Source organism: Lampris incognitus, chromosome 2 (genome assembly GCF_029633865.1).
Source record: "Lampris incognitus isolate fLamInc1 chromosome 2, fLamInc1.hap2, whole genome shotgun sequence".
NCBI lineage: Eukaryota > Metazoa > Chordata > Actinopteri > Lampriformes > Lampridae > Lampris > Lampris incognitus.
In genome coordinates, this window is record NC_079212.1 from 85,683,524 (window position 1) to 85,827,702 (window position 144,179).

Below are 144,179 nucleotides of genomic sequence, written 5' to 3' on the forward strand. Positions count from 1 at the left end.
ACTTATAAAATACTAAATGGGCTTGCCCCATCCTACCTGTCCGATCTCCTTAAACCTTACATATCATCTCGAGATCTTCGTACTCAAAATACAGGGCTCCTGTGTGTACCCAAAGTTAAAAAGAAGTCAGCTGGTGGCAGGGTCTTTTCCTATCAGGCTCCAGTGTTGTGGAATAACCTGCCTGCTGCCATCAGACAACCAGAGTCTGTTGAGTCCTTTAAATCCACACTTAAAACTCATCTTTTTGCCTTAGCTTAAAATTAGTTGCCTTTCAGTTGGGTGCTTCACAACCTGTACTGGATGGCGGGTTGGTTTTCTGTCTCATTGAATTTATCAACCACTGTTATGCCGACGAGATTATAGAGTATAGATTACAGAGTATAGACTATGACTAGTTGATGGTTTAATTAATTATGGCTAATGACTATTGCAAACTGTTCTCTTCTCTAACATGTCTTTTCTCTCTCTGAATGATGTCTTCTCCTTTCTCTTTTTCTGTGTGTGAATGGTGTCATGTGAGTCTCTCTTGCATGCACGTGCAGTCAGTTCTCCTCCCAGGTCTCCGTGGTGATGGTGGTCGCCATTGGGATGCTGCCTGCCCTTCCACTCCTCACATAAGTTTTTCTTTTATTACATGATGATGCTGGTCGCGTGGCTTGGGTCCTGGACTGCTCCGTTGGCATGTGGACACTGCTTGGCATCCTGTGCATCATGTTCTTCATAAATTTTATGTCCATTATAATTCTGTTATCCACTTTCAATGTTGTATTATGTAAATTGCGTGAACACAACATCCATTGCACGCTGTCCGTCTTGGGAGAGAGATCCCTCCTCTGTTGCTCTCCCTGAGCTTTCTTCCTATGTTTTCTCCCTGTTAAAGTTTTTTTTTTTTAGGGAGTTGTTCCTTATCCAGTGAGAGGGTCTAAGGACAGGATGTTGTGTTGCTGTTAAGCCCCCTGAGGCAAATTTGTAATTTGTGATATTGGGCTATACAAATAAAATTGATTTGATTTGATTTAGAGAACGCATACGACAGGGTGCCGAGAGAGGAGGTGTGGTATTGTATGAGGAATTCGGGAGTTGCAGAGAAGTATGTAGGAGTGGTGCAGGATATGTATGAGGGCAGTGTGACAGTGGTGAGGGGTGTGGTTGGAATGACAGACGGGTTCAAGGTGGAGGTGGGATTACATCAAGGATCGGCTCTGAGCCTTCTTGTTTGCAATGCTGATGGACAGGTTGATGGACAAGATCAGGCAGGAGTCTCCATGGACGAGGATTTCGCAGATGACATTGTGATCTGTAGCAAGAGTAGGGTGCAGGTTGAGGAGAGCCTGGAGAGGTGGAGGTATGCACTGGAGAGAAGAGGAATGAAAGTCAGTAGGAGCAAGACAGAATACCTATGCGTGAATGAGAGGGAGGACAGTGGAATGGCGAGGATGCAAGGAGTGGAGGTGACGAAGGCATATGAGTTTAAATACTTGGGGCCAACTGTCCAAAGTAACGGGGAGTGCAGAAGAGAGGTGAAGAAGAGAGTGCAGGCAGGGTGGAGTGGGTGGAGAACAGTGTCAGGAGTGATGTGTGACAGAAGGGTACCAGCAAGAGTTAAAGGGAAGGTTTACAAGATGGTAGTGAGACCAGCTATGTTGTATGGTTTGGAGACAGTGGCACTGATGAAAAGACAGGAGGTGGAGCTGGAGGTGGCAGAGATGATAAGATTTTCACTGGGAGTAACGAAGAAGGACAGGATTAGGAACGAGACAAGAGAGACAAGATTGAGATGGTTTGGCCATGTGTGGAGGAGAGATGCTGGGTATATTGGGAGAAGGATGCTGAATATGGAGCTGCCAGGGAAGAGGAGAAGAGGAAGGCCAAAGAGGAGGTTTATGGATGTGGTGAGGGAGGACATGCAGGTGGCTGGTGTGACAGAGGAAGATGCAGAAGACAGGAAGAAATAGAAACGGATGATCCGCTGTGGCGCCCCCTAACGGGAGCAGCCGAAAGTAGTAGTAGTAATATCGATAGAATGTTTTGAATGCTCGTTTAAACCGTGTTAGCCACGTTAGCTTCGAAAGCTATTCTATGTAATCCAATTGATAGGCTAGGCTAGTGCATATCTGTTTGTATGGAGTATGAGTAATGACAAGACACATTTATAACGTACATTTTGTTTGTTTGCAGTTTTACAAAAAAGAATAACATTCCATTGCTGAACTGAAGACAAGTAAAAGCCTGGAAACTACATCTTGCCTCTGAAGTTCATTGGATGTGTTAGCTGTTAGCTGTCTGTCTAGTTGAGTGAATGGGCGTGAAATGAGGACACAACAGTGTGTGTGTGTGTGTGTGTGTGTGTGTGGGCCCTGTGATGGACTGTTGGCCTGTCCAGGGTGTCTCCTCCCCTGCCGCCCAGTGACTGCTGGGATAGACTCCAGCATCCCGCGACCCTGAGAGCAGGATAAGTGGTTTGGATGATGGATGAACAAATACAAAGACCATTGAGATGAGCAAAATCGGTTTACTGTAATTTTCCGCAAACATCACATCCGATTTGATCCGTTATATCTGCAGACATACACAACGATAAGAAACACAACACCACCACTGACACGGGCCAAACTCATACATGTCTTAATTGTAGAAAAAAATATACAATTCATTTAAATCAACAGAATTCCAAACACATCAATGTGGATTTGAAAGAAAAAAGAAAAAAATACGATATACAAAAAAATAACAGACCTGTAGCCTCTCGTACTAAACACTCAAATACTGACGTGCACCTGCAGACATGGCTGAATACACCTGCAGACATGGCTGAATACAAGAGAAGGTTGACGGGCCTCATTACTGCACTTCAAACCAGACGGTCTGAGGACAAAACAACTCCTGGACCCAGAGGACATTTCCTTTTCACTAAATATCTTTACTGATCCACTTACTCTTGCTTTGCCAGACTGAATGTCGCAGCTCTGTTTCATCTTCATTAAGTCTTCAAACAAAACCAAGGCGTGGAGCCCTCACTCGTACTTGATCCTGGTCAGAACCCGGCATTTAAAGCTACCGGTCTTTGGCGAGTATGTGCGTGAATATAGAGTATCGGCATGTAAATACCATCAGATCTATGCAGGCGGATGCCGGAGTGGCGTGTATTCCGGGAGCGGGGCAAGGCATCAGCGTGAGTTGCAGCAGTGGTACAAGCTGAGGACACCCCACGGATGTCCGGCGGATAGACAGATAGTGAGACCGTCATCACATTGCCAGTGGGAAGGTCCACTATTCAGCGTCGTCCTTCAGATCAAACCTGGGGCGAGGACAACATGAGCCTTGCATTAAAACAGCTGGTGAAACGAGGTCATCAGTCATCCAACCAGTGCAAACACAGTACAGCACAGCTGAGGACAGGGTCCGGGCTGTGGACACTCACCAGTCTGTGACACCAGAGACCAGGTCAATCTGAGCCAGCTCGATGTGCACCTGAGGATCAGAGGTGACATGTTAAAGTACCCAATGTGTTTACCTTGTGAACACACTCTCGGTGTTTTTACACCCAAAACGTCTCACCAAACACACTCTGTGTATCCTGGAAGACATCCATCCATTATCAGAACTATTTACCCTGCTCTCCTATCCCAGCAGTCACTGGGCGGCAGGCAGGGAGACACCCTGTCTTCAGACACACACACACACTGTGTGTGTGTTGGCGCTGTGATGGCCTGGTGGTCTGTCCAGGGTGTCTCCCCGCCTGCCGCCCAGTGACTGCTGGGATAGGCTCCAGCATCACTGCAGGCCTGAGAGCAGGATGGATAATGGATGGATGGATGTTCTTCTGTTCATTTTATTGTGGGATTGTCACGTTACATCAGCATGCTACTGCCACCAACTGTTGAACTGAGTGAAACCAAGGGAAAGAGCAGAAAGCCTCATCCCCCTTTCACCTGACTGACATCATCAAGTCTTGGAGGAAAATGAACATTTTCTTGGTTGGCTAGCAGGCCATTTGTCATGTGGCTAACAACAAAATGTTTTCAGCCAAGGTAATATCAGGAAAAAGTTAGTGATCATACACCCGTCTCACGCCAGGTACTGTTTACTGTTCAAGGTATGTAAATGAGCTTATTTAGTGGAACTGCTAATCATATTATTTGAACACACACCTACATGCAGTATTTAAATTTTTATGGACATTTGGTTCTAAGACAATTCCTTAATTTTCCTACCCAGGATGTGGTCTTGATGCCGGAGGCTGAAATCTGGGAACATTTGTTGAACATCAGCCATGACTTTCTCTGTCTCCTTCTTTATCCTTCTGTGGGCTTGGTCTACATCGTGCTTTATCCTTCTGTGGTCTTAGTCTACATTGTGCTTTATCCTTCTGTGGTGTTGGTCTACATCGTGCTTTATCCTACTGTGGTCTTAGTCTACATCGTGCTTTATCCTTCTGTGGTCTTGGTCTACATCGTGCTTTATCCTACTGTGGTCTTAGTCTACATCGTGCTTTATCCTTCTGTGGTCTTGGTCCACATCGTGCTTTATCCTTCTGTGGTCTTGGTCTACATTGTGCTCTATCCTTCTGTGGTCTTGGTCCACATCGTGCTTTATCCCTCTGTGGTCTTGGTCTACATCGTGCTCTATCCTTCTGTGGTCTTGGTCCACATCGTGCTTTATCCTTCTGTGGTGTTGGTCTACATTGTGCTTTATCCTTCTGTGGTCTTGGTCCACATCGTGCTCTATCCTTCTGTGGTCTTGGTCTACATCATGCTTTATTCTTCTGTGGTCTTGGTCTACATCGTGATTTATCCTTCTGTGGTCTTGGTCTACATCGTGCTTTATCCTTCTGTGGTCTTGGTCTACATCGTGATTTATCCTTCTGTGGTCTTTGTCTACATTGTGCTTTATCCTTCTGTGGTCTTGGTCTACATCGTGCTTTATCCTTCTGTGGTCTTGGTCTACATCGTGCTTTATCCTTCTGTGGTCTTGGTCTACATCGTGCCTTATCCTTCTGTGGTCTTGGTCCACATCGTGCTTTATCCCTCTGTGGTCTTGGTCTATATCGTGCTTTATCCTTCTGTGGTCTTGGTCTACATCGTGCTTTATCCTTCTGTGGTCTTGGTCTACATCGTGCTTTATCCTTCTGTGGTCTTGGTCTACATCGTGCTTTATCCTTCTGTGGTCTTGGTCTACATCATGCTTTATCCTTCTGTGGTCTTGGTCTACATCGTGCTTTATCCTTCTGTGGTCTTGGTCTACATCGTGCTCTATCCCAGTGTTTCTCAAACCTCTCCTGGAGGACCACTTGTCTTGCATGTTTTAGATCTCTCCCTGCTCCAACACAGCTGATTTAAATGATCAGTTTTGTTATTAGGCAGCTTCGGGAGCTCATAACGAGTTGATCATTTGAATCAGCTGTGTTGGAGCAGGGAGAGATCTAAAACAGGCAGGACAAGTGGTCTGCCAGGAGAGGTTTGAGAAACGCTGCTCTATCCTTCTGTGGGCTTGGTCTACATTGTGCTTTATCCTTCTGTGGTCTTGGTCTACATCGTGCTCTATCCTTCTGTGGTCTTGGTCTACATTGTGCTCTATCCTTCTGTGGTCTTGGTCTACATCGTGCTCTATCCTTCTGTGGTCTTGGTCTACATTGTGCTCTATCCTTCTGTGGTCTTGGTCTACATCGTGCTCAGGGTTTTTTGTTGCCTTTGTGGCAGCAGCTTTGCTCTCATGCTGATGTTCCTCTAGTTCCTCTGTGTGTACTGACGTGGCTTGCTTTCTGAGTTGGCATTTCCTCTTCATTGTGTTTTTTCCTGCAGATGTGTAATGTGTCACCCCGTGCTCGTGACATGCATGTGTGTCCTTGTGCATGTGCTGGAAGAACACGTGATACAAACAACACATGGAGCTGCTGCTTTGTAGCACCACTAGTGGCAAAACTACATTGGTTACCTGTAACCGGAAGGTGAATGTAGAGTCCTGCACTGACCTGTCCAAGAATATCTTGGCTCCTGAAGGAGCCAGAGCTGTTCTTTACCGATACACTGAGGCGCCTGAACCTGGTGTCCTCCAGAGAGAGATTGTATTCGAACCTGCATGACAAAGACAAGACAGAGAAATTACCCCATACAATTGCAGCCATGAAAAAACAAGACAGACAGATCCAGCCACATACACACTTCCATTCCATTACCCGAGCCGCTTAACCTGCTCTCAGGGTCGCGGGGATGCTGGAGGTTATCTCAGCAGTCATTGGGCGGCAGGCAGGGAGACACCCTGGACAGGCTGCCAGGCCATCACATACCCACACACACACACACACCTAGGGACAGTTTAGTATGGTCGAGTCACCTGACCTGCATGTCTTTGGACTGTGGGAGGAAACCAGAGCACCCGGAGGAAACCCACGCAGACACGGGGAGAACATGCAAACTCCACACAGAGGATGACCCCCAAGGTTGGACTACCCTGGGGCTTGAACCAAGAACCTTCTTGCTGTGAGGCGACTGCGCTAACCACTGCGCCACCGTGTCGCCACACATAGACAGTTAAAATGTTTAAATATATGAGAAATTATCAATTACCTCTCATTGTACTCAGGGTTGAGGTCTCTCTTCTTCACGGCTGTCTTCTTCTTGGTGGCCTTGCTTTTGTCAGGCAGCAGCAAGAGGGAGACATAGCTGTCTACACCATCCTTATTTTGAGATGGCAGACCCCTGCACGAAGCGAAAGCACAGCTTAAGAGGGTCCACAAGTCCAGGATACAAATCCTTGGGAATCTCCTCTGTGCTTTAAATTGCTTAAAATCACACGAGTTCACCCAGCCATTGTCAGTGTGAGTTTTGTGTCAGCCAATCAACTGAGAGAATGGTCACCAAGGAAATTCACCAAGGAAGCGTGGCACAGCACATGGCTAAAATAAATCTAACCAAAGTTTAATCAGTGGGAATTACTTTTCATTTCAGAACTATCTGCACAGAGTCCTTAATGGGCAACATGTTCCGTGTTCTAAGTTCCACACTTCACGTTCTTAGTCTCACGTTCTGTGTCACATGTTCTGTTTCATGTTGAGTCTTGCTTCAGGCACATACTAAACCTCTCTACATGCTCATTGTGAGGCATTATCACGCATTGTGTCCAGTGTCGGCTGCCTACATTTTAGCTGATGAACAACGCCTTCTCTGTGTTGACTCATGTTGGCTACTTGTGGCCTCTTACAATAAAAAAGCAAAACAGAGCTGTGATGTGATGGTTCTGGTTCAGATACCATGCTCATAGTTATGATGACTGAGGTGTCAGTGCCATGTTTGATAAGCTCAGTTTTTTGGGGCAGTGTGTGAGAAAGCAGACCTGCAGGCGTGGACAACGATAATGAGCTTCTCCTCCTGTGATGCGTAGGACACAGACAGCTTCACCTGCCCATTTTCACAGCCAACAGCAGCACAGGGCAGAGTGTCTGTACTGATCATATCCACCATCTTTGAATCCAGAATCTATTGAAACATGAAAGGTAGGAATCTTCTTTACCATATATGTGAAACTACATATACCTATATACATACATACATACACACACACACACACACACACACACATATAGATAGATAGCTAGCTAGATAGATAGATAGATAGATATAGTTATATTCAAAGTGTGTTTGTGTGTGTCATATCACCTTGAGTTCAGCCCTCAGTAGGATCTGACTCTCAGGCAAGGCTCCATCCAGGTCAAACCACTGGTCCAGGACCAGTTGTGGTTGAGACAGAACTTCTCTGAAGGGGACCACAAGAGATCCCATTGGCTGGTCCCAGCCACTGGATAACTATAGGGTATGAAGAAACCGCAAAGCTCACTGTCATGTTAACACAGCATCGGTGAGTTAAATGGTTGTATTAAAGCTGCAATCCACAAAAGCTGCAAAACATTGTCTATTTATTGATGTGGACCATGGAGTCAGGATATTTCTTGCTAACGGCCATCTTTACCGTAGCGGAGAACACTATCCAGTATGGGTCCCGCCCGCTGGTGAAGCAGCAAGCACGTGTTGGAAACAACTCAAGCAGAAGAAAGGAGTGAAACGTGATCCTGGGGTGGGCCTGCTTCTGTCAGACACAGTCAATATGACTGCAGAATAAGGCCCTGCTGTAGTCTGATGCAGCCTAGACTGCCTGTGTTACCCGTACTCAAAGGATGGAATTTTTACAAAGGTACTAGCGATGTTAATGATAAGAATTTAACCGATTAAAATGTATTTTACCAATTAACCGACAATGTATGCACGTTTCATTTCTGTATCATTTCTACGGAGCTGACGAACCGTGTAATTAACGTTTACACCAGCAGAGGGCGCACTTCACCCAAACTACGGGCGCAACAGGAAGGAGCGGTCAGGCGGACAAGGGCGGCCTTTCCAAGCGCGAGCCTTATTGTTTTATTATTATGTTTGCTTGATTCATGACATGAATGTGACACAAGTGATGTGTAATGTTTTCATACTCTGAGAATAACACGAGCGTTTTGCATCTTATTATTATTATTATTTCTTTTGGGGGGGGGGGGCTAATGATTAACCCACTACTGATAGTCAACGTGTCCCCCTACCGGTTGAGGAAGATGCAGCACCCTGCAAGTATAACAGCTGTTTACACGTCAGCTGCTGGGGCACCAGCCACACTGGCTGCTACTCTGGTGTGTAGTCCCATCAGTCAGCTGGTCTGTTTCTTCTGCCTCCTACATCCAGCTATATGCCCCCTACATCCAGCTATATATGCCTCCTACATCCAGCTATATGCCTCCTACATCCAGTTATATGCCCCCTACATCCAGCTATATGCCCCCTACATCCAGCTATATGCCTCCTACATCCAGCTATATGCCTCCTACATCCAGCTATATGCTCCCTACATCCAACTATATGCTCCCTACATCCAGCTATATGCCCCCTACATCCAGCTATATGCTCCCTACATCCAACTATATGCCCCCTACATCCAGCTATATGCCTCCTGCATCCAGCTATATGCCTCCTACATCCAGTTATATGCCCCCTACATCCAGCTATATGTGTCCTACATCCAACTATATGCTCCCTACATCCAGCTATATGCGCCCTACATCCAGCTATATGCCTCCTACATCCAGCTATATGCCCCTACATCCAGCTATATGCTCCCTACATCCAGCTATATGCCCCCTACATCCAGCTATATGCTCCCTACATCCAGCCATATGTGTCCTACATCCAGCTATATGTGTCCTGCATCCAGCTATATGACTCCTACATCCAGCTATATGTGTCCTACATCCAGCTATATGCCTCCTGCATCCATCTATATACCCCCTACACCCAGCTATATGCTCCCTACATCCAGCTATATGCCCCCTACATCCAGCTATATGCTCCCTACATCCAGCCATATGTGTCCTACATCCAGCTATATGTGTCCTGCATCCAGCTTTATGACTCCTACATCCAGCTATATGTGTCCTACATCCAGCTATATGCCTCCTGCATCCATCTATATACCCCCTACACCCAGCTATATGTGTCCTACATCCAGCTATATGCCCCCTACATCCAGCTATATGTGTCCTACAGCCAGCTATATGCCCCCTACACCCAGCAATATGCCTCCTGCATCCAGCTATGTGTCCTACATCCAGCTATATGCCCCCTACATCCAGCTATATGTGTCCTACAGCCAGCTATATGCCCCCTACACCCAGCAATATGCCTCCTGCATCCAGCTATGTGTCCTACATCCAGCTATATGTGTCCTGCATCCAGCTATATGCCTCCTGCATCCATCTATATACCCCCTACATCCAGCTATGTGTCCTACATCCAGCTATATGTGTCCTGCATCCAGCTATATGCCCCCTACATCCAGCTATATATCTTCTACATCCAGCTATATGTGTCCTACATCCAGCTATATGCCCCCTACACCCAGCAATATGCCTCCTACATCCAGCTATATTCCTCCTGCATCCAGCTATATGCCTCCTACATCCAGCTATATTCCTCCTGCATCCAGCGATATGCCTCCTGCATCCAGCTATATGCCTCCTATAACCAGCTATATACCTCATGTATCCAGCTATAAGCCTCCTGCATCCAGCTATATGCCTCCTATATCCAGCTGTATGCCTCCTGCATCCAGCTATATGTCTCCTACATCCAGCTATATGCCTCCTTTATCCAGATAAATGCCTCCTGTATCCAGCTATATGCCTCCTACATCCAGCTATATGCCTCATGTATCCAGCTATATGCCTCCTGCATCCAGCTGTATGCCTCCTATATCCAGCTATATGCCTCCTGCATCCAGCGATATGCCCCCTACATCCAGCTATACGCCTCCTGCATCCAGCGATATGCCTCCTACATCCAGCTATATGCTTCCTGCATCCAGCTAAATGCCTCCTACATCCAGCTATATGCCTCCTGCATCCAGCTTAATGCCTCCTGCATCCAGCTTAATGCCTCCTGCATCCAGCTATATGCCTCCTATATCCAGCTATATGCCTCGTACATCCAGCTAAATGCCTCCTACATCCAGATAAATGCCTCCTGCATCCAGTTATATGCCTCCTGCATCAAGCTATATGCCTCCTATATCCAGCTAAATGCCCCCTACATCCAGCTATATGCCTCCTGCATCCAGCTAAATGCCTACTGCATCCAGCTAAATGCCTCCTGCATCCAGCTATATGCCTCCTACATCCAGCTATATGCCTCCTGCATCAGGATCCAGCTATGCTGGAAAGATTGGTTGTCCACCAGAACTGCCACATAATGTCATTTCAAATGAATGAAATAATAAAAATCTTAGGGACTGCAGTTCTAAGTAGCTAGTTGCAAGGAAAACAACCTGAGTTAAACACACCAGCAGCAGCATATACCCCGGTTACTCTAATAATTACATCATTGCATGCTGTTGTAAAGTCTAATTTCATCTATTCATTGAATAACCTACTAATTTTCTTATATTTATTTTTATCCCCCCCCCACCCCCGGTTTTTTCTCCCCAATTATATCCAGCCAATTACCCCACTCTTCCGAGCCATCCCGGTTGCTGCTCCACCCCCTCTGCTGATCTGGGGAGGGCTGCAGACTACCACATGTCTCCTCCCATACATGTGGAGTCACCAGCCGCTTCTTTTCACCTGACAGTGAGGAGTTTCACCAGGGGGATGTAACGCGTGAGAGGATCACGCTATTTCCCCCTTCTCCCCAACAGGTGCCCTGACTGACCAGAGGAGGTGCTAGTGCAGCGACCAGGACACATACCCACATCTGGCTTCCCACCCGCAGACACGGCCAATTGTGTCTGTAGGGACACCCGACCAAGCTGGAGGTAACACGGGGATTTCATCTTATGATCCCCGTGTTGGTAGTCAACGGAATAGACTGCCATGCTACCCGGACGCCAATCTACTCATTTTCAAGTTTGAATTTATGTTCTGATGACCTCTCACCGCCAGGAGATGCTGATAACGTGCAAATGTATTGACTGCAGGTTTAAAGAAGAGCATCTAGGAACAAGGCTCTCACAGCTGAATGTGTTACCTTTATGATGAGCATGTCCTGTTTAGGGTCCAGGACCGTGAAGTAAAATGACTCACTCCACTGAGGCCAAGTAGACCGCTCAAACAGCTTGAGAGGAATGATGAAAAAACACATTAGTTTGGTATCTCATGGGCTGGTTGCAGACAGAGAATGGAGCATTATCTGGTGAGATTCACCTTGGTCCTGTAGGTTGTTTGACCAAGAACAAGTTCGACCCCCGCTTTGGGTTCTTTTCCACTCTTCTTCAACTGTGAAGTGAGACAGACAGACACCGTCAGTCTTTCCTGAATGACCTCTACTAAATCTTTTCTACATATGGCGAGGGGAGACTTTTGAAAACGACTGTACGGTACATGAAGGAACCAGAATGTGGTGACCTCAGACCAAACTGCAGTCGGGTGAATGTGGTGACCTCAGAACAAACTGCAGTCAGGTGAATGTGGTGACCTCAGAACAAACTGCCGTCGGGTGAATGTGGTGACCTCAGAACAAACTGCAGTCGGGTGAATGTGGTGACCTCAGAACAAACTGCAGTCAGGTGAATGTGGTGACCTCAGAACAAACTGCAGTCGGGCGAATGTGGTGACCTCAGAACAAACTGCAGTCGGGTGAATGTGGTGACCTCAGAACAAACTGCAGTCGGGAGAATGACAGACAGCATGTGACTCACAGGCAGCGAGTGTGCTCTGTCCACATGGACAAAAAGCAGAGCCGCAGAGGGAACCGCCTTGTTCTGGTACGACTGGGAAGACTGGAGCTGAAACACCTGGGACAAAGGAACACAAGCAGTTCTTGTTAGTTGACTGACATTACAGTAATGTACTGTACCGTATATCACATGTAGTACGTCTGAGCACAGCAGGAATGTGGATCAACAGTCCAACAAACATCTCAAAGTTTGTTTTATAGAAGAGGAATTTTGGGCTAAAGAGGGAGGGTGAGGCTAAAACTAGCAAAAGTTTTAAAAAAAAGAGTTTAGCATGGGGAAGGACTGACCTGTTCAAGTCTACCTGCGTCTGAGACCGTGGGAACCCACTCCAGAATCAAGTGGACCCTCCCTGACTTCACATCCTTCAGAGTGTACCACTGAAAATAGAGACAACAACTGAAATGTACAGATGAAAAACCCCACCCACCTTCCAACGAGCACGGCTGTAAATAAAAGTAAGTGCCGCACAACAGAGCTTGGAAAACCAACTGGACGGACATCCAAGTTATGAGTGATCCACTGACCTTGTCTGTGTACTGGGATCTGATGACGTCATTAAGCCCAATACTGAACCTGTTGACAAGGCAAGGTGACAAAGCACAAGAAAGGCAATGAAAAAAGCACCTTTTACCCCCCCCCCCCGCTTTTTCTCCCCAGTTGTATCCGGCCAATTACCCCACTCCTCTGAGCCGTCCCGGTCGCTGCTCCACCCCCTCTGCTGATCCGAGGAGGGCTGCATACTACCACATGCCTTTTCCATACATGTGGAGTCACCAGCTGCTTCTTTTCACCTGACAGTGAGGAGTTTCACCAGGAGAACGTAGCGTGTGGGAGGATCACGCTATTCCCCCCAGTTCCCCCTCCTCCCCAACAGGCGCCCTGACTGACCAGAGGAGGCACTAGTGCAGCGACCAGGACACATACCCACATCCGGCTTCCCACCCGCAGACACAGCCAATTGTGTCTGTAGGGATGCCCGACCAAGCCGGCAGTAACACGGGGATTCAAACTGGCGATCCCCGTGTTGGTAAGCAACGGAATAGACTGCCATACCACCCGGACGCCCCAAGCACTTTGAACTTCATGACAAAAAGCCAAAGTCTGATGTGAGCACTTCACTACGGCTGTTCAATGAAGACAACAGAATGTCTGGGCAGCAGGAGTTGTGTTTTTGAGGCTCCTACTTGAGGTCTCAGATATGTCCTATTACATGACATTACAACTTTTCTTCCGCGTTATTAGGGCCTCACTCATCACTGCCAGAAGCGGCATTTCATAGCCAGAGAACAAGGAAGTTTTTGTCCCACAAACACAAGATGTTCCCTTAATACCTCCCTGAAGACTAAACCAGAGAAGACAGAAAATGCCGACTGACATTCTGGCAATAAGGGCACATTTTTTCTGTGATAGAAAGATATCCAAGATATTACTGACAGAGAGCTTGCTGGGAAGACTGCTGGGATAGGCTCCAGCATCCCCGTGACCCTGAGAGCAGGATCAAGCGGTTTGGAGAATGGATGCACATATTTTTACGAGCTCATAATGGGTTAACTGGGCAGATCAGATGAGAGTCACAGCTGTCTCATTTCCACATTTTGGACAGAGACGTCCATGTTCATGAACAATGACCGCACTGCACACTCAGTGAAAGTAAAAGATGTGGATTTTAGTTATTGACAGTTACTGTTAGATATTAAATACAGTAGACTGATGACTGCAAGATAGCACCATTCCTAGGAGACCAGAGGAAACGTCTTATTTGAAACATCAAATCAGAAGGACAGAGGTTAAAAAGTGCTGCTCTCATGAACGCCAGCGTTCTGGTTCATGTCTGCAAATCTTAACCTTGTTTACTCAGGCAGAAATAATGTCAGCTGAGGTCAAACTCACTGCTCTGCACGTTAGAGCCAGTTCTTCAAACCACCTCAAACTGGAACTGATTTAAATAGTACAATAATCAAATGATCTGAACCAAATCTTCACTGTCATGGTTACATTTTTTGTTTTTTGGATTTTTCCCTTTTTCTCCCCAATTGTTTCCGGCCAATTACCCCACTCTTCCAAGCTGTCCCGGTCTCTGCTCCACCCCCTCTGCCGATCCAGGGAGGGCTGCAGACTACCACATGCCTCCTCCACTACATGTGGAGTCACCAGCCGCTTCTTTTCACCTGACAGTGAGGAGTTTCACCAGGGGGACGTAACACGTGAGAGGATCACGCTATTCCCCCCAGTACTCCCTCCCCCCCGATTGACCAGAAGAGGCGCTAGTGCAGCGACTAGGACACATACCCACATCCGGCTTCCCACCCACAGACACCGTCAAACGTCTGTAGGGACGCCCGACCAAGCTGGAGGTAACACAGGGATTCGAATGGACGATCTCAGTGTTTCTAGGCAACGAAATAGACCACTACGCTACCTGGACGCCTTTATATTTCACATTTTAAGACAAATTTATTAAAAAGTGTTTCTGTTTCAATACACTCCCATTAAGGTCAATGTACAAGGTACTACTACTGCTACTACTACTACTACTATTACTACTTTCGGCTGCTCTCGTTAGGGGGCGCCACAGTGGATCATGTTTCCATCTCCTCCTGTCCTCTGCATCTTCCTCTGTGACGGCAGCCACCTGCATGTCGTCCCTCACCACATCCATAAACCTCCTCTTTGGCCTTCCTCTTCCCCTCTTCCCTGGCAGCTCTATATTTAGTTATACTTATTATAATTATTCAGCACAATTATAATAAGTATAAATACAAATGACTAATTAATCAACATCAAAGAACATACATAATACACACCTGCCTAGGAAGTCATCAGAGTCTAGATCTTTATCATAAGCCTCGAACTGGATTTCCTGGACAGTTTGGTCAGCAGCCACCACCAGCTGAACAAAACACATGAGGAAGAAAAAAACCCACGTTGGTGAAAAATACATGGAATCCATTGTAACTGCACACAAGCGAAACACGTCTCGTACCTCATACAGCTCATTCCAAGTTGGGTTGAGGTTCTCCTTGATCACATGACTCTTGAACGTGACCTCCCCAATACTGATCTTGACATATGGGTCACTCTTGCCCTTCACCATGCCGCCCATCAGGTTATCCTTGGCTATCAGACTCTGGGCCTCCAGCAGGTGGATTCTCAGCACCCCCTTATGGATAAAGATCAGAATTATTCCAACACCTATAGCGTCTATTTACTGTGAATTCTTTGTGGCCAAACAGTTCCACAGTTCTTCTGAGACTCCAGTTCAGAAACCATACACACCTCACTACCAAAGCCGTGGCTAGGGGTGGTGTGTGGGGGTAACACTGCAGCAGGTCTGAGATCTTCTTGGACCTCTGACAGTTCCGGTACAAGGTCAGAGGGAAGACCAGTCACCACGGCCTGGGCAAGGTCATTTATACCACTCCTGAACACAAATATGCCCGGAAAGCAAATCACAAACACAAACACACACAATACAGATTTAGCCAGCACTATGTTTTTATGTCTGTTGGTATGATGCATATAGAGATGAGTTACTTAACTCTAAATTCACTCAAAAATACAACGTGATGGGCCAGAGGACCAAACACTATAAAACCTATGATAGCCAGTATGGCTTAGTGAAGCCTTTATCTCCAGGCTTGAGAGTAACAGCGTTAATGATCATGTCTTCACTAATTCATCCCACTGCTGGCTGCTTCTCTCAAGTATGCTCCACTGGAGCACACTGGAAAAGATGAATCATGACACCTGCTTCTAAAGCGCACCTCTCAGATGGCACCTGCCATGGTGTCACTGACTGTTCTTTGGGCTCCTCCACCTCTGTTAGCTCCTCCACCTGCTAAGCAAATTGACCAAGTTTAACTTATGAACATGACAACACAGTAAAACAAAAACAAAACGTAACCACTTTTGATCATTATGCCCGCTGGCTTCAACCCACTGGGCTCACAGGGCAGGTTTCAGGAGGGCTGCCTGTAGCAACTGGCTCAGCAGCACCAGGCTCTTCTATGCTGGCCACTGCAACCTTTTCAAACTCGGCCGCCTCTTCAGCCAGACTGGACACTGTTCCACACCTAACGAAATACACAGGCCATTTTACCTCAGCTCATTTAGAGTTGTGTGCATTTCTAATGAATATATTATGAAGCCAGGCAGGAAACACTCACTCATCTGATGGCAGCTCACAACGCTGATCCTCCTCAGTGGCTGCTGCTACCCACTGGTCCGTGGTGATGAGTTGCTCATCTTCTTCAGGACTGATCAAAGGTCTCTGTGGTGCTTCAGTCATCTTTGAGTTGAGAATCTGTCAACAACATATCCATGTAGCATCTTTGGTAATGGAAATAATCCTCTGCATGTATGTGTGCATGTATGTGTGTGTGTGTGTGTGTGTGTGTGTGGCTGCCCACAGGGTGTTGTGATGTGTCTAGTGCAGCAGTGTGTAGTTGGAGGGAAGGTGCATGTGTTCTTCCAACCTGCTTGCAACCCTCCTGCTTTTAGCTCGCTGCCGCTGACTAGCCCTTGTAGCGAACAGGGAAGCATCCTAGCGTGTAAGCCTTCCCTCACCAGTACATAGCCTCTCCTCCACCAAGACTCCTGCCAGGCCTCCCCGCGGCCACACACAGTAACTGGGGTCTTGCGGCCCCAGGCTAACTTGGCAAGGGATCTCAGAGCAGCAGTGGGCCCCAGAGATATGGTGTGCAGGCCCACTTTGGTAGACATGCCCTGGCACCTTTCAACCACTGCCCTGCTGCCTTGCGGGGGAGTCTGGGAAGACAAAAGGCTAAGGGAGCATACCCCAACAGAAAAGCAAGCTGTGGCAGCATGCTTCGAGGCGGTTTCTGAGAAACTGGATTTCCAGCAGCCTCCTGCAGTTGTGTGGAGGTGCCAGTCATCTAGGGGTTCCCCCTGCCATCGGAACCATCTCCTCTACAATCAAGTCAGTGGCGTTGGGAGAAGCGCATCCCCCATGTTACTTTAAAAACCATCTCTGCGCAGGTATCTTCTCCTGCTACCTGAGTCCCTGATGTGTGTGTGTGTGTGTGTGTGTGTGTGTGTGTGTGTGTGGGGGGGGGGGGGTCTCTCACCTTGAGTTCAGCCCTCAGGAGGATCTGACTCTCTGGTGAGGCTCCATCCAGATGGAACCACTGGTCCAGGACCAGCTGTGGTTCAGACAGCAGTTCCCTGACAGGAAGCACCAGGGAGCCCACTGGCTGCTCCCAGCCACTAGACAACTAGGAACAAATGGACAGACTCATCAAGAGCAACAAAGAAAAGATAAACGAGGGGGGGATGGAAAAAGGTGAGAATGTTCCTGAGTATACCATTGCTTCCAGGTAATGCCTAGATAAGATATGGTGCATACCTTCACCATGAGCATCTCCTCCCTGGGGTCAACAACTAGGAAGTAGAATACCTCATCCCACTGAGGTGACGTGGAACGGTCACACACCTTGATAAAAAAAAAAAAAAAAAATGAATGGAGTACTATGTGACTTTGACTCTTACACTCGGGTTACAGTAACAGTATCATGCAGTAACATGCCGTGACAGGACATGGACTGTTAAAGTATATGTTTATTTCCCTCATTTAACCTTATATTCCAGCAAGTTTTCATCAGCCAACACTTGAGAGTGTGTGTCTACAGCAACCATGTCACACCTTTGTTCTGTATGTTGTGCTCCCAAGAACAAGCTCGGCTCCAGCTTTGGGCTCCTTTCCGCTCTTCTTCAACTGGACCCAAAGAGATGTGTGGTTGTAATGGCGGTTGAGAGACACATACCCAACAGCAGGTATATTACATTATCCTTAGTCAGATGAGTTCACTGTGTGTCATACATTTATTACTAAGATTATTTCCACCCTGGAAAGTAATTATGATTATTTTCAACAGACAACTCATGATTTAATATCATGAACCATTTGTTTTCTACAATCATCCTCTGTCACTTAAATTCAACTTGCATTTCAAGAAAAGTAAAAAGACAAAAGCTTGTTCATTCATTCATTCATTCATTCATCATCAGCTGCTTCTCCGGGGACGGGTCGCGGTGGCAGCAAGCTAAGTAGGGCACTCCAGACGTCCCTCTCCCCATCAACGCCCCCCAGCTCCTCCTGGGGAATCCCAAGGTGTTCCCTGGCCAGATTGGACATGTAGTCCCTCCAGCAAGTTCTGGGTCTACCCCGGGGTCTCCTCCCAGTTGGACATGCCCAGTAAACCTCCAAAGGGAGGCGCCCAGGAGGCATCCTAATCAGATGCCTGAATCACCTCAACTGGCTCCTTTTGACGCGAAGGAGCAGCGGCTCTACTCCGAGCTCCCTCTGGCAGTCCGAGCTCCTCACCCTATCTCTAAGGCTGAGCCCAGACACCCTACGGAGGAAACTCATTTCAGCCGCTTGTATCCACGATCTCACCCTTTCGGTCACTACCCAAAGCTCATGACCATAGTTGAGGGTTGGAACGAAGAGGGTTGGAACGAAGATTGACTGGTAAATTGAGAGCTTTGCCTTCCGGCTCAGCTCCCTCTTCACCACGACGGTCTGGTACAATGTCCACATTACTGCTGATGCTGCACCAATCCGCCTGTCAATCTCCCACTCCATCCTACCCTCACTCGTGAACAAGACCCTGAGATACTTGAACTCCTTCACTTGAGGCAGCAACTCATCCCCACCCGGAGGGAGCAAGCCACCATTTTCCAGTAGAGAACCATGGCTTCAGACTTGGAGGTGCTGACTCTCATCCCGGCCATTTCACACTCAGCTGCAAACCGCCCCAATGCGCACTTGGAGGTCATGTTCTGATGAAGCCAACAAAACCACATCACGATCGTAAGCCTTATCCAAGTCCACAAAACACGTAGACTGGCTGGTCGAACTCCCATGCCCCCCTCAGCACTTCCGCAAGGGTAAAGAGTTGGTGCATTGTTCCACGGCCAGGATGGAATCTGCATTGTTCCTCCTGAATTCAAGGTTCGACAATTGACAAAAGCTCATATAACACATTAGTAAACTTTTTCCATGGAAAGTCTGATAATTGTTAAATCCTCAAATTGCTGCTAAACTTTTGCACAACAGTAACTAAGGGATACAATACCCACCAGAGAGCACAAACCAATCAGAAAGAACAACAAACTTAATAAAATGCAGGCTATCAAAGTAGAAATTATTGTCTATACACACACGCACTTACACAGAAACACCTTCCTAATTAAATAAGGACACAAAAGACTCACAGGCAATGAGTGTGCTCTCTCAATGCAGACGAAGAGCAGGGCAGCTGAGGGAACAGCCTTGTTCTGATAAGCCTGAATAGACTGGAGCTCCAGCACCTGGCCAGTGAGTCAAGACACATTAGAAGACATTAGAATGCTTCTAAATGTAGAACAGAGACAGTCATATTTAACATGCTGACATGCGGAACGAATAGATGAAGGGATGCACCATAAACAATAAAGATGGAATGATATTACAATTAACTTTAGTGCCACTAACTTGGTTCAGCGTGTCTTTTACATGCACTGTTGGAACCCACTCCAGTATCAGGTGGACTCGACCAGACTTGACATCACTCAGTGGGAACCACTGAAAAAGAGACGCATACCTGTAGACTCACAGCCCCTGACAGAAGCATAACAAACATGATCTAAATAAAGTAGAACAACACAAGCATTTAAAGCTTACCTGGTTGGTGTACTGTGACTGGATGATGTCTGCCACACTGACGCTAAGCCTGTAACACAATACAAGTCATTAGACAAGTCTTAGACCATAGCCAGTGTTAAAACCAAACATTTACCACCCAACTGTAAAATCCTGCTGGGAGCTGGAGGACTATGTGCCTCATCAGCTTCGTTTTGGAAAAGCTGGTCCAGTTGGTAGCTAGCTGAGGAAAAACTGGTCCAGTTGGTAGCTAGCTGAGGAAAAGCTGGTCCAATTGGTAGCTAGCTGAGGAGAGATGTTGAAAGCTACCATCTCATCTACTAGTCAGACTAGCAAATATTATAGCATGCTTGGCTATACTGGTCTACCATCTAGGCCAGCTCATGACCAGCATAGGACCAGTCTGGCCTAGCTGGACCACTATCTCAAACCAGTTTACAACTAGCTGGACCAGTTCATTACAGCAACAATTCCAAGCTGGTCTCTGATGGATTTTACAAGCAAGGCAATCTGAGAGAGAAAAAGATCTCAAACAAAATGAAAGAAGAAAACTAAAGAAAACTGACACACTCTGACTCTCGTTTGTCATATTGAGGTTAGTCTCACATGAACTGAGATATTTCTACAGTATGGGCCACTTGGGTTTTTCTTCTACCTCACCTGCCTATGGTGTTATGTATTTGCATAAGGTGTTATTTGCATAAGGTGTTATGTATTTGCATTGGGTGTTATATATTTGGATAAGGTGTAATATATTTGTAGCTCTTCTTTGCAGATTATTTAACATGTGTTGATGAATGAATTAGCCCTAAACTATTAAAGACCAAAAGAAGATACGCAGCAGCAGACACACTCATAAAAATACCTGTACAAGAACACAAACAAACACAAATACACCGTGCTGTTGAGAGGAAGCTTAGTTTAGCCTTGTTGGGAGAAGGTGGCTTAAAACGGACGTGTGGAATCAATTCTAAGACTGCTTGGAGAGAGATTTGTCTGTTGTTAAGGAGACCCAGGCTGATTCCAGGCCTATCTCAGCTAATCCTATAATCTGGGAAGACTAACAACACAGCCCTCACCTGCCCAGAAAATCATCTTTGTCCAAATCTTTATCATACACCTCCAGCTGCACCTCCAGTCCTGACTGAGGCCTCAGGACAAGCTTTAAGACAGGAAGAACATAACAACAACACTCCAAGATGTAACCATACACCAATAACCATCCAAGGAAAACAAAGTATTAATTTTATGGTCTTTCTTTGAAAAAATGGTTTGTACAGAAGTCAAACTGCAATGATCTCAATCCATACCTCATACATCTCATTCCAGGTTGGGTTGAGGTTCTCCTTGACCACGTGACTCTTGAACGTGCTCCCCCCGACGTTGATCTTGATGTAGGGGTCACTCTTGCCCTTCACCATGCCGCCCATCAGGTTATCCTTGGCTATCAGACTCTGGGCCTCCAGCAGGTGGATTCTAAGCACCCCCTAGAGAACAAATATCACTCACTCATGAACATAGGCCATGCCAAGCACCATGTTACCTAAAACAGGGCATATCAAGAATTTATACTCAGACAAATGAAGCAGGTTCTAACCAGTATGAACATTTTCATAGGATTAACCAATTAACTAATTGATTAAGCCAAGGTGTCATGTATGTTGTCTCTAACCTTGATCTAACCTTTGAGTCCTGTGTCACTCACAACAAAATCTATCCCACTTTCAACACTCTGTGTTAACAAGTATCTCAACTCTGTCCAAACCGCATCACTGTGGGCTGCTCTGTCTTTCTATGCTTCAAGTCTCTTTTGTGCAAACATGAGTTAAAAGTAGCAGCTATTCCCAACACATACGCTTTCAAACCACTGACATATCGGTATTCTTAATATTTTTTCCTTCACTGAAGACATACAACAGAGAAAACGAAAAAGAGTAAGTTCCATCCATCCATTATCCAAGCCGCTTATCCCAACTGGGGTCACGGGGATGCTGGAGCCTATCCCAGCAGTCATTGTGCGGCAGGTGGAAAGACACCCTGGACAGGCCGCCACGCCATCACAGGGCCGACATACACACACATTCACACTTAGGGACAATTTAGTACCGCCGATTCACCTGACCTACATGTCTTTGGGCTGTGGGAGGAAACCGGAGCCCCCGGAGGAAACCCACGCAGACACGGGGAGGACATGCAAACTCCACACAGAGGACGACCCGGGACGACCCCCAAGGTTGGACTACCCCGGGGCTCGAATCCAGGACCTTCTTGCTGTGAGGCGACCGTGCTAACCATTGCATCACTGTGAGTAAGTTGTCATTGCAAAAACACTTAACAGGTGGATTAATCAGAATATTTATTCTACAAATTATGGGCACTAATGTGTTTCATTTCCATTTTGCAAAGGACATCTATAGACATGTACAGCAGACAACAGTTTCCAATACCTTTTCTTCATGCTAAACTCAGATCCCATTCAGACACAAATATAGGTTTAGATGGTTGACAGACCAGTATAAACCGAGGGTGAGAGTTCCAGCACCATAAAGTATCTCACCTCACTGCCAAAGGTGTGGTCCGGAGAAGTTTGTGTTGGCAGGGCTATAGAAGGGCTAGAAGGGGCTTCTTCCTCTTCCTCTTGCACCACACCAGCAGCTGTTTCTTGTACCTCAGCATCCTCAGATAGAGAGGCTGGAATCACAGAGGTCTCTATGATAGGAGGGTTTACTGAACTTGACCTGAAATGACACAAATGATTAAAAGGCATTTTAACAGGGACAGAAGGAAATTAAAAAGAGGTTCAAGTCCACCCATCATCCGAACCCCTTAGCCTGCTCTCAGGGTCGGGGGATGCTGGAGCCTATCTCAGTAGTTATTGAGCTGGCAGGCAGGGAGACACCCTGGACAGGCCACCAGGCCATCACACAGGGCCCAAACACACACACACACACACACACACACACACACACACACACACACACACACACACACACACACACACACACACACACACACATTCATACCTAGGGACAATTTAGTACGGCCGAGTCACCTGACCTACATGTCTTTGGACTGTGGGAGGAAACCGGAGCACCTGGAGGAAACCCACGCAGAGACGGAGATAACATGCAAACTCCACACAAAGGACGATCCGGGACGACCCCTGGGGCTGGACTACCCCAGGGCTCAAACACAGGACCTTCTTGCTGCGAGGCAACCGCACTAACCACCGTGCCGCTGTGCCGCTGAGGTTCAAGTCATTACAGTAAATTTGGATGTGTTTTTGCTTCATGTGTCTCACCTCTGCACTTTGTCTGTCTCCAGTTTTGGCTGAGCAGTGGAGGGCTGAGGAGCAGAGGGTGGGGCGGGGCACTTGCTTGGAATCAGCATCTGCAGTTAAATGATCCACACTGTTTTTAATGTGTCAGTTTGTTGACCAGCATTGCAACTACCCCATTTACCCTTGCAGATGTTAATACCAGCACAACCTGCAAAAAAAAAAAATCAATGGGCTGCCGAAAAAGCTGGCTTTCTAATGTCACACAATTTGAAATGAGTGTAATGGAGATACTGGGGAGGGAGAGCTGCAGAGACAGACGGCAGACAGGCAAAGGTAGAGAAACAGTGTGTGCGTGTGTGTGTGTTCTCCCACCTTAAGTTCAGCCCTCAGTAGGATCTGACTCTCTGGTGAGGCTCCATCCAGATGTAGCCACTGGTCCAGGACCAGCTGTGGTTCTGACAGCAGATCTCTGACAGGAACCACCAGGGAACCAATGGGCAATGTCCAGCAATGAGACAACTGGAGAAGGTGGTGGTGGTGGGGGGGCAATATGGATGTACACAGATTTTTTTACAGTGGGTATTTCCATAATTCTTGCTCTTTTCTCTTAATATGCACTAAAGTAGGCATACCTTAACTACAAGAATGTCCTCTCTGGGGTCGTGAACCAGGAAATGGAATGCCTCGTTCCACTGGGGTGAAGAAGTGCGATCATGCACCTTCAGAGATGGATGAGTCAAAATCACTGTCACTCTTACACCTCTAAGATTCACACACTTGAAAGAACTTTAAAATGAAGGAAGAACTACACTCTGAACATGAGGGTCTGTGGTGTCTTACTGTAGTTTTGTGTGAGGTTTGTCCAATAATAAGCTCAGCTCCCACTTTTGGCTCCTTTCCGCTCTTTTTCAGCTGTGGACAGACAGAAGTTACCACAAGAAAGGCACATATCTTGCTTTATCTTGAGTTTGAAAATAATGATTTCTACAAACGTGTTTTATATCTTATTCTTTTTTTTTTTTTAATTTATTTCGGATTTTTCCCTTTTTTCTCCCAATTTAGTGGCCAATCGATCCCTATTTTAATTCAAACACCCACCCTCGTACTGCATGCGTTCGCCAACTGCATCTCTCCGGCCGGCAGTCTCGAAGGAGACGCCTCACCACTTTCGTGACAAGGCGACTCCAGGCCAAACCACTGTTTTTTCCGAACACAGGCCGACTCCACCACCCTCCCGAAGACAGCGTTGCCAATGATTGCTGCCTCATTCAGTCCGGCCATAGTCGGATCTGACGAGACCGGGGCGCGAACCCCAGTGGGCAACTGCATCGACACAAAGCCGATGCTTAGACCGCTACACCACTGCGGACTTTTTTTGTTATATCTTATTCTGACATCCATCTCCACTACTTGCACATCTGAAATGACTCACAGGTAGCCCATCCGCTTGCTCGATAAACACAAACAGCAGGCCAGCTGAGGGGACTGCCTTGTTTTGGTACGACCGTCTGGAATGGAACTGAAGAACCTGAAGTAACGGGAACCGGTCAGCACACTTGAGTGGAGCGTAAGTATGAGATATCAGTGAAGAATGTGGAACTACTGACCTGGTTCAGTCTGTCTGGCTCTGAGGATGTTGGAACCCATTCCAATACCAGGTGAACCCGACCGGACCTCACATCAGCCAGGGTGTACCACTGGAAAGCAAACAGCACATACAGCGAAACATCTGAACAGAGACTACCAAGTATTTTGTAGTTGAAATAAGGAAGAGGCCGTCCACAAATTTCCCTAACGGTGGCGAATCTGCACCCATGTTAAGATGTTCCTCCTGACAAGGATTTGTTCCACTCAAACTCAATTAGGAAAGGTCATCATGAATTTCTTCTAGTTTTTCCCATGTGTTACCGTCTGGGTCATATGTTTTTTTTTTGACAGGCACAGTTTGAATTTTAGCAATCTTCACGAAGCTGAATTAGAATCACGTCTGCCTTGACATGTGACCTCTGTGCTGCCATGCTCTTCAGTCAGCTGGGTGAGCGTGACCCTTTTGAGAGAAACTTTGTCTTTCTGTAAAAGCACTTAATTGATTTCACGATGAAAAACAGCAGTCCAGGGGTGTCTGGGTGGTGTGGTGGTCTATTCCGTTGCCTACCAACACAGGCATCCCTGGTTCGAATCCCCGCGTTACCTCCGGCATGGTCGGGCGTCGCTACAGACACAATTGGCCATGTCTGCGGGTGGGAAGCTGGATGTGGGTATGTGTCCTGGTTGCTGCACTAGCGCCTCCTTTGGTCGGTCGGGGCACCTGTTGAGGGGGAACTGGAGCGAATAGTGTGATCTTCCCATACGCTACGTCCCCCTGGTGAAACTCCTCACTGTCAGGTGAAAAGAAGCAGCTGGTGACTCCACACGTATCGGAGGAGGCATGTGGTAGTCTGCAGCCCTCCCCGGATCAGCACAGGGGTGGAGCAACGACCAGGACGGCTCGGAAAAGTGGGGTAATTCGCCTAGTACAACTGCGGAGAAAAAGGGGAACCCCCCCCCCCCAAAAAAAAACAAAACAAAACAAAACAGCAGTCCATACAAGTGAACAACTATGGAGACCTCTCCAGTGAGGCAAAGCTTCATGGTGGTATTGCGTTAACGTTGACAAATGTACATGTCTTGTCTTGTACAGAGGGCTCTCACCTGGTCAGTGTACTGAGATTCGATGATGTCCTTCAGATTGATCCTCAGCCTGGATGGTGATAGTTGAGAGATTAGATTACGTCTTAATAGGATTTTTACTTTGCTATGACAGAATCTTGCTATGACAGAATCTTCTTGTAGGTGGTTACCTGCCCATGAAATCATCTTTCATGTCCATGTCTTTATCGAATACCTCCACCTGCAGATCCTGACCAGGCAGCTGGGTCAGAACCACCTGTTGGACCGAAACTCTCAGTCAAATCCCTAACTGTGTTAAAATAAATATTACATTGTCTTCATAATAGACTATAGGTGGTTTCTTCATTCTGAGGTCAGCCAAAAACCTCTTACCTCATACAGCTCATTCCAGGTGGGGTTGAGATTCCCCTTGATAACCTGACTCACGAACGTCTCTCCCCCAATATTGATCTTGACATAGGGGTCACTCTTTCCCTTCACAATGCCTCCCATCATGTTGTCTTTAGGAACCAGATCCTGGCCTGCCAAAAGTTGAATTCTGAGCAGCCCCTGTTGAAAGTGAGGAGAACTTACAATACGCATATGCAATAACTTTGGATTTTTTGTAACAAATAGGAGAAGTAGTATGCCTTCTATTACCTCTGTGGCAAAGCTGGGATGTGGGCTAGTCTGCTGTGGAAGCTGTTTCACAAGTCTTGCCTCAAGGTTAGTCGACGTATTTGCTGAAATATGCTCCTCATCCAACCACAGGACCTAATATAAATATGGCAAAAAAGGGTAGATAAGAAGAAAAGGAGGTGTGGCAGAGAGAAGCATAATAAAAAGTAATAACCACGGTATACTCAGGCTTTAACTCAGCTTTCCTGCAAACCTAAATATAAGAAAATGACCAAATGCACTTTAATTTGATACTATTTCTAACAAAATAAATTATGGAAACCTATTATATAATATGTCTACATGCAAATGTCTATAATCTCATCTAATCTCATCATCAGCCACTTCTCCGGGGTCGGGTCGCAGTGGCAGCAAGCTACGTAGGGCACTCCAGATGTCCCTCTCCCCAGCAATGCCCTCCAGCTCCTCCTGGGGGATCCCAAGGTGTTCCCAGACCAGATTGGACATGTAGTCCCTCCAGTGAGTTCTGGGTCTACCCCGGGGTCTCCTCCCAGTTGGATGTGCCCAGAAAACCTCCAAAGCAAGGCGCTCAGGAGGCATCATAATCAGATGCCCAAACAACCTCAACTGGCTCCTTTCGACACGAAGGAGCAGCAGCTGTACTCTGAGCTCCCTCTGGATGTCCGAGCTCCTCACCCTATCTCTAAGGCTGAGCCCAGACACCCTACGGAGGAAACTCATTTCAGCCGCTTGTATCTGCGATCTCACCCTTTCGGTCACTACCCAAAGCTCATGACCATAGGTGAGGGTTGGAACAAAGATTGACTGGTAAATTGAGAGCTTTTTCTTCCGGCTCAGCTCCTTCTTCACCACAACGGTCTGGTACAATGTCCGCATTACTGCTGATGCTGCATCAATCCACCTGTCAATCCCCTGCTCCATCCTACACTCATGAACAAGACCTCGATATACTTGAACTCCTTCACTTGAGGCAATGACTCATCCCCAACCCAGAGGGAGCAATCATGTTCCAGTAGAGAACCATGGCTTCAAACTTGGAGGTGCTGACTCTCATCCCGGCCATTTCACACTCAGCTGCAAACTGCCCCAGTGCACGCTGGAGGTCATGTTCTGATGAAGCCAACAAAACCACATCATCTGTGAAGAGCAGGGATGCAATTCTGAGGTTCCCAAAATGGACACACTCCTCACCTTGGCTGCACCTTGAGATCCTGTCCATGAATATCACAAACAGAATCGGAGACAAAGGACAACCTTGGCAGAGTCCGACACCCACCGAAAATGTGTTTGACTTTGTGCTGAGAATGTGGACACAGCTCTCACTTTGGTTATACAAGGACCGGATAGCTTGTAGCAACTGCCCCGGTACCCCATACTCCCGCAGTACCCCCCACAGAGTGCCCTGGGGTACATGGTCGTAAGCCTTCTCCAAGTCCACAAAACACATGTAGACTGGCTGGTCAAACTCCCATGCCCCCCTCAGCACTTCTGCAAGGGTAAAAAGCTGGTCAGTAGTTGCACGGCCAGGACAGAATCCGCATTGTTCTTCCTGGATCCGAGGTTCGACAATCGGTCAGAGCCTCCTTTCCAGGACCCTAGAGTAGACTTTCCCAGGGAGGCTGAGCAGTGTGATGCCCCGATAACACCCTCCGGTCCCATGTCTATATGCTTCCAGTGTGGAAAGATGACGGCATGAATTCATGTTTGCGGCGGCCTCACCCAGCACCGTCCATGCAGTGTCTTTGTCCATGTCTGTGTCTAAGTTTGTCTTTGTTTGATGGCTTGGAGAGCTGGTGCTGGATCAGCTGGGACAGCTTGGTCTGCTGCATCCTGTGGGCCCAGGGACCATGGCCCTGCCTGGAGCTGTGCCCGAAGAGGAAACACCGAGGGCGGTCTGACAGGTCTGGCGGCGGCCTTGCCTAGCCTTGACTGTGTTTTTAGTGTCGTCGTGTGGGGTGCGGGGAGATGTGTCAAAGGGAGCCTGGTCTGCTGCGTCCTGTGGGCCCAAGGACCACGGGGGCCCTGACTAGAGCTGCTCACGAAGAGGAAACACCGAGGGCGGTCTGACAGGATGCGGAAGCAGGGCAGGCTAAGCTAACTGCTAGCCCATGTAGACCGGCAGTTCCGACAGTCACCCTGGCTGGTGTTTGTTCTCCTGGACAGTGATTTTTTTTTAGTTTAGATATATGTGTTGGTTTGGATATATATGTGTTCTTGTAGATTTTGGATGTGTTTCTGTCTTTGTGTTGCACTGCTGTGGGCTGGGGGAAACCATGTTTCCTTTCATTTCATTTGCGCGAGTTCATGACATGAAACAACAAATAAAGTCTTTCTGATTTCTGATTCTGATTTCTGTTTTGGTTACAAGTGGCTTCCCAGCCCGTGTGTTATTTGGTGTCAAATATAAACATTAGTTGGGTGGAAATCCTCATCTCAGTGTGGGACCAGGAAGTGTATTCCACCTTCCGTTACCCTGAGTACTGTATTGATGTAGATACGGCTGGCAGGTCCAGAGTTGTCCAGCTGGAACCACTGGTCCATAGACAGGCCAGGGCTGGACAGCAGGCGGGACATAGGGATGGTCAGATTGCCCAAAGTCTGCACGCGGTCCACATCCTTCACCTAATGTAATTTACAAGATACAAAGTCAAATGAAGACTACGACAGAACGAGGGCAATCACAACAAGAACAACTGCTGAAAAAGAAGCTTCTGAAAACATAAAATGCAAGGTCTCATTCACATCATGACTAGCAAATCAGAGAATCAAATGTCACCTGAATGTCTATGTCCTGTTTGTGTGGATCCCGGATGAAGAAGGTGAAGGCATCCTCCCACCCTGGATTGATGGTTGTGTAACAAGTCTACATGGTGTTGGAATATAGCATGAATGATAGAAAAAGGGCTGACGGCAATGCAGGAAGTCAACTGTGACTTAATAAGCGTTCCCATTAGACACACCTTGCTTTCTTTGGTGATGTCTTGCACAGACAATTGCACCATGGGACTGGGTTCCTTATTCCCTTTCTTCATCTAAAACATATAAACATGCAAATAAGCACACTGAATATTGGACAGGGTGTGGTACACACACACACACACACACCTATGCAATTATGTGACAGAGCAATTGATAAATATAAATATAACAATAACACATCATATTTGTGATGCAGTTGTCACTAAAAGCATATCTCAACATACTAAAGAGTCCTCCAATAGCACAAACCAACAAATACACCAAGTGTTTCACACAGCTATACTTTCTGAGTGACATAACTGTTTTCAACAATAACACTAAAGGTTGGCATAACAACAGCAAGCAGAACTGAAAGGAAGCTACTCAGAATCTATTCCTCTAATCAGTGAGAGTAAACCCACAACAGAAAACTGCACGACAGACTGGGTTTCCTTCTAAAACAGTGTGACAATCAGGTCCGTTTTAAGGATCTCAAATATTACGAGAGGTAACATTAAAATGGTAATAAATAGCGCAATGGCTAATGAGTAAGCGGGCTCAAGTTACTCAGAGACTTTCTGTACTGTGCCTGTGTAAAAAAAGGGTAGACGCAAGGATAACAAATATGTGGAATCCATTTAACCACAGGCAGGAAGCAGCTCTGTGCTGATAAAAAAAGGAAAAAAGTTTGACTCACAGGAAGTGCCTCAGCCTTATCCAGATACACAACCAAGATGGCAGAAGAAGGTGGGCCAGATGTCTTGTTGATCATGCTCTCATTCCTCTGCAGAATCTGGGGGACAAGTGGAACAGGGCCGACACATTCACTCCTCTGAAACAACTGCTCACCTGCCCTTCACAGTCAGTGATGCAGAATATAATGACCACTTTCTAGCATTATCTGCATCTATGAGAGCTTTCACACCTCCTCCAGTCGGTCTGTGCTGGGCAGCAAGGCCAGCCACTCCAGTCTGAGATGGACTCTCCCTGAATGGGAATCTTTCAAAGTGAACCACTGCAAGGACAGTCATCAAAACACAATAAAAATTTGAATGTGGTGAGAATAATAAATCATTTTTTTAATCTTGTAAGGTGGTCAGTGTAGTACTTACATCATCGACCACTAAGGATTGCCTTACAATGCCCAAATCCATCTTGGTCCTGCATGAGGGGAAAGGATAACAGGGTTAATGGAAGAATTAGGAGCTGATCTTTGTGAGCTGATAAGGATCGCAGGATGGAAGTGCAGATTCTGAGCAACTCTGTGGCTGAAAAGGACCTTTTTGCCTCGACAGTAAAGCTATGAAAGGTGAAAGGTGACGTTGTGAGACATAAAAGAGCCACACAGACATGGAGAGACATCTACTGTATGCATGTACCTTCCCAGGAAATCATCCTGGTCTGGGTCTTTGTCATAGACCTCCACCTCCAACTCCTGACCAGGCACTTCGTGGACTATAACCTGACGTACCACACACAGACAAGGACATGAGGGCTGACGGGGAATTTTGAATGGAAGCTGGATGAAACGTGTCACATTGTACACGAGTGAAAATTAATATTCTGAGAAATGTAACGGCCGTAGCCCACTCATAGAGAGCACATTGAAATGTAGCATGAGATCTGATGCTTTCATGACAAACAGAGACATTGTCGACACCAACCCATACACGCACAATGCTCTGATTCGAAGAGCTGTCCTCTGCTTACCTCGTACAGTTCTCCCCACTTAGGACACAGGGTGTTGTCTTTGTGTTTGGAGGTGAACGTCTGGGGGCCCACTCTTAATATCGCGTAAGGGTCAGACATGCCTGCTATTACCCCCTTTATGTAGTTGTCCTTGGCTGCTAGATTGTCTGCTTCCAGCAGGTGGATGCGTACCACACCCTAAAAGAGAGTGAGTTGTGGTAAAATTCACAATAATATTAATTTATTCATTCATTCATCATCTGCTGCTTTGGGTCGCGGTGGCCGGGTCGCGGTGGCAGCAAGCTAAGCAGGGCACTCTAGATGTCCCTCTCCCCAGCAATGCCCTCCAGCTCCTCCTGGGGGATCCCAAGGCGTTCCCAGGCCAGATTGGACATGTAATCCCTCCAGCGAGTTCTGGGTCTACTCCGGGGTCTCCTCCCAGTTGGACATGCCCAGTAAACCTCCAAAGGAAGGCAAGGTGCCCAGGAGGCATCCTGATCAGATGCCTGAACCACCTCAACTGGCTCCTTTCGATGTGAAGGAGCAGCGGCTCTACTCTGAGCTCCCTCCGGATGTCCGAGCTCCTCACCCTATCTCTCTCTATAAATATGTATTTATTGCTGCGAGAATTTCATGTCTCACAAAAAAAACAAAAAACAAACATGAATTTGGTTTACAGCAGCTTTATCTAAACAAACAGTCCTCCTGAACATATAACTTGTCCGAAAAGAAATCCTCCAAAGAACCAGAGAACGTAAGCAGTCTTTCATGAACGGATCAGTTATGGGCAAGTAATTTTTCTCCCCTGACACATAAGGTGGCAAACTGTCATACAACTCACAGCGGAAAACAAAGACATGCCCTTATCAGTATTCTAATACACCGACTAATGTGTTAAAACCAATCATGAATTATCCGACAAATGAGTTTCCGCCACCACATAGAGGGTGAACGGCTGTTTTCCAAAGAACGAGACATTAAATCTTACCGGCGTTCATCATGTCTACTCTGCTTCTCTGATATGACAGATAGGTTTTAAACTGGTTAAAAACAGGTTACATGAATACATGTTCCTGTCTCACCCTGGGTAATGGGGAACGCAGCTGGGCCACATGCAGGTCTGGAACCAAAGGGACCGTCAGACGGTTAGGCAGCACCAGGAAGGCGGCGATAGCGTCCATTATCATGCTGTCAGACATGACACTGGGACAAAGGAGAAAGGGCACACATATCAATGTGGTAACCATGTACTGTGTAATTACTAGTGTATAATTCCCCCATGTATTGTGATACTGTAACTGTTATAAATATAAGAGACCCAACGCTATATTATTTCCATACGACTCACTTCAATCCAGGAATATCCAGCAAGTTAGTCAGTCCAGTCCAGTTGATGTCCAGTTTCTGGGAAGAGATAAAATAAAGATTGCACACAGCACATTGACCGGTGTTATTGACGGGGAGAAGCCAATGAAATGCAAAGGACACAAGACAAGTCTAATCTATGGAGCTGTGGTCTTGGGGAACGCTGCAGGGCTGAGGAACAGGGATCTGGGGAAAGTCAGCAGGCAGATGACAGAGCTGAGTGGAGATGAACCCACCGGCCTTTGGATGAAAAACATCGTGACTGCGCCCACTATTGGCACGTCTCCTATCAGGGGTTCCAGGATGACCCGCATCATCCCGTATAGCTAAAGAGAGGTGGACAGGAGGGATGTCAGAGGAAATGACTCATAAACACCTGTACGATGACAGCATTTCACTGGATTTAGACACATTCAGTTGTTTTATAGGATGTTTCATTGCGTATCATAACCTTTTATTATCTGAGGCTAACACAAAGACACACCTGTATTCCTTTGACTCCTGCTTTGCAAAAGTATCTCTTCACTTCCACGTTTATCTCCACATTACCCACATAGCTGTAAAGGAAACATGAGCCGCTCAGAGGATATCTATTTTGGAGGGGTGACAATGACACGGATGTCCTAAGAGTAATGAGTGTAAGTTTACCTGATATAGACATCAAGCAAGACTTGTCCTTTGTCATTCTCTGTGTGTGCCTTGATCCCTACAACCTTCATGGGCTGAAGTAAAAAAAAAAAAGAGAAGACGTGTTCATTTTGCAGTCCAATGTCTGTCTGAAAGGTCTCATCACGGTACTGCTGTTGGATGGACATGATATCAGTGGTGTTACCTTGTCCCCCATGTCCACCTTAGTAAAGCTGAGAGTCTGCAGGTGGGAGCTGGATGCTCGGATAGATGGCGCAATAGTCTCCACCAGCAACTTCTCAAGGTACTGGCCGACAAATGGCCACACCTGCAGCAACACCTATGGCGGGTCAGTGAACACATGGTCACTGCCTGCTTTTTACCAAATTTATGACATTGGTACATTCTTGTAAAATCACAGACTTTGTGGTAAAATTGGGTAAACTTCATCGCCGACGCTTGGTATGGACTGAGCTACTTAACGCACACTTTCAAAATGAGCTGAATGATTCACAAAAGAGAGCTGCTGCCAGTCCAGTCCTCTCAGCTGTCTTGAGTCTGTGCTGGACTGGATCCCTACAAATGCCATGATGGAAAAAGAGTTCTGTATATATCTATGTGTCACTAGTTGACTGCTTGGATGATCTTCTCCCTTGTGGGGGTGAGTGTTCGTCTAAAAGCAGAAGACGTTGCTTCTGCAGTGGCTGGGCGCTGGTGTGTATCTGCTGTGGCACAAAAACAAAAAAAACTAAACAAGCGGTTACAGTCGGAAATATGTGGAGAGTGAGTCATCAGCTGCCTGTTCCTCTTGAGGACGAAGCCTGAGCAACAGGGCAGTCTGCTGATCGCCCCTCCAGGAGCCAAACTCAAATCTCTGCTTTGTCTCGCTCTCTGATGCTCACATCTCATGTTTCCATTAGTGCAGAATTTCTGTCCTCGGCTGAGGATGGCTATTTTTGGTAGTCTACCCAGGCCTGACTCTGCTGGGCTGCAAGAATGAAGACGTGGGTTGGGGGGGGTTAATTGTTGCAGTTTGATTTGGTTTAAGAGGTCTGGTAGTCCCTCCCTTCCTGTGGGTTAGGCTGCAGTGAAATGGAAATGTTGAGAGGGGGACCTGGCGCTGGGCCTGCTCTCTGCAGCACAGACACGGTGGCTACAGTGATGGGGGCGTGGCCACTGCTAGCATCTTTCAGCTAACGAAAGCTACTAGTCTAGCATGTGCCACCGTCCGTCAATCAACGCAACAGCTGGGCCACAGAATGAACAGGCGTGTGTGTTTGCTGTGGGGTCAACAGACAAATGACTCATCCTATCTCTTGCTGATGGCTGCCAGCTGAACAAAGCCGAGGAAAAAATGTCCGTCACTGAAAAATTACCTTGTTCAGCCACTCAACCTTCTCCATATCTGGAATGTTAACCTGGAAAAAAAACATATCAACATAAATTCCACATTGAAACTTTTTGGGAGTTTAGCCCATCAGTGACTTCAACATACAACTGAATGTAGACATAGCAGATCTCACTATTTTATTGTTAATAATAATCTTAGGGTGAGTAGGCGAAGAGACACTGAGCATCACCAGTATAGGACATGGCTGAATTACTCACACAGCGTACTTTTATACTTAAAGCGCTTTGCTCCTTTGTCATTTGTATTTGCAAGACTGCATGCTTGGACAACATGGCTCCTTAATGATACGGAGGACGGCCCAACAGCTGAACATACAGCAACGGACAAGGGAGACTTTTCACCCATTGATCTGAAAGTATTAGCTCTCAGCAGGCTTAACAATGTCAAATAAACTGCTTCTATTGCCCATGTACCATCATTGTGTACATGCCCTCACATTTCATAAGCCCAGCCCTGACAGAGACAACTAAACTGAGACTCGGGCCAACGAGGGAGGGGTGTTGAGCACACCTTTAACAGTGTGTTCCCCTTATCTGTGATTCCTTCAAAAATATGCCCAAAACAACTTCATTTTGCTGGTGGCTGGAACAGAACCCATGTGGCGTTTTCAGTACTTGTATTTAAGGTGCAAAATGTACTAAAAGCAAGATGTTTGCAGCATTTGCATGGGCCAATGACAAATAAGGTTTTCAAAGTGGGGTAAAAAAAAATTAGCTTGTACAATTTTAAATACATTTCTTTGTTCCTGAGAATCAGCCCAATACAATTATTGTTTATTTTTCAAGTTATAACTTGTGATGACTTGTATTTCTGACAGCATTTCTGGCATTTTCACCCCAAAACTGTTAGGTGGTGCAACCACGGACAAACTGCCAATAACAAACTCAAAACAAATATCCATCCATCCATTATCTGAACCGCTTGTCCTGTTCTTAGGGTCGCAGGAGCCTATCCTCAGCAGTCATTGCGCAGCAGGCGGGGAGACACCCTGGACAGGCTGCCAGGGCATCACACAGGGCCCACACACACATTCATACCTAGGGACAATTTAGTACGGCTGCTTCACCTGCCCTACATGTCTTTGGACTGTGGGAGGAAATTGGAGCCCCCACAGGAAACCCACGCAGACACGGGGAGAACATGCTAACTCCACACAGAGGACGACCCCCCCAGGCTGGACTCCCCCGGGGCTCGAACCCAGGATCTTCTTGCTGTGAGGCGCCCGCGCTACCCACTGCGCCACCGTGCCGCCCCAAAACAAATGTTCCATAGCTAATTTATGAACATGAGCTGCAAATCTGTTTTCCTGACATAATGGAAAGGTAAATTAAATTGAAATGGACTTAAAAGCCTCTTTAAAAGGATGCACACTAAATAGAAAACAATATAAAAGGAGTGGTTTACAAATGACTCAAACCGTCAGTCGGGCAGGGCTGAAAAGACAAATCTACAGTGAATGAATCAAGTATATTATGAGGTTCTCTTCAAACTGTGGTTGTTGTTTTATTTTCATCATCATCTGTTCCGCTCATGGTAACGCACATTCATGAGCAAACACAACCCAATTCACACACCCCATGACTGAAAAGGAGCAGGGAGAAGAGACTCTTGTTCTGCCTGCCCCTCACTCACACACAAATACACAACAGACGAGATGGTCTGTCAGTCAGTTACTCAGCAACTGATCCTGACAGCATCATGAGAAATGGAAAACAACCAACAAGCCACACACACTAATTCACCACCAACTGAAAACCTGGCGACTCTGCACCGTCTACTTGTTCTCCCCTGATACGTGTTGTGAAGTGAGAGGTGTTCATACAAGCCGTTAGATCAGTGTTTCTCAACCCAGTCCTCAAGGAACCCCTATCCTGGAGATTTTCATTGTAACCCTGCATAGGTAGCCCTGCTTGTACTTACTCGACCAATCATCTCGCAGCACTTAATTATGCAAGGTGTGCAACGTCTGACAAAATTCACTGCTGATTGGTTGAATAACTACAAACAGGTATCTATTCAGGGTTGCAAAGAAAATATGCAGGATAGGGGTTCCTTGAGGACTGGGTTGAGAAACACTGCGTTAGATCCTTCTCTAAAGAGCCCCCCCCCTCTCTCTCATCACCCAGTGGGGCGACGGGGCTTCATACAAGCTGTTAGATCCTTCTCTAAAGAGTCCCCCCCCCCTCATCACCCAGTGGGGCGACGGGGCCCTGAGATCAACCCTGGTCTGGTATCAAGGCACACTCAAGAGGGAGTGTACTACGCCATTTTTTCACATCTTGAAGGTGAACTGAGGATATGAGGGGGGTGGGGCGAGGATATGAAGGGGGTGGGGTGAGGATATGAGGGGGGTGGGGTGGGGGTATGAGGGGAGGGGGGTGGGGTGAGGGTATGAGGGGGGGGGTAAGCGTGTGCGTGTGTGGGCAGAGTCGTAGAGACCCCCGTAGGTGGCACGTTCACGCCTTACCCGCGCAGAGCCGTCCCGTTTGCCTCTCGCCACTTTGCCGGACGTGGACGCGGAGTCCTGCTCGTGGTCCAGCAGCTCCACGGCTGATCTCCAGCGCTCCTCCTTGGCCTCCCGGGCGTGTTTCCAGCCCGTGTACACCATCATCCCGAACGCCAGCAGGCTGGTGCTGACCCGGTAGTAACCGGCCAGGTAGACGGGCAACAAAGCCCCCAGACACTTCCCGAAGGTCCACAGCACCGCCACGGCGTTGACACCCTTCCACCCCCGGCCCGCCGCGGCCTCGGCGCCCGGTGCCGTCGTCTCATTCCGGGCCGAAGGCTCCGCGGCTTTGCCGTCAGCCGACCCGGACTCACCGCCGCCTGGCATGGTCGACGTCTTCTTCACTCTGGGTCCGGTTCAACGATGAAGCCGCCGCGCGAGGAAATAAAGCGACTCGCACGTCAACATATACCGACTTTATTCCGCTTGTGTCGTCGGCGCGGCGCTGGGGAATCCGCCCTGGCGTCGGTGATTCTGGCGCTGTTCTGAGACGAGCCCCTCGGAGGGCAGAAGTTGGTTAACGGTCCTCGGCATACTTTCCCGAGCGGGGACCGTTACTCCTCCCCGCCTGCCGTAGCCACGCCCTCTGCGCGCGCCGCATCCTCCGCTCCGTCAGCGCTGCCTGCAGCGTGAAGTCGCCAGTCTGCGCCAGTCCGCGTACACCAGCGGCAGCGTCCCACTCGGGACTCCTTCAGGACAAATACAGGCAGCCTTCCCTAATATTTATACTTCTTAAAATACTTAGCTTTTTACGGGGCGCTCGCCTCACAGCAAGAAGGTCCTGGGTTCGAGCCCCGGGGTAGTCCAACCTTGGGGGTGGTCCCGGGTCGTCCTCTGTATGGAGTTTGTGCATGTTCTCCCCGTGTCTGCGTGGGTTTCCTCCGGGGGCTTCGGTTTCCCCCCACAGTCCAGACATGTAGGTCAGGTGACTCGGCCGTACTACATTGTCCCTAGGTATGAATGTGTGTGTGTGTGTGGGCCCTGTGTGATGGTCTGGCGGCCTGTCCAGGGTGTCTCCCCACCTGCCGTCCAATGACTGCTGGGATAGGCTCCAGCAGTCCCTGTGGCCCTGAGAGCAGGATGAGCGGTTCAGATAATGGATGGATGGGTGGATGGATGGACGGAGAACTGGCTAAAAATCTTACCCGAATAATGAAATAAATCTGTAGTTGCACCACATTTTTGCACTATTCATTTTGTATTACTGACCTAACTTATTTGCTAAATCCCACCGCACATATAAGTACTGCATCTTATACCTTGTATATGTACTTGCACACTGTAGTACTTTCATTATTGTTTGAAAAGGGGAAAAACAACAGCAGCACACAGAAAGCCCATAGGTGGGGCATCTTATCAAAACAGGGAGCCTCTAGCTCTTGTTCAACTGGAGAACACTTTCTACTGATCCAGTTTATTTTAGACTTGCAGACAAGAGCATCCTTAGTCTCGAAACCCTACCCGTGAGAACATGTCCTTGTCAATATTATTCCCCATGCTTGAGGTCTGGCATGTAAGACTTAGCCCATTTTGTGTAAGCAGCGACGAGGACATCGCCGAGGAAGGGAATCCCAAGCTTGCCACGTTTGCAAAACGTGCCTACATCCAAACAATGCAGGCGATTGGATGTTAAACTGTTTACATGTGCAGTTGTTCACAACATGTTGAAATTGTGGCCGTTCCAGAATGAATTAATTCACCTAATGTAGCAAAGCACAGACAAGAAAGTGAAAATAAACAGTGTTTATGTACTTTACATAGGACAATTCTAAAGAAAGTAACATAACATATTTTTTGAGTGGTGTATTTACTCATGCTCAACAAATTGTGCAAAATACCAAATTTACACAAGAGCAACCCACAAAAATATAGCACTAACTACCTCCAAAGTGTTAAATCTTCCCGCAGTTACAGCACACCAGCCTTGTGACTAACTGAAAGTCTTTAAACACTATTAACATCCTCCCCACACACTTTCAGTCCGTTGCTATTTCTGGTGCCTTTATTTGAAGAGGTCCCTTTGGCACATAGACTTTCGTCAAGTTCGTAGGCCAGGAAATATTTATTTGCAATGCTGCCACAAAACAAAGAGTGACTTGATGTAAACCTGTTGTTTTACCCAAATGCTGCAAGAAAATGTAGTCCATGGGCCCTTTCTGTAAGGAGGACCCCGTCTCACAAACATCAAAAAGACAATGACTGACGTCCTTCTAACTCAAAGGGTGCAGTTTAACAGGAAATCAGTTAGTGAGGCAGCGTAGTGATCCTCATGCTCTGACTGGCTATAGGGTAGGACACCATGGGACTAGTGGCATGGCTCATGGTGATCCCGGGCAAAGGCTGTGCCATGGACACTGCTACTGGTGCAACAGACACAGCCACTGGCGCCATAGAAACAGGGGGCGCCATACCCTGGGCAATGGTCTGTGCAAGGGCAGCTGAGAGGGGGGTGATTTCAGGGTTGAGGTGGGGTGGAGGGGCTGTAGGTGGGGCAGCATTAGTTGGGGGTGCTGTTGGGGCACCTGTGGGTGCTACCAGGTCTTGCTGGGTGACGGGCCGAGGCTGAAGTCCTGCACTGCTCAGGGTGGTGTGGGTCTGGGCAATGCTATGGTTGTAGGAGCTTACAGTTCCCACAGGGGGTGCCAGACTCTGCTCAGTCGGGGCTGGAGTGGAAGACAGTGTCATCACCTTGGCCTGGCTCCGGAACTGGGCGTTTTGTTCGAGCAGGACCTCATTGGTTGCAATGAGATTTGAAACCTGAAAGACAGAAAATGTAGACTTTTGGAGAAGAAAAAAGTTGAACAGGACCCAAACTGTTTCAGTCACCAACTCATATAAAAGCTTTCCATCCTACCTGCTTCTTCAACTCCTCTACTCTCTTCCTCAGCAGGGAGTTCTCCTCTTCCAGAAACCTGTACTCTAGAGGACGAGGTGGCAAGGTGGCCTGGATCCCAAGTTCATAATGCCCGCCTCCACTCCCATCTGTCAGTCGCAGCCCCTCAAGCCGCCGCCTCTTCAGCTGTAGCGCCGTGTGGTCCACAGGAGCCTCCATGGTCCCTGCTTCAAAAAACCCACTCTCAAATAGCGGGTCATATACCGAACAAGAGCCCCGATCAAAACGCCGCTGTCCCAATGAACCTATGGACAGGCACCCACCTATCCCTCCCCCTCCAACACCCCCAACTCCTGAGATACCCGATTCTCGGCAACCTCCGAGGCTGGGGCAGCCCATGCCCATTATATTAGTCCCAACCCCAGCCCCCACAAGTCCAGCCATTCCTCCACAGGTGCCTACCCCACCCCCACCAACACCACCACCAGCATTCACCATCCCACTTGCTCCCGCCCCAATAACACTCCCAACGCCTACCCTGGTAGATTCGTACTCATAGTCCTTCTTGACATGGCGAAATTTACACTTGTTACCCCTCTGACATTCCCCCTTCAGGAAATCCCTACAGATAGGGACCTCTCCACGGCTATGGGGGAGGTCCATGGGGGACAAGCCCAAGCGTGCTGCCACTTTCCCTCTCAGTCTGAGGGGAAGCTCTCCGGTTTTCTTGTAATAGTCCTCATCTTCTTTAGAGCCATGAACAAATCGACAGTTGGAGCGCATGCACTCCTTATTCTGGTGGTCATGACAGAAGATGAATTCGTTCTTCTGCACCCCCAAGTCTGGCACCTCGTTAAAGTCTGGGTGCCTGAAACGACAGCGCTTTCCTCTCTTGCACACATTCCGTATGAAGTCTCTGCAGACACCATCCAAAGCCAGTCCAGAACCCAGCCCCCCACCTGCGCCGTTCCCACAACTGTTGCCGTTACCGAGAGCCCCTCCTCCCCCCATAACCCCAGAGCATGAGACACTGCCCCCACCTCCTGACCCCACTCTGCCCTCTCCCGGGCCCCCGCCTAAACCAGACCCAGGTCCACCTTCCTCACCCAGGCTGCCCCCGCTCCCACAACCACCTGACAGGTAGGAACTATCCCGGTCAGGCATGGCGCTCGGCCCAACACATGGAGAAGGTAGCACTCATGTGTATGTGTGGCGGGTTGACTTGGTCTGGCAGCCGGTTCAGTGCGCTGCAGAAGAGGGACGAAAAAGCACGACGCTTCTTGGTGTGGCGGGAGCTTCTATTCGCAGGTCTGCAAAACAAAACACATGCATTACTGTTAAAAGTTCTCAAGCTGGGCAACACAAGGCCAGACTGAACATTTCAGGCCCAGAGTTACAGTACAGGACCAAGACGTTAGCGCGTGATTAGCTGGGACGGGACACGCCAGCCCTGCTGTTTACATTCGGGAATGTTCGGCGGGTTTCACAAAGCCGGCCAAACTGGCGCCTGGGTTTAAAGCATGCGGAACTGCAACAGACCAATAAGCACAACAGACGCCAAGTAGAGTCGTGGGCACAAGTGGATTCCACGTCGCTACAGGGCACGTCGCGGTGCCGGGGCTGCTGCTAGCGAGGCGACCGCTAACTTCCTAGCTAACGTTAGCAAGCTAACGTTATTTCCGCAGCTACCGTCCGCGCTAGCCAGGCTGCTCTTATCGGGCTCTTACCATACGTTAGACGAGGAGCGGTATCCAGAGAGACCGTAAACGGTCCAATGTCCACCCAGCTACCTCTGGCGCCACACCGCAGCGCACCCAAACCCCGCTGCTAACGGTCCCTCAAGGCCCCGGGTTGTTTACCACAGCACCTACTGCACATATGCAGAAAAGCAGCGAGGAAGACGAGCCTCTTCTTCGGCGCCTCCCTAAGATTGTTTCTCGTGCCCTCTGCCGGTGGAAGTGTGAACTCGTTGCGGCGTGTCAGAAAAAAAACGTGATCCTAAAATCTGCACGGTTTACTCTACTTTCTGATGGGCGCGGCTCCGCTCAGAAAGGCTTGTCGTAAAAAACGGCCACAAAGCACAACCGTTGTTAGGTATCCTAGCGCCTTTTGAGTCGTTTGCGCGGTTGTAAATAATGGCCATTCCCTTTCCCAATAGTCTCTCGTCCAAGAAATAAACGTGTTGAACCGCGGGCTTGTGTCTTTTATCGCAGTACTTTTACTGTGCGATTTACAATCAGCCCATACCTATTCAACCCTGCGATTACCGACGTGTTGCTAAGATAGTAAGTATGATGACGATCAGTCAACATTGCTTCGTCTCCCTGTCTGCGGACCCCATATCTGCCCTCTGACACTCAGCAGTGGCACTACAAGGTGCTTCCCTGTGCATGGTGGCGTGCTTCCCTGTGCATGGTGGCGTGCTTCCCTGTGCATGGCGGCGTGCGTCCCCGTGCATGGCGGCGTGCTTCCCCGTGCATGGTGGCATGCTTCCCTGTGCATGGTGGCATGCTTCAGAGCTGCCGTGGTCTGCCTCACCCTGTCTCAAGCTCAGCTTCATTGTCAAGTGTATTAGAATACAATGAAATTCTTGTGCTCTGGCTCTCTGCCTTAATACAAAGGACACAAGGACCCCCCCCCCAAAAAAGTTTGGCTCACAGTACCTCTTCAGAGAAAAACAGAAAATACTACAACACCCTCGATGTTCTACAGACTTCCCCTGGCAGGCAGATAAAGAGGGCTTTCCGTAAAACGGCCATGAAGCACCACCCTGATAAAAAGAAGGCCAATGCGGGGGAGACTTTCAGAGAGATAGCTGAAGGTAGATTACAAAATGACTTGCAACTGCTGTTTTTAAACAAATCTGAAATTTTAATCCAACACAGCTATCCAGGATAAACTACCTCAGATCATATCTATTATTTATTTACCTCTCAAACACAATAAGTGACCAAAGTCAAGTCGAAGTGTCTTTATTGTCCCTTACAGGGAAATTAGTTTGCAGCCAGTATAATAAAACCTCTCACAAAACATACCAAGACAACAGGACATAGTGGAGAACCAAAGGAGTTCAAATAGACTGGTATCCACCCTCATGGATGGATGGAGCTCTCCCCCACAAGACATCCACTACAACTTTCAACCTTCACATCCCATCTCAAAACGCACCTTTTCAAACGGGCACGCATTTTCCCACTGAGCCTCGCTGCACTGACTTGTGTGCAGATGATGATTTTATACGTATCTGTTGTGTTAACTTTTACTGCCCACCCTGCTTTGTTTCATTTGATGCTGTCTGACCCAGTGCTGCTTGTTTTTTACTGTATTCCCGAAGGTGTCCTTGAGTGCTCTGAAAGGCACGCACAAATAACATGTATCATTATTAATATTATTGTTATTTGATGAGCGAAGCCCATGGTAGTAATGTTAAGTGCTGTATCTGAGCTGGTTTTCCAAAGGTGTCTCATTTTTTCTTTCCCTGTGTGGCCTATGCAGTACTCTCTAACAAGAAGGAGAGGATGACGGTATGACCGGTTGGGCCATGAGGCTTTCTTTCTTTCTTTTCTTTGTTGCGACGGTGAAAAGACTCGTTTGACCCTGACGCGAGACACGCTTCCTCTGCTTCACTTTTGAGAATCTGTCCCAGGACCTCAACTTCCATGACCATCTATGGAGGAACTTCACTCCCACCGGAGTTACCCTGCAGGGGCAGAGGAGGAGGAAGACCTCTGTAAGGGCCAGTGCTGTCAGGCGACTGACTTCTTTGACCCGCTGGACAGTTCTTATAACGGACACTATGATGAGGAGGAGTGGGAGCCTTTTTTTCTAGACTACCACGCAAGTAGACGGTAGCAGAGTAGGTGAAGGGGGCGTGAGGTTGTTGCTGTAGGGCTGTAATGTGTTATTGTAAATTCTTCCCTTCAGAGTAGCCTCTGTAAACCTTATGTGGTGTGCAGTGTCCTCGTCTCGTGCTCTGTGCTCCTCATATGGATCCAGATGTAGTGATCCCTGCAGCGCTCCACGACTGTGCAGTGTGAACTATGGCTCATTTATGGGGCAGCCTATAAGATGGATGGTTGTTTATTGGCTGCTGGAATTGTCAGAGGTGACCAGCAAGGTCTTTATTGGACTGTCACGCCAGCTTTTCGGAGGGGGAGTGTCTCGAGGTCCCGAGTTACTGACTAACACATAGTTTACTCGTCTTTTCCTTTTTTTTGCCTGCGCCAGCACAATAGTTTGGGCAGTTTTTTCCATCCCCGCTCTCACAGGACCAGTTTACACTTTGACCTAGAGGATATCCTGTGCCTCCTCAGCAGTTGGAGCGTGTGAGTGCACTTCGGCAGTTAAGGAAAACTACCCTCGCTGCTTTTGAAAACGCTCTACTGAGGACGGCAGGGGATTTAACCAACCCAGAAACGGGAGAAGGATAGTTTATTCAGCAGTATCCAGGCTCAGCCATGATGGTAAGTTGTACTTCGGTGCGTGAAAAGTTATGAATTTATTCACGGTTTAAGACTGACAGGCGGACCCCCCCGCCCCTTGCTGCAGAGCGCCTGCAGTCACGTACAATGGCGACGGTTTTGTTTCAGAGGGCTTAGCAAGTGAGAGTATACTACCCGCACTCACAACCGAAGCGGCCTCCACATTTGTCTGTCACGCGGCTTTTTAACAGCCACATTCATTTCATCCTGCAGGAGGAGGACAAAGACGTGACATTGTCCACTCTCAGTGTGGATTCCCCCAGTATCAAAGTTACAGAAGTGGTCAGAGATGGAGACACACTGACCTTCATTATCATATCGCAGAAGGTGAGCGAGCGGGCCGCAGACGTTGCTTTTATCATTGCCTAACTGTGATCCACAACAAAAATCAGACAAGTTGGTTCATTTGGTATAACTCTGATATATATATATATATATGTATATATAGTGATCACTAAGAAAAGCCCTGAGCCGCTGTGATGTCATGGGGTGCTGTGTCTTTTCTCTGTGGTCTACCAGCTGTCTGGGACAGGGGAGTACCATGTGGATCGGACTTATGAAGACTTCGAATGGCTTCAGCACCATCTGTTCTCTGAAGAAGATGTGCCGGGGTTACAGGGGGTTATAGTAAGACTTCCACTTCGTCTGCTCCCATTTCCAACATCCAGCCTAACACACGGATGACAGCTCGAGAGACGGCGTTCTGCAGCATCATGGCGGCGGCAGGGGGTGGGGGTGGGGGGGCACTAGCACATGCTGAGTGTATGGACTCAACAGCTAGGCTTAATTCCAGCCATGGCTCATAATTTCTATTGTAAATATTCATGTTGCTGGTGAAACGTGGGGACTAGCCAGTGGAAGCTGTGAGCTGCATGACCTCTGCGACGGTGACAATGTCTTTTTCCTGCAAAACTGTGGGTTAACTCGCCACAAGCCACTCTGTCCTTCTGCTCTCCTGTTAGGGTCACTGTGTTTGCCTGAATAAATGCAGCAACGTCGTGTTTAACAAAGAGGAGAACAGTAGATATCCCTTGGCGAGCAGTACATGCCACCCGTTTATGCTGATTCTGCTCTTTCTTCAGTTTCCTCCTCTCCCGGCGAAGGCTCAGGTGAACGTGTCTCCTAAGGTCATCAAACAGCTGGGTATGTCCTCTGAAAGACATGTTTCCTGACCCAGCTTGGACCGTTCCCTCCAGCATGCCACTTTGCACTCTTTCTTTTGCCCCACAGGGATTTGCCCCGTGGCGTGGTGTGATAAAAGTGATGGTCTTGTGTTTCTCTCCTGCAGGTTTCCTGGCCATGGGGCAGGACTGGCAGCCCTACTGCGCGGCGCTGCAGACGTACCTGCACCAGGTGGCTGCAAACAGCACGCTCAGGAAAAACCGAGCTCTTGAGGTCTTTCTTACCAGCTTAGAGGTACGCCGACGCAAACAACCGTTGCACTTTATTTGAAGGCCTTTGTTTAAAAGCCCCCCCCCCCCTGCTGCAGAAAAAAAGAAAAAAGTCTGAACCTTATTTATGAGCGTACAGAGCAGTAAACCGATCAGCTTTTATGGGCAGTGTCTTGGGACAGAGCTGCATGTTCTAATCTTGTTATGAAGCTCGTGTCTGTGTCTCAGTCAGCGCAGGGGACAGCCCTGTGAATCCAAACCCCCTGCTGATCTCACAGATCACGATCCCTTAATGTCTCAAAAGCCGAGGCCTGACAGGAAGTGAAGCCTGGTAAACAGGAAACCAGGAACGGTGCGGGGATGAAAACACGTAACGCTTCACGAGAGCAGTTTATGCTGCACATGCTGAGGCATAGCCATGGAAAACTCACAGGGGATGAGTCGAGCGGTCACTGTATTGATGCATGAGTCATAGATGGAGGAAGGGTCCCCGACGCCTTCATGGCTGAACCCTTCTGTGGTCTTCCGGGTCAACATGACCCATAACAGAGTTTTTAACAGCAGGGAAATGACTCTACATGTTCTTTTTTCATCCTGAAATGTGACGGCTTTTCCTAGAGGGACCCCAACATTAGAAACATGTGACGACTTTTCCTAGAGGGACCCCAACATTAGAAACATGTGATGACTTTTTCTCGAGGGACCCCAACATTAGAAACATGTGATGACTTTTTCTCGAGGGACCCAAACATTAGAAACATGTGGCGACTTTTTCTTGAGGGACTCCAACATTAGAAACATGTAATGACTTTTCCTAGAGGGACCCCAACATTAGAAACATGTGATGACTTTTTCTCGAGGGACCCCAACATTAGAAACATGTGATGACTTTTCCTAGAGGGACCCAACAATAGAAATATGTGATGACTTTTCCTAGAGGGACCCCAACATTAGAAACGTGATGTCTTTTCCTAGAGGGACCCCAACATTAGAAACGTGATGACTTTTCCTAGAGGGACCCCAACATTAGAAACATGTGATGACTTTTTCTAGAGGGACCCCAACATTAGAAACGTGATGACTTTTCCTCGAGGGACCCAAACATTAGAAACATGTGGCGACTTTTTCTTGAGGGACTACAACATTAGAAACATGTAATGACTTTTCCTAGAGGGACCCCAACATTAGAAACATGTGGCGACCTTTTCTTGAGGGACTCCAACATTAGAAACATGTAATGACTTTTCCTAGAGGGACCCCAACATTAGAAACGTGATGACTTTTCCTAGAGGGACCCCAACATTAGAAACGTGGCGACTTTTCCTAGAGGGACCCCAACATTAGAAACGTGATGACTTTTCCTTGAGGGACCCCAACATTAGAAACGTGATGACTTTTCGTTAAGGGACCCCAACATTAGAAACGTGATGACTTTTCGTTAAGGGACCCCAACATTAGAAACGTGATGACTTTTCCTAGAGGGACCCCAACATTAGAAACGTGATGACTTTTCCTAGAGGGACCCCAACATTAGAAACGTGATGACTTTTCCTAGAGGGACCCCAACATTAGAAAAGTGATGACTTTCCCTAGAGGGACCCCAACATTAGAAACGTGATGACTTTTGGGACCCCAACATTAGAAGCGTGATGACTTTTCCTAGAGGGACCCCAACATTAGAAACATGTGATGACTTTTCCTAGAGGGACCCCAACATTAGAAACATGTAATGACTTTTCCTAGAGGGACCCCAACATTAGAAACGTGATGACTTTTCCTAGAGGGACCCCAACATTAGAAAAGTGATGACTTTCCCTAGAGGGACCCCAACATTAGAAACGTGATGACTTTTCCTAGAGGGACCCCAACATTAGAAACGTGATGACTTTCCCTAGAGGGACCCCAACATTAGAAACGTGATGACTTTTGGGACCCCAACATTAGAAACGTGATGACTTTTCCTAGAGGGACCCCAACATTAGAAACGTGATGACTTTTCCTAGAGGGACCCCAACATTAGAAACGTGATGACTTTTGGGACCCCAACATTAGAAGCGTGATGACTTTTCCTAGAGGGACCCCAACATTAGAAACATGTGATGACTTTTCCTCGAGGGACCCCAAAATTAGAAACATGTGATGACTTTTCCTAGAGGGACCCCAACATTAGAAACATGTAATGACTTTTCCTAGAGGGACCCCAACATTAGAAACGTGATGACTTTTCCTAGAGGGACCCCAACATTAGAAAAGTGATGACTTTCCCTAGAGGGACCCCAACATTAGAAACGTGATGACTTTTCCTAGAGGGACCCCAACATTAGAAACGTGATGACTTTCCCTAGAGGGACCCCAACATTAGAAACGTGATGACTTTTGGGACCCCAACATTAGAAACGTGATGACTTTTCCTAGAGGGACCCCAACATTAGAAACATGTAATGACTTTTCCTAGAGGGACCCCAACATTAGAAAAAGTGAAACATTGTTTTGTTCATATTTCCATGAAAGTTGTACCCCACTAGGGTACTAAGATTGTCTTAGGGTCATATGTGACCCGAAGACATGCGTGGGTCATGTGTGTCTTTCTGCACTTTGAAGAGGGAAAACCCAGTTAGTCACACAGTTTTCGATTATTGACAGGCTGTTTCTTCCTGCAGAATAGATTTGGGGTTTAAAATTAAATTTAGTTGCTTTAACTTAGAGGTTGGCGGCATGGTGGTGCAGTGGCTAGCATGGTTGCCTCACAGCAAGAAGGTCCTGGGTTCGAGCCCCGGGGTAGTCCAACCTTGGGGGTGGTCCTGGGTCGTCCTCTGTGTGGAGTTTGCATGTTCTCCCCGTGTCTGTGTGGGTTTCCTCCGGGGGCTCCAGTTTCCTCCCACAGTCCAAAGGCATGTAGGTCAGGTGAATTGGCCGTACTAAATTGTCCCTAGGTGTGTGTGTGTGTGTGTGTGTGTGTGTGTGTGTGTGTGTGTGTGTGTGTGTGTGTGTGTGTGTGTGTGTGTGTGTGTGTGTTGGACTTGTGATGGTCTGGTGGCCTGTCCAGGGTGTCTCCCCGCCTGTTGCCCAATGACTGCTGGGATGGGCTCCAGCATCCCCGCGGCCCCAGCTGGGATACGCGGCTGGGATAATGGAGCGGGAATGGGATGGAATTCGGAGGTTTAATGAGGGCGGGTCAGAAAGGACCCTTAAGACAGGGCAGTGTACACAACGTGTGGACAACACAAGGGTTAAAAGCAACAGCTCACGCTGTCGTCCATGTTTGACACGTACTCTCAGTACTGATGTTCTCTTCATACCGTGACCTTTAAGAGGACAAAGTTCCTGTGTCTGACTTCTAGTGTGTGTGTGTGTGTGTGTGTGTGTGTGTGTGTGTGTGTGTGTGTGTGTGTGTGTGTGTGTGTGTGTGTGTGTGTGTGTGTGTGTGTGTGTGTAGCCTCCTGGCCGGCAGAAGGTCAGGAAAGGTATCTTCAACCGCCTGAGTCAGGCTGTGGAAGGAATGAGGAAAGAGGGTCATAAGGTGAGGGTCATGTGACTTCCCCCCACACCGTCTGCATGCTGCACAGTTCTTAGTGACAGTAAACACAACACAATAAATAAATACAACACAATCAATAAATAAATACAACAAATAAATAAATACAACAAATAAATACAACACAATAAATAAATACAATACAATAAATAAACACAACACAATAAATAAATAAATAAATACAATACAATAAACACAACACAATAAATAAATACAATACAATAAATAAATACAACACAATAAATACAATAAATAAATAAGATGTTGGTGTTAACGCTGTACCTCCATACTACTCCACAACCTGGCATTTGATTTGACATCCGTGATGACTGTCTCTGTAGGACGTGGATGACTTCTTTCAAGCCGAGCGGGACCGTAACCTCGTTCTGACCGGCTGTACCAAGACAGCCGCTGAGGTGAGTCGGTCAGCCGAGTGTGTGTGTCTGTCATTTTCTGTAACTGCAGACAGACACACAAACACAGCACACACCCTGTCCCTTTGTCCTTGCTCCTCTGTTTAGTTTGGCTGTTAATTTCTGTTCTGTCTCTTGCAGAGGTTCCTGGATGTGGTGCTGAGTGAGCAAAGTAAGGAAGTCATTTACTACAAAGGAGCTCTGTGGTTTGTACCTCAGTAGGCTCCGTGTCACACGGCTGGACGGATGTGCAGCACATGCTGTTCCGGGGGTCTGCACAAACAACGCATTTCATTATGTTCATGCAGTTCTTAACAAAACAGGACATACATTACAGAACACATTATGGGGTGGACACCAGATGTGAAGAGTTCAGGGATGCACCATGATATTGGTACGTCATCAGTATCGGCCAGTAAAGGCCGATATGACGGGCCGATATGACAGGCCGACATGACAGACCGACATGACAGGCCGATATGACAGGCAGACATGACAGACCGATATGACAGGCCGATATGACAGGCCGACATGACAGACCGACATGACAGGCCGACATGACAGGCCGACATGACAGGCCGATATGACAGGCCGGTATGACAGGCCGGTATGACAGGCCGATATGACAGGCCGACATGACAGGCCGACATGACAGGCCGGTATGACAGGCCGATATGACAGGCCGATATGACAGGCCGACATGACAGGCCGATATGACAGGCCGACATGACAGGCCGATATGACAGGTCGACATGACAGGCCGATATGACAGGCCGACATGACAGGCCGACATGACAGGCCGATATGACAGGCCGATATGACAGGCTGACATGACAGGCCGACATGACAGGCCGATATGACAGGCCGACATGACAGGCTGACATGACAGGCCGATATGACAGGCCGACATGACAGGCCTATATGACAGGCCGACATGACAGGCCGACATGACAGGCCGATATGACAGGCCAATATGACAGGCCAGTAAGATGAAGCTTTAATTACCGAATACATGATGTGAACTGGTGGTCATGAGCGTTGGGTGGTGACTGAAAGGGTGAGATCGTGGATACAAGCGGCTGAAATTAGTTTCCTCTGTAGGGTGTCTGGGCTCAGCCTTAGAGATAGGGTGAGGAGCTCGGACATCCGGAGGGAGCTCGGAGTAGAGCTGCTGCTCCTTCATGTCAAAAGGAGCCAGATGAGGTGGTTCGGGCATCTGATTAGGATGCCTCCTGGGCGCCTTCCTTTGGGGGTTTTCCGGGTACAGCCAACTGGGAGGAGACCCCGGGGTAGACCCAGAACTCGCTGGAGGGACTACATGTCCAATCTGGCCTGGGAACGCCTTGGGATCCCCCAGGAGGAGCTGGAGGGTGTTGCTAGGGAGAGGGACATCTGGAGTGCCCTACTTAGCTTGCTGCCTCCGCAACCCGACCCCGGAGAAGTGGCTGATGATGAGATGAGATGAGATGCGATGAGATGAGATGCGATGAGATGAGACGAGATGAAGATGTGAACCATTGACCAGGCACAGCCATGGTGCGTCACATAGGCGGAGCACATAGGCGCTGATTTATGTTGTTGCCCGTGGGTGCCCAAGTTAAGTGAATACCACCAAGGTGATGACTGTCACCAAATCACTTGTACTGCGCTTGCCTTAGTCATGACCGTGATGCAAGCTGACTCGCCCGCTGTCGTCTGTCAGACGTACACACAAACTGTGATGAAATGCGACACTGCTCTACTTTGAACAGCAGCACACGGTCTGGTTTCTCTATTGATGGACGAGCCGTAGAGATCAGCAGCGCGATGCCCACGTGGGTGTGCAAGGGGTCCGTGGTCAGTGCAGCTCCAGCTCAGTCCACTACAGGAGAGACTTGATGTTCTCTGCAATTAGGTGGAAAAAATATGTGCATGTGTCGGTATCGGCAAAATGAGCAGGAAAACATCGGCATATCAGATACCCGCAAAAATCCCGTACCGTGCATCGTTAGAGGAGTTACTTTAGGGGGACAAGACAAATTTAAAAAACAAGAAGAAATTAAAGAAAACATTTGAGATATTCTGTCTCATCTCCACCGTGCTTCAGTTACCGGACGTGGCATCGTGCTGCCAGGGGTTTGTGTAGTTGTGTGAGTATTATGTGGTGGCAGGGCCTTCAAGGTTTTCGTTGCTCTGGACACGTCTGCCATTTTATGGGACTCGTGCCTGATTTGGCAGAAGACCTTCAGCTGCAAGGCTGGTGCGGGTACGCATGTGCTGCAGACTGGAGCTGAATGTGAGTTGGATATATGGACAAGCAGAAGCTTGACACACTGTCATTCCTCTGGTGAAGATGGGAAGTGAGGCGCTGAGTCTTTCCTGTGCTCTGAGCCACCTGGGCAGTTCAGAGAGGAGCACACTACTCTGCTCTGAACCTGATTTTGAACTTTACCTAATCCTCTCTTGGTAGTGCCTGACCGTACCACCGGGCAGCATGTCCATGCAGACTCTTTTTTTTTTTTTTATAAATTTATTTCTGATTTTTCCCTTTTTTCTCCCAATTTAGTGGCCAATCGATCCCTATTTTAATTCAAACACCCACCCTCGCACTGTATGCGTTCGCCAACTGCATCTCTCCGGCCGGCAGTCTCGAAGGAGACCGCCTCGCCACTTTCGTGACAAGGCGACTCCAAGCCGAACCACTGTTTTTCCGACACACACAGAGACGCATTCACGTGACGAACACAAGCCGACTCCGCCCCCCTCCCGAAGACAGCGTTGCCAATGATCGCTGCTTCGTCGAGTCCGGCCATAGTCGGATCTGACGAGACCGGGGCGCGAACCCCAGTCCCCAGTGGGCAACTGCATCGACACAGAGCCGATGCTTAGACCGCTACACCACCGCGGACCGTATGCAGACTCATTTTCAGTCACCCGGGTAGTAGAAGATCCAGGAGAGTGGTTTTCGGTGTGAAGACATTTGGCCATTCATCTGGATGGCTTCTTCAGTTTTGATGCCGGTGTTCTGTCTATGTGCTACCTATTGAGATGTGCCACTTACGTAATAACCCCACTATTTAGCCCCGTGCTAGTGCCATGCCTGTTTTTGAAAGAGGACCTGAGTGGGGACAGACGGTCAGAGCCCGCCGCCTCTGCTTTCCCTGAACTGGGCCAGGGTGTCGGTCTAGAACAGTGTTTCTCAACCCAGTCCTCAAGGACCCCCTATCCTGCATATTTTCTTTGCAACCCTGAATAGGTACCTGTTTGTAGTTATTCAACCAATCAGCAATGAATTTTGTCAGATGTTGCACACCTTGCATAATTAAGTGCTGCGAGATGATTGGTCGAGTAAGTACAAGCAGGGCTACCTATGCAGGGTTACAATGAAAATCTGCAGGATAGGGGGTCCTTGAGGACTGGGTTGAGAAACACTGGTCTAGAATGTGTACGCGGCGCTCCTCAGACCCGCGGCTCTCTTCGTGTACAGGAGTGTAAGGTGCAGCATGCTGCCCCAGTGGTTGGCTCTCCTGTGCCGGGTCGTGTGTCTGTGTTGGCCTCACCGCGTCACCACTGAGGATGCTGTCCGGATGAATGGCGAAACGTCTTCAAACCAAAAACTAACGTCCAGAGAACAGAGGTGAGCCTCTCCTGGGTATTTTACTACCTGGAGAGATACCGCCTCGGCAGTACTGAAGCTGAGGCAGGACCAGCATTCGCAGGATCTCTCCAGCAGACCCTGGGGTTGAGAGTCTGCAGCAACGCCTGATAACCACCGGGCCTTTCCCCGTTCTTTCAACGGTTCATTCAATGTGTCTTGAGTCAGATAATTCACAGCTGAGAGTGACGCCCACGAGTTTGGTTTCCTCTCCTTGCTCACTTGAGTCTTCCTTGATGAATAGATTCAGCTGCAGCTTCAAACCCAGCCACAAGAATTTTACTCTCTTCTACTTAGAGACGTAACAATGAAGGATCTTGAGTCTCTTGAATCTTGAAGCGTGTTGAAGGATTTGGTCCAACATCAACTCTTTTTGTTTTCATAAAGTAACTACCAATTAATTTCCTGATATCCACTTTACTCAAATTTGGAATAAAATAGACATCAAAGTCTGAGCGGGTTCTGCTCCGCGTTCTCTCGGCACAATAGCTTTCTGCCCAGGAACCAGCTGATAGTCCTCACAGAAGGCTGAATCAGTCCATCTGGACACAACGCTTAGCGAGAGAAAGGGAGGAACGCCGCTTTGAACGGGGAGTCAAAGGTCAAAGAGGCCATCTATGTGAAGAGGGAACGACCATCCCTGAAGGGGGTGGGGGTGGGGGGTGGGGGGCTAAGAGTACATCCGTCACCATCTCACAATGCTGTCATTTCAACTATTCTCCAACCCTTTGTGAATAGTACACGTGACCTGTAACTCTAGTTAACGCTCAAGGCAATTTGCATATGACACCGGTGGTCGTTATGCCACTGTAGTGTTGCAGACTGCAGGTACCCCCACCCTTATGAACAATATGGTGACTGCAGGTACCCCCACCCTTATAAACAATACAGTGACCCCCACCCTTCCTACTGTGTGTATCATGTGTACTCGGCCCCTTCCTACTGTGTGTGTGTATCGTGTGTACTCGGCCCCTTCCTACTGTGTGTATCGTGTGTACTCGGCCCCTTCCTACTGTGTGTATCGTGTGTACTCGGCCCCTTCCTACTGTGTGTATCATGTGTACTCGGCCCCTTCCTACTGTGTGTATCATGTGTACTCGGCCCCTTCCTACTGTGTGTATCGTGTGTACTCGGCCCCTTCCTCCAGTGTGTATCGTGTGTACTCAGCCCCTTCCTACAGTGTGTATCGTGTGTACTCGGCCCCTTCCTACTGTGTGTGTGGTGTGTACTCGGCCCCTTCCTACTGTGTGTATTGTGTGTACTCGGCCCCTTCCTACAGTGTGTATCGTGTGTACTCAGCCCCTTCCTACTGTGTGTATCGTGTGTACTCAGCCCCTTACTACTGTGTGTATTGTGTGTACTCGGCCCCTTCCTCCTGTGTGTATCGTGTGTACTCGGCCCCTTCCTACTGTGTGTATTGTGTGTACTCGGCCCCTTCCTACTGTGTGTATCGTGTGTACTCGGCCCCTTCCTACTGTGTGTATGGTGTGTACTCGGCCCCTTCCTACTGTGTGTGTGTTGTGTACTGGAGACCTGTTGTGAGGTCCAACTAGATGCCGTCCGGTCTCTCATCATTGGTATCCACGACTTTGAACAGAAGTTCCTCGTGTGTGTGTGTGTGTGTGTGTGTGTGTGTGTGTGTGTGTGTGTGTGTGTGTTTTCTGTCACGGCAGAGAGGTGTTCGAAACTGACTTTCAGTAACTTCCTGTACATGTCAAGACGTTCAAACAGTCTTTGTGTTGTCGTGTTGTCTGTTCCTCCAGCTAACTGAAATCAAACGAAGTACGTCCCCATGCTGCTACAGCTGAGTGTGGTGTCTTGTGTGTGTTGTGTTCTTGTGGTTGTGTGTGTGTTGTGTTCTTGTGTGTGCGGTGTTCTTGTGTGTGTGTTGTGTTCTTGTGTGTGTGATGTTCTTGTGGTTGTGTGTGTGTGATGTTCTTGTGTTTGTGCGTGTGATGTTCTTGTGGTTTTGTGTGTGTTGTGTTCTTGTGCGTGTGTGGTGTTCGTGTGTGTGTGTGTGTGTGTGTTGTGTTCTTGTGCGTGTGTGTGTGTGTGGTGTTCTTGTGTGTGTGTTTGTGTGTATGTGTGTGATGTACATGTGTGTGTGATGTTCTTGTGGTTGTGTGTGTTTGATGTTCTTGTGGTTGTGTGTGCGTTGTGTTCTTGTGTGTGATGTTCTTGTGTGTGTGATGTTCTTGTGGTTGTGTGTGTGTGATGTTCTTGTGGTTGTGTGTGTGTGATGTTCTTGTGGTTGTGTGTGTGATGTTCTTGTGGTTTTGTGTGTGTTGTGTTCTTGTGTGTGTGTGGTGTTCTTGTGTGTGTGTGTGTGTGTGTGTGTGTGTGTGTGTGTGTGGGGGGGGTGTTCTTGTGTGTGTGTGTGTGTGATGTACATGTGTGTGTGATGTTCTTGTGGTTGTGTGTGTTTGATGTTCTTGTGGTTGTGTGTGCGTTGTGTTCTTGCGTGTGATGTTCTTGTGTGTGTGATGTGGTTGTGTGTGTGTTGTGTTCTTATGTGTGTGATGTTCTTGTGGTTGTGTGTGTGTTGTGTTGTTGTGGTTGTGTGATGTGGTTGTGTGTGTGTTGTGTTCTTGTGGTTGTGTGATGTGGTTGTGTGTGTGTGTGTGTGTGTGTGTGTGTGTGTGTGTGTGTGTGTGTGTGTGTGTGTGTGTGTGTGTGTGTGTGTGTGTGTGTGTGTGTGTGTGTGTGTGTGTGTGATGTTGTTGTGGTTGTGTGTGTGTTGTGTTCTTGTGGTTGTGTGATGTTGTGGTTGTGTGTGTGATGTGGTTGTGTGTGTGTTGTGTTTTTGTGTGTGTGATGTTGTTGTGGTTGTGTGTGTGTTGTGTTGTTGTGGTGTGTGATGTGGTTGTGTGTGTGTTGTGTTGTTGTGGTTGTGTGATGTGGTTGTGTGTGTGTGTGTGTTGTGTTCTTGTGGTTGTGTAATGTGGTTGTGTGTGTGTGTGTTGTGTTCTTGTGGTTGTGTGATGTGGTTGTGTGTGTGTTGTGTTCTTGTGGTTGTGTGATGTGGTTGTGTGTGTGTTGTGTTCTTGTGGTTATGTGATGTGGTTGTGTGTGTGTTGTGTTGTTGTGGTTGTGTCTGATGTGGTTGTGTGTGTGTTGTGTTCTTGTGGTTGTGTGTTCTTGTGGTTGTGTGTGTGTTGTGTTCTTGTGGTTGTGTGTTCTTGTGGTTGTGTGTGTGTTGTGTTCTTGTGGTTGTGTGTGTGTGATGTGGTTGTGTGTGTGTGATGTGGTTGTGTGTGTGTTGTGTTCTTGTGTTGTGTGATGTGGTTGTGTGTGTGTTGTGTTCTTGTGGTTGTGTGATGTGGTTGTGTGTGTGTTGTGTTCTTGTGGTTGTGTGATGTGGTTGTGTGTTGTGTGATGTGGTTGTGTGTGTGTTGTGTTCTTGTGGTTGTGTGATGTGGTTGTGTGTGTGTTGTGTTCTTGTGGTTGTGTGTGTGTGATGTGGTTGTGTGTGTGTTGTGTTCTTGTGGTTGTGTGATGTGGTTGTGTGTGTGTTGTGTTCTTGTGGTTGTGTGATGTGGTTGTGTGTGTGTGATGTGGTTGTGTGTGTGTTGTGTTCTTGTGTTGTGTGATGTGGTTGTGTGTGTGTTGTGTTCGTGTGGTTGTGTGATGTGGTTGTGTGTGTGTTGTGTTGTGTTGTTGTGCAGGGATAGCGGTGGCGTGCGGCCACTTCTCCACTGCGCTGCAGCTGTGTGTGGACCGGGGGGACGACGCAGACCAGCGGGCCTTCAACAAGTGAGGACTCTATTGCACCGCCCCCCTGCGGCAAAATCAAACGTTGCAGCAGTTCGCTGCGCGGTGGCGCCCCCTGTCGGGCAGGGTGAGAGTGTTCTTGTTGAGACTGTGGACCAACTGACATGCGGCGTGCTCCTCTTGCAGGATCTGTGTGAAGCTGTCCGAGGTGCTGGACTCCATGAGGGTAAGGTACCGGTCTGCATCCGGCGTGTCCCACACTTGCCGCCTTGCTGCTGCTTTCACAGGCAGACTTGTTCATGTGTGTGTGTCCAGAAACACATCGGGGAGGCTGCTGAGAACAACGTGAGCAGCCTGGGGCTGGGCCTGGACCTGGACTGCCGCTACCAGGAGGCAGAGAAGGTGGGATGTCTGAGCAACACACAATGCCGCGGTGGTCATGTTGACAAGGGCCCAGCGGAGGCGCACTTACGCTGCTCGTATCTTGTGCTGCTGCACACTCTGGCTGGGATGCTGGCATGTGGCACTTCAGGCTGAATCACCTGAATGTCACCAGACTTGTCTTTGTGCCGGGCCGCACGGTGGCGCAGCGGTTAGCTCGCTCGCCTCACAGCCAGAAGGTTCTGGGTTCGAGCCCCAGGGTAGTCCAACCTTGGGGGTCGTCCTGGGTCGTCCTCTGTGTAGAGTTTGCATGTTCTCCCCGTGTCTGTGTGGGTTTCCTCCGGGGGCTCCGGTTTCCCCCCACAGTCCAAAGACATGTAGGTCAGGTGACTCACTGTACTAGATTGTCCCTATGTATGAATATGTGTGTGTGTGTGTGTGTGTGTGTGTGTGTGTGTGTGTGTGTGTGTGTGTGTGTGTGTGTGTGTGTGTGTGTGTGATGGTCTGGCAGCCTGTCCAAGGTGTCTCCCCGCCTGCCGCCCAGTGACTGCTGGGATAGGCTCCAGCATCCCCGCCACCCTGAGAGCAGGATAAGCGGTTCAGATAATGGGTGGATGGATGGGTGGATCGATGGGTGGGTTGATGGATGGGTGGGTGGATGGACGGATGGGTGGACGGATGGGTGGACGGGTGGGCGGGCGGGAGGGTGGGTGGATGGACGGATGGGTGGATGGGTGGGTGGGTGTGTTTGTGCCAGTATTCTGCCGTATATCCTGGCAGCTGTGTGTTTTGTGTCCTATGAATGTGCCGTTCCCGGCCTGGCCTGCAGGAGATGCTGTTCAGGAGGACCTGTAAGCTGATGGAACTGGAGGCCGCCAGCAAGAACGCCGAGAAGGCCAAGCCCGGAAAGAAGGCTGCGGTGAGTGTCCACACATACCGAACGCCTGTCTATGCTGTTTTATGTATGACCACCAGGTGGCAGTGGTGGTCTGCCACGTACGCGCAGCGCTACAGTGAGTGAAAGCATGCGTTTACTTGATGGCTGCTGTGCTGACGCCGTGTCCGTGTTGCCTAGATGGAGGAGCTGAAGAAGGGAGCGGAGGAGGAGTTCGAGCACATATCAGGAGTAGCGAAACTGGAGGTAAACAGGCTTCGCGACCCAACCTCCCCTGGCTGCTCCGCCACGGCCAGCAGCGCCCTTCTCCTCCTACGCGGCTCCTCTCTCATCATGTGTGCTCTTTCCAGATCGCGCGGCTGCACAGCATGCGGGTGGAGATGCTGCGGCGAGCCCTGATCCAGTGGTGCGAGAAGCAGCTTATCACGGCCCGGGAGAGTGCTGACCGCTACAAGCAGCTCCTGCAGGACTTCAAAGGGATGGCGGTGTAATCACCCCCACCCCCACCCCCACTCCCACCCTCCGAGGCACACACGGCATCACCCAGACATGTTGCCAGCCCGCCGTGCTGCCGCCTGCCGGTGTCCAACGACCTTTCAGCGTAAACGTGTTGAATCTAATGAGACATCCCTGCAGACGCACGTGTTGCCGTGTTTAAAACTCATGTATGTATACACCCCCCCACCTCCCCCCCCGCCCCCTCTGCAGGCACCCTCCCCCCCACGGTCAAGTCCACATGAACGTGAGGGCATCGAGTGCTAGCCGGGGAACACGTGGCTGCCTGGCGAGAGCGTGACGTGCGTCTGAGTGTGCATGAAGTGCGGCTGGTTCCTGCAGCACCTCTCCGGTGCTGCCGAGGACACGCCGTGCAGCTCTCTGTCCACCGCCTCCGCCTCCGCCTCCGTCCACCGCCTCCGCCTCCGCCGGGGTCACACCAAATAAAGTATGATGAATTGATTGCCAAGTCCCTCGCTTGTGTGTGTGCGTGTGTGTGTGTGTGTGTTTCTCACTCCCGGGTCATTAATCAGTAGGTTTGACTTCCCCTGCAAGGACGTGGCACCAAGGACACTATCTCTCTCTGCTGACTATGAAGTCTGGGTTTTGGAAGCCCCCCCCCTATTATTTCCACATGTTATCTCTTTCTTCGTCTGTATTCTGTGTTTTGCTTCCTTTGCTGATCAGAAACCTTCGCCAGTGTCCTGCCCAGGCTGCAGCACGTGCAGCTGGTGGACTCGTGTAGAGGACGTTCCGGCACGGCTCACACCGGGAGTCTCCAGGCAGAATTGGACTGCGTAGCACAATGTCACCTTTCCCTCTCCCCTGTACTGCAGACTGTTGGGTCACATCTCCGCTCCGCTTTGCTCCTCGCCTCATCCGTTACCGCCTGTAATCTCTCGATTGGATGGATAAGGAGAAGTGGTTCCTATTCCAGTAATCAGGAAAGATAGATGACTGGCTTAACAAGAAGGGAGGGCGGGGAAGGAGGGAGGCTGGTCGGAAAGTGAAGGAGTGGCTGGATCCGGCCCTGATGGTCCTATAATCTGATATTGTCTCTACATCTGCATCCACTCTGCTGCGTGCAGCACTCTGCCTGGAAATGAAGGGATGGATTAATGAAGAAACCTTACCCGGCACATGGCGGCCCGGCCTGGCCTGGCCTGGCCCGGCCCGGCCTGGCTCTCATTTAGAAACCTCAAAGTCCTCATGAGTGCCGACTGGAAGAAGGATTTTTTTTGTTTTGTTGGCACATCTCATGTGGCCCACGAAGAAGACAACCTGCAGTTTCCCAATATAAAAGTGTACTCATACAGCTGGTAGCTCATACCGGCTCTGTGCACGGCTGCAGTCCTCTGAGTCCCGGTTCCTGCTGCAGCCGTCGTACCAGCTTCCTGTTTGTTGGCGTGTGCCGTTGACGAGGGCATATTTTCGGCGATGCCTGCGAGATTTACCGTGGATAAATGTCAACAACATGCACACAACTGTCCACACACTTACACCCGCATCTACCAGCACACGGGCGGGAAGTTTGTAGTCATCCATATCAAGTTATGTCCACAATTCCCTCCGTCCATCCGTCTGCTCGTCCTCATGATTGTGGCCATAACTTGACATGTACAGCTCGAAATATGCCATTGTCGATAGCACACGCCAACAAACAGGAAGCTGGTATGGCCGCTGCAGCAAACAGGAAGCTGGTATGGCCGCTGCAGCCGGAACCAGAGGCCGGTGGACTAGTTATGCACAGAGTCGATTGGTTTGGAGTTGCAGCTATTAGCGGCTGGTGGGCTCGCCATGCCTTCTCATTTGCTCTACTTAGAGACACCGATCAGCCAAAACATTAAAACCACCTGCCTAATATTGTGTAGGCCCCCCTCGTGCCCCAAAACAGCTCTGACCCGCTGAGGCATGGACTCCACAAGACCTCTGAAGGTGTCCTCTGGTATCTGGCACCAAATCATTAGCAGCAGATCCTTTAAGTCCCGTAAGTTGTGAGGTGGGGCCTCCATGGATCAGACTTGTTTTTGCAGCACATCCCACAGATGCTCGATCGAATTGAGATCTGGGGAATTTGGAGGTCAAGGCAACACCTTGAGCTCTTTTTCATGTTCCTCAAACCATTCCTGAACAACTTGTGCAGTGTGGCAGGACACATTATCCTGCTGAAAGACGCCACTGCCATCAGGGAATACTGTCACCATGAAGGGGTGGGCCTGGTCTGTAACCATGTTTAGGTAGGTGGCATGTGTCAAAGTAACATCCACATGAACGCCAGGACCCAAGGTCTCCCAGCAGAACATTGCCCAGAGCATCACACTGCCCCCACCAGCTTGTCTTCTTCCCATAGTGCATCCTGGTGCTATCTCTTCCCCAGGTAAACGATGCACACACACCCTGCTGTCCACAGAAAACGTGATTCATCAGACCAGGCCACCTTCTTCCATTGTACCATGGTCCAGTTCTGACGCTCACATGCCCACTGTAGGTGCTTTCAGCAGTGGACAGGGGTCATCATGGGCACTCTGACCAGTCTGCGGCTATGCAGCCCCATAGGCAGCAAGCTGTGAAGCACTGTGTGTCCTGACACCTGTCAATCATAGCCAGCATTCACTTGTTCAACAAAGTGACCTCCAGTAGCTCTTCTGTGGCATCAGACAGATGGGCTACCCTTCACTCCCCACGCACCTCAATGACCCTTGGGCGCCCATGACCCTGTCGCCGGTTCACCAGTTGTCCTTCCTTGGACCACTTTTGGTACACCCCACAAGACCTGCTGTTGTGGAGATGCTCTGACCCAGTCGTCTAGCCATCACAACGTGGTCCTTGTCAAAGTAGCTCAGATCCTGACGCTTGCCCATTTGTCCTGCTCCAACACATCAACTGACTGTTCACTACTGACTGATACGTCCACCCCTTGCCAGGTGCCATTGTGTCGAGATAATCCATGTTGTTCACCTACCTGTCAGTGGTTGTAATGTTTTGGCTGATCGGTGTGTACTCTTTGTAGTCTGCATCTGCAAGTCAGAATAAATCCTCATACATATTTTTTGTTAAATCTTAAAACTAATTTCATTAGGAGAACCAGATTACTCGGTAAAGCAGACTTTACAGCACCGGGATGGAAACGTGACTTTTAACTGTGGCAGTGAATAGACGTGTCCATGTGGACCCACTGCACCCGCAGCGACTGAATCTCTCCGGCACAGCGCAGCAGCAACAAAACAACAAAAATAATCCCTGCAGTATTTAGAGGCAGATCAAACAGGTGGAGATAGGTGCAAACTGGTTTCCTCCCATTAAGCAACATCATCACAGCTGCAGCTGCAGGGGTGGTTGTGGGTGGTGCATGGTTCACACGTGTGACGCCACCTCGGGCAGCAGCAGCTGCTGCATGTTTTGCACTTCTGGGTGGGTCTGAAGAAGAAAGCCTGCTGCATGAATCCTGGATTTGATAAGGCACACTGAAGATCTGCTTCCAGAGGTTTGATGGACCGTTCCGATGACTCGGTGGTTTCACCTCTTCATCCTTCTGAAAGCTCATCTCACCATGAGGACAAATGCTCTGTGGATGCAAACGTTGGAGGGTGGTGTGTGTGTGTGTTTGTGTGTGCATTAAACCGAACCACGCCTAAGCAATACAAATGAGTGAGTTCGTTTGATTTCATTAGATGTGGTGCAATGAAAAACTGTTAATATTGTTTTTCCCCATCATGCCCGGTCCCCGCTGTTCGTCCCTGCATCGCACCAGATGGACATCACAACAGGTGGCCGTGTTTTAGGTGCTTCTAAGAGTCCTGCAGTAGCTAGCTGGTGTGCACGGGACCCACACACTAATTAGTGCCCCTCTCAGTTGCCGAGAGCGCGACTCAGATGAAGGACAAGGAGGTCATTGCATGGCTTTGTGTGTCTGTGTGTGTGAGTCTGCACATGCAGATGCATGACATCCCAGTAGAAACACACACTCAAGGCGGGTTTACGTAAGCGGCTCGTTACCGGCGGAAAGGCGGCACTCAGTGCACAGCCCTGTGGCCTGACGAAGAGCAGCTTGTCAGCTGCTTCGATGAAGGCCCTGACAGGGCTGTCTGAACACGCAGTACGACGACACCTGATGATTCAGACCCGGCAGGGCTGAACCACACCCAGGACACAGTACTGTGAATACTGTAGCCGTCCTGAGGAGGCGGCGCCACACCAGGGACAAAACACTCCGGGTCGTTACCCATCCATCCATCCATCCATCCATCCATCCATCCATCCATCCATCCATCATCCAAACTGCTTATCCTGCTCTCAGGGTCGCAGGATGCTGGAGCCTATCCCAGCAGGGACTGGGCGGCAGGCGGGAAGACACCCTGGACAGGCCACCAGGCCATCACAGGGCCCACACACACACACACATTCACACCTAGGGACAATTTAGTACGGCCGAGTCACCTGACCTACATGTCTTTGAGTCACCTGACCTGCATGTCTTTGAGTCACCTGACCTGCATGTCTTTGAGTCACCTGACCTACATGTCTTTGAGTCACCTGACCTACATGTCTTTGGACCATGGGAGGAAACCGGAGCCCTCGGAGGAAACCCACGCAGACACAGGGAGAACATGCAAACTCCACACAGAGTACGACCCCCAAGGTTGGACTACCCCGGGGCTCGAACCCAGGACCTTCTTGCTGTGAGGCAACTGTGCTAACCACTGCGCCCCCATGTGGCCCTGGGTCATTACATCAGGACAGATGTGAAAACAGTTCACACATGATAAGCAGGGAGCAGCGACGCTGTAGATGCAATATTTTAGGTGCAGTATTTACATGGAGGAGTTGTAGATGTGTCCGTCCATGTAGGATGAGGTATGTAGGCTGAGTCTAGGGCCAGACATGGATCCTTGGCAGTATAACCACACACGTCTTAACGTTGGCTGGTTTAAACTTGATGAAGGTTTCGGTAAGAGATTTCATAAGGGATTCTTGAACAGGAGCAGATGAACATTTTGAGCCAAAGCTTAGGCACTGATTGGTTCCTAAGCCTGTTGATGTGCTGCGTCTCATTTACTTTCACCCTCACGCCTGTTCACTAAGTCTCCTTTAACAGTTTGTGTATGGTGTAGGAGGGAAAATCTGTTTTGGTTACAAACGTTTTTCCTTTGTCCCCTCTGCAGAGATCAAGAACAGTTTTAAGCGAATTAAGTTACTCTGACTGGTGACGTGGTCTGAACAAGCAGCTTGAGTCCTACATCTACAACATGGCTGCAACTGCTCAGAAGAACACCGTTTCAGAGTTTGGGAGACTGAGACTTGTGTTTACATGCACAACGCCTCCGTCACAGGGCTCCAAGCCTGGATACACTGGGGCCTGCATCCACTGGAGACTGGATCCACTGCAGCCTGCATCAAATGGGGCCTGGATCCAACGCAGCCTGGATCCACTGGGGCCTGGATCCACTGGGGCCTGCATCCACTGGGGCCTGGATCCACTGCAGCCTGCATCAAATGGGGCCTGGATCCACTGCAGCCTGGATACACTCCAGCCTGGATCCAATGGGGCCTGGATCCACTGGAGAAAGCCTGGATCCACGGGACCTGGATCCACTGGGGCCTGGATCCAATGGGGCCTGGATCCACTACAGCCTGGATTCACTGCAGCCTGGATCCACTGGAGAAAGCCTGGATCCACGGGACCTGGATCCAATGGGGCCTGGATTCACTGGAGCAAGTCTGGATCCACTGCAGCCTGAATCCATTGCAGACTGGATCTACTGCAGCCTGGATTCACTTCAGCCTGGATCCACTGGAGCTTGGATCCACTGGAGCCTGGATCCACTGCGTCAGAAAGTAGTGGGCGCGTTAGAGTTTAGATGTTTCTCTGACTCGAGGTAGTTAACATCTCATTACATCTAATCACTGATGTACACAGTTAAGCTTTCATTAACAGTTTTTGCTGAAGGGGGGAGAGAGAACAAAAATGCAGATGGCTCATCCATCTGTAGCTTGTACAGCATCACAAGCCACACTGTGACTCCCAGTCTGGAGTTTCACACAAAAAGTGAGGTCAATGAGTCAAAGCGAAAACCTCTCAAACCCAGAGTCAGACCTCATGGCAGCGCTCTCCTCTATCGGATACTGCATCATTTTCTCTCCTTGCAGCAGACATGCAGCTCTGCAAGGCATTACACTTGCTAATTTGGCCCGTTTCCATGTTCACTATCGAACCGATCCATAAATACTAAGACCTCCACCACGCCCGCGTGACTGCTGATCATGTGTTTGAGGAATAATGGCCGACAGCATAACACTGCCAATCTGGTCTGCAGGATTAATGCCACAAGTCAGCTCATACACAGGCCGACAAGTTCAGCTGACAGCCTCCCTTCTTTTCTTAATAGAGGTTTATTACATCACATGACAAATATGTCCACCTCTACACCCCTGCTGGAACATGGACGAGACCACTACCTGGAGACACGGAGAACCTTCTGTCGTGTCCCTTCAGGATAACAGCTGGACAACACTACAAATGTAGACACAAGAGCGTTTAAAGGACACATAATCACACAGCCATACCGACCCCACACCCAGCCAGACACACACACACACACACACACACACACACAGCAGAGTAAAATCAATCATTCATCAATTTTTCCACCGCAGCCTTTAGTGGTGGGGTGCCCTGGCCATGTGTCACATGTCAGAGACACGTGGCCTTTTTCTAACGACACTGTGTCCATCACCAACAACGCGCCCTTGAAACAGCTGCCAGTGTGCAGTTTCACCACACAGTCAGACTGCATAACTTAGACCGGCAGCAACATCTAGCGGCACCATCTACTCCACCAGAAACAGCTAACGCGTTGCCAACATCACCTGCTCTTTTACCACAAACAGGTTGACTGGACATGTGGGCGACGGAGGCTCTGCTGCACAACACAGCATCCGGCTTAGCGGAGTGGATGTGTCACATTTTGTACTCAAAGCGTGCACATCTGGATAAAAGCATGAAAATGGGTACATGCTGATTTCAAAAATAGCGGGAACCACAACGTCACTCCAACGGTTCCCGCCAAAATCACAAATTCAAGATGGCCGCCATAAAATGTTTTTGCCAATAAATCAGCCTTAAATCCTTCTGAGCTGTCGCCGTCATCGAGTCTTGATATATTCGTGTTCAGCGGTGCGCTATTTAACTCATCCAAGGACGGTACGTTCTTCACCAGTGATCCAGACCCTGTGGCTGATGGATTCACCAGAGTCCCACCGCTTCCCTGACACACAACACAACACAGATACCCCAGTCTGTCGGCTGGACCGGGGCTGAACATGCACGAGGAGCCGACCGGAGCTTCTTCGACATGACGGACGTCCTCTAGAGCAGTGGTTCTCAACCGGGGGTCCGCGGACCCCTAGTGGTCCGTGGTGTAATTGCAAGGGGTCCGTGAAAATAAAATATCTTTAAAAAAAAGATCCTATGACATTTATAGAAATAGGATTATTTTACTCAAATGTGACTGAGACCTTTATCTACCTAAACTATAAAGGGTAACAGGACTTTTTTCTCTAATTACATCTGTTTCACAAGTGTAATTTATTGTATTTTAATAAGAGATCTCGCTCCCGTTTGCATTGTTAAAAGTTACTGCATAAAAATTCTGTTGTTACATATATCTGAAAGTTACTGAATACATATTCTGTTTTGTTACATATATTTGAAAGTTACTGCATAAGAATTCTGTTTTGTTAACTATATCTAAGTTACAACTGAAAGCTCTTATTTTTGCCCCAAAGAGTGAATAAATGCTATAATGCAATTTAAAATGCAGTTTCTACTGTTTCTATCAAATTGCAACCCCCCTCCCCCAAGATCAGGTGGAGGGGTCCTCAGGGTAGATCAAAAATACGCAGGGGGTCCAGGACCCCAAAAAGGTTGAGAACCACTGCTCTAGAGGACCGTCAGCGCGTACACACAACCATTTGTGTCTCAATTTATGATATAAAACATAGAACATAAAACTATGATACAGGTTTGTCATATATGTAGCCCGTGGAATTAGATACCACACAGGACACAATTACTTCCGGGGTTCTTGTAGCTTTAATTTTATTGTTTGAACCTTCGAATGCAGATCGTTTTACTGAGTGCATAAATTCCTGTGTCTTTCGAGCAAACAGCTCATAAATGTTCACAGATGTGGCAAGTTTAACAGAAAAGATTTTAAAAGGAAAATAAATACAACATACAACATACGGTGCAAAATACGGCAGTGGACTATGTATGTTAAACAGGGTTTAACAAAGACATGTGGAACTTCCTGAAGATCGCGCAACTTCTCACTCTGTCAGTTACCTTTAAACAGAATTAAAATGCATATAAAACCTTTACATCCCAAATACAATGGCATGGTGTGGCTTTATTCACGCCAACATTACCTTGTCATGCCTGCAATGGCGAACAGTGGTCGACGGCTCGCCCCCAAAATCACCGAACATCAACTCCAGTAGCGTCTAAATCAAACCATCTTGTCAAATTACCGACATACAATATTGTTTGGAATAATGTTACAGGTATATTTCACAAGATATTTACCCTTACTTACTGCGGAGTCAGAGCACCGTCACACCGCAATCTTCAGGTGCTCCACACAAGAAAAAAAGAAAGAATACCCAAGATGCACTTGGATAACTTGCACGGAGTTACAATAAAAGTCCGCAACACTGCCACTTACTGGTCAAAACATGCAATGACAACCAAAACTATAAAAATACACTCACAATCTGCTTCACAATTTAACTACATCAAATGACATTTTACATGGCTTGACAGTGTAACAATTACATATATTAACAGTTAAACTATACTAAATTTAAGTGGAAAATCATTTAACATATTTAACAGATTTACCACCCGGCTACATACTCCCCTGCAAATATAGTCAACGTCCTCGGTGACTACGAAACATGAACTGACTCAAATACTCCCTGCAAGGCCTTTTCAAAGAGCGCAGCACCCAGGCTTGTCAAAACCTTAGAGACCATGTCTGTGCTGACTGAGACTGCATTACAGGCTGAGTTTGGCAGATGAAATGGGTTTGAATGAGATCCAGCCATTTCCCGCTTGCTTTTCCTAATGGCAGGTTTAGGTGCATAGGTTCTACGTCCTGCTCCACCAGCATCATCTGTTAGTGCGGGCCTGTCCCTGTTTTCAATAATGGGCAAGTCACTGTCGCTAACGTCTGGATGCACATCATTAACACATTCTGTTTCTGTGCCACAATTTCTCATATCTGAATAACCTTCCTCAGGTCCTTCACCGTCACTCTCATCTGTGGGTGCTGTCACATGTAAACTAACACTTTCTGCTGCAAGAGGCAGGTTAGGTACTTGCACAAGCCGGCGAGGGATGACTTCCTCAACAATAACAAAATCAGCCTCAGGTGACTCAGGCTCATCCTCAGCTAAAGGCTGTGTAGTGGTCTGTAACCTAGTTCTAGTTCTTGGTTTGGGAACTGGTTTTGCACAAGGTCGCAACTCTGACCTATGAACTCTTTTAATGGGACCTCCCTCAAAAGGTTCAACAGTGTGTGTGGTACCCTGGATGTCAACTACCTTGTAGACTGTTGAGGTCCATGTGTCCTGAATCTTATGTCTACCTGGGGGTCTGTGACGTAGGAAAACCAACTGACCAATGTCCACAGGAGGACAATACACCTTCTCATTTTGCAGTGAGATCCTCTCAGCTGCCTTCTGCTCTGAGTACTCTCTGGCTCTCTCATGTGCCTGTCGGAGTCTCTCCTGATGAACAGACAACCAATCCTGTTTCCTGTCTGACACACACTCACGCCCTAATAAAGCATCTACTGGGAGATGTGGCTGTACCCCGAAAAGCAAATAATAAGGCGAGTACCCTGTGGTGGAATGAGGAGTGACATTATAGGCATATACTACTTCAGACAGATGCTCTGGCCAACGCTTTTTTTTCTCTGGTGGGAGTGTCCTTAACAAGTCATGGAGTGTGCGATTGTATCTTTCACACTGACCGTTTCCCTGTGGCCTGTAGGGAGTTGTCCGTGTCTTTTTAACCCCATAGAGTTTGCACAGCTCTGCTATAATTTCACTCTCGAAATTTCGACCTTGGTCTGAGTGCAGTCTCTCTGGGACCCCATATTTCATGAACCACTCCCTGAGCAAAACTTTAGCTGTAGTGTCAGCCTTCTGGTCTTTGGTAGCATACGCTTGTGTGAACTTTGTAAACACATCGGTCACAACAAGGACATTTTCACGGCCATCTGAAGCTGCCTCCAACACTGTAAAATCAACAGCCACCACTTCTAGAGGTCGGGAGGCCAGGAATGCCTGAACTGGAGCATGGATTTTTGGCTGAGGCATCTTGGTCAAAATGCACCGCTCGCAGTTTTTAACCCAGCTTTCAACATCCTCGCATAGCCCTACCCAAAAACACCTCCCTCTTAGCAAGTTTACAGTGCGTTCTATGCCCTGATGTCCCATGTTGTTATGTACATTTTCTAGAACTTGGTCCCTCAAACAACTAGGCACGAGTAACTGCCACACTTCTCCATGACGTGGGTCTGTGATAACCCTGTACAACAACCCTTCTCGTTGTTGTATGCATCTCAATTGTTTCAACAATCTTTTCACTTGACTAGACAGGGCTGCTCTCTCTCTGGGACATGGCCTCCTCCCCCGATCCCAAAATGCCCTAAACTCTTTTAGGGTGGGGTCACCGGCCTGAAAACCTACCAGCTCCTCTCTGGTATAACCTGGCAGTGTGGGGATGTTGCCCTGTTTAGTACCTGTCTCACCAGACCTCGACTCCCCAGCACGGATCTGTCTCACTTTGTAACACTCCAGACCTCTAGAGACAAGACCAGGATCCAGAACTGTTCCTCGCTCATTCAGGTTACACACAGTGATACAGTCGTCAAAATCCGAGTCAGGGTCTGTTTCAGGCTCCCCTGCAAACTCCTGCCTAGAGAGAGCATCTGCGGCGGCATTACTGCAACCAGGACGGTACTTAACCTCGAAATCAAAAACAGACAGTTGCGCTACCCACCTCTGCTCTATAGCACCTAACTTGGCTGTCTTGAGGTGGCAGAGGGGATTGTTATCAGTCAGGACAACAAACTTTGAACCAAGCAAGTAACCCCTGAATTTTTCAGCAACTGCCCATTTTAAGGCAAGCAACTCCAACTTCATGCTACTATAATTTCGGTCATTCTTCTCAGCCTGGCGTAGTCTACGGCTAGCATGTGCTATGACACGTCTGGTGTCACCTTGCTGCTGACACAATACAGCGCCTAATCCATGCTGACTAGCATCTGTCTCAACTACAAATGGTTGTGTGAAGTCGGCAAAACCCAAAATGGGAGCAGAGGTAAGTTTTTCCTTTAACTGCTCAAAGGAAGAGTCACACTCTGGTGTCCACATATTACAAAACTGGTGACCTACTTTCCCTGTTTTTTTCACACCTGAACATTTGTTGACTAGGTCATGCAGTGGCCCGGCAATCTGTGAGAAGCCTCGAATGAATCTCCTGTAGTAACTACAGAAACCCAAGAACGACTGCAGCTCTTTGGCAGTGGTTGGGACCTTCCAGTTCTTAACAGCAGAGACCTTGGAGGGGTCAGTTCCTATACCTTCTGCTGACACCTGATGACCCAAAAACTTTACTGACTGTTGTAGAAAAGCACACTTCTGCAACTTCACCTTAAGGCCCGTCTCTGCCAGTCTCTTAAACACAGTCTCAAGTCTCTCCAAATGCTGCTCAAATGTCTCTGAAAAAACCAAGATGTCATCTAGGTAGACCAGGAGTATCTGAAAAATGAGATCATTCATAGTAACTTGCATAAGTCTCTGAAATGTAGCTGGATCGTTACAAACACCAAAAGGCATTCTCACGTACTCATACAGACCAAACGGTGTAGTAAATGCAGTCTTAGTCCGATCTCTCTCATGCATAGCTACCTGGTGGTATCCGCTCGCCAGATCTATGGTCGAAAAGAACTTTGCCCCTCTCAGCGCATCAAAACTCTCATCAATTCTCAGGAGCGGGAATGCATCACGTCTTGTCTTTGAGTTGAGTTTCCTGTAATCGACACATAGCCACAGACTACCATCTGCCTTTCTCACTAGTACTATGGGCGAAGCATAAGCACTAGAGCTTTCTTGAATGACCCCTTTTTTAAGCAGCTTGCCAATATGTTCCCTGACTTCACTGTACTGTGTGGGTGGGATTCGTCTGTATGGCTGTGTTACAGGTATGTCATCTGTCAGATGGATCTCATGTTGTACTTTGTCAGTGTGGCCTAGATCTTCATCTTCTGTTGCAAACACAAAAGAGTACTTCTCCAGTAACAAAGTCAGCTGTGCTTGCTGTTCTGGGCTACCACAAAAATTGAGCTTGCCGAGAATTTCCTGCACATCTGTCGGTGTTTTGGGGTGTTCACTGATACTCACTTGTTCAGTGTCTGCTGAGATTCTCTGGAACTGTACCTCACAAAGCTCATCACTTTTCACACAGTCTACCTGAGTCAAAACCCCTAGCCTCGTCCGTGGCCCTAGCCAGATATCTTCATCAGACATGTTCATGACTCGGACTGGAAAAATGTGATTGCCCGATGAAACCAAAGTAGGCACAACAACCAAACCTCCAGGAACGGGGACACCCACAGACTCCAGCAACAAAAAAGAACCATCCTCACTCACGGTCCTGAGTCCCCTAGCCATAACTGTAGCAGCAGATGAAGCAGGTATATGGACTACATCCTTACCAGTTACCCTAGCGAAAGAGAGTCTGTCTGTTGCATGTACTGCATGAAGATGATTAAAAGCCTCTCTCCAGTTTGAGTCAAACCTCTCCTGCAGTGTGGTGTCAAACTCAGTGTGTACTAGCTCTCTGCATTTTTTGACAATGTTCATCCCTATTAGACCTGGAACAGAGGAAGAGTGTTCAGAATCTTTAACTATCAGAAAACCTCGCTCTGGGATAGTCAGACCCATGGCTTCTACATCAAGCTCCACATAGCCCATATAGGGTATGTCTAATCCATTAGCTGCAGTGATCTTTAACCACTCAAATGCCGGGTGAATGTCTTCGCCTTTCACTGACAGGTGTTCCCTGAAAAAACTCTCAGAAATTGTACTGACCTGGCTACCAGTGTCAAGTAAGCAGGACACTGTAACACCTCGTAGTTTCACCTCAACAGTTTTACATTCTCCGACTGCACGCTCTAAGATCCTGCTTCTGTCTGGAGTCTCTTTTGGTGAGCCAGCTTCCTCCCCTCGAGTTGTGTGGCTCATGACAACTGAGGGTGCGAGTTTTCCTGCACTACATAAGAACTAGGTGTTGCGTCCCCTTGACCCCCTCTGGCCTGTGAGCATTTTCTTGCAATGTGACCTATGCCTCTACACTTGAAACAGATAGGCTGACCATCTGGTGTGAACTTTGGCTGGGGTCTAGGTCGTGGCTTGGGCTCTAGGAATGTCTGTTGAGTGCTGCGCTTACTCAGTTCACCTACAGCAAAGGCTAGATCAGCAAGTGTTTTGCCTAACTCTGCTAGCTGTTTTTCCTGATGGGCCACTGCTCTCCGAACATCATTTAATGCAGTACCTTGGTCATTGTTTGTTTTAATAATAGAGCACTGGGTTTCCGGAACCTCTGATGTAACTTGGTTGCTCTTTATGACCCTGGGACGATGAGACCTGCTGTCCTCCATCTCCCACAGGAGGGCCTCGTTCCTCACATCTAGAAGACTGCTCTCTGGTTTGTCCCTAACCATTTTCCTGAGTTCACGCCTGAGTGCTGCTTCTCTTAAACCCTCAATAAACCGGTCTCTGAGCACAGTTTTCTCATTGGGTATTACATCTGTGGACTGTTTCACTACAGAGCTCAAAATATGGGATAGTGCATGGGAGTAGTCACGGAGGTCTTGTCTTCTCCATCAGTTTGGTTACGGTTGTAAAAGGTCTGCAAAAGCTGTGTGGAACTGCGCTTTTCCCCAAATGCATTGCTCAGGTAAGAGTATAAATCACTGGGCCCCACTGACTGACCCCCTAATGCATAGTCGCACCTCTTCCAATGCAGGGCCACGCAATAGAGATAGTATATAGTCACATTGTTCTTCTGTTGTTTGCTCTCTGTATCTTAAAACCCTTTCAACCTCTTCAATAAACTCTTCGACAGATCTCCTGTCTGTACCACACTCCCCACTAAATGCTTGGATCTGGCGTTCTCTTGGAACGTAAATGTATGAACGTGTGGGTGCACTGTTATCACTTGCTCTCTGAGCCCTTGCTTCACCATTTAACCTGGTGAGCTCATCTCGCAGTCTGGCGAGTTCTTGCATGGTGGTCTGCATTTCTTTTGTAGCACCTTCACCTATACCCGTTATGCCACCTGAGGTGTGGCCATTATCATTACGTGAACTCCCTTCATCACCAGAATCACTAGACATAATGATATATTAATCTTTACTCAGTCCAGTGTAAATGAGGATATTTAGTTCAAAACCTGGTTCAAGGATACTACAAGGACAGTCTTTAACTTGGAGCCTTGCTGAATCTTGGTCTTTGTAGCTGAAGTTAGCGCTGGAGTCCTCTGCGCTGGTACGGCTGAGTCGTGTGACACAGGAAGCACCAGAACCTCGTAGAGCCCCTCACGTCGTCTCTCGCTGGTCACCACCTCCACAGCAGAATGGCTTCAGACTCAACACCAACGGACGTCACCAGCAATCTTCACCACTGCCGTATTTTTTTTTTAAGTAAAAATAAGCCACTCTGTTGCCAATTTAAAAAAAAAATGTTTTAGCTACACCCCACTCCTGGTACCAAAATTATGTAGCCCGTGGAATTAGATACCACACAGGACACAATTACTTCCGGGGTTCTTGTAGCTTTAATTTTATTGTTTGAACCTTCGAATGCAGATCGTTTTACTGAGTGCATAAATTCCTGTGTCTTTCGAGCAAACAGCTCATAAATGTTCACAGATGTGGCAAGTTTAACAGAAAGGATTTTAAAAGGAAAATAAATACAACATACAACATATGGTGCAAAATACGGCAGTGGACTATGTATGTTAAACAGGGTTTAACAAAGACATGTGGAACTTCCTGAAGATCGCGCAACTTCTCACTCTGTCAGTTACCTTTAAACAGAATTAAAATGCATATAAAACCTTTACATCCCAAATACAATGGCATGGTGTGGCTTTATTCACGCCAACATTACCTTGTCATGCCTGCAATGGCGAACAGTGGTCGACGGCTCGCGCCCAAAATCACCGAACATCAACTCCAGTAGCGTCTAAATCAAACCATCTTGTCAAATTACCGACATACAATATTGTTTGGAATAATGTTACAGGTATATTTCACAAGATATTTACCCTTACTTACTACGGAGTCAGAGCACCGTCACACCGCAATCTTCAGGTGCTCCACACAAGAAAAAAAGAAAGAATACCCAAGATGCACTTGGATAACTTGCACGGAGTTACAATAAAAGTCCGCAACACTGCCACTTACTGGTCAAAACATGCAATGACAACCACAACTATAAAAATACACTCACAATCTGCTTCACAATTTAACTACATCAAATGACATTTTACATGGCTTGACAGTGTAACAATTACATATATTAACAGTTAAACTATACTAAATTTAAGTGGAAAATCATTTAACATATTTAACAGATTTACCACCCGGCTACATATATTTGCTGCTGGCATAAGAAATGTGTTGAAGGTCTAGATGAACATCAGTGAGCAGGCACATTTTCTGAAAAAAAGGAAAATTTGGTTATTTTAATGTAATAATATGATACTGTGGTGATACACAATTGAGGGTAGATTCAGCAGGGGCTGCTGCTCTTTTAAGGCAGACATTCAGAGTGCTGACGTAGGCACTGCTTGGGGTTTCCGGGGCGGAGCCATGTTAGCAGCAGCTAGCGGTTGGTTAGCTGGTTGCCAGGAGAGATTGTGCTGTATCGGTGTTGTTTTGCGTGCTGAGTAAACGGGATGGACTCGACTCGATCTCTCCGTCTCCTCCTTCCTGCACTCCCACATTGGTGACCCCGCACGTTGGCAACGAACATGTCGACCCAAAGCGATGACGACACCGCTCCGGCTCCGAGTGATGCTAACGGTATGGCTCATGTTAGCGCTAGCATCTCAGCAGCGACGGTGAAGTTGCCCGAGTTTTGGCAGCGCAGTCCCCGCCCGGCCATGGTTTCAGCACATTGAAGCCAAGTTCGAGCTGGGAGGAATAACGCGGGACGGTACGAGGTATTTCCATGTGGTGGCGGCGTTGGATGCCCGGACCACGGCCCGAGCTATGGGGCTACTGGAAGCCCCCCGGCTGTGGGGAAATACGGCGCACTCAAGGCCTTCCTTTTGCAGCTCTTCCAGCTGTCGGAGGTGGAGAAGGTGGACCGCCTGTTGTCACTCAACGGACTCGGCGATAGCAAACCTTCCGAGCTGCTGGAGAAGATGTTGGCCGTTTTGGGCTCGGCGGACCCCTCCTTCATTTTCACACATATTTTTCTGCGGAAGCTCCCAGCGCCTGTGCGCACAGCGCTAGCCAGCTCCTCCCTCTCCTCCACCAAAGACTACCGCGCTCTGGGTGCGGAAGCGGACAGGATTGTCATCGCCAACTGGCAGCAGTTCGTTCATGCGATGCTCCCCACCCAGACCTCGCCCCCGCCGCTGGAGGACGCAGCGGGCACCGCGGCTGCCCGCCGTCAGCGTGACAGCGGGCTGTGTTATTACCACAACAGGTTTGGTGCCAGGGCCAAGCAGTGTCGCCCGCCATGCAGCTTCAGCGTCCAGTGAAACGCTAGGGCCGGCGCTCAATAGCAGCTTTGAGCGCCGGCGAGAACAGCAGGCTGTTGTTTGTCAAGGACGCTGTTATGTCTGCACACATCGACAGTGCTGCATTTGATTTGGCGCTGTTCTATTGTGCTGGGATCGATTGGTGATGCCTGCGGGCTCTGGGTTGTTTGATCGGGTCTGCCTGTGATGCTGTGTCAGTCTAAATAAACAATGCAACGCAGAGGTTGTGTCGAGCGACAGCCCTGTGTCCTGACGTGATTGCTAAACACAATATTGGCGACGAGGATGGCTGATATCTCTCTCCCACCACCTGCCCCCTTCCTGGCATTACCTGGCGAGCCTCCGGTACCATGGACTCGCTGGCTACATGGTTTTGAAAATTACCTCATAGCCTCAGGGCTCGACGACGTGAGCCAGGCTAAGAAGACGGCTCTGTTGCTACACTGCTTGGGAGCAGAGGGTCATCGTGTGCTCGGGACTCTGGGGAACTTCACAAACTTTGACGAAGCTGTGGGACTTCTGAACACCCATTTCGCTGCTCCACAGAGTGCCCTCCTTCGGCGATTTATATTCCGTCAGTGACACCAACTGCCTGGTGAGTCTGTGCAGCAGTATGTAGCTAATTTGCGAGGGCTAGCTAGCTCATGCAAGTTTGGCGCGCTTCAGGACGAGATGGTTCGCGACCAGCTAATCGAACACACCAACAACGCAAAGGTGCGTGAGACTCTCCTGCTGGAAAAAGACGATCTGCTGCTGTCCAGAGCAATTACCATCGCACTACAGGTTGAGAGAGCAGCTGAGTGTGCTGCTATGCTAAATACACAGCAAGTGGCCACCTCCAGTCAAGCTGCCAACGAGTTCTCCCTCTACTCACGGCTGCCCCTCGGGACGCAACCCAGCCAGAGCGAGGCGGGCGCTGACTCCACTGGGGACGTCCTGCAACTGCAACGATAGCGTTCTCGGCCCTGCCCTCAACAGTCCTGTGGTAACTGTGGATCTCAGTCTCATGTTTCAAGGGCTCAGAACTGCCCTGCCCGTGGCCAGACATGCCGTAGCTGCGGTAAGCAAAATCACTTTGCCAACGTCTGTCGATCTTCCCCGGCTGGGTCAGAGGGCCACACCCCCCAGTCTTCAACCGCCATCATTCACAAGGTGAGCTCTGGGCCAGTGTCATTCAAATCATGCACAGTCAACATTAATGATGTGTGCATCCCCCTGCTGTTGGACACCGGTGCAGGTGTGTCTCTCCTGAATGTTGATACCTACAGTCAATTTTTCGGTTCACTGCCACTGTCCGCACCCTCACTTCTGTGGGTATGGTGACTCCAAAATCGATCTGGTTGGCTCTCTCCAAGTGACTGTCCGCTATGGAACCAAGCTGGTGCCCAATGCAGTTTTTCATGTGGCACGCCGTGGGGCCAACCTGATGGGCCTGGACCTGTTTTCCGCTCTGGGGTTCTCCCTCTTAGACACAGGTGGGGCAGCAATCCTGACTGTTGCCATGCCTTGGCAGCAGAAGTGGCCATCACTGTTTGTGGGGCTGGGCTGCCTCTCCACCTTCGCCCATCAACTTCTCCTCAACCCTGCTGTGAAACCTGTCATCCAACTACTGCGCCGCATCCCGCTGGCTCTCCGTGATGGGGTCTCCGCCGAGCTGCAACAACTGCTGGAAGCTGGCATCATTGAACCGGTGGACGCGTCACCCTGGGTGTCAAACCTCGTGGTGGCTAAGAAGAAGTCGGGGGGGCTGCGTGTCTGTGTCGATCTACGTGCAGTAAATAAGGCAGTGGTCCCTAATAAGTATCCACTGCCCACCTCAGAAGAACTCACTGCTCAGTTCTATGGCTCTGAGGTGTTCTCCAAGCTCAACCTCAGACAGGGGTACTTACAGGTGCCCCTCCACCCCAGCAGCTGAAACCTCACAGCCTTTGTGACACATGCAGGAGTGTTTCGCTACACCAGGATGCCTTTCGGTCTCAGCTCCGCCCCTAGCTGCTTCCAGAAAGTCATGATCTCCGTGCTGGCTGGCATACCGGGTGTGGCCATTTATCTGGACGATATAGTGGTACACGGGCCCACCAGTGAAATCCACGACCAGCGCCTCGGCATGGTCTTCGCAGCCCTGTCCAAGCACAAGCTAACTCTCAATGCTGAGAAATGTGTCCTCTCTGTGCCAGCCATCGAGTTCGTGGGGTTCTGGCTGTCAGCGAGCGGTGTAACTCCACTACAATCCAACGTGGATGCCATCCAGGCCATCCCTGAGCCCAGGTCGCCTCCTTCCTGGGTATGACAGGCTTCTACCTGAGGTTTCTTCCCCAGTACTCTGCGACCACAGCCCCCCTGCGCCAGCTTCTGCGTAAGGACGAGCCATGGGTGTGGTCAAAGGCATGCAGTGACGCTGTGCGTGATCTCAAGACTCAACTGACTTCACCACCAGTGTTGGCTCACTTCGACATCTCCAGCTCCATCTTCGTTACCTGTGATGCGTTAGCTACAGCGATAGGGGCTGTGCTGTCTCAAACCCAGAACGGTGTGGAGAAGCCCATCGCCTTCGTCTCCCGTGCCCTCAACCTGGCCGAGCAGCGGTACTCTGTGGGTGAGCGTGAGGAGTTAGCCTGCATCTGGGCTTGTGAAAGGCGGCACCTCTAGCTCTATGGCCGCTCCTTCACCCTCAGGACAGATCACCAGGCCCTGACAGCGCTGCTGTCCACATCTGGGGCAGGCCACAAACCCCTGAGGCTGCACCGCTGGTCTGACCGCCTCCGTCAGTACAACTTCAGCCTGCAGTTCACCCCAGGCAGAGACAATGTTGTCGCCGACCTGCTCTCTCGCTCTGTCTCCACCCCTGCTCCACAGAAGGACACTGACTGTGTGGAAAAGGACATTGTCCAAATGTTACACACACCCCTCCAGGCCACTGTCTCTCTGCAGGAGCTGAGGGCAGCCTCCGAACAGGACCCTGTCCTCTCCCAGCTCCGTACCTACATCCAGAACGGCTGGCCTCACAAGGTCCCAGGGGAGCTGGCTGCGTTCTCACGAGTCAGACAGGAGCTCTCCTGCTGGAACGACACCTGCGTGGCACGTGGGTTTTGCACAGTGGTCCCAGGTGCTCTCTGTACGCGTGTTTTGAATATGGCGCATGAAGGCCACCTGGGCATTGTGAAACTGAAACAGCACTGCCGAGACCTGGTGTGGTGGCCGGGGATAGACAGAGATATTGAGGCTCTGGTGAAGGACTGTTCTGCCTGCCTTGTGAGTGGCAAGACTGGCCACCAGGCTCCCCCACCCCTGCAACCTCTCGCCTGGCCCTCTCAGCCGTGGGAACATCTGCAGTTGGACATCTGTGGTGAGATCCATGGAGTTCCCCACCACCAACGCTTCATGGTGGTTGACTACGATCTACACTCAAAATGGCCTGAACTCACCACTTCCGGCACTATGACCTCACAGGTCATCATCGACTTCCTGGACTCTCTCTTCTCTCGCTGGGGCCTCCCAAAGACCATCACCACTGACAACAGTCCTCAGCTGGTCTCTGCTGAGTTCACTGCTTATCTCGAAAACAAGGGCATCCGTCATATATGCACTGTGTATTACCACGCCGAGGCCAATGGCGGCGTTGAACGTTTTCACCAGTCACTGAAGAACGGCCTCTGAGCACACACGGCCCAAGGGTGCTCTTTCACGCAGGCCATCCGTCACACTCTGCTGCACTATCGGGCCACACAGCACTCGACCACAGGCGTCTCCCCAGCCTCTCTCATGCTGGGCCAGGAACTGTACATGCCCCTTGATAGGCACCTCCCTCTGGGGTCAGAGCCTCAGTAACTCGTCAGCAGACGCGGATGAAGCAACGGTTTGACCAGTCAAAACGAACCAGGGTACCAGACATCAATGCGTCAGACTGGGTCAGGGTCCGCAGGCCCCACAGGGATAATAAAATGGCTTCATACTGGTCCTCTCCTCTCCAAGTCACCCGTCAGCTGGGCCCAGCCACCTACCTCCTCAGCGATGGCACTCGGTGGCACTCCAGTCGTCTGCGGAAGGTGTCAGCTCCGCCACACACAGCTGGTGACACAACATTAGCCATTCCCTCAGCATGGCAAGACGCCCCGAGGCTTCATGCAGCTCCTACACGGGCCCCAGACATTCCTGGGCCTCAGCTTTCCCTGCCTTCCCCCACCCCACCTCGGCCTGCCCAGCCTCACTGAATCACCAGTGCTGCATTTAGTAATGTTAGCATTGTTCTATTGTGCCTTGATTGATGTGTGATGCACAGTAGTTCTGTTATTGTTAAATCCTGCCGCGGGGGGGGGGGGATGTTATGTCTGCACACATCGACAGTGCTGCGTGCTGCATTTGACTTGGCGCTGTTCTATTGTGCTGGGATCGATTGGTGATGCCTGCGGGCTCTGGGTTGTTTGATCGGGTCTGCCTGTGACGCTGGGTCAGTCTGAATAAACAATGCAACGCAGAGGTTGTGTCGAGCGACAGCGCCGTGTCCTGACGTGATTTCTAAACACAATAGACGCTCAGCGTAGCATCCTGCCTGCATCGGCCGCGGACACCATGGCCGGCGGTCATGGCCCCCCGATGGATGCCGCGAACGGCACGCCCATACGTACCTACGGCACCAGGTATGTGGAGGTGTGTTTCGGCGGGCGGCGTTTCGGCTGGGACTTCGTTATGGCCGCGGTTTCGGTTCCCCTCCTGGGCGCGGACTTCCTGCGCGCCTTCAGGCTGCTGGTGGATGCTACGAACTGTCGCTTGATCGATGCTGTCTCTTTCGCTACATACCCGTGCACACTGGGAGGTGCAGGGACGCTCGGCCTGCATGTCAAACATGCTCTTCGCCGGAACGGCTGCTCGCAGAGTTCCCTGATCTCCTCGCAAAGAGCCGTTCCGCTTCCTGCCAGAGTGGACGCCGTCGCCAGTTTTCCATGCCCCCGCACTGTGAAGTCCCTGCAGGAGTTCTTGGGCATGGTGAACTTTTATTACAGGTTCATTCCCCATGCAGTTCACCGCATGCGGCCCTTGTACAAGGCCCTGCGGGGCAAGGAAGCCAAGGGCGAGTTAGACTGGTCCTCGGGGATGGACGAAGCTTTCAACGACGCCAAGGCTGCGCTGGCCAATGCCGCTTTGCTGGCGCACCCGTCCCCCACTGCCCCGATTGCCCTCACGACCGACGCCTCTGAATATGCGGTCGGAGCGCCTTGTGAGATTTGAAATGTGTTTTATTTTATTTCTTGACACTAAAAATCTAAGTATAGGCATTTTATGGTAGTAATTTCTGTTTATACTGCTTATCGATAGACAGTCGAAAAGGTATTTCATAGCGGCCATTTTGATTTTTTTTTAATTTTTGGCATGATGTACCCTAACTGATTCAACATGTGTTTTACTGAATTTGTTAACCCAAAAAAACCCTAGGTAAAGTCTTTTTAATCGTAGCAATCACAGTATTTATGGCTGATTTATTGGCAAAAACGTGTTTTGTGGTGGCCATTTTGAATTTTTGATTTTGGGCGGGGAACCGTTGGAGTGACGTCGTGGTTCCCGCTATTTTTGAAATCAGCATACTCTAAAACTCCCATGTATCCATTTTCATGCCTTTATCCAGATGTGCACACATCAGTCACTTATCCGCCCCGCTAGCTCGCTGTTAGTGTCGGTCCGGAGACAGAGCTGTAAAAGAGACATATGCTGCACTGTGCTCCCAGGAGGGCTTCACTACAAACAAACACAGCTTCCTTATTGTGGCCAACAAAGAAGAGATGCGCTAGTGACGGGATGTGTTCTTCCTGGATGTGGAATACTTCTCAGAACATCATGGCAGGGCCCTGTTGGACACTTCAGTGCTCTCTGAAGGGGAACTGTCTTGTTGTTTCCCCACCTTCAGAGGGAGGTCAGCATATGAAACAGCCACCTTGAGGCTGATACGGCTGCAATGTCTTGCTCAAGGACACTACGGCAGCGCTAAAGACTGCTGTCGCAGCCCAGATAGCAAAACTACTGTGGCCGGACCCATCCCACCCCAACACTTTCATCCGGCCCACATACCGCATGGAATGAGGGCACTTGGGTGGTCCGCTCCTGTTTGCTAGATCTGGGCCAGAACCAAGCAATAGCAATGCCGCATGTGCCACATATTTGCCAATGGTGGCCCATATTTGTTTTGTGATATTTGGGCCATATTCACCATTTACCACACAGGGCACTTCAGGGTCAAATCCAGATCACATGTTGCCCAGAGCACCGCATCTTTGCCGAAAAAGGCCCACATGTGATTTGGCATATTTGGGCCATATTTGCTATTATACATGTGGGCCCCTTCAGGCTCATATCCATTTTGTCAGGGCCAGAAGAAGGCCATCAGTGCTGCATCATTGCCTGAACTGACCCACATCCAGATGCTGTCTGGGAGGAGATCGAAAATCTTTTACTTTCCAGCTAAAGGACAGCTTCCCACTCCCCAGAACTTGACGTCCTAAAACAAGTTGATCAAAACTTCTTTTCTTGATCGTTCTCCAGTCACGGGCGTGGTGAAGATTCCCTTTTCTTTTTTCCCATCCTCTTCTTCTTCTTCTTCTTTCAGCTAGTTCCCTGTTTCTCAGGGGTTGCCGCAGCGGATTTGATAGTTTCCATCGGTACCCTTCTTTTTTCCATCCTAATTAGATAAAAATATACAAGGGCATGACAATCAGCCGGAGAGACACCCCGGCTCAGACCGCAGCAGATTCGGGGGTTAAACATCTGTCGTCGAATTGCATTTGAACGCTCTCAGCACCTCGAGACGAGTCCCAGCTCACCTCCCCTGCTGTCGCCCCCTCTAACGGAGGCACGGGGCTGCAGATGGATCGCTGCTATAACATTCCTGTGGAAGCTGCTATTAAAACTCACTTTGAGATAATGCATGTTAAAGTCTCATTAAACCCCAGTCAGAGATAATGCACGCTACAGTCCCACTATGTTCTGATTAGGAGGCACAGGCCCCGCCACTGTGCTGCTTGTGTGTTTTAATCAGATTCTTCTCGCTACAGAGCAAACGAGGACTGGGGGGGGGGGCATCAAAACACCCCAAACTGAGCAAGCAGTAACAATTTCCTCCCTCTGAGGCAGGAACACTAGCAGTGCAGTGCATTGTTTTGGGTATAAAGGAAGAATATAAGCATGGACTGTGAGATGGGGTTGTTTTTTTGGGATGTTTTATTGGCGTGTAACTGTGGAGAACAACCATTTGGTAAAACAGACACAGATACATCCTCATTAAGTGTTTTTTTTAAAGTTCTATTTCTCCTCTATTTAGAAATCAGAATCAGAATCACCTTATTTGTCGTTTTATTTCATGCACTTGCGCACATGAAATGAAATGAAATCGTTTCCTCCAGCCCACAGCAGTGCAACACAAAGACACAAACACATATCCAAACTACAAGAACACACATATCCAAACATATCTGAACAAAAAAAAAATCATTGTCCAGGAGAACGAACACCAGCCAGGATGACTGTTGGAACTGCCGGTCTGCATGGGCTAGCAGTTAGCTTAGCCTGCCCCGCTTCCGCGTCCTGTCAGACCGCCCTTGATGTTTCCTCTTCAGGCACAGCTCCGGTCAGGGCCGTGGTCCTTAGGCCCACAAGATGCAGTAGACCAAGCTCTCCCAGCCAATCCAGCGCCAGTTCTCCCAGCCATCAAACGAAGAAGACGCAGACATGGACAAGACACTGCATGGACGGTACTGGGTGAGGCCGCCGCAAACATGAATTTGCGCCACCATCTTCCCACACCGGAAGCAGAACAGTTGATACTTAGAAAGTATCACTGAATATTGGTTTAAAATTCACCTTGGCACACGGTCCTGACACGTACAGTCCATTTGCAGTGAGTCCCTGGATATGTTCTCAGTCAGCGGCAGATGGCTTCCCCAAAACAAAACAGGACAGATCAGTTCCACAGCCACTGCCTTGCTGCACAGATGCTGCATGAGCACATGCGTTCCTACCATCGTTCATTCTATCTAATGGGCAGCATGCCCGTTTAGTGGTAAATGGTTAGCTCTGTCAACTAGCGACGGGGGTCCTGGGTTGGATCTAGGCCTTCCTCTGTAGAGGTTGCATTCATGTCCGCATGGCCTTCCTCCCACACGTCATACTCAGATAGGGGGTTTCTCATTTGTCCTCTAAGGTATAAACGGCAGTGTGAAAGATTTTGAATCAGGGTGGTGTTTTGGCCGTGTGATGGAGCTGCCTATAGCCTCCTCTTTCTCCTGGCTGCAGACTGCACTCTTTCAAAGGACTGTAAAGACGGCAGCAAAGATCACTGGCATGGGACTACCACAGCTTCATGGTATTTACACCACTCGCTGCAAAAGGAAAGCCCAAAACACCATTAAGGACACCAGCCACCCCGCTCATGCTCTGTTCTCCCCCCTTCCACCCAAAAACGCTACCGGAGCATCAACCCACACACCACTGTCTCAGTAACGGTCTCTTTCTACAGGTTGCTGAACAGCTGACGCTCCCATATGCACCTTACACTGTTGTGTTATCCTGTATACAACGTATGAATTCATGGGTACATAGTCTGTGTAGGTCTGTAGTGTTGTCTTTTTTGTGGAATGGTGTGTCCTCGTGCCTGTTGTGTTAAGGCACAGAGAGCCAGAGCACAGAAATTTCACTGTAGTAATACACATGACAATAAAGTTAAATTTGAAGTATGTTGTGGTAAGCACCAGTCCTCTGTGACCCTGAACATTTCTGGAGGTTTTTTACTCTTGATTTCTTAAACATGACTATAATGATGCAGTATTTTTACTTTTCGCCAGTATGGTTGTGGTTGCTATAGTTACCAAGCCTCCCTTCCGGTCTGCCTGTGTTGCAGGCTCTGTTGTTCTTCCTGTTTTAACTAAATGGCTGCTGCCGCACGTTTCCATCTGCGTTGTGTGATTCATTGATGTCGTCTCTCATTACTGGCGTGGTGGCAGCGCTTACCAGACTTACGTCCCGAGGACTGATATTTACCGAATTAATCACGGTAGCCCTTCCAGGGGAATCACAGGGTAGTTACGTCTACCACCAGACGCAGCTGGGCTAGCTCAGACACAGTTGTGCTAGCTAAGTGGGCAGCATGGCGACACACAGAGCACCGAAGCAGTGGTGTTTAACAAAGATCAAGACGGTGAACTCTTTTGAGAACTGGCGTCAGAACCTGCTTTATATACTGTCGCTCGACGCCGGGTTTGCCCCCTTCCTGCTCGATAATGTGGAGTGGGAGAAGAAGTCTAAAACGTCCCCTGTCCGGGGATTCACAGATGACGGTGAAGATATTCCTGCGCCCCGACGTCGCAATAAAGAACAGAAGGTAGCCATGTTAGAGCTAATGTTGAGACAGATAGCCAATTATTGTCCTGTAATCTCGCATCACAGCATAGTCAGGAACTCCACATCTATTGACAGCATATGGCAAACTATTTGTCTACATTATGGCTTTCAGTGCACCGGGGCTCATTTCATTGACTTTGCTGCTATTAAACAGGAGCCTGATGAGAGACCAGAGGATTTATATCAACGCTTGATGGCCTTCACAGAAGACAATCTACTGTGTAAAGGTTCTGGCATCAGTCACATGGGACAGACTGTGACCGAGGACGAGGAGCTAACGCCCTAACTGGAGAACTTTGTTGTGCTCACATGGCTCCTCCTCATACATGGTGACAGTGTTGTAGTACTCGAGTCCAGGACTCGGACTCGAGTCCGACTCGAGTCCTGATTTTCATGACTCGTGACTCGACTTGGACTTGAGCACTGATGACTCGGACTCGCGAATTTACTGCATTCGGACTCGGAAGTTGGAGACCCGGACTCTGACTTTTTAATTGATAAAGACTGTTTTTGTTAGATTTTTTTAAATAATAGGCCCTATTAAAATATATTGATAGCTATATTAATACTGTAACATTATTCAATTTCGTGTAAGGGCAGGCACGTGTGTTCCACCTACATGCGGATTCACGTGGCGTGCATACCGTCATGTTCAGTAGCGCGAAGATGCCTAAAGAGACGCCCCGAATTGTGCTCTTTGCTTACACAGATTTTACAACAAATTCCAGCAAGATCACTGCTAGATGTTCGATATGTAAACGAACTATTGAGGAGAAGACCGGGACAACCTCAAACTTCAACAGACATCTGTCAAGGATGCACCCAGAAAAGTAAGTGATATGCAGACAGTTGATGATATGGTTGGTGATCAGTTAACGTTAGCTAGCTAGCTATCTAGCTACGGTAACAATAGCCTCTGAAGTAACTCAACCACTGGTCCAAGATGTTGGGTTAGGTCGTGTGGGTATATCATATCACTAGAACCAAGCGAAATTGTATAGGTAAGTTAAGTAACGTTACTGTTAGAATGCTAATGCAGCATTGCACAGAAAAGTCACAGTACGGTTCGTTTTCGGTACGAGCGTGCCATCCATATCACTAATGATGAGTTGGTAAGTAACACGCAGCGTCTTCGTGTTATAGGGAGATTAAAACTGATTTTTCTTATTTATCATTTAGCTAATTACCAAGTAGCATACACTTAACGGAAAAAACACACCACTCTGAACTACCGTGTTAGCATTAATCTTAACTAGCAATAACAAATCTGCACATTGCAGATCTCCGCCATGAATATTCTCCAAGTGCGGAGAAGGAAGAAGTCTAGCCTATATGCATCCACAAATAATGTTGATAAAATGTGCACAACTTTACAATGCAAATAAAAATAATTGTAGGCTATTACTCGCTAAATGGACTAATTGAAGAAAGCTAATGTGGATGCCGCCACTGGTTTTCTTGAGAGCTGGAGACGGTACGAGATTTGACGGATGTGGCATTTCCCCCCCCCCGATGTACCGAAAACTACCGAACCGTATGGTGACTGGTGACACCGCATAGGCTACTGTAAATATGGGGATATTTTTCTTTGCATATATGCAGCATTGGGTGTGCCAAATTCTAAAAATAGACACGCGCGACGTAGCTTTTGAACAGTACTATGAACTGGCTCTGTCTTCTAACAAAATCACACCCTCCCTGACCCATACAGAATAAACGTACAGACTCACGGAGGATAGAGAGTTAAAGCTCAGCTAGGTAGCACGTAACATACTTAAGTCAATAATTAAATGACTGGGTTTTGCTAATTAATCCCTGTCCTGTTAGTCTCATAAATTATGTATCTTTTCTCATACTTTTCATTTATCCAGCGAGCTTACATTAGTTAATCTACTAATATGGTAATGTTAGTTATATAGATAACTAAATATGTAACTTAACTGGTTATGGTTCAAACAACTATGTGTATAATGTGTAACATTTGTATCGTTATTGCATATTGTTATAGCTATAACGTTACACATTTTTTGCTGTGAGAAAGATTACTTGAAACAGTTTGGCATCAGCAAGCTAAAGTGTGTATCCTATCTTCCCCTAGGTTCCAAGAATACCGTGCCTCCACTGCTTCAGATGTGATGCCAGCTGCTTCAGCTCAGAAGACTATCACATCATTTTTAAATGATGGACAGCAAAGGATGTACGACCTCAAACATCCACGTCAGAAGGCTATAAGTGATGCCCTTGTAAAAGATCTAATCATTAAGTGCTGCGTGCCACTCTCCATCGTTGACAACGAGGACTTCAAGCACTTCCTGCATGTCCTGGACCCTCAGTACCGGCCCATAGCAAGATCCACAATTTCCTCTGTGACCATTCCAGGAATGGTGGAAGTCAAGAAAGAACAGATAAAGAGCCAGCTGGCAGAAGCATCGAGTGTTGCTGTTACCACAGACATTTGGAGTGATCGAAAGATGCGGTCATTCCTTGGAGTGACAGCACACACAGTGGCAATGGATAAAAAAAAAACAGGAACTCAGTCTTCAATCATATCTTCTTTCCTGCAAAAGAGTGCATGGCACAAGATCAACTTTGTCATAACTGACAATGCATCCAACATGAGAAAAGCTTTCCAGGCCAGCTTTCCCCTAGAGGATCCTTGTGATGCTGAAGTTCATGATCCCAGCACATTTGAGGAGGATGATGAAATATGGCAAGACCTGATGCCAGAAGATCAACAGACAGTCAATGACACTTTGGCTGAGAACTGTAAGATGCAGAGACTATCATGCTTCACACATTCACTGCAGTTGGTCATAAAAGATGGTCTGAAAGACACCAGTGGGCTGTCAAGCACCCTAGCAAAGCTATCCCGTGCAGCCAACCTCCTCCACAGTGGCACCTCGTTTAAAGACTGCTTTGAAGCATGTTTTGGTGATGCAACAATTCCAACAGCGAATGCCACACGATGGAATTCCACTCTGAAGCAGGTGAAGGCTTATGTGCATTTAGACATGCAAAAGCTGTCCAGTGTGTTGGAATCAGAGGGGCACAAAAGCCTTATCTTATCCCCGCGAGAGTATGCTCAGCTTAAAGAACTGATTGAAGTTCTTGATCCGTTCTTAGAGGCAACCAACCTAACTCAGGGTGAGACTACTGTCACCGTCAGTGTGATTGTGCCCTGTGTCCTCACTCTGCGCTGTCACCTGCAGGAAATAAGAGGAAAAGCCAGATACTGTGGGCCTCTGGTTGAGAGCTCTGGAGAGCTCCTTGAAAACAAGGTTTGCAGAGGTTTTCAGTGCAGTCAAGATACCAGGCTGTGAGCCAGCTGAAGGAAGAGGCCCCGCCAAATTTCCTTTCACCAATGCCTACTTCATAGCATCTGTGTTGGACCCAGCATTTGGCTTCCAGTGGCTAGAACATGATGTGCAGCTGGACAGTGACATCAAAGATGTGCTGAAGACTGAGATCAAAGGTGAGAAATGTTTAGATTAACTTTAGTTAAGTGATTAACTATTTGATTGTTGTGATGTTTATATCATTGCAGGTGTTACAATAAAGCACATAGGCGTGTCATTTGTCATGTAGGCCTAGTCAATAACATATTTGTAATGAGTCCCCCATGCCCCCTCTCATTTCAGAGTATATAAAGGCAGAGGGTGACAAGCAAGCGGTATCAACAGCAGATGCAGCGGAAGCAACAGGACCAGGGGAAGGTGAACTTTCAGAGTCTCCTCCTGAGAAGCAGTTGAGAATGTTCTCCCACTATAGGAGGACTCCCTCCTCCACCGAGAAGAAGCCGTCTGGCCAGGCTCAGTTGACTGCATACCTCGACTTGATCACTGAGAAGGACTCAGTCCCGTGCCTCAGATTTTGGCAGCAAAACAAATCCAAATTCCCTACCCTCTATCAGATTGCCACACAGGTATTCTCTATCCCTGCCTCCAGTGCGCCCATTGAAAGGGTATTTAGTCATGGAGGCATTTTGATGAGGCCTCACCGTGCAAGGTTGAGTAGTTCCATGCTGTCAGATCTTATGTTTTTGAAATGCAACGTGTATGCTTAAAACTAGTGCCACCAGCCTTTTGTTCCTAACTATTCCTGAGAGACAATGTCTTTTGACTAGTTTTTATGAATGCATTGTATGCTGTAGAACTTACTTCTGTATACTGTTTCCACCATTTGCTAATATCATGCTATTCACAGCTATCAATGTGTTTTGAAGCACATCCAATGTTCAGAATGTCAAAGAAATTCAGACTGTTCTAAAAATGTGTGTGTGCGCGCATGCTTGCGCGTGCATGTGTGCGAGTGTGTGGGTGTGCATTTGTTTGGCTATCGTGTCACAAAGTAAATAAACTCCCTTTGAAATGGTGACAGCTGTGTCATTTTTGTTTAATGTAGACCTTTTTTATTTGTATGTCAGATCTTTGACTGTGCCTGAGTGGATCACTGGAGCCATCTTGGAACTCGACTCAGACTCAACCTTGATGACTCGGACTAGGGTAATAGTGACTCGACTCGGACTTGACTCGACTTTTCTTTGGTGACTCGGACTCGGACTTGGACTCGAACACTGGGGACTCGAGACTTGACTCGGACTCGAGGTTTAGTGACTCGACTACAACACTGCATGGTGATCTACCGAAGCTCGTCAAACAACGGTATGGCACTGAGTTGCGGTCTCGCACATTGGCATCCATTAAACCAGAAATCTCACAAGCCCTTGATTCGTTACTAGAGGAACTGCAGGCCTCAGAGGACGCTAGGGCTATGTGTGCGGCTGTGTCTGAACTCCCCAAGTCAAAGCAATCCATCCCTGTCTGGACAAGGAGGTCATGTCCCCTTTGTAAATGTGCCGGCAGGCCTGATAATCACTTCCTCAGCAAATGTTCCTTTCTGCCCCCCTCCAAGATAAAATGTGGCAAAGTCTCGCTAGGTTTTGGGAGAGCAGGTCGAGACTGATGATGAGGTAGAGGAGTGCGTTAGTGGGGAGCCAGCGCCATCTAGTGGTGTGAAACGTGTACTTATCAAACAGTCCCCTTACCTCGATGCCTTCCATGGACACTGCCCTGTGCGTCTCACCGTTGATAGTGGGGCAACAGGCAACATGATGAGGGCCTCATGCGCGACCCGGCTGGGCGTCACCGTCACAGGAAGCACGCAGTCCGCATTCCAAGCAGATGGCTCGTCCCTTTTGAAAGTATTGGGAGAGACACGGACACACTTCCAGAGAGATGGCCATGACCTCTATTTTGAGGGCCTCGTCGTTGAGAATCTCGACTCTGACATCCTGGCTGGAATTCCCTTTATGGAAAAGAACGACGTCTCCATCAGAGCAGCCAAACACCAAATCTGCTTGGACGAGGATATATACCGCTACGGCACCCTCCAAACACCGATGCACAGGCATGCCGTACGGCACACGCATGTGCTCCGCGCTCCGGATAAATCTACTGTGTGGCCAGGGGAGTACATCGAGCTCGAGCTGCCTCCTGAGCTGTGCAATGTGGACAGTGAGCTGGCTGTTGAACCACATGTCGATGTCTCATGTGACCAGTCTGACACACAGCAGTGGCCTGCCCCAACTTTGCTACAGGGTGTGTCCGGGAAGATCTGTGTCCCAAATCTCACTGGCAAGCCGCGGCTGGCCCAGAAAAGCCACCACCTATGCTGTGTCCGCGCCACATATGTCCCATCACTCAGTGACGCTGCCGTGCCAGCTGATCCCCCCAAACTGGCCCCGACGACCATGTCAGCCTTGTCCTCTGACCTTGTCGCTTTGGATCCAGATAACATCATGCCTGCTGACATCAGAGATGAGTTCCGCGCCCTGCATAGAGAGTTTGATGTAGTGTTTGATCCCCACTTTGAAGGATATAATGGCGCTGTGGGTCCGTTCCAGGCCAGGGTGAACATGGGACCTGTCCTACCTCCACAACGTAAGGGGAGGGTCCCACAGTACTCCAGGGGTCAGCTGCAAGAACTCCAGGCTCAGTTCGACGTGTTGGAGAGCATGGGCGTCTTCAGAAAGCCCGTGGATGTCGACATCACAGTGGAATGTGTCAATCCTCGTTCCTCATCAAGAAGCCTGGAGGTGGCTTTCGCCTTGTCACTGCATTCGCGGATGTTGGCCGGTATAGTAAACCCCAACCCTTCCTGATGCCTGATGTTGACTCCACCCTGCGTCTTATAGCTCAATGGAAATATATTATTGCCACAGACCTTACCAAAGCCTTTTACCAGATTCCTCTGTCCAGGGACTCGTGGAAGTACTGTGGGGTCATCACACCCTTCAAGGGTGCCCGTGTGTATGTGCGGAGTGCTATAGGCATGCCGGGGTCTGAGACGGCGCTGGAGGAGTTGACGTGTAGAGTCTTCGGGGACCTTCTTGAACAAGGCCATGTGGCCAAGGTGGCAGATGACCTGTATGGTGGTGTAGACACTCTCGAGGACTTGCTAGCTGTCTGGAGGCGGGTTCTCTCTGCCCTACAGAAGCGTGGTCTGAACCTGTCCGCCACTAAGACCACTGTAGCTCCTGTACAGACCCCCATCCTGGGCTGGGTGTGGCGTCAGGGTACAATCCAGGCCAGCCCTCACCGCGTCTCTGCCCTGGCTGCGTGCCTCCCTCCGAAGACTGTGACGGGATTGCGTTCATTCATTGGCACATACAAGGTGCTGGCTAATGTACTGAAGAACTGCGCTGCTGTGCTGGCCCCATTGGATGACGCAGTCGCTGGGCGGGAGTCAAAGGAGGTGCTCTGTGCCTTCACCTCTGCTAAGAAAGCACTATCCTGTACACGTGCCATCACACTTCCGCGGCCTGCGGACCAGCTGTGGATTGTAACTGACGGTGCCGTCAGAGAGCCGGGCCTAGGAGCTAAGCTGTATGTCACCTGCAAGGACACTGTGAAGGTCGCAGGCTACTTCAGCGCGAAGTTGCACAAAAACCAGACCTCCTGGCTGCCTTGTGAGGTTGAGGCCTTGTCCATAGCTGCGGCGGTGAAACACTTTGCCCCCTACATAACCCAGTCATCCCAGAAAGCTTGTGTTTTGACAGACAGCAAGCCATGTGTACAGGCTTTTGAGAAGCTGTGCAGGTGAGAATTCTCAGCGAGCCCCCGTGTCACTTCCTTCCTGTCTACCGCTAGCCGGTTCCAAGTGCTCATTCGGCATGTGGCGGGAGCAGCTATCCTGCCATCTGATTTCGCCAGCCGCAACGCACCAGTGTGACAACCCCACCTGCCAGATATGTGCCTTTGTCTGCTCTACTGCCGACTCCGTCGTGCGCCAAGTCACAGTGGAAGATGTTGTGTGTGGGACTGAGAAGTTGCCCTTCACCAACAGGACGGCCTGGCTTGCCATACAGGCAGAGTGCTCTGACCTCAGATGGACCCGTGCTCACCTTCGTCAGGGTACGCGTCCATCCAAGAAGCTGACTAACATTCGTGAGGTGAAACGTTACCTGAACGTCACCACAGTGGCTAAAGACGGCCTCCTAGTTCGCCGGCACACCCCCCTCGCAGCCTCGATGGACTGCATCGTTGTGCCTCGGTCTGTCCTCGATGGCCTACTGACCTCTCTCCATATCAAGCTCGATCACCCCACCGGCACCCAGTTGAAGACAGTTGTGCAACGCTACTTCTACGCGTTGGATATGGACTCTGCTGTGCAACGTGTCTCCAGCGGCTGCCACCAGTGTGCAGCTCTGAAGAAAGCCCCTGCGTTCGTATCTGACCAGTCTACAAGTGACCCTCCGGAAGTCGTCGGGTCTTCTTTTGCGGCTGATGTGTTCAGGCGGGACCGCCAGTTCATTCTGATTGTCCGGGAGTGTGTCACGTCTTACACGCTGTCTTGTCTCATCGACGATAAGCGCAGAGACACTCTCAGGGACGCTTTAACCCGCTTATGTGTGGGTCTGTGCCCTCTCAACGGCCCCTTTGCTGTGATCAAGACTGACCCTGCCCCTGGTTTTGCTGCATTGGTAGGGGATGGGGCCCCTCGCTATGCACAGACTAGTTGTTGAGGTGGGCAACGTCAAGAATGTCAATAAGAACCCAGTGGCGGAGAAGGCTGTTCAAGTGATTCAGGGGGAGATTCTTCATCTCGAGCCTAACTGTAGGGCTGTTACTCCCCTGTTACTCTCTGTCGCTATGGCCAACCTGAACAGTCGTGTTAGGTCGAGTGGATTGTCTGCCCGTGAAAGGCTGCTTCAGCGTGACCAGTTCTCCCATAGGCAGTTACCTGTGGTCGACCAGGACCTCATCTTGAAACAACACTCGGAGCGTGTCACCAACCATCCATACAGCATGAAGTCAAAGGTGCCCTCTGGTCGTGTGGCCGTGCCTCCCGCCATTCGACCTGGTGAACTGGTGTACCTGTATGGTGACCGGAATAAGTCAAAGGCCCGTGACGGGTACCTCGTGACTCGTCATGAGCGTGGATGGTTCATGGTGCAATATCCAGAAGTTCACGGGGTCTCAACTCTGTCGTACCTCCTACAGGGTCAGGCTGGGTGACTGATACAAAGTGGAAGGTCCCTCTACGGCCTCTGAACCCCTCGCGGACGATTTCGCGTCTGATGAGGACTTGGACAACCCTGTCCCGCACTGCCCTGACATACCGCCAGCCATTGCCAAGCCCCCACCTGCACCTTGTCTACCTTGTGATAACGATATGAAGCTGGGGGATGAGATTGTGCCTCCCGTCGAGCTCCTGGGGGGAGCTCCCCTGGCGAGTGTGTGCCTGCTCTTGCACCTGATGCTGCACCTCGACGCTCGGAGCGGCATTTAGAGGACTTTGAACTTTAGGCCAGTTGTTTGTGTGTACTGGTGATAATGTTTTGTCTTACCTTACAGGTCGTTATATAGCTTGAGCTGTGACGTTGCCTGGTGTTCTGTGGTGTTATTGTTGTACTGTGTGTAGGGGGGGGTCTTTTGGAAAAAAAGGGGTGACGCCAGTATTGGTTGTGGTTGCTATAGTTACCAAGCCTCCCTTCCGGTCTGCCTGTGTTGCAGGCTCTGTTGTTTCTTCCTGTTTTAACTAAATGGCTGCTGCCGCACGTTACCAACTGCGTTGTGTGATTCATTGACGTCGTCTCTCATTACTGGCGCTTGTTTTCTTAAACATGACTATAATGATGCAGTATTTTTACTCGTTTTCTTAAACATGAGTATAATGATGCAGTATTTTTACTCTTGTTTTCTTAAACATGACTATAATGATGCAGTATTTTTACTCTTGTTTTCTTAAAAACGAGTATAATGATGCTGTGGTGGACACGTATTGGGGACAGAATTCAACCCAGGAACTAAGGGTTAAGTCATGGTTGCCCTGGCAGGTTAACGCAGGGTTAAGTTATGGTTTTCCAGCCAGTTTTCTGGTTATTCTTGCCACCTCCGCTCAGTCGAGCTGTGGGTTTTGTTTGTCTCGCTGATTTACCGTGGATTAAAGAAAGTTGCCTACACGGCTAAAGTGTGAACCTACGGTCTTCTCCGTTACTTCGGCTCTACACTGGTGACCCCGACGTCGGTTTTCGGATAAGTTTTCTGAAACCACACACATTATGGCTACGAACGCCGTTGCAATTAAACTGCCGGAGTTTTGGGAGTCTTCCGCGGCTACATGGTTCGCGCAGGCTGAGGCACAGTTCGCGCTCAAAGACATAACAGCAGACGAGACCAGGTACTACTACGTAGTGGCAGCGCTGGGGTGCGCTACGGCTTCCAGGATAAGCGGTTTCATAACCAACCCACCGGCTGATGGTAAATACGCCGCACTTAAACATCTCCTCCTTGAAACTTTTGAACTGTCAGCAACGGAGAGAGCACGTCGCCTCTTCGCAATTCAGGGCTTGGGAGATGGCAAACCATCGGAGCTAATGAGCAGGATGTTAAACCTACTGGGTCAAGAAAAGCCATGTTTCCTGTTTATGGAGCTGTTTCTGCGCAACATGCCGCCCCACGTCCAGACTGCGCTCGCTAACTCCACCATCACTGATCCCCGTGAGCTGGCAAAGGAGGCTGACCGATTCTTCGTCGCTACACAACGTTCCTCCCATGCCGGGGTGCTGGCTCCTACCTTCACTGGCCCCCCGCCGACATCGCGGGCGTGGCCCGACGGTGGCGCCACAGCATCAGACCGCTACAAGCCCTCTGGACTCTGTATGTACCACGCTCGATTTGGTGCGAAAGCTAAACGGTGCCGTTCCCCCTGCAACTACAGGCCGACGGGAAACGAGAGGGCCAACACTCAGTAGTGGCCATGAGTGTTGGCGATACGAGCAGGCTACTCTTCATCCTCGACACCATCTCCGGTCGGCGATTTCTTTGTGACACGGGCGCACAGAGAAGCGTGCTCCCTGCTACTGACGTCGACATCATGGGCGGGGAGCGGGGCCCCCAGTTGGCGACGGCTGACGGCAGCCCTATCCACACCTACGGCGTGCGGTCTGTAGAACTGTGTTTTGGTGGACAACGTTTCACGTGGGAGTTCGTCATGGCCAATGTAACGCTTCCCCTCCTCGGAGCTGATTTTTTGTGCGCTTACGGTTTGCTAGTGGACATTCAGAACAGCCGTCTGGTCGATGCCTTAACCTTCTCCTCCTTCGCATGTACGCGGAGGGAAGCGGCCTATGCAGGTCTAGCCAACTCTCTCTCAGAGGCAGACAAGTTCACCCGCCTCCTCGCTGAGTTCCCTGACCTCACCCAGCCTACCTTCTCTGCACCCACCGCTAAGCATGGGGTGGAGCATCACATTGCTACGAAGGGGCCCCCGGTCTACGCCAGAGCCAGGCGTCTCGACCCCGCCAAACTCGCCATTGCCAAGTCTGAGTTTGAGCACCTGGAACGCATGGGGATCATCCGCCACTCTGACAGCCCGTGGGCGTCCCCACTCCACATCGTCGCTAAGCCTGATGGAGGTTGGCGCCCATGCGGGGACTACCGCCGACTAAATGACGCCACCACGCCTGACCGCTATCCTGTCCCGCATATCCAGGACTTTTCTGCAAACCTGTCTGGCAAATGCGTCTTCTCAAAAGTCGACCTGGTCCGTGGTTATCATCAAGTTCCCGTGCACCCCTCAGACATCCTCAAGACAGCGGTGACAACCCCATTCGGCCTATTTGAATTCCTACGAATGCCATTTGGACTCAAAAACGCGGCCCAGTCCTTTCAGCGGCTGATGGATTCAGTGCTCCGTGGCCTTGATTTCATCTTCGTCTATTTGGACGACATACTCATCGCCAGCGCCTCCGAGGAAGAACACCTGTCCCATCTTCATGCCCTCTTCACACGCCTCAGCCAGCATGGGCTGATCGTCAACCCGGCGAAGTGCCGGTTCGGGCTGACAGCCATTGATTTCCTCGGGCACCGCATCACTGGGGACGGGGCAGTCCCCCTGCCCTCAAAGGTGGAAGCGGTGGCGGCCTTTCCGCGCCCCCAAACAGCTCGTGCGCTCAGGGAGTTCATCGGGATGGTGACATTCTACCACCGCTTCATTCCTCGAGCCGCCTTTATCATCCGGCCACTGTACGAGGCGCTGAAAGGCATGTCCCCCAACCAGGCGGTCGACTGGACAGCAGAGCGGGACCGTGCGTTCACCGAGACTAAAGCTGCGCTCTCCCAGGCTACCCTGCTAGCGCATCCTTCACCTACAGCGCCTATTTCCATAACCACGGATGCATCGGACTATGCTGTTGGTGCGGTTCACGAACAGTGGGTGGGGGGGGGCTTGGCAGCCTTTGGCCTTTTTCAGTCGCCAGCTTACACCCCAAGAGCGCAAGTATAGTACTTTTGACAGGGAACTCCTCGGTCTCTGGCTTGCCGTCCGGCATTTCCGTTTCCTGCTAGAGGGCCGCGAGTTTACTGCGTACGTGGACCACAAGCCCCTCACGTTTGCCATGTCCAAGACGGCCGAGCCATGGTCCGCTCGCCAGCAGCGACAACTCTCCTACATTTCGGAATTCACTACCGACATCCAGCACGTCGCTGGTAAGTCTAACCAGGTAGCTGACTGCCTGTCTAGGGCAGTGATTGGAGCGGTCCACCTAGGCCTTGACTATGCACAGATGGCTGCGGACCAGGCCACGGACCCGAGCATCCTCCGTCTCCGGGCCTCCGACACGGGGCTCTGCCTGCAGGACGTTCCTTTCAGCGACACAGGTGTCACCCTCCTGTGTGACGTCTCCACAGGACAGCCCAGGCCCATCGTCCCGCACAGCTGGAGACGCCCCGTATTTGAAGCTGTGCACGGCCTCTCTCATCCAGGCGGTAAGCCATCCATGCGCCTGACCTCTGCTAAGTTTGGGTGGGAGGGACTTAAGAGAGACGTGAAAGCGTGGGCCGACTCGTGTGTTGCCTGTCAGCGGGCTAAGATACACCGCCACATTAAGGTGCCCCTGGAACGCTTCGCAGTGCCGGAGAGACGATTTGACCATGTCCACGTCGACCTGGTTGGTCCCCTACCCCCCTCCCATGGGTTCACCTACCTCTTCACTGTGGTGGACAGGACTACGCGCTGGCCTGAAGCTGTTCCCCTGGCATCCACGACGTCTGCTGATGTGGCCCGGGCTTTTATTGGGTCGTGGGTCTCACGTTTCGGTACGCCTTCCGACCTTTCATCTGACCGTGGGCCACAGTTTACCTCAGAGCTATGGAATGCTGTGGGTGAGGCTCTGGGCGTCAAGCTTCATCGCACTACCGCCTACCACCCTCAGGCGAACGGCCTATGTGAGCGCTTCCACCGGTCCATGAAGGCTGCGCTTCGGGCTACTCTCAAGGACTGCAACTGGGTTGACAAGCCCCCATGGGTCATGCTGGGCCTGCGGACCGCCCCGAAGGAAGACCTACAAGCCTCCTCTGCGGAGCTGGTGTACGGCACGCCGCTGCGAGTCCCAGGCGATTTCATGCCCAATGCAACGCGTCCCTGGTCAGCTGTGGACCAACGAGCCTCCTTGCTGGACGGGGTCAGAGCTTTCACACCCGTCCCTACCGCCCAACACGGCGCTCCGGTGTCCCAGGTGCCCCCAGGTCTGCAGTCAGCGGACTACGTGTTCATCCGTCACGACGCACACCGCCCCCCTCTGCAACCCCCTTATGACGGCCCCTTCCGCGTCCTGGAACGGGGAACTAAGCACCTGGTGGTGGATTTTGGGGGCACGGCCGAGCATGTTTCAGTGGACCGAGTTAAACCCGCACACCTGGACTTGATGCAGCCGTTGGAGTTAGCCCAACCTCCTCGTCGCGGTCGTCCCCCGGCTCCGCCTCCTCCCCCCGTGGAGGCCCGAGCTGCCTCTTCTGCTCCTCAGGCCGACCTCCACAGGCCCGCGTCAATGCCTCCCACAGACACTCCGGCCCCTGTTATCCGGAGCCGCCGCGGACGGCCTATCGTCCACCCGCGCCTGCCTGACTTCGATTACTAGGGCGAATTCTGGGGGGGCTCATGTGGTGGACACGTATTGGGGACAGAATTCAACCCAGGAACTAAGGGTTAAGTCATGGTTGCCCTGGCAGGTTAACGCAGGGTTAAGTTATGGTTGTCCAGCCAGTTTTCTGGTTATTCTTGCCACCTCCGCTCAGTCGAGCTGTGGGTTTTGTTTGTCTCGCTGATTTACCGTGGATTAAAGAAAGTTGCCTACACGGCTAAAGTGTGAACCTACGGTCTTCTCCGTTACTTCGGCTCTACAATGCGGTATTTTTACTCGTTTTCTTAAACATGAGTATAATGATGCAGTATTTTTACTCTTGTTTTCTTAAACATGACTATAATGATGCAGTATTTTTACTCTTGTTTTCTTAAAAACGAGTATAATGATGCGGTATTTTTACTCGTTTTCTTAAACATGACTATAATGATGCAGTATTTTTACTCTTGTTTTCTCAAACATGATTATAATGCAGTATTTCTACTCGTTTTCTTAAACATGAGTATAATGATGCAGTATTTTACTCGTTTTCCTAAACATGAGTATAATGATGCAGTATTTTTACTCTTGTTTTCTTAAACATGAGTATAATGATGCAGTAGTTTGTAGTTAAAGGTTTCCTGGCTTCACCAACATGCAAGCCAGATAATACACTGCAATGTGTGTTGAGTTTCAACCGGAACAGCAGCTCTGTTGAGATGCTGTTGTGGGTCAGCTTTTTATTCATGTGAAGTGTGTCGCCCGTGGGGTGCTGTGACAGATAGCTGTTGACCCCTATATGACCCCTATATGACCCCCGCTCCATTAGTAAATTACATGTTTTATAATATCCTGCTCGGGTCTGAGATACACTTGTCCTTATGCTGACACGGTGTGAATGGATGGACGCGTGTGTTTGTGTATAGTATACGTGTCTCTCCATCTGCGTGTGTGTTTATCTACGGGCTAGTCCCATTTCCAGTTTGAAACCATTGTGATATTCTCATGTCAAGCCCTTGAGAAGAAATGTGCCTTTAAATTTGTTCCCTCTGTAGTGGTCGCACGGTGCGAGCCAAGGAGCGGTGCTGCTGGAGCAGCTGGGGAGTCGGTGGCTGTGTCCGAAACCCCTCACTACGCACTACACAGTTCGCCATTTTGTAGTGCTCACTACGCACTACACAGTTCGCCATTTTGTAGTGCTCACTACGCACCACACAGTACGCCATTTTGTAGTGCTCACTACTCACTACACAGTTCGCCATTTTGTAGTGCTCACTACTCACTACACAGTTCGCCATTTTGTAGTGCTCACTACTCACCACACAGTTCGCCATTTTGTAGTGCTCACTGCTCATCACACAGTACGTCATTTTGTAGTGCTCACTACTCACTACACAGTTCGCCATTTTGTAGCGCTCACTATTCACCACACAGTTCGCCATTTTGTAGCGCTCACTACTCACCACACAGTTCGCCATTTTGTAGCGCTCACTACTCACCACACAGTTCGCCATTTTGTAGCGCTCACTACTCACCACACATTTCGCCATTTTGTAGTGCTCACTGCTCACCACAGTTCGCCATTTTGTAGTGCTCACTATTCACTACACAGTTCGCCATTTTGTAGTGCTCACTACTCACCACACAGTTCGCCATTTTGTAGTGCTCACTACTCACCACACAGTTCGCCATTTTGTAGTGCTCACTGCTCACCACACAGTTCGCCATTTTGTAGTGCTCACTATTCACCACACAGTTCGCCATTTTGTGGTGCTCACTACTCACCACACAGTTCGCCATTTTGTAGTGCTCACTATTCACCACACAGTTCGCCATTTTGTAGTGCTCATTACGCACCACACAGTACGCCATTTTGTAGTGCTCACTACTCACCACACAGTTCGCCATTTTGTAGTGCTCACTACTCACCACACAGTACGCCATTTTGTAGTGCTCACTATTCACCACACAGTTCGCCATTTTGTAGTGCTCACTGCTCACCACACAGTTCGCCATTTTGTAGTGCTCATTACGCACCACACAGTTCGCCATTTTGTAGTGCTCACTACTCACCACACAGTTCGCCATTTTGTAGTGCTCACTGCTCACCACACAGTTCGCCATTTTGTAGTGCTCACTACTCACCACACAGTTCGCCATTTTGTAGTGCTCACTATTCACCACACAGTTCGCCATTTTGTAGTGCTCACTACTCACTACACAGTTCGCCATTTTGTAGTGCTCACTACTCACCACACAGATCGCCATTTTGTAGTGCTCACTATTCACCACACAGTTCGCCATTTTGTAGTGCTCACTATTCACCACACAGTTCGCCATTTTGTAGTGCTCACTACTCACTACACAGTTCGCCATTTTGTAGTGCTCACTACTCACCACACAGTTCGCCATTTTGTAGTGCTCACTACTCACTACAAAGTTCACCAAATCTACAACAATAAGGCAAACATTACAACTGAAAACATTACGTCCTCTAGACAACAACGAGCAGACACGACAAGAGATGTAAAACATGTACACAAACCATAAAAAAGCCATATAATAAGCCAATTAAGCAGAATAAAACATAAAATAACCATAAATAAACAAATTAAGCAGAATAAAACATAAAATAACCACAAATAAACACATTAAGCAGAATTAAATGTAAAATAACAAAATCATAAATAAGGGTTGACTAAACGGTTGTTAGTTCTTAAGATATTGCATTGGTCAGATAATTTTCTAGTAATCCAGAGATCTGTGGCACATTTTGATTCCATTAATTTCAGGGACTTAATATAGAGTTGAGTTTCAATACAGTAGCACATGAAGATAGGTGGAGTCTTACAAATTTAAAATTATGAATAAAAAAAATGGCTACAATAAGTAAAACATTAATCAGCAGGTCCAACCTTTTATCTTCTAATAACACACCAAAAATAACACTATGTGGAGTTAGAAAACAACGAGACAGGAGACGTGAGAGTAGACGTAGTCGAGGTAGTTTACTAGCTCCAACTTTGCATGTCATACATTCGACAACACTGAACTGTGTACCGGAAGCGGAAGTGCATTATCTGACCCCTCGCCTCTTCCCTTAAAGGTACACCGTCCTCTTAGGTGAATGTCTCTAGTTATATAGATGTGGGTCACCACACAGGCCCCCCCAGAATTCACCTACACAAAACAATGCAAAACAGCAAAAGTACAAGTCATGAACATAAAAATAGACTCTACAACAGAACAGTCAATGACATAGTGCAAGGTCACGGGAAAAACAGGTGACGAGTCGGGGGGCGGACCCTGCGGCCATAACGGCTGCGCTTCACAGGAGGGGAAACGGATGGGGCCGAAACCCGGGCCATAGGCGGGGCCGAAGCAGGAACAAAGGCAGGTGCTGGGGCCGACCTAGGAGGGCGTCCCCGCTGCGGGGGTAGGGCCAATTGCATTGGCTCCCCAATGTCCAAGTGAGCGGGCTTGAGACGGTCTATAGCGACCCGCTCCGGCCTGCCCCCCATGTCCACCACAAAGTTCTTATCCCCCGCCTCCAGGACGCGGAAGGGCCCGCGGGGGCTGCAGCGGGGACCGATGGCTGTCGTGCCTAATGAAGACGTACCTCGCCGATGGCAGATCCTTGGGGACGTAGGACCGGGGGAGGCAGTGTTGAGACATCGGAACGGGAGCGAAGGCACCGGCAGCGCTCCGGGACGCACTGAGGTGAGAGGCGGCCGACCAGGGAGCCGTAGCATCCGGAAGAAACTCCCCCGGAACCCGCAGGGGCTGGCCATACACCAGCTCAACGGAGGAGGTCTGGAGGTCTTCCTTCGGGGCCGAACGCAGGCCGAGCATGACCCACGGGAGCCGGTCCATCCAGTCGCAGCCAGTGAGGCTTGCCCGCAGAGCGGCTTTCATGTCCCGATGGAACCGCTCACAAAGTCCGTTGCTCTGCGGGTTGTACGCCGTAGTGCGGTGGATCTTCACCCCCAGGTGCTCAGCGACCGCCGTCCAGAGCTCCGAGGTAAACTGGGAGCCCCGGTCGCTCGTGATGTCACCCGGCGTGCCGAAATGGGCCACCCAGCAGCCGATGAACGCCCGTGCTACCTCTGCTGCCGTCGCGGAGGACAAGGGAATAGCCTCTGGCCACCTGGCGGCCCTGTCCACAATAGTGAGGAGGAACGTATAACCACGGGAGGGGGGCAGGGGACCCACCAGGTCAACATTGACGTGGTCAAACCGCCTCTCTGGAACCACAAACGGCGCCAAAGGGGCCTTGGTATGGCGGTGCACCTTTGCGCGTTGGCACGCCACACACGAGCCGGCCCAGGCTCTAACATCCTTACGGAGCCCAGGCCAAACGAACTTGACGCTCACCAGCTTGGTCGAGGCCTTCACTCCCGGGTGGGAAAGGCCGTGGACGGTGTCGAAAACTCGGCGCCGCCAGGAAGTAGGCACCAGGGGGCGCGGTTGACCGGTGGAGATGTCACAGAGGAGGGTGGTGTTGGCCACGTCGAACGTCACGTCCTCCAGCCGTAGCGCCGTAGGGGTCGACCGGTAGTCTTGAACGGTCGCGTCCTTGGCTTGGTCCGCTGCCATAGCGGCGTAGTCGAGTCCCAAGTGAACGGCGTTAACAACCGCCCGTGAAAGGCAGTCGGCGACGAAGTTATCCTTGCCCGACACGTGTTGTATGTCCGTGGTAAACTCGGAAACCGCCGCGAGATGGCGCTGCTGACGCCCAGACCACGGTTCTGAGGTTTTGGCCATACAGAACGTCAGCGGTTTGCGGTCCACGAAAGCGGTGAACTGTCGGCCCTCCAATAGGAGCCTAAAGTGTCTGGTTGCGAGGAAGAGACCCAGTAGTTCCCTACCAAAGGTGCTGTATTTGCGCACGCTCTCACGGAGTTGTTTACTGAAGAACGCCAACGGCTGCCAGCCCCCCCCCCACCCACTGCTCACACACGGCCCCCACGGCGTAGTCGGAGGCATCCGTTGTAAGGGCTATGGGGGCGGCAGGCGACGGGTGAGCTAGCAGCGCAGCGTTGGCCAGCGCGGTCTTGGCGGCCACAAAAGCCTCGTCCATCCCCGAAGACCAGTCCAGCTCGTCCTTAGACTTCTTACCTCGCAGGGTCTCATACAGGGGACGCATGATGTGGGCGGCACGGGGCAGGAAACGGTTATAAAAGTTCACCATGCCCAGGAATTCCTGCAGCGACTGTACAGTGCGGGGGCGGGGGAACATGGTGACAGCCTCAACCCTGGCAGGGAGGGGAACGGCCCCCTGTGGAGTGATGTGGTGCCCGAGGAAGGTGATGGACGACTCCCCGAACTGTCTGCGCCGCCCCTTTAAGGCCGAAAGGCATACGTAAGAACTCAAAGAGCCCAAAGGGTGTGATGACAGCCGTTTTTGGGACATCCAGTGGGTGGACCGGCACTTGGTGATACCCCCGCACTAAGTCGATTTTGGAATAGATGGCAGCGCCCGCCAGGTGGGTAGAGAAATCTTGAATGTGCGGTATGGGGTACCGGTCGGGGGTCGTGGCATTGTTTAGGCGACGGTAGTCCCCGCACGGGCGCCAACCCCCGTCGGCCTTAGTAACCATGTGAAGAGGGGAAGCCCACGGGCTGTCAGAACGGCGGACAATGCCGAGGCGCTCCATAGTCGAAAACTCCTCCCTGGCTATTGCGAGCTTGGCCGAGTCGAGGCGTTACGTCCTCTCTCTTTTCAAAGTTTCTTCTTTTTTTAGAACCTTTAATAAATTTTTTTAATTGTCTATTGCTGTAAACAATAAAATACAAACAAAACTCTTTGCTACTAACAGTGTACGAATATCAACATTCAAAATGTTTTTCATATTAACAATGACGTATATTTATCAGTTACTTATAGCTCCTAATGAAAATGAACATTATCAACGACTGTGTATCAAAGTGCTATGGCTTTTCTTCACAGTTTAACATAACCAATGTTTAAATGAATACCTCAACTTGCAGATAACCAGGTGAACAAGAACACATGTATACAACATTTGTGATTCACTTTTTTTCCCATTCATGCCCCCCCCCAAAGTCCATTAATGCTACAGATCCATTCATCTGTGTGAGGTCACAAAGTCTTTGTATCGCTGCAGCTGCACAACAGAGCGGCCTGATCTGGTGGTAACAGGGTTGGCCCTGTCACCAGTGTCCTTGGTTTTGTTTCCTGCTAAGACACTGCGAGAAGGAACACTCTCTGAATGTCCGGGTTCAACACTCTCTGGCTGACTGGGGCTGCTGATCTCCATGTCCATAGTGTCAGTGAAGATTGCCCCTGGTGCATGCCTGAGGTGTCTGCGATTTCTCCTGATGACACCACCCGTGTGCAGCTGGACCTCATAGGATTTCCTATCGACCGGCCTCAGCACCTTGCCCACTCTCCAGCCAGTGTGGGGTGCGAGAGGCTGAACTCTCACACATTCACCTGGGGCAAGCGTGTCCAAGTCTTTAGCCGACCTGTCGTAGTATGCCCTCTGCCGTTGTTGGTTATTTTGTAAATCCTGTTTCACCTGCACAACTTTCGGCTGTAACAGGCTTGCCTTGGTTGGCAGTAGTGTTTTGGTACGGCGACTGAGCAGCCGCTGTGCTGGTGTGGTATCAGTACCCTGTGATGGTGTGTTGCGGTGGTCCAGAAGGGCGAGATAAGGATCCTGTCCAGCAGCCTTGGCTTTGAGCAAGAGTCTTTTTGCTGTCTTAACGGCTGACTCAGCTTTGCCGTTGCTTTGCGGGTAACCTGGTGATGAGGTTTTATGTTGAAATCCCCACAGTCGACTGAACTTCTGGAATTCTTGTGACGAACACTGTGGGCCATTGTCCGAGATTACAATAACTGGGATACCTTGGCGGGCAAAATGAGCTTTCAGCTTCTGTATCACTGTGGTTGACTTGGTATCTGCCAGGTAATCTATTTCCCAAAAATTTGGGAAAAAAATCAACAATTATGAGGTAGTCTTTGTTTTCAAACATGAACAGATCCGTGCCCACCTTTGCCCACGGCCTGCTTGGCACATCATGTGACATTAGTGTTTCTTTTTGTTGCTTAATGTCCATTGATCTGCAGATGTCACACTTTGCTATATATGATTTTATTTGGTCGTTCATGCCCTGCCAATAGACACACTCTCTAGCCCTCCGTAGGCATCCTTCCACACCCAGATGGGATGCGTGTAGGCGGCAAGTGATGTCTTTCCTCAATGCATCAGGGATGACAGCGCGCTCACTCCTGAACACTATTCCCTCTTGGTGGCTTAACTCCTCTTGGAATGAGAAGTAGGGCTTGATTTCCCTTGGTGTTTTTGACTTATCGTCAGGCCATCCTTGCTGCATCATTTTGATGAGAAGCTGCAGTGTTTCATCCTCTTTTGTGGCAGATCGTATATCATGTAGCCTGTCTGCTGCGATAGGTAAGTGTTGTGCCATGTTGACAGTCTCTAGTTCTGCATCCGGTGCACTCTCAGGAAGATAAGCTCTGCTCAGAGTGTCTGCTAGCAGCATGTCTCTACCTGGCACATATACTACATCTAGATCATACTTTTGTATGCGCAGCATCATTCCCTGTAGCCTTTTGGGTGCACTTAGTAGAGGTTTTCTCACTATTGTTTCCAACGGCTTGTGATCACTTTGCACCGTCACTTTTCGGCCGTATGTGTACTGGTGAAATCTTTCCATGCTAAAAACCATTGCTAAGAACTCCTTTTCTATTTGTGCATACCCACGCTCTGTTTGAGTGAGTGCTCTGCTTGCAAATGCTATTGGCTTACCCATCTGCATGAGCGCTGCGCCTAAGCCTGTGTCTGAAGCGTCACACTGCACTGTGAGTTCCTCATCTGGGTTGTAATATTTCAGTACTGGGACCTTTGCTATAGTCTCTTTCAATTTGAGGAAAGCCTCCTCGTGCTGTGCTGTCCAGTTCCACTCCCTGTTTTTGTGTGTCAAATCTCTCAACACTATGCACTGGTGGGGACAAAACTTGGCTAGATAATTTACCATACCTAGCAGCCTTTGCACTCCTTTCACATCAGTCGGTGCCGGCATCTTCTCAACGGCAAGCACTTTCTCTGGATCCGCCCTGAGTCCATCAGCCGTCAGGCGGTGTCCAATGTATGTGGTCTCCTTTTGTCTCAGCTTGAATTTGTCTTTGTTCAGCTTGATGTTCTTTTGTCTGCATCTTTCAAGAAACAGTCTCAGTTTTCCATCATGGTCACGCTCAGCTTCCTCCTGTGTTTCCCCTTGGCCTGTGATCAGTACATCGTCAGCTATAATGTACAAGCCCGGTACACCATCCAGCGCTTGTGTGAGCTTTCTCTGAAAGATTTCTGGGGCCGGACTTATCCCCATTGGCATCCTCAGCCACCTGTAACGTCCGAATGGAGTGGCAAATGTTGTTAAATAGCTGGACTCCTCCTCCAGCTGCCCATGCCAGAATCCACTCTTGACATCACACACTGTGAACACTTTTGCTTTTGACAAGTCCGGTAAAATGTCCTCAATGGTTGGCAGTGGGAAGTGACTGCGCTTTAGAGCTTTGTTCAAAGGCTTGGGATCGATACACACTCTTGGTTTCCCACTTGGTTTCTGTACCACCACCATTGCACTGATCCAATCTGTACTGCATTCCACAGGTGTTATGATCCCTCTTTGCTGTAGGTCCTGTAGCTCGTCCTTCAGTGGTTTCATCATGGCGACTGGGACCCGCCTCTTTGGCAGCTGTACTGGTTTCACTGTGCTGTCCACCTCTATTTTGTATTTTCCCTCGAGGCAGCCATCGCCAATGAACACATCAGCATCCTCATTTTTAATTTGTCCCATTATCCACTGTCCTGTTGTTGTTTCTGTTGTGACAATACTGTCTATTGTCATGATGTTTTCATATTGCACTTTTATCAATTTCATGGCCTCACTGGCTCTCCTACCCAGCAGAGGCACTGTACCAGCTGCATTCACCACCTGGAACTCTAAGCGATATAGCTTGTTGTTTCTCGGGTTTCTTATTTTCACTTTACATTTTCCCAGTGGTTTTAATTTGGTTTTATTGTACATTACTAGTACACTCTTCGTGTGTTCTAATTTGGCATCTGGATTCAGCAGGTTAATTGGGATGATATTGCAACTGGCACCACAGGCTATTTGGAATTTGATCATGTCCTTGCCTAGAAGCATGCCAGCATAGAGAAGCTGAGTTTTCTTCATTTTCTCAGTTTCTTTTACATCCTCTACAGTCTCTGTATGCACATCTTTCCCTGTGTCAGTCTCTACTGCATCCACAGTTTTTTTCTCAGTTTCAGTGACACAGGTGATAATATCTTCATATTCATCACTCTCAGATTCAGTTGTTATTTTACTCACATATTTCTTTTTCCTTAGTTCTGGTTTTACTCTGCATTTTGCTGCAAAGTGGTTCTCTCTTCCACACTTTGTGCACTTCTTCCCAAACGCTGGGCACTTTTGTTTACTTTTCTCATGCGTTTTTTCCACAATATCTGCACTCCACAGTGTTGCTTGTCTGTTTCCGATACTGTGCTCCTTGCACTGCATGTACCTCTTCCACCATCGATCCCGAGATGGTTTTCACATTGTCCTTTGAGAGCTCAGCGGCTCTGCACAGCTGCAAACATGTGTCCAGTGTCAAGTTTTTCTGTCGGAGCAGTCTTTCTCTTACGATTGTGTTGTTACCTCCACACACAATCCGATCCCGAATGAGCGAGTCTCTCACTGTCCCAAAGTTGCTTGTTCTTGCCAACACTCTCAGTTCCATGACATAATGGTCTATATTTTCACTGGTGCCCTGGTTTCTTGTAAAAAAACGATAACGTTCCACAGTCTCGTTAACGCTGGGATCGCAGTGATCATCAAACTTCTTGATAAAGTCATCTAACTTCCATGCATCTTTCGGTGTGTCGCCCAGTAACGTGTCCATAAGTTCCCTGCCGCTCTCCCCGACAAGATAGCTGAACAGTTTCACCCTCTGTTTGTCATCGGCGTCAGACATGGCTAAATCCACATACAGAGTAAACTCGTCCCCCCAGGCCTTCCATGTCTTCGAAAGGTTGCTTGAGTCCAGACATAACGTTTGCGGTGGTTTTAGCCCATCCATGTCACACGGCAGTCTCACGCTAGCAGCTAATGCTAACATATATTGAACGTTGCTTAGGAACACTAACCGCTCTCCCGCTCCTAGAAACTTTTCCGCACCAAACTTCAAACCGAGTCGTCCGCCGCTGCCACCATGTTAAAGTGTGTTGTTTCCTTCTACTAATGAGACTTTACAACTCGTTTCAACTCCACTGGGCTATAAACTTTAATAATAACTTCGGCACGTAAGGTTATGCATCATGCTCCGTCCGTTATTCCAGGTGCAACAACATAAACGACCCCTGTGTAAACAAGGAACTAAACAATGGTTCCTAACAATAGTTCCTATTGTTACAGCTTGCACATTGACTACTGCTTGTGTTTCATATCTCATCAGCATGCTTTATACGCACATAATTAAGGTACATCATCAAGGCCCAAACAAGCCTCCCTCACTTCACATGCCAACTCACTTTCAGCCACATAACGCAAAATGACAGAGATCTGGGCTTTGTTTGTGACATCCGTTGTCTCGTCCACTCCTACAGCAACAAATGGGGCTGCATTCATCTCCTTTTTGATATCATTTCTTATCACATCGCCGATTGCTTCAATAAAATCGTTCTGAATTCTGTTTGACAAGCCAGAAAACACAGCGGATGTCTCCAAATGTCTAGCTAACCTTTCATCTCTCTCAGCAAAAGCCTGTAATAGTTCTACATAGTTGCCACGATTAGCAGAGCTTGTACTCTCACCGTTACCACGAACTGCCAGTTGCTGTTTGGCTCGGAAGCAGGTTTGCATTAATGAGGTCTTTTAAAACCTCCCGGGTTTCCTTTACCTTAGCATTGTGGACGGAAATGTTTAGTCTCCGTTGTTCATCCAAAGCCAGATCTATTCTTGAAGATCCAAAAGTTTTCAAAGCAACTTGGCTTTGAATATGAGTAGTGGATCTTTCATGTTTGCTGAGGCTTCTTGGTAGATTTTTCAAGTCACAAAACCCCTGTGTTAGTTAGTCCAGACATTACCACGTGATGAGGACAAAAGAGCGGGAAAGCAGAAAAGGCGGGTTCTTGTAGCACAGCCACACCGCCAGTCTTGTCGGGTGCTCCACCACGACCGCTCCGTTGGACAAGAGCGAGTTATCTTCTGTCCCGTTGTTTGAAGCAAACCTTTTAGCTGCTCCGGCGGCATTGGTCCTCCATCCTCTATCACTTCGCTTTTTGATTGAAAGTCCAGTTTTGAGAAACTTTTGAGCTTAGATAGAGAATCTACCATTTTTGCAGTCAGAATGTTTTTTCAAAATAAACGAACCGCTGTAGCGAACTTGACTCTGCGTTAAAGAAGGGCAACAGCAGAAGAAGAAAGCGTCCTGTAACCCCGCGGGCTCACGCATACGCCCCCTTCAGTGAGGCAGAGGTACTGGCTGCCTCATCTCATGCTTTTTCAGTGCGGTTTTCTGTAAGATCACCAAGACTAAATACGTTATACACATACATGAAATACATTAACTATCTTAAGGAAAGTGAGGACATATAATAAAAGTGCCTACAAACATTACATTGGTGACAAACAGTGAGGAAAGCAAAAGGCACGCGCTCAACCCAGTTTGTGAGGGATTGCGCAATCCGAGGTGAGGCTCCACTCCTCGCTGCCTCAACTCGCGTATCTCCCCTCTAATTCAGGCCCGTAGCCAGAAACATATTTGGGGGGGGGGGTCGGGCAACACTGCCGAAAGCTACCGGTAAATAAAATTCCCACACTGTATACTATAGCCTAATACCCAACCGTACGGTAAATGTCAACGTATTAATGGCCCATAGATAATCATCAATGCATTAATAAACAAAAGTGGGTCTTACCTTATAAAAGCAGGTCCAATCGTCTTTTTTGTCTGCAAATGATGTCCAGTACCTCTTCCGGCGTCACCACAATGTCTCTGTGCTCCGAGAGCAATGTCAGTCCATTAAGCCGTCTTTCCGTCATTGTACTGCGCATTTTGTCCTTGATCCTCCCCAGACGGGAAAAACTTCTCTCGACATGGGCACTGGTGACAGGAAGCGTGGTCAAAACGCGGAGAAGCTTGATGATGCTTGGAAACAACTCACTGTTACAGACATTTAATGCCTCAATGGCATTTTGTGGAACATAAGTTGCATTTTTCCATTTATCCCGCCAGGTGTCAATTTCTGACTTTACAACTTCCAGATGCGGTAACACTTCATCAAGATACAGGTTGGAGAGCGCTTGAGCTGAGCTGTCGTTCAGCATGCTGACCTTAGATGGCAGTAAGGAGCAGAGGTTGGAGATCACATTTCTGTGTTTGCTGAAGCGTTCCTTCATCTGTGATGAATAAAAGTCAAGCATGACTATGAAAAGCTTTTGCCGGTAGTGATTTTCACAGGCCTTCAATGGATCCTCATTGCAGTCCATGCCTCTTCGTGGTCGAAATTCAACCCCATACTTGGCTGCTTGGGAAGAGGTCTTTTGGAAAATCTGCCTGAACTCCATCTCAGAGTTAGCCCTCATCTCATCTACCTGCTTAATAACAGCATCCGCAGCTGAAACGCAACTCACCAAGTCACAATTTTCCTTCTGAAGGAAGATGGACAGGTGGTAGGTTTTTGCAAGCATCTTCTCACTCACATTCATGGACAGCATGAATTCTGCATTGTCAATTGAATTAAAGAGCTGAGTGGCTTTGACAGATGTGTCTCCTGTGAAGGTTTCACTGATTTTCTGCAGGCTGGATTGCACAGGGTCTAAAAGCTCGTTGAATGTAAATATTGCGTCATGGCGTTCGACCCATCTCGTTTCACACAACTTCGTCAGTCGCGTTTTCTTGCAGTCGGGTAAAACACGTTCCGTCTCGTGTCGCAGACTGGCAGACCGCAAAGCCGAATCATGGAAAAAAGTGCAGATTTCCGAGACAATTCCAAAGCAATTTCGCACCATTTGTACAGTGCAGCACTTGTTTAGGACCAAATTCAAACTGTGGCTGGCACAGTGCACATAAACTGCTTGCTTGTGCTTCTCTTTGATTTTAGCTTGGGCACCACTTAAACAGACACTCATGGCAGATGCGCCGTCGTATCCCTGGCCACGTAAAAACTGTAAATCAACGCCTGCATTTGTCAACTGACTTTCGATTGAATTGGCGATTGCCTCCCCGGTTAACTTCTCGATATCAACAAAGGACAAAAACTCCTCTCTGATGCTATATTGGCTGTCATGCTGGTTCACGTATCTGACACAGACAGAAAGCTGCTCCCGCCCTGAAACATCTTTCATTTCATCTGCCAACACAGCGAAACACTGCGCGGAGTTTACTTTCTGCACCAGTTTGTTTGTTATCACATCTCCAATTATGCTGATTATTTCATTTTGTACATCAGGACTGCAGTAGCTAGCGTTTGCTGCACATTTACTCAAGTGTTGAAACAGTACTGTGTCGCCAGATGTAGCCCTAAACCTGAGTAAAGCCCTGAAATTTCCGTCATTGTGAGTTGGCTCATTCAATGTCACTGGTCCTGAATCAATATCACCTCTCAGGGCGAGTTCTTGGCGACTGCAAAAAATCAACGTTGCAATGATGCTTTTGAGTTTTTCTCGGTTTTCTTGGACTCGCTTTTTTCTCTCAGAATCTAGCCTCAGTGAAATTGCATCCATTTTATTGTTGAGAACCATTTGGAAATTGTCCGCTTTCAAACATGCATCCTTGTGATATGCCTTTTGTGCATGGTCTTTGAACATCTCTAAAGCATGTTTCCAGTCTGAGAAGTGGACATTAATTAGCTTGCCAGCTTTTCTGTGCCCTCCCTTGCCCACATGCTCGACTGCAAACGCAACACAGTGCTTACAAAAACAACCGTCGGACCTTGTTGAGTATACTAGCCAGCTAAACTGGTCAATCCCATGACGTTGGAAACGTAGTTTACCTCCTAGTTTTGTAGGGAATGTTTGTCCGATATTGGCCGTCCAGTCCAGTGAGTATCTTTCTCTTCTCTGTTCGTCTGATAATTTCCCACCAATATAATCCACAAAGTCGTGTGAAAACGTTTCCGAGGTAGAGGACGGCGGGTCTGCTAACACTTGCTCCGGAAAACGTTAGTGACCAGATCATCTGTAATGTTCTTTTTTTTCTTTTTTGAGTCGGGACACGTTGAAACAAAAAAAATCACCGATTTTACGAATATTAACTTTACTGCTCTTGTCTGATTTACAGGTAGCTTTCGGCAGCTCCATTGCTTTTGAAAAGCAAACTATAGATCGACCATTTAGCTAGCATAACCAGTGGCAGGTTGCTTAGCTGACTCGTCAGACCCCTGAGCCAATCAAAAGCGTGTGATTTTATTTGTTTTACGAAACAGACCAGTAAGATACATCATGTTTGGAAACAAATTAGCTGACAGGTTTAACGCCTGTCAGTCACGATAGATGCAGTGTAAGAGTAGGCTAGAGGGGCGGTGACAAATAATCAAAACGATAACTAAATAATTATTGGTGCCATTTCAGACGGGCCGTGGGGTTTCGGGGGGGGGGGTTCAGACACGAAAACCACCTACCTGGCTACGTGCCTGCTCTAATTGAACAGGAAATATGCAAATTCAGCGATTTTGATAATAAAAATGATTTAAATTATTGGAATTGTACATAAATTACATTTATAGCACAGATCAGTAGACAAATATTAATATTTATCATCATTTGTTTTTTTTCTTTTCATGATGAAAGGTGAGGCTCTGCCTCAACTGCCTCCCCTGACCGCACGTCGCTGGGCCCGAGAGACAAGAGGCAGAGCAAGCACAAACTGTATACTGTTAAGAATACTCGACGTATAAACACTCAGCTTTTATGGTGCAGTGGAGCAGCAACGTGACCTTTCGTACGGTTGCATGTACCGATGCACCAAAGTTCTGCTGATTCGAGAAATTACTTACGAGCCTGGCGGGGTGTGCATCTGACACACTGTTGTAGTTCTGCCTTTTGCAATAGAGACCTGACATGAAAGAGTTGCCTGCAGCTACAAGGGCAGCTGCAGGGGGCTATGTATGGCTATTTTGTTAACATGTTCCCACTATATCTGCCGATCCTCCACACAGATTGCGCGTGTCCCTTTTGTTTGTTTACATGTTTGTTTATTAAACCATTCACAGACAGGAGCTGAAAAAAACCAGACGTTGTCCAAGAAGCTGGTGCTGGCTCAGACTTAGTAATTTATCATAGCTTCCATCTGTATGACTTATTACCTGCAGAAAACAAGCAGCTAGGGCTTTTCTCATGCTCAGCAGTGTCTATTTGCAGTGCTGTGTCCTGCACATGCTGTCCGCCTGGAGAAACGCTGCTGATTCCTCCTATATGCCACCACAACGGTGAGTCCTCGCTCTCTTTCATCATCTAAGCCTCAAATGAACAATATTATCCCAATGGGACCTACTCACACTATTTTTTGTTGTTGCTGATTACGGAGTTTAAATCGACCAAGAGGAATGGCGAGAACGCAGAGGTCAAATCTCCCAGACACATTAATACACTCAGTGTAGTAAGGAATATCACTTTTTCATCAGTAGTTTCCCTGTATGATAGACTAACAGCCCTCCATCCCTGCCGTCATCATCACCATCACCACTCTCTTTACTGAAAGTGATCTAAATATCGTGATACCCACAAATGATCGTCTCTCTGTAATTAAAGTCACGGAGGTAGATATAGTTTCATTATACTTTTTGGCATGTGTGATATTCCTGTAGGTTCCCAAAGCATGTTGAACTGTAGGATGTCATGTCTGGTAGCATTGACTTCACACATTATGAAGACCCTGGAAAGACATCCTGGAGCAGCTTCAGCCCACGGTCAAGCCACACTTAGACCCCCTCCAGTTCGCCTACCAGCCCCGGCTGGGAGTTGAGGATGCCATAATTTTCCTTCTTAACCGTGCCTATGCCCACCTGGATAAGCCAGCAAGCATTGTGAGGGACATGTTCTTTGACTTCTCTAGTGCCTTCAACATCATCCGGCCGGCTCTACTGGGTGAGAAGCTGACAACAATGCAGGTAGACGCCCCCCTTGTGTCCTGGATTGTTGACTACCTTACTGGCAGACCACAGTATGTGTGCTTGCAACACTGTGTGTCAGACAAAGTGGTCAGCAACACTGGGGCTCTGCAGGGGACGGTCCTGTCTCCCTTCCTTTTCATCCTCTACATCACGGACTTTAACTACCACACAGAGTCCTGCCATCTTCAGAAGTCCTCCGATGACTCTGCTGTAGTCGGCTGCATCAGTAAGGGCGAGGAGGCGGAGTACAGGGTTGTGGTGGGAAACTGTCACGTGGTGTGAGCAGAACAATCTGCAGCTCAACGTGACTAAGACAAAGGAGCTGGTTGTTGACCTGAGGAAGGACATGACACCAGTGACCCCTGTTTCCATCCAGGGGGTCAGTGTGGACACTGGAATACTACAAGTACCTGGGGGTGTATATAGACAATAAACTGGACCGGGCCAAGGACACTGATGCCCTCTACAAGAAGGGACAGAGCCGCCTCTACTTTTTGAGGAGGCTGAGGTCCTTCAACATCTGCCAGACAATGCTCAGGATGTGGTGTGAGTCCGTGGTGGCCAGTGCTCTCCTGTTTGCTGTTGTGTGTTGGGGCAGCAGGTTGAAGGTAGCGGATGCAAACAGGCTCAATAAACTGATCTGCAAGGCCGGTGACGTTGTGGGGGTGGAACTGAATTCTCTGGCGGCGGTTTCTGAGAGGAGGACCCTGTTGAAGTTATGTGCCATCATGGACAATGTCTCCCACCCACTCCATGACGTACTGATCGGAAGTACTTTTAGTAACAGACTCATTCTGCTGAAATGCACTACAGAGCACCACAGGAGGTCATTCCTGTCTGCGGCCATCAAACTTGACACCTCCTCCCTCAGAGGGTCAGACCCTCGGAGTTAATGCTCACTGGACTGCCCTTCCACTAGTTTTACCCTGTCAGGTTTTGTTTGTGCTGTTGATTCGTGCTGCGGTAGTGCAGTATAGATAGGGTGTTATGTGCACCGTATTTTGTTCTTATTTCTATTTCTTATTTTATCTTTTATTTCTATTTGTTTATATTTTTATTATTTCTATTTGTTTCTATTTTCTTGTTATCTTGTTAGGGGTCCAAGCAGCGAAGCTGGTGGAACCCTATTGTATTTGTTAGGATTATTATTATTTTTCTCTGCTAAAAGTGTGTGAGGCTCAGCAACCGTAAGTCCTAGACCAACCAACTTTGGTACATGGATTCCTATGGCCCCCCACTACGCAGGCACCACAAATCACCTATGTCAGCCAGATGGTGGCGCTATAACAAAGGGTCATGCGTAATTCCCACACCATAAGTCAGATCAACACAAAACTACACAGACCTATGCATCTGAATGTGCTCTACTACTTTGTTATTGGGACCACATATGTCAGCCATATAGTTTGCCCGCCATTTTGACTTGTATTAGTTTGGGCGCGGTTTCTCAGCTAAAAGTGTCTGAGGCTCAGCAACCATAAGTCCTAGACCAACCAAATTTGGTAGGTGGAGTCATACGGCCCCCCACTACTCTGGCACTACAAATCACCCATGTCAGCCAGATGGTGGCGCTATAACAAAGGGCCATGCTTAAAAGGCCATAACTCCCACAGCATAAGTCAGATCAACACAAAACTTAATCGACCCCTGCATCTCAATGTGCTCAACAACTTTACTATTGGGACCACCTATGTCAGTCATATAGTTTGCCCGCTATTTTGACTTATTTGGTGTGGAAGCGCTGCAGCTCTACATACCACAAGCCAGGACACCTGGGTATAACGACATACTTTTTCTTTTTACGGCAGTCGGCTAGGACGCAAGAAATCAGACACCGTCTGGTCCAGTTTTGGAAACTCTGGCACATGTTTCTGAAGCAATGGAAGTGTTACGACATTTTGAAAAATTACGGTAATCGTCTAGGACACAGGCGACCCAAGTAATCCGACATTGTCATATCTAGTTGGAAACTCGGGTAGGCTGCTGTTTCTGAAGCAAGATTCTTCAATCTTTATTACATTACCAACGGCGGTTTAGTTTCATGTTGAAACGGTAGTCTATTACAGGCTAGGTGTATAAAAGGCCCCATAGCGTTAATTATTTACGTTGGGTGAAGGTATATGATCATGAGGACAAAACCATTCAAATTGCTCCATAGGGGGCGCAACAGTGCCAATGCTTGGACCCCTCCCAACGCCGCTTGCAGCTTTAATTAGTTTTTAGTTTTTCTTACTAGAGCTTGAGTGTCTGTAATAGGACCCAATTTCCCCTCGGGGACGAGTAAAGTGTTCTGATTCTGATCCTGATAAAAACTGCTTTTTCGCCCATCCCGGGAGCTCTCCACGCCTCCACATGGGGTTCCCCGCTTGGAGGGAGATGTGAGGACACAGCCGAGTGGAATCTATAGGGAGAACGGGTAAAGAAAAGGGTCGAAAGAAGAACATGGAGATCAAACAGGTTTCGTGAACAATCACGACCTCCCGTGCATTAAAGACGCGTTTCCCTTTAGTGGAACACGTGGCTGTCAGGGCTGTCAAGAGGAGTAGGCTGTAGCGAGGACGTGTGAGGGCGAACAGAGTTATTCAAGATATAACCAGATGTAGCAGGGTGCGCTGCTTTGACAAACAGGGCTGGCCTTGCAGTCAATCCACCGTCGGCTGCGTTTGCTGTCGTGAGGATACCACACCATTGAGCTCCCCCTCTCATTGGGCAGAGCAGCCAATTAGGAGCTGATTGGGGGAAAAATGAAGTGTGCAGTTGAAAGAAACGAGGGAGAAGAAGACGAGAGGCAAGAGTGTGTGGGTGAGGGTGGGGGTAGAAGAAGAAAGGGGAAGTGTTGTTAGAGAAGAGTGAAGATCAAAAGAGGAGATGAGAAGAGAGAGGGGGGCAGGATAGAAGGGGCTAGCATATAATTTAAACAGAGGAGAAGCCAAGGGAGAAAAATAAAGCACCCCTTTTCACGAGAAGTGGATTTAATTGGGTAATCTATGCAGAACCGGTTCTTTCTTTCCACATGGCAGTGGTGTTATTAATCAAACTGCAACAGCTGAGTGAATCAGTCTCTCATCATACTGATAATGAATGATGAGGGAGACTCCGTCCTGCCCTGCCTGAATGAAGCGTTGTCTGTACTGAGATTAACCCCCCCCCCCATCACTTAAGCAACGGGTGCAGCACTGGGCAATACAATGAAAATTGTCTCTCAAATTGGAATGACTTGGAGGATCTACGATTATTTCAGTAAGAAGCATCAGCTAATAAGTGATACTCCATGCCACAGCATTGAGAATTTCAATGTTCAACACTGGTGTACTCTCACACGCCTATCAAAAGGCACAAAAAAACCCCAAACAAACCGGGAGGCATTTTTACAAGGAAGTCATGACAGTACTGTGCCCTGATGTGAAGAGCTACATCTTGTTTAGAAATGAAAAAAACTGCTGCTGGTCCGACTTACAATGATTACAGAGCAATTTAGAAAGGTTTAAACTGGGGTGTCTGGGTGGTGTGGTGGTCCATTCCATTGCCTACCAACATGGGGATCGCCGGTTCGAATCCCCGTGTTACCTCCGGCTTGGTCGCGCGTCCCTACAGCCACAATTGGCCGTGTCTGCGGGTGGTTAATCGGATGTGGGTATGTGTCCTGGTTGCTGCACTAGCGCCTCCTCTGGTCGGGGCGGAATAGCGTGATCCTCCCACGCGCTACGTCCCCCTGGTGAAACTCCTCACTGTCAGGTGAAAAGAAGCGGCTGGCGACGCCACATGTATCTGAAGAGGCATGTGGTAGTCTGCAGCCTTCCCCGGATTGGCAGAGGGGGTGGAGCAGCGACCGGGGACGGCTCAGAAGAGTGGGGTGATTGGCTGGATACAACTGGGGATAAAAAAACGGGGGGGGGGTCCTAAAAGAAGAAAGAAAGGTTTAAACTCATTTTTGGGGTCACCATTTGTCTTCACAGGGCGGCAATCACTCGCTGACATACAAACAAGTGTTTAAACACCAGACAAGCTCGGGAGCATACTTGTTGCAGCCCTGACGTTGTGGGGTTGCAGCTCGATGACTGCCTCGGCTTAACTTGTGTACGTTAACTCGACGAGGAAAAACTTCCGCAGGACTCCGATGTAAGAAAGGATAAAACGAGCATTTATATCCCACAGCTTATTGTGTCTACTTACAGGAATAATCAAAGTTAAGTTCTCCTAATCAGCAAACTATACTTCTTCTTCTTTCGACTTGTTCCCTGTTTCTCAGGGGTCGCCACAGCGGATTTGATGGTTTCCATCGGTACCCTGAGAGGGCACAGCACCGACGGCGGTCTTGTCAATCCGCATAATGATTTGGCCAAATTTTATGTTGCATGCCCTTCCTGACACAACCACTAACCCTACGGGCGGGGGCACCAGTGGCTAGGTCGTTACTTCAGCCACAACTCAACCAAAGAAACCACATCTTCTGCAAGTTTGCCTTCGTAAGCCCATGAACCCCATCTCTTAAAGCGACCCCTATCTCTTAAAGCGACAATAACCTAAACAGCCGTTCCAACAGAAAACTTACACAGTGTTGCCTTTAAGAAAAGATCATGCTTACATCAACATGAATTAAATCAGATGATTATCAGCTGACTTTTAACAATTACTGTTAATTAACTATTCAATGAAATCACAAATGTATCTCTATTCATGTAAACTAATTACAGAAATACGGACTGTGCTTATTTATTGAATTACAACATATATAAATGTAACTTGGCTCCCACACACGTTTAATTGATATCCACTGCTGAATATTACATTAAATGATTAGTTATATTTATTCATACCGGCCCCTTATTGTATTCAACGGGGAACAACTGCCAAATATATACAACATGGGCAGTCAAAGAAGTTGAAGTCCTCTTGTGTAAGCAGTCTTCTTTCTTTGTTGCTTGATTTACCATTGACCTTGGGGCTCAGAGGTTACTCACACGTGGCCCCTGTTGGAGGACAGTCTTTACCACTGCCTCATTCAGCCTCCTGTATGAGACAAATCTTCGTGATGGGCCTATATCCAGTGTGCTGGTCTTGGTCTTGACGTACCAGTCCAAACTTGTCTGGGACTGTCTGGATGACCTTTCCCATGACCTAAGAGTTGCGTGGTGCTGAGTCGTCGACGCTCAACATGATGTCTCCAATGGCGAAGTTGTGAGATGGATGGGACCAATTGTGGCACTCTTGCAGATGTGGTAGATATTCTCTTGTCCATCGCTTCCAGAATATGTCTGCCATGTTCTGGATCTGTTTCTACCTCCTGCATGCATAGAGATCCTGTGTTGACGTTCCTCATCTTCTTATCGACCTCGAGTGGAGAGGGAGTACCATTCAACTCTTTCCTCTTACAACACGGTGTGACCTTGCTGACTGTTATGGAGTCCACCAGTCAGCAGCCAGTCGCATAATTATAACGTGGAGCAACTTTCTGTACTTTGTGCTTGGGGCAGTGAGGATTTGGATACCAGAGAAGAAAATCAGGGAACATTTGCCAGCAGAGTTCAAGGACTATGCAGACACTGCAGTCATCCTGGACTGCACAGAGCTGAGGTACCAGTGGCCATCATCGCCTCTTCTCCAAAGTGAAGTGTTCTCTGCATACAAGTCCCACTGTACTCTCAAAGGTCTGCTTGGGATTGCTGCTCATGGGGCAGTCACGTTCATCTCTCCACTATATGCCGGATCTATTAGTGACAAACAGATCATTAAAGAGTCTGAAATTCTCTCCCTTTTGAGACCTTGGATGGCCATCATGGTCGACCAAGGTTTTTTTGTTGATGACTTGGTGCCGTGTAAGATCTACAGGTCGGCGTTTCTCACTGGCAGGTCCCAGATGTCTGCCTGTGGGGTCAGGGAGACCCAGGCCATTGCACGCCTCAGGGTGCATGTGGAGCGCCTCATATGCCGAGTGAAGGAACACAAATTCTTTGACACAGAAATTCCACTGTGGCTTTTTGGCAACGTTAATCAGCTGTATGCCGTTGCATGTCTCCTGACAAACTATGAAAATGGGCATCTTGTTGCCCTCTTGCATGGGCAAAGAAGCCTGAGTAGCTTTATTGAAGATGCCACCACCTCCATCCCCAAAAAAGCCTAGCAGAGGATGTGTATTGTCTTGAGGACAAAATGTCAAACCTGTAAATAGCAGTTATCGGTATACTTACATGAAATCTGTTTTATACTGTTAAAGTTGTTTGATATTGGTTTACTGAAATCAGTTCACCTGGTTCAATGATGGAATGAGTTGTATACTATCTTGAGGATAAAATGTGAATCTTGCAATAGCAAAATCCTGTGGGAACACTACTACAATGCAATACTAGAATACATAGCAATAATATAGAAATAAGAAAATAAGAAATATGTAAAAATGTGTATAATATTACAATATATACAACAGTGTTCATAAATAAATAGTTATTGCACGGTTGAAATATTGCACAAAACTGTTATTAGAATCAGTATTGCACAGTTAAAGATATAAATTATGGGGTTATGGGGCTACTGACAGGTGAAATAAGTCCAAAGGGCCAGTCTATTGACACAGAGTGTACTCAAAGCAAGAAGTTGAAAAGTCTGATGGCCACAGGCAGGAATTACTTCCTGTTGTGCTCTGTGGTGCATCATCAATAATAATAATAATAATAATAATAATATAAAGAGTACTTACTGAAGTGGAACTTGGCTCTGTGAAGCTGCCTCTCTGTGCTTGTGTCACACTGACCATAGAAGGCAGTGCACCTCCATTTGGACCCAGAAGCGCATGAGGAGGTCATAAGATGCAAACCTACACAAATACAATACACACGTTACCATTTAACATTTGCATCAGTGTGTGTACTATGAACTTAGAAGTACGAAAAATATATGATTACATTAGCCTTCATCACTCACTCACTCACTCTCTCACACACACACACACACACACACACACACACACACACAATACTATCTGCTGCTACTGCTAAAGTATTATATTACTTGACAATAACAATAACTAACAAATAGGTTGGCTGATCTCTAATTTCATTAATTTGCCATTAAACTTTAATCGGGACAGCTAAATATGTCTACATTTAACACAGTTTAGTGCATGTATGCTCGTCTTTGTGAAAAACCGGATGTCCCCGTCTGAGCCAGCAAAAGGGTGAAGGCCACACGGCTGCTGCATCGTAAGCTTCTCGATTCGCGTCCTGAGTTGGCGGATCTCCTCTCTGAGAGACGACTTGTTAATCGAGAGCTAAATCGACAACTGCAGGATCCGGAGCCGAAGCGGAGTCGTGGTCCCGTCCTCGGCCGGTGTGTCATCCTCCGCCGCCGGTCGCTCTCGCCCCTCCCAAACCCCCGGTCTTGGAAGTGGGATGGAGAAATTGTTCCACTCGAACCACGCCGGAACCGCTCCCTTCTTTAACACTCGCCGACCTGTCTCGGAATCGGACCCTGGGTCACGAACCTCCTCTTTTGTTAAATGCCGGCTACAAACGTGGGTATGGTGGCTAATGGTGAAGTTGGCCCTCCGGATAGCGACAATCCATTTTCGCCTGGTTTCCGCATCGGAGGGAAACGTGTGAAAACTGAGTACTTTGCTGTACTTACTTACCGGAGGCTTGGCACAAAGGCACACGGCAATGTTCAGCTGTCGTGCTATCGGTACGTTGAAGCTTAAGCTTCTTTTTCTGACACGGCGTCGCCATTTGACAAAAATCATATGACCAGTAACGTTAGCGGAGCGGAAGTGAACAAGCTGGCAGAGATTTTACCGGAACTACGTCAGCACCACTGTGTGCATTTAGCCTAGTGTGTCTGTGGGGACGTCCGACCAAGCCGGGTAACACGGGGATTCGAACTGGCAAGCCCTGTGTTGGTAGGCAACGGAATAGACCACCTAGACGCCCCTTATTAGCTGACTTCTAACAATTACTGTTAATTAACCTGTTCAATGAAATAATTTATTTATCTCAACTCATGTAAGGTAATGTAACCGGTTATTTTCTTGCCCGGTGCAGGATTCGATACGGGGTGTACTGCACCACAAGGCGACATCACTAACCGCTCGACTAAAGGGTTAGACCCGTTAGCTAGGGGCTAACGTGTCTTATTAGTAGTTTACAGTCGTCACCCTCCCCGGAAGCGCGCCCTCGCGCTTGTTCTTCCCGCGCTCCGAAGAGACTTCTGAGGATCTGCACACTTCCGAATCCCACCGCTGCCACCAATGTAACCGGTTATTTTATTGCCCGGTGCGGGATGCGATACGGGGTGTACTGCACCACAAGGTGACATCACTAACCGCTCGACTAAAGGGTTAGACCCGTTAGCTAGGGGCTAACGTGTCTTATTAGTAGTTTACACTAATTACACAAATGCACAGTGCGCTTCTTTATCGAACTAAAACACATATAAAGGTAACTTGGCTCCCGCAAACATGTTTAATTGATATTTACTGCCACGTACTACATTAAATGATCAGTTATATTTATTAACTACCGTTAAAGACAACGTTGGAAGGAACATAAAAGTTAACAGCGACATGTCTCCACCGCCACCTAAAGGGTTTTTTAAGATATAGATGTGAAAAGCGGTGACGTCAGGCTTCAGGGGAGCGCTTCACGAGCTCCGTAACGACATTTTACATGTAGGTTAACAACTTTTATCATCTTTTTTATTAAACACGAACAGCAATAGCTAACACTTCTTCAGCCAAATCTGCCTCCGGTCTGTGATACTGCTTCCGCCGAACACCGGAAGTATTATCCATAATTATTTCCCCAGTGACCCCCCCCCCAGGAAACTCTTGGATATATCCAGGAAGCATATAACTTTATATATCACATTGTTTTTTTCTGGCACAACTCAACAGATACTTTACCAGAGACACTTCAGTCAGAGAGACTCAGTTCTACATTACCAGAGACACTCCAGTCAGAGAGACTCAGTTCTACTTTACCAGAGTCACTTCAGTCAGAGAGACTCAGTTCTACTTTACCAGAGACACTTCAGTCAGAGAGACTCAGTTCTACATTACCAGAGACACTTCAGTCAGAGATTCGGTTCTACTTTACCAGAGACACTTCAGTCAGAGAGACTCAGTTCTACATTACCAGAGACACTCCAGTCAGAGAGACTCAGTTCTACTTTACCCGAGTCACTTCAGTCAGAGAGACTCAGTTCTACTTTACCAGAGACACTTCAGTCAGAGACTCGGTTCGACTTTACCAGAGACACATCAGTCAGAGAGACTCAGTTCTACATTACCAGAGACACTCCAGTCAGAGAGACTCAGTTCTACTTTACCAGAGTCACTTCAGTCAGAGAGACTCAGTTCTACTTTACCAGAGACACTTCAGTCAGAGACTCAGTTCTACTTTACCAAAGACACTTCAGTCAGAGAGACTCAGTTCTACTTTACCAGAGACGCTTCAGTCAGAGAGACTCGGTTCTACTTTACCAGAGACACTTCAGTCAGAGACTCAGTTCTACTTTACCAGAGACACTTAAGTCAGAGAGACTCAGTTCTACTTTACCGGAGACACTTCAGTCAGAGAGACTCAGTTCTACTTTACCAGAGACACTTCAGTCAGAGACTCGGTTCTACTTTACCAGAGACACATCAGTCAGAGACTCAGTTCTACTTTACCAGAGACACTTCAGTCAGAGACTCGGTTCTACTTTACCAGAGACACTTCAGTCAGAGAGACTCAGTTCTACTTTACCAGAGACACTTCAGTCCGAGACTCGGTTCTAAGAGTTTCCAATTCACTTAATTCTGTTGAGTAATTCTTCTCATTTTGTGGTGCTGTTTATCCAGTTCTTAGAATGAAATATAAAATCCATTCCTTATAACGGAAGAAGAGTCGTCACTTTGTGAAAAAGGAAAACATTGTAAAAAATATGTTTTTTATTTTGTTTGGATTTGATTAAGAAAGGTGTGCGCGCACCAGAATCAGAAACATGTTTCTTCATGTGTACACATATGAGCATATGTAAAATGATCATGTGACGTGAACACTTTTAAAAATGAAAATGTGTCTTCCCACTTCCCGACCGCATGCCCATAATAACGCTACCTAATCTAGCCCGTGTAACCACTGATGAATATGAATGAGGATGATGAATATAGATAGGGGAAATGAATAATGATGAGGGCCGTTTTTCCTCCCTTTGACTGATGGTGTGGGTGCGGCGAGTGGAACCAATCAGTCATCATGGAATGACCAGATGATGGACAGACAGGTCCATCACTCTTTCAAATGCATACTAGACGGTGTGTGTGTGTGTGTGTGTGTGTGTGTGTGTGTGTGTGTGTAACTGTGTGTGGATGTCTCCATAGTATATCGACCTGTGAGTGCACGCAGGGTGTAAGTGTGCACTCTAGCCTTTGCCTGTTAGAAAAATAAATTGTGCTAACTGGTAAAGATACTTGCTGTTAGACTTTGAAATACAATGGGTATGGTGAAAAAAGGTATGTACTGTCGCGGTTTTTCTATAGCCCGGATAACTATGGATGGAGGCGGGGGCTTTTAGGTGCGACAAACCGGGCTTCACCACCGTTAGCTAGATAGCTGCGCAAATGCTAGGGCTAGCCTGCTAGTTAGCTAGTTAGCCGTGTGCTAATGGGTTAGCAAGCTCACCTCGGGACCAGGGCTGGTGATGGAACAGGGCGGCTGAGCTCTAGGCGGGGCGGGAGATGGATGGCTGCTCTCCGGGGTGCGTGTCTCTCTCTCTCTCTGTACTCTGGCTCCGGTGTGACCGGGTGAATGTCTCTCTCAGTCTCTCTGTACTCTGGCTCCGGTGTGACCGGGTGAATGTCTCTCTCAGTCTCTCTGGGGAAGCTCTCGGGGGTAGTCAGCTTGCAACAGGTACCGAGGCAGTCTGCTGCTAACACTACCACTGCTAGCCACCGTATCTACTGTCTAGCCCAGGATACGCTAGGTTTCCCTGCTCTATCCCACGCTAAGGTGACAGTCTACGATATGGTTACTAAACAGTTCTGGCGCTTTGTCTCTCCCGCGGTGTCTAATATAGTTGCGTCTGTGACAGCGCGAGCTAACCTGTGATTGGTCCTCTAGCTGCACGAGCCCAGTGCAACATTCCAAGTACATGTAGCCCGTGGAATTAGATACCACACAGGACACAATTACTTCCGGGGTTCTTGTAGCTTTAATTTTATTGTTTGAACCTTCGAATGCAGATCGTTTTACTGAGTGCATACATTCCCGTGTCTTTCGAGCAAACAGCTCATAAATGTTCACAGATGTGGCAAGTTTAACAGAAAAGATTTTAAAAAAAGGGAAATAATAAATACAAAATACGGTGCAAAATACGGCAGTGGACTATGTACGTTAAACAGGGTTTAACAAAGACATGTGGAACTTCCTGAAGATCGCGCAACTTCTCACTCTGTCAGTTACCTTTAAACAGAATTAAAATGCATGTAAAACCTTTACATCCCAAATACAATGGCATGGTGTGGCTTTATTCACGCCAACATTACCTTGTCATGCCTGCAATGGCGAACAGCGGTCGACGGCTCGCGCCCAAAATCACCGAACATCAACTCCAGTAGCGTCTAAATCAAACCATCTTGTCAAATTACCGACATACAATATTGTTTGGAATAATGTTACAGGTATATTTCACAAGATATTTACCCTTACTTACTACGGAGTCAGAGCCTCGTCACACCGCAATCTTCAGGCGCTCCACGCAAGAAAAAAAAGAAAGAATACCCAAGATGCACTTGGATAACTTGCACGGAGTTACAATAAAAGTCCGCCACTGCCACTTACTGGTCAAAACATGCAATGACAACCAAAACTATAAAAATACACTCACAATCTGCTTCACAATTTAAATACATCAAATGACATTTTACATGGCTTGACAGTGTAACAATTACATATATTAACAGTTAAACTATACTAAATTTAAGTGGAAAATCATTTAACATATTTAACAGATTTACCACCCGGCTACATACTCCCCTGCAAATATAGTCAACGTCCTCGGTGACTACGAAACATGAACTGACTCAAATACTCCCTGCAAGGCCTTTTCAAAGAGAGCAGCACCCAGGCTTGTCAAAACCTTAGAGACCATGTCGGTGCTGACTGAGACTGCATTACAGGCTGACTTTGGCAGATGAAATGGGTTTGAATGAGATCCAGCCATTTCCCGCTTGCTTTTCCTAATGGCAGGTTTAGGTGCATAGGTTCTACGTCCTGCTCCACCAGCATCCTCTGTTAGTGCGGGCCTGTCCCTGTTTTCAATAATGGGCAAGTCACTGTCGCTAACGTCTGGATGCACATCATTAACACATTCTGTTTCTGTGCCACAATTTCTCATATCTGAATAACCTTCCTCAGGTCCTTCACCGTCACTCTCATCTGTGGGTGCTGTCACATGTAAACTAACACTTTCTGCTGCAAGAGGCAGGTTAGGTACTTGCACAAGCCGGCGAGGGATGACTTCCTCAACAATAACAAAATCAGCCTCAGGTGACTCAGGCTCATCCTCAGCTACAGGCTGTGTAGTGGTCTGTAACCTAGTACTAGTTCTTGGTTTGGGAACTGGTTTCGCACAAGGTCGCAACTCTGACCTATGAACTCTTTTAATGGGACCTCCCTCAAAAGGTTCAACAATGTGTGTGGTACCCTGGATGTCAACTACCTTGTAGACTGTTGAGGTCCATGTGTCCTGAATCTTATGTCTACCTGGGGGTCTGTGACGTAGGAAAACCAACTGACCAATGTCCACAGGAGGACAATACACCTTCTCATTTTGCAGCGAGATCCTCTCAGCTGCCTTCTGCTCTGAGTACTCTCTGGCTCTCTCATGTGCCTGTCGGAGTCTCTCCTGATGAACAGACAACCAATCCTGTTTCCTGTCTGACACACACTCACGCCCTAATAAAGCATCTACTGGGAGATGTGGCTGTACCCCGAAAAGCAAATAATAAGGCGAGTACCCTGTGGTGGAATGAGGAGTGACATTATAGGCATATACTACTTCAGACAGATGCTCTGGCCAACGCTTTTTTTTCTCTGGTGGGAGTGTCCTTAACAAGTCATGGAGTGTGCGATTGTATCTTTCACACTGACCGTTTCCCTGTGGCCTGTAGGGAGTTGTCCGTGTCTTTTTAACCCCATAGAGTTTGCACAGCTCTGCTATAATTTCACTCTCGAAATTTCGACCTTGGTCTGAGTGCAGTCTCTCTGGGACCCCATATTTCATGAACCACTCCCTGAGCAAAACTTTAGCTGTAGTGTCAGCCTTCTGGTCTTTGGTAGCATACGCTTGTGTGAACTTTGTAAACACATCGGTCACAACAAGGACATTTTCACGGCCATCTGAAGCTGCCTCCAACACTGTAAAATCAACAGCCACCACTTCTAGAGGTCGGGAGGCCAGGAATGCCTGAACTGGAGCATGGATTTTTGGCTGAGGCATCTTGGTCAAAATGCACCGCTCGCAGTTTTTAACCCAGCTTTCAACATCCTCGCATAGCCCTACCCAAAAACACCTCCCTCTTAGCAAGTTTACAGTGCGCTCTATGCCCTGATGTCCCATGTTGTTATGTACATTTTCTAGAACTTGGTCCCTCAAACAACTAGGCACGAGTAACTGCCACACTTCTCCATGACGTGGGTCTGTGATAACCCTGTACAACAACCCTTCTCGTTGTTGTATGCATCTCCACTGTTTCAACAATCTTTTCACTTGACTAGACAGGGCTGCTCTCTCTCTGGGACATGGCCTCCTCCCCCGATCCCAAAATGCCCTAAACTCTTTTAGGGTGGGGTCACCGGCCTGAAAACCTACCAGCTCCTCTCTGGTATAACCTGGCAGTGTGGGGGTGTTGCCCTGTTTAGTACCTGTCTCACCAGACCTCGACTCCCCAGCACGGATCTGTCTCACTTTGTAACACTCCAGACCTCTAGAGACAAGACCAGGATCCAGAACTGTTCCTCGCTCAATCAGGTTACACACAGTGATACAGTCGTCAAAATCCGAGTCAGGGTCTGTTTCAGGCTCCCCTGCAAACTCCTGCCTAGAGAGAGCATCTGCGGCGGCATTACTGCAACCAGGACGGTACTTAACCTTGAAATCAAAAACAGACAGTTGCGCTACCCACCTCTGCTCTATAGCACCTAACTTGGCTGTCTTGAGGTGGCAGAGGGGATTGTTATCAGTCAGGACAACAAACTTTGAACCAAGCAAGTAACCCCTGAATTTTTCAGCAACTGCCCATTTTAAGGCAAGCAACTCCAACTTCATGCTACTATAATTTCGGTCATTCTTCTCAGCCTGGCGTAGTCTGCGGCTAGCATATGCTAGGACACGTCTGGTGTCACCTTGCTGCTGACACAATACAGCGCCTAATCCATGCTGACTAGCATCTGTCTCAACTACAAATGGTTGTGTGAAATCGGCAAAACCCAAAATGGGAGCAGAGGTAAGTTTTTCCTTTAACTGCTCAAAGGAAGAGTCACACTCTGGTGTCCACATATTACAAAACTGGTGACCTACTTTCCCTGTTTTTTTCACACCTGAACATTTGTTGACTAGGTCATGCAGTGGCCCGGCAATCTGTGAGAAGCCTCGAATGAATCTCCTGTAGTAACTACAGAAACCCAAGAACGACTGCAGCTCTTTGGCAGTGGTTGGGACCTTCCAGTTCTTAACAGCAGAGACCTTGGAGGGGTCAGTTCCTATACCTTCTGCTGACACCTGATGACCCAAAAACTTTACTGACTGTTGTAGAAAAGCACACTTCTGCAACTTCACCTTAAGGCCCGTCTCTGCCAGTCTCTTAAACACAGTCTCAAGTCTCTCCAAATGCTGCTCAAATGTCTCTGAAAAAACCAAGATGTCATCTAGGTAGACCAGGAGTATCTGAAAAATGAGATCATTCATAGTAACTTGCATAAGTCTCTGAAATGTAGCTGGACCGTTACAAACACCAAAAGGCATTCTCACGTACTCATACAGACCAAACGGTGTAGTAAATGCAGTCTTAGTCCGATCTCTCTCATGCATAGCTACCTGGTGGTATCCGCTCGCCAGATCTATGGTCGAAAAGAACTTTGCCCCTCTCAGCGCATCAAAACTCTCATCAATTCTCGGGAGCGGGAATGCATCACGTCTTGTCTTTGAATTGAGTTTCCTGTAATCAACACATAGCCTCAGACTACCATCTGCCTTTCGCACTAGTACTATGGGCGAAGCATAAGCACTAGAGCTTTCTTGAATGACCCCTTTTTTAAGCAGCTTGCCAATATGTTCCCTGACTTCACTGTACTGTGTGGGTGGGATTCGTCTGTATGGCTGTGTTACAGGTATGTCATCTGTCAGATGGATCTCATGTTGTACTTTGTCAGTGTGGCCTAGATCTTCATCTTCTGTTGCAAACACAAAAGAGTACTTCTCCAGTAACAAAGTCAGCTGTGCTTGCTGTTCTGGGCTACCACAAAAATTGAGCTTGCCGAGAATTTCCTGCACATCTGTCGGTGTTTCGGGGTGTTCACTGATACTCACTTGTTCAGTGTCTGCTGAGATTCTCTGGAACTGTACCTCACAAAGCTCATCACTTTTCACACAGTCTACCTGAGTCAAAACCCCTAGCCTAGTCCGTGGCCCTAGCCAGATATCTTCATCAGACATGTTCATGACTCGGACTGGAAAAATGTGATTGCCCGATGAAACCAAAGTAGGCACAACAACCAAACCTCCAGGAACGGGGACACCCACAGACTCCAGCAACAAAAAAGAACCATCCTCACTCACAGTCCTGAGTCCCCTAGCCATAACTGTAGCAGCAGATGAAGCAGGTATATGGACTACATCCTTACCAGCTACCCTAGCGAAAGAGAGTCTGTCTGTTGCATGTACTGCATGAAGATGATTAAAAGCCTCTCTCCAGTTTGAGTCAAACCTCTCCTGCAGTGTGGTGTCAAACTCAGTGTGTACTAGCTCTCTGCATTTTTTGACAATGTTCATCCCTATTAGACCTGGAACAGAGGAAGAGTGTTCAGAATCTTTAACTATCAGAAAACCTCGCTCTGGGATAGTCAGACCCATGGCTTCTACATCAAGCTCCACATAGCCCATATAGGGTATGTCTAATCCATTAGCTGCAGTGATCTTTAACCACTCAAATGCCGGGTGAATGTCTTCACCTTTCACTGACAGGTGTTCCCTGAAAAAACTCTCAGAAATTGTACTGACCTGGCTACCAGTGTCAAGTAAGCAGGACACTGTAACACCTCGTAGTTTCACCTCAACAGTTTTACATTCTCCGACTGCACGCTCTAAGATCCTGCTTCTGTCTGGAGTCTCTTTTGGTGAGCCAGCTTCCTCCCCTCGAGTTGTGTGGCTCATGACAACTGAGGGTGCGAGTTTTCCTGCACTACATAAGAACTAGGTGTTGCGTCCCCTTGACCCCACTCCTGGTACCAAAATTATGTAGCCCGTGGAATTAGATACCACACAGGACACAATTACTTCCGGGGTTCTTGTAGCTTTAATTTTATTGTTTGAACCTTCGAATGCAGATCGTTTTACTGAGTGCATACATTCCCGTGTCTTTCGAGCAAACAGCTCATAAATGTTCACAGATGTGGCAAGTTTAACAGAAAAGATTTTAAAAAAAGGGAAATAATAAATACAAAATACGGTGCAAAATACGGCAGTGGACTATGTACGTTAAACAGGGTTTAACAAAGACATGTGGAACTTCCTGAAGATCGCGCAACTTCTCACTCTGTCAGTTACCTTTAAACAGAATTAAAATGCATGTAAAACCTTTACATCCCAAATACAATGGCATGGTGTGGCTTTATTCACGCCAACATTACCTTGTCATGCCTGCAATGGCGAACAGCGGTCGACGGCTCGCGCCCAAAATCACCGAACATCAACTCCAGTAGCGTCTAAATCAAACCATCTTGTCAAATTACCGACATACAATATTGTTTGGAATAATGTTACAGGTATATTTCACAAGATATTTACCCTTACTTACTACGGAGTCAGAGCCTCGTCACACCGCAATCTTCAGGCGCTCCACGCAAGAAAAAAAAGAAAGAATACCCAAGATGCACTTGGATAACTTGCACGGAGTTACAATAAAAGTCCGCCACTGCCACTTACTGGTCAAAACATGCAATGACAACCAAAACTATAAAAATACACTCACAATCTGCTTCACAATTTAAATACATCAAATGACATTTTACATGGCTTGACAGTGTAACAATTACATATATTAACAGTTAAACTATACTAAATTTAAGTGGAAAATCATTTAACATATTTAACAGATTTACCACCCGGCTACATACATCCCCAGGCATTTCCCACTACACTGCCCCCCTCCAGCACTGTTGAGTCCCTTCAACATAAATGAACAACAGACTACAAAGATCAGTCTGATTAATCTAACACGATAAACGGGACAGAACACCCGCGAAATGAACTAGGCCCGGAACAAAGGGCGTCAAACAAATGTGGGTGGTCGCTATCCATACTGGACTCTTGTGACTAGCCTAGTAACCCCCAAGTCAACTAGTCACGTCCGTCAAAGTTAGTCTAGGAGCCAGGCGGGCCTCCGGACTGGCCGGCCCCGTCTGGTGGTGTACGGGAGATGGGACTCAGCGGCGTCGGCTTCGTCTCCTTCTGGATCAGGGGCGTTGGACTGCCCGTCCGGAGCACAGGCTGCTGTCCCACGACGTTGGGTGATTGTCGACTCGCCTGAAGAGTAGCTGGCAGCAGTGTGTTGGAGCGGCTGGAACCGAGCCGGGGAGCCTGGTGTGCTGGGTCCTCCATCGTCGTTTGCGTGGAACAGGTCCTCCAGCCGGAGATCAAGGTCTTCATTGATCTCCTCCTGCTCTGTCACTCCTTCGTACTCCTCTGTTCTCTGCGCCCCCGGCTCCTCCATGTCAGCAGCGGGAGGACCTCCTTCAGGTGTTTCCTGCGGCCCTATGGCTGGTGCTGGAGCAGACAACAGAGCATGGCGCCTCCGCTGAATCCAGACCGGCACGTCGTCTGAGAGGTAGGGTAGCAGTCGATCGTGGTGGAGGACTCTCTCCTTACGACCTTCCTGGACTCTGTACAAGACGTCTCCCATCTTCTCTGTGATGAGGCCGGGACCTCTCCACCGTGGCTTCAACTTTGGAGATTGACCCTTCTTCCTGGTGTCGTCCCGGACGCGATATTATGAACCCTACATAGCCCTCGCCAAAATCCCGTACCCTGTCCCAAATCTCGCGAACGGACGCCGGATTTCCGCGAACGGACGCCGGATTTCCGCTGCGTTGCTAAGGAAACAATCAACTATCAACTCGGTGCGAAGCAAAGCTAACGTTAGCTACCTTCAATTTGAACTTATGAATCGTCTAAAAAGTGAACCATGGGGTTGAAATTATGATTGTGAGGGAAAGAATAGCCTTAAGTTGACTAACCTAACAATTTTAGGTTACAAGGTCTGCCTCTGCTCCTTGGATACGTTATTGGTATTATAATTGTGATGCATTTGAGGCTTGATGAGACAAAGAATCAGAATGAACCCCAGCTAAAAGGTTACATTGAGTAGTACATCACGACAGAGTCAAATATGTCATCTTCCTGAGGGTGGCGCTAATGTGCAAGAGCTGAAGGTGGCGCTAATGTGTAAGACTTGTAAAAGTCATATTACTACAATATAGGAGCTCGTTTTGTTTGTAGTCATGATAAGGGGTGAAGTATCCTATGCTCAAACGTGGAGCAAGCAAAGATTGAGTTAAAAACGTTAATGTTGATTGTGGATAACTTAGACAGGTTAAATTGTGGGTGTACAGCGTTTCCTTGATGAGCGCTAACCCCATAACAACATATTTTCGCGTTGCTACGGTGGCGCACACGTGACAAAGCCAGAAACGGGATTTTGGCGAGGCCTATGTAGGGTTCATAATATCGCGTCCCGGACATACACTAGATCTCCAGGGTGAAATGTGCGTTGTCGAGCACGTAGGTCGTGGTCCTTCTTGTTCCTGAGCTGGGCAGCACGGAGATGCTGGCGCGCCACTTCGTGGGTGTCCCGCATGTTCGCCTCCAGGTCAGCAACGTACTCGGCTGGGGAAGTGCGATGAACGTTGGCTTCCTGCACCCTCAGGGTGAGTCCTTGCGGCTGGTTGACTTCTCGCCCAAGCATCATCCGGTTTGGTGTGTAACCCGTACAGGCATGGGGTGAGCTGCGGTAAGCCCCGGCGAGGAGGTGGAGGTGTTGGTCCCACTCGCTCTGGTGTTTCCCCACGTAACAGCGGATCATTTGCAGGAGAGTTCGGTTGAACCTCTCGACTTGACCATTCGACGCAGGATGGTAGGGGGTCGTTCTGGTCTTGGCCACCTGGAGAAGTTCACAGAGCTCACGAAACAGGGCACTCTCGAAGTTGCGTCCCTGGTCTGTGTGGATCTCCAGGGGTACTCCAAACCTGGAGAGGAACTCCTGTAGCAGCTTCTGAGCGGTGATCTCTGCAGTTTGCTCGGGGATCGGGGCCACCTCCACCCAGCGCGTGAACTGGTCCACCATCACAAGGATGTATCGGTTCCCCATCTTGGATACTGGGAGCGGTCCAACCACGTCGATGTGAACCCTGTCCATAGGAGCGCCGGCCTGGTACATCTGCAAGGCAGCTCTGCCTGTTCTTCCAGAGGATTTACACGCCTGACATTCAGGACAGCGTCGGACGAACTGGTTCACACTGTCAGTCAGACCAACCCAGTAGAACTCTCTGCGAACTCGATGGTAGGTCTTCTCACGGCCCAAGTGACCGGACAGCAGGGCGCAGTGACACAAACGTAGGACCTCTTCTTGGAGCGCTGTTGGAACAATGAGACGGAGGATGGATGGCGTGTCAGCTCCTTCGTCCCAGCGGTAGTACAGGACTCCATTTCGCCTTTCTACTTGCGTCCAGACCAACCAGTACTTCCGTGCAGCAGGTCCTTCCAGCGCCATCTCCTCCTGTGACGGTAGCTTCCCCTCATCCTTCCACTGGTGCAACTTCGCTAGCACGGCGTCTCCCCTCTGGCGCTCCGCTAGCTCGTTGGTCGAATACTGGGCTAACCAGTTGATAGCAGGTGGTTCACTCTCTTCAGCACCATTCTGATGTTCATTGACAGGTTGTGACATCGTTAGGCCTCCTGCCTCTCCTCCTGGAGCCGATGGTGGAACGCCCTCTTCTGCCGCTCCGGAGGTGTTCTCTTCCGAGTCAGTTCGACGGATCGCTAGCGGGACCACATCATCCACATCGTCGCTGAACCTTGCCCAATGGTGGTGTTCACGGTGACAGTAGGAGCAACCTCCACAAGGCAGCGAGTCCAGACTCTCCCCAGCATGATAGCAGTCACAGGCGGGTTTGGGTGACCTGGACAGCGCGTCCGCGTTGCTGTGCTTGACTCCTGGCCGGTGTTCGATTTTGAAGTCGTACTGGCTCAGCTCCTCGATCCACCTCGCCAGCTGGCCTTCTGGGCTCTTGAACCGAAACAGCCAAATCAAACTGTTATGGTCCGTCCGGATGATGAACGACCGGCCCAACAGGTAGTGGCGAAACTGCCGTGTGAAGCGGACTACAGCCAGAAGCTCTCGGCGTGTGACGCAGTATCGCTGCTGTGTGCTTTGCAGATGTGCACTGGCGTAGGCTATGACCTTTTCTTCTCCTGCTTGCATCTGTGACAGGACAGCTCCGACGCATGTGTTGGACGCGTCAGTGTCGAGCAGAAACAGTCCATCTCGAGTGGGGTATGCCAGAAGAGGTGCCGTGGTGAGTCTTGCCTTTAACTCCTCGAAGGCTACTTGTTGTGTGTCGCCCCACTTAAACTCCTCCCCCTTTTTCTGAAGTTCGTAGAGGGGGCTGCACAGATGGGCAAATCCTCGCACAAACCGTCTGTAGTAGTTACACAAGCCGAGAAAAGCCTGGAGCTCAGTGAGGTTTCTTGGGGTCCTCCAGTCGTTCACAGACTTCACAAGCTTCGGGTTCGGGCTGACTCCGTCTCCGCTCACGACATGCCCCAAGAACAGGACCTCCCTCCGCAGCAGGTGGCATTTAGATGGCTTGAGTTTGAGACCGTACGCCCGGATGCGCTCCAAGACCTTCCCCAGGCTCTGCAGACCCTCTTCGACTCCACGCCCCAGCACAATGATGTCGTCGAGGTATACAAGCAGGTGTCTCCACTGTAACCCTCTCAACACCACCTCCATCGCACGTTGAAATGTGCCGGGCGCATTGCACAGCCCGAAGGGCATTTGGGTGTACTCGAACAGCCCATAGCGTGTTATAAAGGCTGTCTTTCCACGATCATCCGGGTGCACTCCAATCTGCCAATATCCACTTTGCATATCTAGAGTCGAGAATACAGTGGCCCCCTCGAGGGTGTCCAGACACTCTTCGATCCGCGGCAGTGGATATGCATCTTTGAGAGTCAGGTCGTTGAGTCTTCTATAATCTATGCACCACCGCACACCTCCGTCCTTCTTTCTAACTAACACCACTGGAGAGGCCCATTCCGAAGTGGATGGTGTAATCACTCCGGCCTCTAGCATGCTCTTCAGGTGCCGCTCCTCTTCTTGTTGAAAGCCCAGGGGCGTGCGCCGAGCCGGTTGTCGGACAGGTAGGCCTTCGCTAGTGTTGATTCGGTGCTGGACCGCATCGAAGCGCCCCAGGTCCGCGTCACTGGCCGCGAACACGCCCTGGTGTTCAATCAGGAGTTGTTGCAGGGCCCTCCGCTGATCCTCATCCAACCCTTCACTGGCGGACTCATACAGGGACGACAGATGGTCGGGCAGACCCATAGTTGGTGACGACTCCATCCGTCGGACTGTGGCTGGTTCATTTTTTCGGCTCATGTCGTCCTCTTGTGGGGCCTGAAGCTCCTCTTCCGCCTCCACTAGCACGCCGAGGCAGGCTCCTTTCTTCAGCCTAACTTCTTTCAGCATCAGGTTACACAGTCGCACAGGGACGTGTGGGGCAACGTTGACCAACACACTGCCAGATGAAACTCCCTCGGTGAGGCCAGCAGGCTCCAGGACGGCGGAGATACCTGCCTTGGGGCTTTCCACCACACCCCAGACGTCCTGCTCGCTCTCCGCTGATAGTGTCAAAGAGTCCTGCAGCAGTACGCGAGAGACGGCGTACTCCCCCACGGACGTACCCACGATAACTGTGGCCACTGGCTCCCCTTCGACGTAGACCTGGCCTCCCCCGGATACAGTGACATGAGCGGCCAACATGAGATCTAGGCCCAGGAGGAAGGGGTCGCGGATGGGCGCGACGAACACATCCCATTCGATGGTCTTGGGGCCCAAGCGGATGGTCACCCTATACTTCGGGGTTTCAGCCATGTCTTTACCCTCTTCAGCGTTACGCAGAATGGCGATTCCGACGCTCGGCTGGTCGGCCAGATTTAATCGTTGGAATGTGTCTCGGGACATCACCGTGGCTTCGGCCCCTGTGTCAACGATGCACTTCAGCTGCAGGCTGTTCACGGTGATGGGAATGACGAGACTGGGTCCATTCCCCGAGGCTCGGCCGAGATTGACTGATGGCTGCTCGCTGACCTTCCTCGGAGCCCTCGGGCTTGGTGGCCGTGAGTTACACTCTCGCTTGAAATGGCCCTCCTCTCCACACTGGTAACAGGTCCCTTTGCTGCGGGAACTTGGGCTCGGGGACCGCTGCGCGCGTTGCCCCGTGTGCGCGTAGGTAGCCCGCTCAAGCGTCCTTCCCCGTTCCACTCCTACTTGTTCTTTGGCCATGTACCGCTCGATGTTTAAGAGCACCTTGTTAATGTTGTCGATGCCACTGGCCAGGGTCTTGAGCTCGGGGGTGCTCATGCTGTCTCCTACCGGCGGAGGACTTGGAGAGCTATCGCGACGCCGCTCGTCTTCCCATGCTACTCGCCGGATTCTCCCTTTTCCTTCAACCTCTCGCCCCAGCGTCGCTTTAAAGTCATACTCGCGTGCCTCAACCTTCCTGATTGCTTCAGCTAGTGTTTTGGGTTCTGCCCCCAGGACTTCATACGCGATGTTTTGGTTCTTCAGCCCGCGCAGAAAGGCTTCTGCAGCGTAGGCCTCCTGCAGTGTAACACCAACCTGCGGGTATGCCAGTGTGACAAGTCTCCTCACTTCCTCGCCAAACTCATAGAGGGTCATCTCTCTGGCCTGCTTAACCTCGCTGAGTTTACGGCGCGCAGTTCCCTCAGGCAGCTCTTTACAGTAGCGGCGGCGTAACTGGGTGATGAGCGCGTGGTAGTCATCTTTTATCGGAGCCGGCTGCGCGATGACAAAAGACATGGCGTTGTCCCTCAGTCGGAGATACAAGGCGTCCAAACAGGTCTCGTCGGTCCAGCCCCTCTTTCTCGCCATCCGTTCGAATGGTCCAACGAAACTATCCCAGTCGCCCTTACCATCAAAAGTGGCGAGGAGCTTGATGTCATTTTCGTGTCCTCGGTCGGGACCTTGTGAGCTTCGGTTGCCGCTCCGACTTTGAAGGTCTCCTGTCTGGCTCTGTTGACCTCTAGAGGAACCTGCCTGCCCTCCAACGCTGTCATCCAGCAGGTTTCGGCCGCCGTTGCTGTCCAGGGACATTTGGCCACCCTGCATCCCGTCAGGGGGTGGTACTGCAGTCGCCCCATTTTTTCCACCATGACCGATCGGAGTGCTGGTAAGTGGTGCGGGCTCACTGGGTCCATTTCCTGTATAGCGCAGGGCTGCTGGGGCCGCTTTGCTGCTCGGCCTGGCTGGCGTCTCCTCGTTGCGCCGGTTGCTCAAGTTAGCCACTGCGGCCATAGCTGCTGGCAACAGGTGATCAGCGCCGTCTCGCTGTCTGGCCCCTGGGTTCTCTCGGGCCGGGGTGAACTGCGAGAGTAGGCTCATGTCTTGCACCGTTCTGCTAGTTCGTTCTCCGAGCACAGCCCCTGCCGACCCTACACCACTATCGCTTTGAGGGCTACTAGGAGAAACCCCTTGCTTCACTACTTGAGCGATGGGCGACAAACCGGGAGGCTCACCTTGGATATCTGAATGATGACGGGCCCAATCGGTGCGCTGAATGGGAGGTGTGGGGGGACGAGATCGCTTAGCCACCGCTTCCGCTAGTCCATCGATACGCGCTGTGAGGGCCTCCATCTGCATCTCTATCTGGCGTTGCATCTTAACCTGGGTCTGGCGTTCCATGTTTTCCATCTGGCGTTGCATCTGAACCTGGGTCTGGTTCATGGTTTCCATCTGCGCCAGGAGGAGCTTCATCCAGGCGTGCTCTCCGGGGTCTTCTGTCCCCACACCAGCACCATCCAAACTCAACTCAGACTGTTCTTTTACATTTTCTTTGTCCTGTGACATTTTTATTTTTCCACTGATTTACGTGACTACTGAAGAAATTACAGTGCTTCACAAAATGGCTGACTCACTCAGTTGCTAGCTAGCTATAGCGATGCCGCCAAAAAGCTGCTAAATGCTGCTTTGAAATGCTGCAGAATGTCAATGCTAATTAGCTAGCGCCACTGGACGTCCTTTTGTGCACTTTCAGGGTGAAACTCGGTGAAAAACAATATCCTCACAGTGTGAATGGCGTTGAGAAACTAATGAGTCTTTTTATTCACTTTTTCGTTTGGGTTCCACTTCATAAAGAAGTTTCTTATTCACTTTTTTCGTTGGGGTTCTACTTCACGAAGAAGTACAAAATGGCTTCTTGCTAGCTGGGTTAGCTCACAGTGTGCAGGCTGAATTATGCCGCCATGTGACCGGGGCAGGATCCTCCGGTGTTGAGATTATGGCGAATCCCAACCTTTTATCCCACTTCTGACACCACTTGTCGCGGTTTTTCTATAGCCCGGATAACTATGGATGGAGGCGGGGGCTTTTAGGTGCGACAAACCGGGCTTCACCACCGTTAGCTAGATAGCTGCGCAAATGCTAGGGCTAGCCTGCTAGTTAGCTAGTTAGCCGTGTGCTAATGGGTTAGCAAGCTCACCTCGGGACCAGGGCTGGTGATGGAACAGGGCGGCTGAGCTCTAGGCGGGGCGGGAGATGGATGGCTGCTCTCCGGGGTGCGTGTCTCTCTCTCTCTCTGTACTCTGGCTCCGGTGTGACCGGGTGAATGTCTCTCTCAGTCTCTCTGTACTCTGGCTCCGGTGTGACCGGGTGAATGTCTCTCTCAGTCTCTCTGGGGAAGCTCTCGGGGGTAGTCAGCTAGCTACAGGTACCGAGGCAGTCTGCTGCTAACACTACCACTGCTAGCCACCGTATCTACTGTCTAGCCCAGGATACGCTAGGTTTCCCTGCTCTATCCCACGCTAAGGTGACAGTCTACGATATGGTTACTAAACAGTTCTGGCGCTTTGTCTCTCCCGCGGTGTCTAATATAGTTGCGTCTGTGACAGCGCGAGCTAACCTGTGATTGGTCCTCTAGCTGCACGAGCCCAGTGCAACATTCCAAGTACATCCCCAGGCATTTCCCACTACAGTACGTATATATATATATATATATATATATATATATATATATATATATATATATATATATATATATATATATATATATATATATGATGAGTGCACGACGCACGAAACAAGCTTGTACTGCTACGTATTCAATGTTTTTTTCCTGCATCTGTATTGATACACACACACACACACACACACACACACACTTTTCTGCTCGTGTGACACAGAGTGCTTTACAATAACACAACGGCGTCCCATTACAGTAGGGTTGTGGTTAATATGTAACGCAACAGTAGACACAATGTGTCCAGTATGAACGCAGAGCGTCGTGTGGAACGAGGGGACAGAGTCCCCGCAGGGCACACAGCAGTCTGACACGCTTCTCCTCAACAGACGTATTCATTCAAATTTAGATTTAATGACGCATGCCTGTCAGGTGTGTGCATTAATGGACGGGTCGGAGTCAGGGTTCGGGGATCATAGTAACGTGGAGCCACTGGTCACTGAACCGTGGTCTCTCAGCGGAGGTTCGATGCCGCGCGGAGATCGCATTCAATCCAGATCTGGAAGGCTGCGCTTTGACCCTCCCAGTCTCACACGGCGCTAAAATGTAAAACCCCGGGGTCGCGTTTGGAGTGGCATCAACTTTAAGTCTGCTCCAAATGGAGGGCTTCCTGTGAGAGGCTGCAGCCTCTCTCAGCGCTCCATTACAGGGCTAATGCAGCATCCCCTGTTCCTACAACTGTAGGATCATTTACCACCTCCTTACCCCCTTGCTTCTCCCCATTTACCCCCGGCTATCCGTTCTCTGTAATGAGTAAAGAGGCAGCAGTGAGTTCACAGTTAAACTGTTAAACGGTTACGATTCGCCGTCCGCCATGACCCCTGATCACTCAAGTCAAAGTCAGAGATGAACCTGCAGCATGGGCACGTGCGCAACACTGTTAACCAAGGACTTCACTTCTAGTTGGAGGGCTTTTCATTAGGATACCTTGCAAGATGCCCCACACTGCCAGTGAGAGGGGGTGGTAGTGCAGGGTCCCCCTTCCACCCTGTCCTCAAAGTGGCAGTTTTCCGGTATGGGTGTATCCTTCATCAGGTAGCCTGGAAGCTATTCAAAAGAAAAAAAATCCCCTTAACTAGAGGAGTGCACTCAGTAGAGTGCACATCTCTGCCAGGTGTACGTACATCGCTCTCTGCGGTTTTCCAACTTAGCAAGAAACCACCCTTCAGCCGTGTAGTGGGAGAAGGCCGGGTAATACACGGACAGAAAAACCCAGTGGTTCTCCTGCCATTGTAAGACTTCTGGGCAGTGCCAAAGTCGCTTGAACGGGAAATATGGCGGGGGGGGGAGGCTGGGGGGGTTGATATTGTACCAACCGGGAGAGACGGACGCTGCGACTGTCGGTGGCTCCGGGGAAGCGCAGGGGCTCATGGGACTATTGGCGTAGAGCTGAAATAGTGTATGTATGTGTTTGATAAGGGCTTTGAGGTTATGATAGTCTGATCCCTGTCATTTCATGTCAGAATTGGTCGCATTCGTGCGCGGGTCCACCTAGGAGGCTGCACATCCACAGACGGACAAGCCAAACGTTTATATTAGGTGGCCTTTTCCGCGTGAACGCTGCGTATTGTGGCGAGTTGGCGTGGAAGAGGAGTCGAGAGGCGGACATCCCGGTGCTTCAGACACCGCACGACCCCGGGAGTGCGCCTTTACACCGGCCAGAACAGACCAGAACTGACAACTACCGAACAATGTCCCGCCCCAAACAGTGGCGCCCGCAGAAATTTTTCATAGGGGTGGCCAAATGGGGCCACTGAAAATCTTGGGGTGGCACACCAACCAAAAGCCATGACTGAATTTCAGGAATTCTATGCTGCTGTTGGAGTATACTGTATAGCCTAGTGGAAAACTGTCAATATGAGAGTTAAGAAAAATATACATTATTAATTTAAATGAACAGCACCTAATGTAAGATATCAGATAGAAGCATATTATGCATAATCAGAAGCATATTCTGCATATGCGACTCGTGGCTGGTGGGGGCAGCGGGGGGGGGGGGGCAGGGATAGTATCAGGGGAGCCGTTGCCACCCCTGGCCACCCCTTGGGGGCGCCACTGCCCCCAAATGTCCCAACTGGCGACATCAGTCTAAGTCACGGTCCTAACTTAAGGTCAGTCAGTCAGTCAGTAACAGTCCTCTACTCGAACCCCCAAACAAACAGCACAATAACCAAAAAGTGAACACAACATTTAAAAGTTGTCAATTAACCGTTGCAATTTTCATATTATAACTACTACTACTACGACGACGACTATTACTATTAGTACTACTACTTCTACGACTACTTCTGCTACTTTCGGCTGCTCCCGTTAGGGAGACTCCTGCCTGATGTCGTCCATCAACCTGTCCATCACCACTGCAAACAAGTAAGGGCTCAGAGCCGATCCTTGATGTAATCTCACCTCCACCTTGAACCCATTTGTCATTCCTACCCCACACCTCACCACTGTCACACCTCCCTCATACATATCCTGCACCACTCCTACACACTTCTCTGCTACTCCCGACTTCCTCATACAATACCACACCTCCTCTCTCGACACCCTGTCGTATGCTTTCTCTAACTCCACAAAGATACAGTGTACCTCCTCCTGGCCTCCTCTGTGGTGGACACGTATTGGGGACAGAATTCAACCCAGGAACTAAGGGTTAAGTCATGGTTGCCCTGGCAGGTTAACGCAGGGTTAAGTTATGGTTGTCCAGCCAGTTTTCTGGTTATTCTTGCCGCCTCCGCTCAGTCGAGCTGTGGTTTTGTTGTCTCTCTGATTTACCGTGGATTAAAGAAAGTTGCCTACACGGCTAAAGTGTGAACCTACAGTCTTCTCCGTTCCTTCGGCTCTACACTGGTGACCCCGACGTCGGTTTTCGGATAAGTTTTCTGAACCCACACACATTATGGCTACGAACGCCGTTGCAATTAAACTGCCGGAGTTTTGGGAGTCTTCCGCGGCTACGTGGTTCACACAGGCTGAGGCACAGTTCGCGCTCAGAGACATAACAGCAGACGAGACCAGGTACTACTACGTAGTGGCAGCGCTGGGGTGCGCTACGGCTTCCAGGATAAGCGGTTTCATAACCAACCCACCGGCCGATGGTCAATACGCCGCACTTAAACATCTCCTCCTTGAAACTTTTGAACTGTCAACAACGGAGAGAGCACGTCGCCTCTTCGCAATTCAGGGCTTGGGAGATGGCAAACCATCGGAGCTAATGAGCAGGATGTTAAACCTACTGGGTCAAGAAAAGCCATGTTTCCTGTTTATGGAGCTGTTTCTGCGCAACATGCCGCCCCACGTCCAGACTGCGCTCGCTAACTCCACCATCACTGATCCCCGTGAGCTGGCAAAGGAGGCTGACCGATTCTTCGTCGCTACACAACGTTCCTCCCATGCTGGGGTGCTGGCTCCTACCTTCACTGGCCCCCCGCCGACATCGCGGGCGTGGCCCGACGGTGGCCCCACAGCATCAGACCGCTACAAGCCCTCTGGACTCTGTATGTACCACGCTCGATTTGGTGCGAAAGCTAAACGGTGCCGTTCCCCCTGCAACTACAGGCCGACGGGAAACGAGAGGGCCAACACTAAGTAGTGGCCATGAGTGTTGGCGATACAGGCTACTCTTCATCCTCGACACCATCTCCGGTCGGCGATTTCTTTATGACACGGGCGCACAGAGAAGCGTGCTCCCTGCTACTGACGTCGACATCATGGGCGGGGAGCGGGGCCCCCCAGTTGGCGACGGCTGACGGCAGCCCTATCCACACCTACGGCGTGCGGTCTGTAGAACTGTGTTTTGGTGGACAATGTTTCACGTGGGAGTTCGTCATGGCCAATGTAACGCTTCCCCTCCTCGGAGCTGATTTTTTGTGCGCTTACGGTTTGCTAGTGGACATTCAGAACAGCCGTCTGGTCGATGCCTTAACCTTCTCCTCCTTCGCATGTACGCGGAGGGAAGCGGCCTATGCAGGTCTAGCCAACTCTCTCTCAGAGGCA

The 144,179-nt window shown here is 48.9% G+C and overlaps 3 protein-coding genes across 9 annotated transcripts; 1 reads left to right on the forward strand and 2 right to left on the reverse strand.

The window, feature by feature from the left end:
- Positions 1-2,157: 2,157 nt before the first annotated feature.
- esyt1b (extended synaptotagmin-like protein 1b) lies at positions 2,158-38,136 on the reverse strand. 7 transcript variants are annotated; one of them, XM_056301987.1, is made up of 52 exons: positions 37,031-38,128; positions 34,529-34,570; positions 33,358-33,492; positions 33,174-33,247; positions 33,010-33,082; positions 32,762-32,851; positions 32,509-32,564; positions 32,243-32,363; positions 31,182-31,358; positions 30,851-30,933; positions 30,584-30,632; positions 30,397-30,486; positions 30,169-30,264; positions 29,474-29,545; positions 29,290-29,376; positions 28,986-29,135; positions 26,514-26,627; positions 26,247-26,423; positions 26,045-26,130; positions 25,896-25,944; positions 24,812-24,901; positions 24,637-24,732; positions 24,045-24,116; positions 23,837-23,923; positions 23,577-23,723; positions 23,226-23,314; positions 22,482-22,662; positions 21,235-21,411; positions 21,004-21,086; positions 19,946-19,994; positions 19,757-19,846; positions 19,498-19,593; positions 17,924-17,995; positions 17,627-17,713; positions 17,349-17,495; positions 16,428-16,564; positions 16,211-16,334; positions 16,026-16,096; positions 15,538-15,682; positions 15,245-15,421; positions 15,066-15,151; positions 12,786-12,834; positions 12,549-12,638; positions 12,223-12,318; positions 11,729-11,800; positions 11,553-11,639; positions 7,656-7,802; positions 7,333-7,475; positions 6,567-6,698; positions 5,972-6,074; positions 3,422-3,471; positions 2,158-3,298 (listed from the first exon to the last, which is right to left on the reverse strand). In XM_056301987.1, the coding sequence occupies exons 1-52, from the start codon at positions 37,394-37,396 to the stop codon at positions 3,271-3,273; spliced, it is 5,487 nt and encodes a 1,828-aa protein (XP_056157962.1). In that variant the 5' UTR covers positions 37,397-38,128; the 3' UTR covers positions 2,158-3,270. The 7 variants fall into 7 exon arrangements, 4 of the variants coding, with proteins under 4 accessions (XP_056157962.1, XP_056157957.1, XP_056157956.1 ...); XM_056301982.1 differs by having other exon boundaries at positions 16,026-16,099; XM_056301981.1 differs by having other exon boundaries at positions 16,202-16,334.
- Positions 38,137-38,560: 424 nt separating this feature from the next.
- On the reverse strand, positions 38,561-41,828 carry zc3h10 (zinc finger CCCH-type containing 10). The gene is made up of 3 exons (XM_056298208.1): positions 41,630-41,828; positions 39,924-41,212; positions 38,561-39,826 (listed from the first exon to the last, which is right to left on the reverse strand). The coding sequence occupies exons 2-3, from the start codon at positions 41,064-41,066 to the stop codon at positions 39,314-39,316; spliced, it is 1,656 nt and encodes a 551-aa protein (XP_056154183.1). The 5' UTR covers positions 41,067-41,212; positions 41,630-41,828; the 3' UTR covers positions 38,561-39,313.
- Positions 40,983-62,713, forward strand: si:dkey-28n18.9 (sorting nexin-6). Its single transcript, XM_056298219.1, has 15 exons — positions 40,983-41,042; positions 44,216-44,365; positions 44,597-44,710; positions 44,903-45,010; positions 45,466-45,526; positions 45,672-45,799; positions 49,211-49,294; positions 49,651-49,725; positions 49,864-49,894; positions 57,022-57,109; positions 57,254-57,293; positions 57,383-57,469; positions 58,278-58,367; positions 58,524-58,589; positions 58,694-62,713. Exons 2-15 carry the CDS (start codon positions 44,360-44,362, stop codon positions 58,832-58,834), a joined length of 1,119 nt encoding a protein of 372 aa, XP_056154194.1. The 5' UTR covers positions 40,983-41,042; positions 44,216-44,359; the 3' UTR covers positions 58,835-62,713.
- The last annotated feature ends 81,466 nt before the right edge of the window (positions 62,714-144,179 follow it).

Bases quoted from the DNA above. Each gene is read 5' to 3' on its own strand.
- si:dkey-28n18.9 (XM_056298219.1), top strand. The intron at 57,110-57,253 runs GTGAGGACTCTA...CTCCTCTTGCAG, and splicing joins GACCAGCGGGCCTTCAACAA to GATCTGTGTGAAGCTGTCCG. The intron at 58,590-58,693 runs GTAAACAGGCTT...TGCTCTTTCCAG, and splicing joins CAGGAGTAGCGAAACTGGAG to ATCGCGCGGCTGCACAGCAT.
- zc3h10 (XM_056298208.1), bottom strand. From the start codon at position 41,066: ATGCCTGACCGGGATAGTTCCTACCTGTCAGGTGGTTGTGGGAGCGGG. The intron at 39,827-39,923 runs GTAGGATGGAAA...TCTGTCTTTCAG, and splicing joins TAGAGGAGTTGAAGAAGCAG to GTTTCAAATCTCATTGCAAC.
- esyt1b (XM_056301978.1), bottom strand. From the start codon at position 37,396: ATGCCAGGCGGCGGTGAGTCCGGGTCGGCTGACGGCAAAGCCGCGGAG. The intron at 19,995-21,003 runs GTGAGGGCTGTG...ATTGTGTTACAG, and splicing joins AAAGATGATTTTCTGGGCAG to GCTTAGCGTCAGTGTGGCAG. The intron at 15,683-16,025 runs GTGCGCTTTAGA...ATTTGTGTTCAG, and splicing joins TGGCAGGTGCCATCTGAGAG to GAGTGGTATAAATGACCTTG.